The following is a 101,570-nucleotide window of genomic DNA, read 5'->3' as shown; positions in this document are numbered from 1 at the left end:
AGGCACAAGCTAGGAGTCCTGACTCCCCACCCATACTAACAACTTTTTCATGGAGGGTTGAGAGCATATAGTGTATTTAGGTCATCGCCTGCCGGGTGTTTTGTGTGAGGGACTCCATCTGTGTGCTCAGCGCAGGCAGGCCCTGCCCCAGCGAGCTTCCCCCACGTGGTCCTGGTGTAGGCCTCACACTCTTGCCCCCAGTAGCTGGCTCTAAAAGTGAAAAAGAAACTCGGTATCGTCAGTGAGGCTGCGAACCAGCCGGCAGGCGCTAAACCACAGCGCTCACCTGATCTAGCGTGGGGCGGGGACGGGACTCCAGTACCGCCTGTCTTCCTGATTGGGCACTGGGGCGGGGAGTGAGACACAAACATGTCCTGCGGTTCTGATTGGTGCTTGGAGTGAGGGGGTGGGACACTAATTGGAATTCCCATTGGATGCCGAAGAGAGTCAGGCTTTCCGTACGCTTCTCCTTTTCTGATTGGTCTCTGGTGGGTTGCCCATCTGGTGCTGCTCTGATTGCTCTGGTGCGGATAGGAGGGGAGCGCGGTATTATTATTTCTTGCTCTTCTGATTGGACCCTGCGCAAGGGGCGGGACCTTCACAGTCTCCTCCCTGCTAGGCAATGCTCGGGGCGTGGCGGCGGCTCTCCATTGGCCGGTGGGCGGAGCTGGCCGCCGCCGGGGCCCAATGGGCAGCGGGGTACGTTGGTCAGCTCGGCCCCCGAAGCTCTGATAAGCGGCAGCGCGGGGTGGGGGTTCGCTGGTTACTGTTGGGGCTCGCGGGTGAGGTTGGGTCGGAGCTGGGCATGGCGGGGGCCGCCGGGGCCTCCTGCTGCCGGGGCGGAGTGGGGGGGCTGCAGCCGCTTAGGGCCACCATCCCTTTCCAGCTGCAGCAGCGGCGCGGGGCAGGCGGAGACGGCGGCCGGGCAGGTAACGGGGGCCTGAGGGAGGGGGCTGGGCTGGGCTGTCGGGCGCGTAACGAGGGGTTGAGGGGCCGTTGGGGGGGGAAGGGGGGAGAGCTGAGCGGGTGCGGCGGGCATGGGGGGGAGGGGCGGAGCGGGTGGGGGGGAAGGGGGGGAGAGCTGAGCGGGTGGGGGGGCCATGGGAGGGGGAAGGGGGGGAGAGCTGAGCGGGTGGGGGGGCCATGGGAGGGGGAAGGGGGGGAGAGCTGAGCGGGTGGGGGGGCGGAGCGGGTGGGGGGTGAAAGGGGGGGGAAGGGGGGAGAGCTGGGCGAGTGAAGGGGGAAGAGAGTGGGGGGGGTTGGGGCCGTGGTGCTTGACAGAGACCGTACCCTGGAGCCTCCACTCCAGCAGCGGTTAGAGCCGCCCCCCCCCAACCCCGGCCACAGCTCCCCCCGCGCCCCCGCCTAGGAGTTCTCCCCCCGCCCCTCCCCCGTGTCAGCTGGGGTCCCGTTAGCGCGCACCCGCCCGCCACGTGCTTCAGGACCCAGCTGTGCGTGACCGGCCCTCGGACGCAGCGCCCCCTCCCGCAGCAGCACCGCGGGGCTGGTCGGGCCCTGAGGTGCTCCCCCCTGCAGTGGCCGTAGCCCCCACCCCTTTCATCTGCCGCCGTTCAGCTTCCTGCTGGGCTGACGGGCTCACCCCGCCTCTCCCGGGGGACGGTTCCCAGCTGACAGCTGGCCAGTAGGTCTTGCCCACCTACTCCCCTTAGGGGCCCGTTTCTGTCTGTGTAGCCAGACTTGTTGTCAACCCAAGTTCTTTTGCACGTGCAGTGAACAGGTGTGTGGGATGCATACAGTAAGACCTTGCAGGGGTAATTATGTAGCACCACAAGCAGACTAGGGTGGGTAAAAGTCAAACAGATCAAGATTGAAGGAAAAGGAGGGGCCTATGCAAGAAGTGGTGGGATGTCAGAAAAGAAGATCTTTATTTTGGCGTGCGGTGCTTTACAGGATATGGCACTAAATAGAGCAGTTTGGAGGGAGACAAACTTATAGAGCAGACTCCATTTGATGGGATTTACACAAGGAAGAAGACCAAAAGCTGCAAGTGAACAAAGCAAGGCCCTTTTCCCACCCAGTAAAGCATCCTCAGCTGTACTCCTGCAAAGCCTAATCTGTCCTTTAGGGCATATGGCAAAGCACCTTCGCTGGCTCTTGCCTGAGGGTTGTGATGGAGAGGCTTATACTTGGGTTGCTTAGCTAAGGTTGAGTTTTGCATAATGTGCTACTGTTTGAGTTGTAGGTGAGCCCAGAATCTTTGTAGTGAGCTGGTTTTTAATGGTGGGAAAATAGCTTAGTACTTGTTAACATGGCAGTGTGCGTGTGATAAAATGCTTAACGTCCTCTTCTAGAGCTGGATCAGGTTGGAAACATAACTTCCCTGTATTTATCAGCTGATACTGGCTTGGTTATGGTGACATAACTCTACAAGTGCCTCCACCTCTTTGCCTTCCATTTCCCATCTTTAAAAAGAAAATAAGGTACTTCCCCTCACAGGGATGGTTAGGAGGATTACTTAATGTTTGTAACAAGAAGATGAAAAGCTTTATTAAGTGTGCCCTTATCAGCTTGGCAAGATGGAGAACAAACTGAGCAATGATCCCACCCAGCATAGGGATCAAAACTTGTTAGCTACACACTCTTCCATGGAAGGATCTGTATGCTGAGAAAGGGAGGAGGGAACAGCGACATATAGCAGAGAGCAAAAAGGTAGGATTTTTCAAATTCATATTATGACAGTAACTCTGGTGATCTTGGCTTCCTAGAACCTCCCTTCTTGGCTTCAAAGTTAGTTTCGAGTTTAAATCTGAACTTTCCTGAAGGGTGTGGGTGGAAAGCCCCTGCATCTTAGTCTAAACATGCTCTCTGGTTTACAGCTTACACTCTCTTTATTCTAACCATATCATCAGTCTGAGCAGAGTGACTTTGGCCCAAGCCATGAGTATATAGTGTTCAAATGGCTGATGCTGCGACTCAGGCTTAAACTGAAATTATATAGTGGTGCAAGTTGTGTTTTTTTGGTTTTTTTTTAAGGGGAGGTAATTTGAATCCTTATCAAGTACTGTGTCAAGGGAAATAGTATTGCCTAGAGCTAGACCTATGGACGGTTCTGAGACTTGTTTTCTGTTCCCACCTCTGCAGCTGACTTTGAGAAAAATCACACTGCTGGTTCCTACGTCTGTAAAATAGGGATGTTTACTCACCTTTGTAAAGCACTTTTAGATTCAATGAGGGAAGTCTCTTTTCAGAGTATTAATGTAAGAAAAGTACATAAAATGAGTATGTACTTGTGAGTGCTTTTTAAATACAAATTGAATGGGTGGAAATGAGAGTAATGAGAGACTGGAATGGGTGAGATATGGGGGGGACACTGGGGGGGATTTGGGATGAGAAGCAAAGATATAGTGGAAGGTGAACAAGAGCTAAACTATTTGGAAGATATTTTTGACTGCATTAAAACCATTTGGGTAGATGCAATAAGTTTAAAATTCCATGTGGGCATTCTAATTACATGCACAAATAAGGAGCTTTCATCTTTGGGCTCTTGCAGTCCCTTCTGCACATTTGCCTGTTTGAGACAGGGAAAATTTGTTCTTTGCCTTTGCGTTATAACAAGTTGCCTTATTTTAAGATGGCTTTAGGTCACAATTAAAAGAAGCTAAACTGAAAGCTATATCTGGAGATGAACAGCACATCCTATTACTGAGGTCACTTGACTTGATACAGAAGCAGTCATTTAAATTTATTTGTACTATAAACCATAATGGATCCCAAAACTGCATTGCTGAGGTATCGCTAAAGTCTTTTTTTTTTTTAAATCACTAAGTATAGACTTTTTGGAGGGTTTATATGAGCTTGTGGAAATGTTTTTCCTTCATGTGTGATTGCTGATTTATTTGTAGGGTTGCGCATGAATGCTGGGCTGCTGCTGAAATCTTTCTTACTATATGAAAGAGCAGTGCAATACTTATTTTGGACAAAACACAGGATTGCATGGGCTTTTCAAATAGTAAAGAATGTTGGTAAAAATTTTGGCCTACCAACCTTGACAGCATCCATTTGAAATGCTTTTATCTGGTTTTATGCATCAGTTCTTAAATCTACTTTAGGGTGGGTTAGAGCAATCACTTTATAAAGTGGGAATTAATGGCTGTTCCTCAAGTGTTGTGCATTTCATTATTTGAGGCTTATAGTACTAGTTTTTCCTGCCACTGTGAGGATTAGTATTGATCAGAGAAGCCATTAGAGTATTTTGCCCGATTTACACTTGAAATGAGTTCATGAAATAAATAGCCCATTTCTTTGAGTACTAATCCCCCCTCTATGCCACCTCTACTCTGAAACTGAAATGAAACTGCTGTGAATATGGCAATTTATCATTTGACAGTCTGAAAACTTATAAAATTAAAGCAAAACATTATCAAGAAATTAGGACATACGTAGGTTAGCTTTTTCTGCTGGCTGCATTATGGAGTCTCATTGTGGCTCTGTACTGCCCTGTGACATGGCATTAGATGCTTGTAGGTTTTCTGAGGGTTAGAAGGCTGAAAATCCACTGACAGTATTCAGAAACAGGAATTGCTGGTCTTCATTTCTTCCTGGCTTTGTGCCCTCACTGCTCAGGCTCTGGCAGCTTGAATTTTTCCTCTTGATTTAGTTCATGTATAGTTTGAGATGTATTTAAATTTCCATTGCTGTGCCCCAGTCACTGTTCATACAATAAGCTTCACTTCATTTGTATGTGTGGGAGCTACTGCAGTAAATTGGCTGTGGTTTAACAAAAAACTATATCAGTGTTTCCTAACTTGAAAACGTTCATTGCAGTCTTGGGATCTCAGCCCTGAAATCTGTTGCTATCATTTTTTTTCTTCATTCCTGTGCCCTCGTTTATTGGATTGCTCATGAGTGGCTTGACTGCTGGCCTGCTGAGGTGGGTTACTCTTAAAAAGCTGAAGCCCAGCAGTTTCTCCAGTACTAGCTGTGTGTCTTTCCATGGCTTCGACTGACGCATGGAAAGACAGTCTTTGAGCCAGTATGATTCTGCAGCTGCTCTGTTCACAGAAAATACTGCTGAAATAAAATAGGGAGCAGCTGTTGAATCTGCCCCTTAAAGAGCTTTTGCTAAACTGCATAGCTATTCTGCAGTGGAGAAGCCAGGAAAACAGTTCTGTGGAGACTAGGGTTTGTTGTCTTGGTGTTTAGAAGTCTTCATGCTTTGAAGTTTATAGTGTGTGGCAAAGGAGGTAGCCATGAGGGTTTCGGTCATCCCATATCTCTTCAATGGTGTAGTTTATGCTAGTAAGGTAGGTAAATTACTACCCTGTCTTGAAGATCCTATTCAGATATGGGCCAGACCTCCTCCCCTGTCTCCTTTTACACCAGTTAGATGGCTTGGAGACTGCTGGTGCTATCAAAATTCCATAGGTTCAGTAACAGTCAAGAGTTATGTTCTCACAAAGGTGGAATCAGCTCTTTGGAAATGTTTAGGTTTATTTTAGTTCACTATAGACAAAGCTGTGCTGTGTGAAGCTCCAGTTTTCCCCAATGTATATTCCGAGCTCCACATTAACTGGAAAATTTCTCTTCTGAGTATCCAGACTCTAATCTCCACAGGGACCTAATAATACATTTCTACATGCTTCATGCCCTTGAATCTACTGGGATGAGAACCAAGCAGTCTTGGCTTTCTGAAGATCTTGCACCAGATGGCTTAAATTTGGCTTTCTAATTGTCTAAAGTAAATTGTTGAGGTCCTCTGAGCTTTCTCCTTGCCAGACTGACCATTGGAAATGGCAGCTGCTTAAGAAAACTTGGAACTTAATGTATGTGGCAGCATTGGTGTACATGGTGCTTTATGAATACAAGTGGACCAACTACGTGCCCTGCTGAGCTTGCCGTCTAATTTAGACAACACAGAAAAAAGTAGGGGATGGATCAGTGCACCATAAAAGCAAAGCAACTCCACAGTTGTTTTCTTAGTAGTTCCAATAGTTCCAGTAGTGATGTTAAAAATAACAAAACTTTTGTTTATACTGTAATGTAAGCTGTGTTAAAGGGTCATGTGGTGATTCGGGGCTGACTGGTTAGTTGTGCACTTAAAACTGCATTTTAAGGGCAGTCTTGGAGGAAAGGGAGGACATTTCTTGATCCACTGGAGGCGACACTCTATAATATAGGGAGTGGCATGAAAAAAGTGCATAGTTGGTGGAGGGCATAAGAGTCAATTATTGGTGGCAGAGTGTAGTACATGAGAGGGGGAATAGTGTGAGATGAGTAGAGATGAAGGCAGAGGGTCTTCACCTGTGCATGCATGTAGCTGTGGTTGGGGGATGGCATTGGTTAGGGATTACTTTTTTTGCCAATTTCCATACCTCCTGTCATCTTAATAGAGACTGTATTGGTAAATAATTATGGACATGATCGCTTATGGGTAACTATTCCCTTTTCACCAGGACAAAAAAAGTTTCCTCTGTCATGTAGCTTATAGAATTATATAGTGTTCTTTAACTTTTTGGGAAGTTGCTATTAACTGAGGTGACTCATCTAACTAGCATTTTGTAGCTTGCTCTCTGAATTTGCCTGTTTCTGAGATGCCAAATCTTTTTCTTGCTGCGTAGATCTTGCTAGGCCAGTGAAGAACTGAGTGAATTACCAAATCAAGATTTATCATGGCATCAGTGTGAAACCATGTCTGGTGAATATTCTAGATTTAAACTGGTTGAGACACGGTTTCATAAGCGGTTAAGTCTGTGTATGCTTGGCAGAATAAAAATGTTGTTTAGGAGGAAAATGTCTGTTTACCACTTGAAAGCATTGTGAATGTACTTTGTCTACATGGTATCGCTAGAGCAGAGCCTGATAAATTAATATTTCTCCTCCTCACCTCTGCCATAGCAGTTTTGAAATGAACTTGAAGGCTTTCACTACCAAAATAGTGGCCCAGGTGTTTTTGGTTTTGCTGTTCTTGGGTTTTCTTTTGTGCTGTTGAGTAACTTCCCCAGGTGCATTTATGCAGGGGTGGTCAGAGTGGGGCCCACATCTTTAATATGTATCTGTCCTCTGGTAAGGAATTGCTTTGTGGGAGTGATTGCTTAGATCCAGTAAAGCATTGCATGGTGGAATCTGTAGTCTCCATATGCTGCAGCCATCCCTTACTTTAAATAAGGAGTTGTGGACAATTATCTGATCAGTTTAATGTAGGTTGGCTAAAAGTTATATGTCCTTGAAGTAATGGATCTCCTGCTAACTCTGGCATTCCCTCCCAGGGATTTCTGGACTTCCGGAAAACATGTGAATGTGATGTTGATACCATGTTGAGCAGGGCTGAAGATCTTGTTGCTAGTAGTGATGGGAGTAACTTTAGCTGCCTTCAGTATTCAATTTCTTGCATTGTTGGTCTGATTTTTTTCCTCAGGTGAAACATCCGCATGTTGGCTGATTATATAGTAAAGTTTCACATGCATGTGTTTGGTATGTATGGAATGAATCTTTCCCTGTGATGGGAATAAGTTGACTGGTTTCATTCAGCAGATCTTGGATTCTTGAGTGAGTCTATGATTGTCTAATTGGCAGTGTACCTGTAACCCTGTGTTTTGGATGAGGGATGTCTCAGGCAGGATTAACAGGTCAGGTTGTGTCAACCATACAAAAATAGGAGAATTAATCCACTTTCACTCCAAGTGAGAAGATAGTAATTGTAGGAGGTGTAACTCAGGACACTATGAACTCATGGGATGAATGTCAGTAATAATAGAGCCTAACTTGGATTATGTTGTGCTATGTCACACAGCAGACACTTGCACGCAAACTAAATTGCTCAGCTAAATTGAAGGAATAAAGCTGAACTATTCCTTGCAAAAGTCATAGGACATCCTGCTGCTTTTCCCTCTTTCTTAAGGGCTTTTTCAAGGGTGTTTGGATTGACAGGATTTGAGGGATTAGGGACAGGGAGGAAGTTGTCCAGAAAGTGAACATCCTTAGGGACTGGATTGAAGATGGGAAGATCTTGCAGTTAATATTCTTGCTGCTGCTCTAGACAAAAGCAGTTCATCTTTGCCCTATGCAATCAAGTCACTTCTCTTTATCTTCTATAAAGTGTGGCTATATACAGTATAAGGCTCTGACTTGAGGCCAGATGCAAAGCATAGGTGGTGTAATGTTAAGTGTAGAACAAGTTTGTCATGAGCCGCGTAATTAGAGCCACTTCAGGGTGTTGGTGCCTTTGGTTGATATGGATCATAACTTCACTGTAAACTTGCTGCTCTCAGCTTGCTTGCGTCTTTACAAGTCTGGGGATGGGGAAGTAAAGGATGTGATCACATCTGTCACTAATTTTGACTTGTATTGACAGTTCTGTATCAGACAAGCTGCTCCCTGCTTTAAAAATTTGCTTCTATTGGGTAAATTTGAGATTAGCTTGTGCCCTGAAGGAACGAGATGGCTTTTATGGGATATCTGAATTGCTCTCTTGAGATCTGGGTTTGTGTCTCTGGATCCTTTTTTTTCTTATCAGAATGTAAACAATAGAGTTTCCGATGGTCTACCAACACATTTCAATAACATTGCTTTGAGTATGATACAGAGCTGGAAGCACTGGAGACAGTAATCTGTTAGGGACCGGGTGGACTGTAAACTCTTACTTCCAGGCACTGTTTTCCTTTGCATTTGTACAGTGTCTAGTATATTGGTGTTCTGATCTCAGTTGAGGCTTCTAGACTCTACTGTAACACATTATAATACATAATAAAATAACTTTTCCTATGGGAAGTAGTTGGGTACAAAAACAAATAATCCCAGTTTAAACTAGTTATGTTTAAAACAGGGATGGGCAAACTTTTTAGCCCAAGGGCCACATCTGGTTATGGAAATTGTATGGCAGGCCATGAATGCTCACGAAACTGGGGGTTGGGGGGGAGTGAGGGCTCTGGCTTGGGGTGCAGGCCCTGGGGTGGGGCAGGGGATGAGGGGTTGGAGGTGCAGGAGGGGGTGTAGGCTCCAGGTGGCACTTACCTCAAGCAGCTCCTGGAAGCAGCAGCAAGTCACCACTCCAGCTCCTAAGCGGAGGCACAACCAGGCAGCTCAGTGCGCTGCCCCGTCCGCAGGCACCTCCCCTGCAGCTCCCATTGGCCATGGTTCCTGGCCAATGGGAGCAGTGGGGGCAGCGTTTGGGGCAGGGGCAGCATGCGGAGGCCCCTGGCTGCCCCTGGATATAGGAGACGAAGGGAGGACATGCTGTCGCTTCCGGGAGCCGTGCAGAGCAGGGCAAGGCCCGGCTGGATTAAATTAATCTCGAGGGTCAGATTAAAATGTCTGAAGGGCTGGATTGCGGCCCGTGGGCTCTAGTTTGCCCACCCCTGGTTTAAAAGCAAGCTGACCTCATTGGCCGCACTTCCCTTTTCCCCAGATTAGCAAAGCCATAAGAGAAATTTTGGTAACATATTGTGTGTTGTAATTCTTTGCTTTTTTACTTCAGCATTGGAGTCATGCTATAACTTGTAAACTTCTGCTATGCTTCCCACTCTGCAGAATTTACTTACTGGCTTCGTTGTTGGACACCAAAAGCAAGTGGCGAGGCCTGGAAGGTTTCTTGCTTGTTTTTAACCTTAGAAATATCAGCAATGTCAAATCTGGTCTGTTTTTTACTGGTATATTTCCAAGGACCCAGAGGATTGAATGGGTATTTCCTCATCCTCTAGTCGAGGACAAAGTTGAATCTTCGTGATCTCTACTCCTAACTATTTGTCAGATGTTTGGTTTGTTTTTGTTAAACCTATTTAAAATAAGTCTGTAATGAGGACTAGAAATTGGTTCCTCTCAATTGCTCAGGATTTCATTTCTGTATTTGACATAATCCTACTAGTTCTCCAGTCATCTGTAATCCACTAGGTAAAAGAGTAAACCATATAAATTTCAAATGTAAAAACCTGTTTCTGAAGCAACCCTTATATGGTCCATATAGGGTCAGTAACCCACCTGTTCTTTGCCAGCTCACTCTTAACCTTGCAGAGCATAAAAGCCCGTTCAGAAGTGCTGCATATATGCACTGGGATTAGTGATCCACTTGCTTCAAGCCCCTGTTGAAAAGGGCCTTCACACCAGACCAGGCCTGAGAATGTCCATTGCAGCCAAAGATTTCAAGTTGGAGGATGTTGAAATACTCCAGATTGTTTTTTCTAATTATAAAATAAGCTTTAGAGAATTAAGATAAAAGGTGAAGAGTTCAGCTCATTTCCTCCAGTAACTGGGTGTTTAGCTGCAGCCTTGGACCCTACGTAACTTGTGTTTGTGTTCAGTGGAGCTGCTCCTTAAGGCATGCATTGTCTTTGGATTTGATTGAGCGCCACAGAAAAGCCTGAACTTCTAGTATTCCTTATTGAATAATATCCTTAAATTACATCTGCAGATGGCTTTTTTCCTTGGACAGCTTTCTCCAGCTGCATTCAAATACAGCCTGTAACTAGGGAAATGGTTACAAAGACTGCAATTTCTTTAGTTTTGCTTGCAGGCCAGATCTTAAAACTCCAGCCCAGTTTAGCAGTGCCCACAGGAGAAGTTGATTTGGGTCATAACTGTCGGTCTAACTCTCTAATCTGGTAACTCCTCTTGTTTTACGCTGCTCCTTATCCTTGGCTATGAGTGAATGAAAATTCTTTTCCATAAGGTCACCAAGGGACTGCCTCTTTCAGTGCAAAATGGTAGCCTAACCACCTGATTCAGCCTATAAGCTAGATGACTAGAAAGGCTCTTGCATGTTTTTCCAGTGGGTTGCATTTTGGAGTTGGCTGAATTGAAACTGTGTTGGAGTTTGGAGTCTGGATGTCTTGGAACTGTGTGCACAGATCTTATGCAAGAATCGGAGGGGTACTGTGGTTTAACCTCAGCTTCTGCCTAATCACCGGAAGATGCAGTGGATTTCAGTGCTCCCAAGGCTGTGCAGTTTATATATGTTTATTGAAATGGAACCAAGGACTATGAAATGTGTAACTGGTGCGTATGTTAATTTACCATGTTGATTGTAAATCTTTTACAAGTAAAAGGATTATAATCCTAAAGGCGGAGGAATAGAACAGAGGCAGAGATGTAGAACATTTACTTTGCATGGAGATGTCATCTTAAAATAGAATGTATGCCAAGAGTTGTGGAAGTTTTCGGCTATTTGTGCTACAGAGAAATGTTAATGCTAATTGTTGGCGGTGGGGATGGGCATTTTTGTCCTCTCCCTAAATCCCCCTGTAACCTTGAGTTTTTAAATTTTCACTACCATGAACAAACCCCCTGGCTGAACTTACTTTCAGTTCAGATTATTCTCTTGTCAACCTACTCATGTATGTTGTATGGTTGACATAAGTTATCAATGGATGTCTCACTTGACTTTACCCCTCCTGCATATTTGTGAATATAGTCTTCCTTTTCTACACCTATGTTCTGGATTAAAGCGGGCTTTTTCCCTGCTAGAATCAGCACTACCTTACTGTTTTCAGCTCTCAGAACAAGGAGATGCCTCAGTAGCTAATCTGCTCCTTATCTTGCATCATGGATCCCTTTCTTCATACCCAGTTCAGTGTTTATTTCTATTTGCAGTACTTGGGAGTTCCTCCAATACTATTGTGAGTAGGGGCTTATTAGTACCTAAATAGCTCTGCCCTTCAGTGGCTTGAACAAGAAGCCAGCATCTTCAGCATGGTCTCTTCTGGGGGCACTTACAAATGCTCCTTTTGTTTCTGGTACAGACTTTAGATCTGCCCTTTGTCCCTTCCACTTAAGAAGGGCCTGTCTATTGTTCTCTTCCATAGAGACACCTCTGTCTTTTCTGTGACATCCATGTGAGCTTTAATCCTGAACCCTACCAACTTCCACATCTCACCTTGATCCCAGTCTTGACTATCAGCTCCTGACTATGCCCTAAATTCTTGTTAATTCCTTCAGACTAAAATCTTAGGCCTCTCTGTAGAGTTCGCTGTGTGCTAAGCACAGGAGTATTGATCAAGGATTTTAAACTTCATCATGACTGTGACAAGTGAAGTTACCGATGCACTGCTTTGCAGAACTCCTAGATAAAGACCTTAATTGCTCTCAAACCTTTTGATGTCATCAAGGTGTCCTCTGGCAGCAGTTTGAAGAGGAGGGAGCACCTAATGATATATTGTGCTTTAGCAGTGTATGGAATATTCTTATTGAGAGTCATTAACGGAGAGTAGCTTCTTATAGATTTGGCTATCACTTCCAGAATATGAAAGACAAGAGCCACATCTGGGAAATAATAAACGTTTGGTTTAGTCTTTGTTCAGATGAGAGATGATGCTAGTAGGATTGATGGATGCTGCAGTTTGCCAGTGCTGCAGTGTACCTTGAAACGTAGTAACAAATCTTTCTTGCACCTGCCCAGTCTGCAAAATAAATGCCAAGTTTAAAATGAAAATTGAGAATAAATCTATAGACTCCGATCACTGCTATTAAATGTTCTAGCCTTGTTAGTGACAAAGACCTCTATCAATTTAAACTATGGTGTACTATTGTCCTGAGTCTGCCAAGATACTGAAATAACTCCATGATGCAACACTGAAGCTTCAGCTTTGATCACCTTTGTCAGTATTAATGGTTTCACTGCTGATCATTGCACTGGAAACCTCTAGATAGTGCTTTTATGGCACATCTTGACATTCTATGCAACTAAGGTAGCAAATATCTGTTGGTATTTGGAGGTCTGATGCCTTCAATTAAAGTGATGTCAGATGAAATGTCTCTCTGAATGTGGTTTGTGGACTCCTGCGTTTTCTCTAAAATGTGGTTCATTAGACTAGAGCCCTCCATGTGTCTTTTGCTAAAATGTAAGTAGGTACAACAGAAAACAAAACTCCATGTAGACTTTTCCTTGAGAGAGATCCCTGCAGATTTATCGACTGTACCCATAATGTCTTGAATTTGGATCCTGTCAGATTAATAGCTGAGCTGTTAATAAGGCCTAGTTTTTGTAGTGATGTAACTATGTAGATTAGGGGTCTGATTTTTTTTTAACCAATATATTGGTACAACCCCTGGAGTGGACTCAGTTACACTGATAAAAATGTGGCTTATATCAGTTACTTATTCCCCTTCCCATCTAGTTGAAAAGGTGTATGCCAGTCTAGTTAAAGCAGTACAGCTTTCCAGTGTTGACATGACCCCTTAGATAGGAGATCACCAAAGAACATCTAGATCAGTGGTCCTCAAACTTTTGTACTGGTGACCCCTTTCACATAGCAAGCCTCTGAGTGCGACCCCCCTCCTTGTAAATTAAAAACACTTTTTAAATATATTTAACATCATCATAACTGCAGGAGGCAAAGCAGGGTTCGGGGAGGAAGCTGATAGCTCATGACTGCCCCATGCAGTAATCTCACAAGCCCCTGAGGGGTTGCAATCCCCAGTTTGCGAGCCACCTGATCTAGATGATGGAGAAACTGTTATTGCTAATTCAGGAGGGGGGCACGCTTTTTAGACACTCAGCCAATGGCCTACCTTGATGTTAGGTTTCACTGTGCTGTAGGAGGTCTTTCAGATGACTTGAAATCAAAGTACCTGTTGTAGTTTGCGAGAACTATGATAGAATGCAAGCACCCCCCTGGAATTTTATCTGCCTAAAATTCCTCCTGTAGGTTCAGCTGGATATAAAGTATTTACGATATGCTTTGAAAAATTTCTGCCCAAGTGAAGTGAACTGTTCATATGTAGCTTGTTGCATGCTTTGGGATACTTGGCTGGAAGGCACTGTATAAATCAGTTATTGACCCTAGTGCATCAGAGTTGGTTGTCTGCTACAGAATGTGGCATGGCCGAATGGACCTGGACTGCTAGGCTGAAATTCTGTGCACCTGATTGCTTAATACTTCAAGCCTACCACTCTGCGTTATTGTTTTCATATAATCAAATGTTTTCAACTTTTGTTCATACATGGGAGTGGCTTTGGCTGTATCTCTACTGGATTCTCATTTTCACAAGAGCCTCTAAAAAAAAGTAGACATCTTTCATTAAATGTTTAGATTCTTTGTTTGAGCTAATGAGCTCAGAATTGTTACAAATTCCTTGATGTGCCCACATATCACAGCACACAAGTAAAATTTCTCCACTGTATGATACCTGTAACAGCCAGGCCCAATGAGATAAGTTTAGCATCAGTTCAGCCTTAACTTTTACTTTTATCTAAGCTCTGTCAGTTTGTTAGACCCTTAGAGGGACACAGTTAATCTTAAGAGTTGACATGTTTCAAAAGACTTCAGTGTCTGATTAAACTGCATGTCCTTGAACTTTTAAAAACATTTTTCTGCTTCCCTTTTGATAAGGATTAGCTCAGCAAGGGAGAAACTATAAGGGGGATTGTGAAATAAACTATATACAAATGCAAAACTACTGGAAATATTTTTGCTAACTTCTGTTTGTATCTTGGGTGTTGCCTGTAACTGTATTGGGTACAAAATTTCCAGCTAGAAATGTGTTGATGTCCCTTTAATGATTTTTAATAAGTTTGTCCAGGGATCTGATATGTCCTTCTGCAGATGAGAGAGATGAGATGGGCACTTACTTTTTCTTCCTACAACTCCCTAGAAACTATATTTGCTGAGAGCCCAATGCTAATATGATGGGGATAGAGTCCAGAGTTCTAGTATAAAAAACAAACTGAAAAGGCACCCACCTTAATGATCAGGTCACGTTTGACCTGAGTGAGTAAAAAGGACTATGCAAAAGTTGTCCGTGCAGCCGTGAGAGACAACCAAGTGGGTTTCTGAGATATAGCAATGGTTCTGTTATCTTGAGTGGCTTTGCTGTCGCATGAAAATCGAAAGCCCTCAAACTTGACTCTTGTCAGCTGTGTAGTTAGCTTTGGACCAAATCCAGAGCCTACAGCCAGGTGGCAGGGCTGTTTGGACTTAGTGCAATAGGATGATAATAGAACTGCTGTAAACAGGACACTCCACCCTGTCTCGACTTCTCTCATGCACCCTCTTTGTCACGCTGGAAACGTTGTTTTACTGTCTCCAATGCTTTTTTTAGGCCTATTCACTTTGACTGGAGGGGGGTAGCCCTCATCCAGCACAAGCCCTGCCATCTGACTTCCTCCACACCCTTCCCCCATCTTAGATTGCTACTGCCTTTAGGGGAACGACGCTGTCCACTTGCAGAATTGACCTACTGCAGTGGCAGGATGCTCCATCTGAAAGAAGGAATCGCGGTACGGCCACTCACATATTGCAAGTAGGCATTCCCTCCTCAGGACTTTAATCTGTGCATTTGTGATTCCTCTGTGCAACAGGCATAGCTATCTTAAGAGACTGTGTTCATGCCCACACTCATTTCTCATGTATGCTATAGAAGTCATTTCAGAATGGAGAGGAGCTGATATTTGCCAGACCATCCTCACAATCCAATTGTGTTTGCAAATGGAAAGACATCAGTCCTTGTGTATCAGCAGGTGATGGCTACAGCAACACAGAGAACCTTCAGTGGTGGTGTAAAGAGAGTTTCTGGGATCCAGTAGGCGCTGACTCTGGGTGCTCTGGGACTGGAGCACCCATGTGGGGGAAAAGCCTCCCATATTAGCTCTCCTCGTCCCTCCCCACATCTCCCACCCACCATGATGAGCTGTTTCGCAGTGTGCAGGAGGCTCTAGGGGGAAGGAATGAGGATGTGGTGTGCTCAGGGGAGGGGGTGGGAAGAGGTGGGGGGTGTTGGGGGGCGGGGAAGGAGTGCATTGGGGCAGAGTGGGGCTGGAGAGGTCGAGCACTCGCCCGGCACATTAGAAAGTCAGCACTTGTGCTGGGATCTCTGGGATATAGTGGACTCTGGGGTGGTGGAGATGGGGGCAGGAGGTTGTCCAATTATGGTAGCAAGTTTAACTCCTCTTCTGCCAGAAACCTATTCTTGGGGACCTGCATGAGTGGAGGGGACAGCTGATGCCATATATAATTGAGAAGCAAGTGATGCAGCCTGTGGGGCAGTGACTCACTGAAAGGAACTGCTAACACTTGAGCAGGTTTTTAAACTAAAATTAGGGTGGTGGTTTTCTCAGGCTGAGAGTTATTTGAGGCAGGGACCATCTCTTCATATTTCTACATGTCTGTCCACAATCCAATTTGAGAGCTTCTAGGTCCTATTGCTGTACAAATATTAATCTTTTCCAGCCCTACCACAGGTCTCTATGGCAAGTTGCTTTTTGTTTCCATTCCTCCTCACCTGGAACTCAATTTCCATTACTTAAGTCATTTTTAGATGACAGATTAAGGTGATGGGGAATCTCACCGGAAACAGAGGTTAGTAAACAGATGGCAGCCATTTCTGAGCACTTAGGATGCCATGTGGGAAGGACTGAAAGCCTTTGTATATTGAATCATTCGGTTACTAGAGTATTAGTACTAGAATTATTAGAAATTAATAGAAATATTAATACTAGAGTACAGGCTTAATTTACACTGTAAAACTAAAGTGCTCTGAATTTGGGGGGTTCATATGTAAAACACCTGAACCAGGGCTGTCCAAGGACTCATTGACTCTTTGCCAAGAGGCCAGTGCGCTGATTCTAATTTGCATATTAATTTACATGTCTAATCAAACTAAATGCAAACTACCCCTAGTGTTGACTTGAGGTTGCATGTTCCTTTATAGAATAGAAAATGCTCATTTGACTTCATCGGTAATAAAACGCTGCTGTTCTGTCACTGCACTGCAGTTCCAGGGAGAAGGGGACTACACTGTGTATTGTCAGGCCACACATGGAGTGCACACCTACTTTAGAGCTGACTACGAATGTAATATGCTGGGGGGTGAGGTTACATGTAACATGTCCCCTCTTTCAGTGTGCCTGCCAAGAGAGAAGTTTGGCATTCTGTACTCTTAGCTGTTGGCATGAAATAGAAGCACGTCTGTGCACACAGTTACTGACATGGGAACTTACATTGGTGGTGTTTACAGAAGCTTTTCTGTTCGTCATAAAGCTGCAGTTGTGAAAATATTGCTCTCTGAATAGACAATATAGTTGTCCAGTGGACTGAGCATGAAACCGAGAGCCAGGACTCTTCTGAATTTTTGTTCTGGTTGTGACACTGACCAAGTCACTTACCCCCTCTGCTTCATATTTGCTCTGTAAAATGGGGATATGTATTTACTAACCTTCCTTAATGCTTACATAGCCTCTTTCATTGGAGGATCCCAAAGTGCCTCAAGTAAATACCTCCTTTTTTACAGATAGGGAAACTGAGGCACACAGGCTCCAGCTTGTACGCAGTGTCATTATCTTAGATTAGAGAACCCAGGTTTTCCGACTCAGTAGTGTACTTTGGCCACTAGGCAACATTGCTATGCAGGCTTAATAGATGTTTGCACAGTACAGCATTAATGCAAAAAATATTGTATGTGTCAAGTATTTCAGTATGCCATTGAGCTGTGACTACATTGAATTCTTAAATTCGATTGGAATTTCTAATCAACAGTTTCAAGCAGGTACTTCAGCACTGACTTAAAAGTTCCTGCACTAGGGAAAGAATCTTACTTTGATAAACATTAGCATAGATCTCTGTAGGGGGGGCATTTAGGCAGATTTCCCTTCTCTGACCCAGCTAGTCAATGACCATGGTGACTTCTGACAGTTGATGATGAGTAACAGGACTTTCATTGTGGTCTAGATTCAGGCTGGGAGATGGCAAGTGAGAGCCTACAAGCTTTTGCTACTATAATGGCATGAGTGCAGTGGATTAATTAGAAATAATAGGACTTCTCATGATGTTCCCAGTAACTGAACTAATTTCTCTATCCCTATCTGTGCATTCTGGTTACTCTCATAATCATCCCTGAAATGGCTTTTCACTTGGTTGCAGTGTATCAAATGGAAGACATTTAAACACTAAGTGTTAGTTATGGGCAGAGACTTAATTTTTTTTCTGCTTTTTCCTTCTAGCTAGTGTTCCATGTGCTACTGCTGTTGAAAAGACATGCCGGACCAGAGCACCCAGAGTGAGGCGCACCTCTTCGCTAGATACCATCCTTGGATCGTACCTCCTAGGACAGTGGCCACGGGATGCTGATGGAGCTTTTGCTTCGTGCATGAATGACAAAGCTACCCAGGTATGGAAGGTACCTTTGCAAGGTCTGAGGTAGTGGCCGGGTTACAGAATGCTGAACTGGGGCTGCATAAACTGATTGTTAAAGAAGACATCAAGCTTTTGTCTGTTCTGCTGCAACTTTCTAGGAAGACTGTCCCCTCTTACTACTTAGCCTCACTTCACTCCAGTTTGGTGTGGAATTAGAATTCCCTTGTCCTTGTTTGGAGGCAGATGGCCTCTGGTGCTTTGCTTCAATACTGGCTCGGTGTTGGAGGGGGGTGGGTTTTGTTTTGTGTTTTTTTTTTAGTGGCTTGCAGCTCTGGGCCAAATCCTTATATAACACTCATGGGCTCTGTGCCACAGCAAGAAGGCAAGGGTGCTCCCACAGAGGACTTGCTCAATGCGAGCCACACAGCACTCTGCTGTAGAGTGGAAAGGCTCCAGACTTTGAGGAACTCTTAGCAACCTGTAAATATTACTGTATGGGAACAGATACTGGCTCTGCATGTGGAGAGGTGGAAGAATTTCGAAGGATAAGAGCATCCGTTCACTTAACTAGCCATTTATTTAGCACATTAAAGCTGTCTGTTAATGGAGTGTTCATTCTCCAGCAATTTATTACTTACTGGGCTGTTTGCAGGAAATTATCAATTGGTTTCCAAGTTCAGGGGTTGGAGTGCATTCTGAATAGAAAGGGAAGGAATTCTTTCGCCTTGTACCTCTGGGGTGGGAGATGAGGGAGACGGTCTCTGAAAGCATATCGGCACCAGAAGGGAAATTTAACCATAGTATTTAGGATCTGCAACTAAAACGTTAACTTTTTTTAGGCATTGGGCCCTCTTCTCAGCAGTATATTAAATGCTGATATGTTCATTTGACCCCTACTTCCCATGTGGATTTAACTGGTGTCCCTTAAGCAAGTTATGCCAATGAGGTAACAATACCTTCCATCTGACTGTCTGAAAGCTCTTTGCAAATGACACCTCCTAGCACACCTGTGAAACAAGTAATTATCACCACTATTTTTGTCGATGGGGAAACTGACAGGGTTAGCATTTTCCTGGGAAAAACTAGATTAGGCCAAGGTGCTGGTTAAATCAGGCGTAAGCCAGGATTTTAACTGGGAAAAATAATTGCATCAGTATCCAGCAAGATCAGCAAGCATAGAGTGAATCTTTTCAAATTTGGGATACATCCATTCAGAACTGCAAAAGGAATAGGCTCAGTGTGTTCAGTGCATCAGAGTTGGTTGTCTTCTACAGAATGTGGCATGGCCAAATGGACCTGGACTGCTAGGCTGAAATTCTGTGCACCTGATTGCTTAATACTTCAAGCCTACCACTCTGCATTATTGTTTTCATATCGAATGTTTTCAACTTTTGTTTATACAATATTGAAAACTGAAATGAGTCACGACCTGTAGAACTTCCTTGAGAAAATACTGAACCAAAATGTGTAGACGTTCCAGTGTTCGGTATTATTACATACATTAGTAATATGCCCACTGCAAGTTACTTTTCTTTTGTACAGCTCTAAAGTAATCTACTGCCCTGCGTAGCCACAATTTGAATATAGAACTAAAACTAAGTGTAATGTGGTGCGCAGTAACAAATCCGTTTTTAAAATAGAAAATGCCTTAAACAGGGACTAACTAGTTTTTCCTAGGGTGGTAAAAAACACGATTTTACCTGCCAAAAACACACCTCTGGTAAATACCATGCCATCCCTGGCAACCAAGACACGTAGGTTGTGACTTGCCTAGGTGTCACACTAAACTTGTGGCAGAGCTTAGAATAGAGCCTAAGCTTCATAGCTGCCAGTCCTGTGCCTTATCCATATCACTTTCTTCCACCTCTCACCCCATTCTAACTTTTACTGAGCAGCAGGATAATCTGTGGTGCTATTCTGCAATTTACCAGACTGACTTTGTCAGTGTCTTCAGGCACAGTGAAGCGGACTCCCTGGAACTTCTGGTGGCCTGTGCATGTTTACACCTTTCTTTAAATAGCTACTGATCAGCTGTTTTGCAAAACTCTAGATCTGCTAGCTTAAGGTGGTTAAGTGAGATGCAGCTGCAGGTGCTGAGTGCGGGGGCGAGGATGGCAGCAATATACATGATTGGAGCTTGTGGTTTCATCTTTCTTGCTGCACAAAGCATTTTGTCCCTTCTCACTCTGAGGGGAAGTGGTTTTTGCCACAGTTAGTACAACAGGTTCTGTAATTTCCTTCTCTGCTGACAGACTCGGCCCTAGAGAGGTAGGAGGCACATGCATGCTCAGTCTTCAGGCGTTCCCGCTCCTGCAGGGTTCGTCCTTCCGTTTTAGGCTCTGTTCTTCTGATGTGAGCCTTCAAGCGGTGCTAAGTGCTCTGGTGCTAAGGTTCTGTAGCCCTTGGAGTGCAGAGCCCAGTGTAGAGATCTGGAGCCCACTAAAGTGGTGAGGGACCAAATGCAGCTTTGGAGTATAACACCCCCACACCAATAAATTGTCTTGAAGATCTTTCTTAGCGTTGGTTCATAAGTACATGAGGTGTCCAGCATTTTAAGAGGTTGAATTACTTTAACCACAGAGCAGTAGCAGCCCTGGAAGCTGCAATTCAAGCATCCCCATCGATGTCCCTGCTGCTCTGACCAGGTTGCCGAATGTGGGGCTGGGTCAGCCCCCTGCCCGTTCAGTCTTGGATCTGGCAGACACGAGTTTGTTTCATGGAAACCACTAGCAGCAAATTTCAGGTGTTGCAGAGAATGCAATTCTTCACTTATTTGAAGTGGGCAACTGGAGCCAATCTGCCAGCATAAGAGGACTTCACTTAAGTTTTTGGTCTGGTGACGACCCTTCCTATCTGCATGCCCCATCAGGCAACAGTGCTGCTGCTGCAATCCCAAAGAGGAACCCCTGAGTAAAAGCACAAGCTTGGTGGTGGAAAAGCAGCATGCTAAACTGCCAGTGGGATGGGTCCTAAGGAGTCCAGCTCAGCCTCTGCTATTCAGTGAAAGTCGGAGCACTACTGTATTCGGTTATAAAGCTTAATCTGTCAGAGGAAACCTGGTACCTGTCTGGATAGCTTGTCTTGTCCCTCTGGCTTGGACTGTAACCTTTTAAGCAACATTCTGCAGAGAGGATTCTGCAGCCTTAGTGACTCAACAGGGCTGTTTTAAACAGCTGCTGTTTTTGCAATGACCTCTCCAGGGAGGTCAGTTGAGTTGCTTGGAGAGAAACTGTTCTCAGGCCTTTGCACCTTCTGGCAGCTTGTCCAGTGAGGGCTGAGGAGGAAATTAAGATCAGTCCCTCCCACAGAAATGGCAGGGAGGGGAATGACTTGGGATGAGTGGTTTGTGATGAGTTTAAATGCGGTGGTGGGGAAACGACTGCTGACGTTTGAAAGTGAGGTACCTTGGGACGCCTTTCTGATCTCATGGATGAGATATTAGGAACTGAAGTTGACTGCCCAGTGCAAGGAAATGTACATGGTTCACCTAGCTGGAGATTGGCAAACTGTTTCTTTTGATAATTGAAGTATAGTTGTCTCTTGAAAACCAGTTCTGTAAAATAGTGCTGAGGTTGTTTCCCCAACAAGTTCAAATTTGCTCAGTTTACTGTCAGTCTGGCAGACTCAAACAGGATCTGAGTCAAGCCAGATTCTGGTATCACTCATGCATCAGAACCAATACAAGACTCTGGTAACCAACTTCTGCTTTTGGTTACACATATGAACTTCCACTCAAGGCTGGACAGGTGTAATGGGGAAGAAAAATCTGGCCTAGTGGTCAGAACATAACAATTTGCTCTGAGATGTGCTGACTCTGCTAGGCTAACATGAGTGAAAAGGAAAATACGTACATCACTCCTGTCACCAGATCTGACTGGGTACATGTGGGAGGCAGGAGATGTCATTTATACATGCCTGCTTTTTTCTCTGGCTATGCATCACTGATATCTGAGCACCTGTCAAAAAGATAAAGCCAGTGGCTTGAGTGGTTCTCTCCTTGCCTATCCCAGTACAGGAAGAGGTAGATTCAAAGAACCACAAGTTCAAACAAACTTTGCTTGATCTCAGAGTATTAACATTCAACTATTTTCTGATCTGTTTTACTATACACAGTACTGAGACCCAAAACTGTTAATCCAGAGCTGAAGGAAAGACTGGAATATAAGTGTGGATGCACAGTACTTGTTCACTTTTTTTCCCTAGGAGGCCTTATCCCCTGCCTAGAAGACAGTAAATTTGGTGGGTGCAGTCCTAAATAATCTCTCTTCCCTTCAGACTCCAACATCCTGGCACGAAGTGGAAGTCGGGAAGGCCAGTGCCAGTACTCATAAGCGTTCTGCATCTTGGGGTAGCACAGATCACCGCAGAGAGGTAAACAGACCCCTTTCTACAGCTTACAATAAAAATCTTACTCATTATGGAGGATACCTTGTCCATAAAGTGGGGAAAGAGGGTATTACTGAAGCTGAGATATTAAACTCCTGTGTGCACTCATTAGCCCTTAGTTTGAGGGCTGTATGGCCTAAGCAAATATTACACGGCAGGTCAGCATGCTCTTCCCACCGCACCCACCCTTTGTTTGATCAACTGCAAGTCCCTCCTCTAGCCAGCTTCCATTGTAAGGAGGTTTGCAAGTGATGCACTGAGCTATAGTCAGAGAGGCCATGCCCATAACACCAACCCTTGGGGTGAGCTCCATTGAGTCCTGGTTCAAAGCTGATGCTGTAAATGGAAGACTAATATTCCTGGACCCCTGGAAAGGGAAAGCTGTCTGCACCCTTCTAAAATGGGGGAGTTCACCATTAAACCTTTGGAATAACGTCCTCCCCGCCCTCTGAGAGATGTCCAAGGTTTGTTCTAGCTTGACTGAATGTGTCCCTCAGTCTTGTAACTTCCTGTGGGGGGAACATTGGGGAGGGGATGGTGAATTTTGGTTGTGAGCCCTGTTTTCTTGTCCAGTTTAATATACGCTGAATTTGTTTGCTAGATTGCTAAACTGAAGCAGCAGCTCCAGCGAACTAAGCTAAGTGGCAAAGAGAAGGACCGGAGCTCCCCACTTCAGGGGGATCACGCTGTCCTTGGATCAGTCAGGGTACGTTTCATGTTTCCCCTCCTTCCCCATCTGTTTTGCAGTGTACCCTACTTAGCCTGGGGAGCGCAGTCCAGTTCTGCTGCCGGGTTACAAATCCAGTTTCCAAATGGTTCTCAGTTTTGTTTAAATTTTAATATCCAGCGTGGTGGTTTTTAAAAAAAACAACCTTCCCCACGTACCCCTTAAGGCTTTGGACTGCAGTCAATGGGTTTAATATACACACTCTCCTGTCAAGGTTTTCCCCAACCAACTGGCTTCCTAGAACATCCTGGCTGAACATTCAGAGCTGTGGGATAGACACAGCTGTGCTGGGAGACCTGTATGAGTTTGTGTGGCTGCAGTGGACTCTGCACCTCAGTCTGACTCTGTGTTGTCACAGGACTCCCCTCCTGGACTCCCTCCTGCTTCTCCTGTTTTGAGGCTCAGCCCCTGCTTACATAGGAGTCTGGAAGGACTAAACCAGGAGCTGGAGGAGGTGTTTGTGAAGGAACAAGGAGATGAGGAGCTTCTCAGGGTGAGTTGTCCCTTCAGGGTAGAATCATAAGTCTCGGGCTGGAAAGGACCTCAGAGTCATAAAGTGCAGTCCCCTGCACTAAGGCAGCACCGAGTAAACCTAGACCATCCCTGACAGGGGTTTGTCTGAGCCTCCAACAATGGAGATTCCACAGCCTCCTTGGAAGCCTATTCCAGAGCTTAATTACCCATCTAGTTAGAAAGTTTTTCCTAATATCTAACCTAAATCTCCCTTGCTGGAGATTAAGCCCATTTACTACTTGTTCTGTATTCAGTGGACATAGAGAACAATGGATCAGTCTTTATAACAGCCATTAACGTTTTTGAAGATTTATCAGGTCCCCCATCATCTTTTCTCAATACTAAACAAGCCCAGGTTTTTAACTTTTCCTAAGTGATCAGGTTTTCTAAACCTTTTATCATTTTTGTTGTTCTCCTCTGGACTCGCTCCAATTTGTCCACATCTTTCCTAAAGGATGGTGCCCGGAATTAGACACAGTACTCCAGCTGAGGCCTCACCAGTGCTGAGCAGGACAATTACCTCTTATATATAGCGCTCCTGTTAATACACCCCAGAATATTAGCCTTTTTCACAGCTGTCACATTCACTCGTATTCAGTTTGATTCACTGTAACCACACATGCCCCCACAGGTTTGTCAGCATTACTACCGCCTAGCCCCTAAGTCCCTATTTTGTAGTTGTGCATTTGATTTTTCCTTCCTAAGTGAGTTATTTTGCACTTATCTTTGTTGAATTTCATCTTGTTAAATTCAGACCAGTTCTCCAATTTGTCAAGGTGATTTTGAATTCTAAGCCTGTCCTCCAAAGTGTTTGCAACTCTTCCAAGTTTGTCACCTGCAGATATTGTAAGCATACTCTTCACTTTATTATCCAAGTCATTAATGAAAATATTTAGTACCAGATGCATGACTGACCCCTGTGGGACCTCACTAGATAAGCCCTTCCAGTTTGACAGCAAACCATTGATAACTACTCTTTTTGAGTATGGTCTTTCAATCGGTTGTGCTCCATCTTTAAGTAAGCTCATCTAGAGCACATTTCCCTAGTTCGCTTATGAGAGAGTCACTTGGGACTGTATCAACTAAAATTAAGATACATCAAGTCTACAGCTTCTCCCCTATCCACTGGGCCAGTGACCCTGTCAGAGAAGGGAATTAGGTTGGTTTGGCATGATTTGTGCTTGACAAAGCCATGCTGGCTATTCTTGATAAGCTTCTTATCCTCTAGCTGCGCACAAACTGATCGTTTGTTTAATAATTTGTTTCAGTGTCTTTTCAGGTATTGAAGTTAAGCAAACAGCTCTAATTCTCTGAGTCCTCTTTGTTCCCCTTTTTAAAGATAGGGACTGTATTTGCCCTTCTCCTGTCATCTGGGACCTCACCTGTTTCTTCCATGAGTTCTCAAAGAATTGCTAATTGTTCTGAGATTGCTTCAGCTAGTTCCTTATGTACCCTAGGATGAATTTCGTCAGGATTTGTTGATGTAACTACATCTAACTTATCTAAACGTTCTTTAACATGTTCCTTCATTATCTTGACTTGTTCTTTCCCCCTTGTTAATTGTTGAGTATCTCACCACCTTTTTAGTGAAGACTGAAGCAAAACTGGCCTTAAACATCTCGGCCTTCTTGATACCATCAGTTAATAGCTCTTCCCCTGCTAAGTAGAGAACATGTGCTTCCCTTCATCTTTCTCTTGCTCCTAATGTATTTAAAGAACCTCTTTTTGTTGCCTTTCATGTCCTTTGGTAGGTGTAACTCATTTTTGCTTAGCTTTTTTCTGACTTTGCCCATACATACTTGTGCGATTCTTTTGTACTCCTCAGCAATTTCTCCATGTTTCCACTTTATGTAGGATTCCTGCTTGATTTTGAGGTAAACAGCTCCTGACAGAGCCACATTGGCCTCTTGCTATTCTCCCTGACTTTCCTTTGCATCAGGATAGTTTGCAGTTGTGCCTCTAATACTGTCTCCTTGTGAAAATGCTAACTCTACTGAACTCCTTTCTCCCTTCGTTTTCTTCCCATGGGACTTTACCTACCCATTTCCTCAGTTTGCCTGCCTTTTTTTAACGAGTCCATTGTTTTTATTCTGCTGCTCTTGCTCCTATCCTTTCCTGGGGATCATGAAATCTATCATTTTGTAATTGTAGATATTTTAAAGATTTAGGCACCTAACTCCCATTGGTTTCAGTAGGAGTTAGGTGCCTAAATACCTTAAAATTCAATTCTGACTTTCACATGGTCACACGGAGTCTGTGGCAGAGCAGGGAACTGAACCAAGGTCTGTTGAATCCCAAACCACTGCCCTGATCACTTCTTCGTGGGTTTGTGTTTGTCATTAAAACTATAGGAAGCAACCAAGGAAGTTCTGAAACTCTTACAAGTGCTTTGCCAGTGGATGTTATGATTTATCTGCTCATTTGTCAGCTCTCCACCTTCTTTCTTGGGCCCTTTGGGTATGGAACTCCATCCCAGAGCTGAGCCATAGGGCTGCCCCTCTGCTCCACATCCCTCTTCAAACCCACTGCTGCCGTGCGTGACACTTAAGAAATCAGCCAGTTAACTACATGCACCCTCATTTTAAAAAGCATATTAAATGATGGTAGTGTCCCAGGGTCTCAGTGAGAATCAGGGCCTCCTTGTACATATGTAGAAGAGAGCTTTTAATCTGAAGGATTGTGCCTATACCAGTTCTGCATAGTTGCCTGTCCCTCCCCATTTGTATGTTGCTTGTCTAAGATTACATAAACTCTTCAGAGCAAGGGTTGTGTCTTTGTATTGGGCCAGGCTCTGTCTGTGTCCAGCAAGGCCCTCAGCCTGACAAAAGTATCTGGACATTGCTGCAGCATAAATATTGAATTGTTGCCTAAGGGGTGTGGCATTAAACTGGCAGGGAGAGGGAATTCGTCTGAAGGCTAGTAGAGAAATGAATCTCTAATTCAGCACCTGTGTGTGTTCTGGGTGGGTATATGATCTGGCCTTACCTGTATAAATCCCAGAGCGCATGGTCGAGAGCAGTAGGATTGCTTCAGTCCACTGAGATCTAAATGCTACTTGTAAGTTCTGCCTGCCTGTGTGAAAGGGGGCTGAGGTTGGGGGTTTCTGTTCAATAAGCTTTCCTCCCTCTAGATCCTGGATGTTCCAGACGGCCACAGGGCACCAGCCCCTCCCCAGAGAGGCTCTGAGGATCTTTTGCTGCTGACTCTGGAACCCAGCAGTAGCAGCTGCAGCAGCCTTTCTCTTTCCCCATCCCCTTCTGTGCCTCTCCGATCTTCTCCACACACCCCTGCAAGGGCAGCTACAGAGGAGCTTTCTTCTGCCCTGGAGGAGCCACTGCCTGACCCCAAGGAGAAAGGTAAATGGCAGTAGCTAGGCTCAGCAATGGCCTTCTCCCAGCATAGGGAGATGGGAATGTGAAGGGTGATGTGAACGCATTAACCCTTTAGTGTAGCAGCCCAGCTCTCTCCACCTCCAGTGTGTTTTGAATTGGGATTGTGGGAGCCCAGAAGTTAAATAGGAGATGGGGAGAGTGGGGTGGGGTGTCTTTGAGTAGGTGCTGGAACAAATTGGAGTTGCCAGGACTCTTCTGTGTAGGTTTTTTTCCCTCAGTCACTTGGGAATTCTCAGCACCAGGCTGACTGAGGTTACAAGTTGGTAACTGAATGCAGTTCTGGCGCCATGACTTTTTAGGACACTACTGTGATCTCAGGGAGCTTATCCTGTGTTGATTTAAAAGGGCTCTGTTGAATTCTTCTAGAATCTTCTCAAAAAAGTCTTCCTTCCCTGCTAGAGGATGGTAGCCCCTCTCCAGTCCTGGCCTTTGCCTCCTCTCCTCGACCTAACCACAGCTACATGTTTAAACGGGAGCCTCCCGAGGGATGTGAAAAAGTCCGGGCCTTTGAAGAGGCTTTGTAAGTATGAGAAGGGACGAGGTCTTGAGGGAGAATTTAAATGAGATAGTGTCAATGCTTACACAGTTTCCCTTGCCTACATTGTACTGCGTAACTGTCACTCCCCTCTCCTTGCCCCAGCTCCAAGGAAATAAACCTCTAAAACAGACTGGAATTGGGGAGCAGCTTCTCTTGGGACGTACACAGACATTAGATGTGCTGCCCTCTTGTTGGGTGCAGAAGCAACGAACCAGAGTGCTTCTGGCACACTGGAGGACTCTGCTGTGAAGATGCCTAGTGGCATCTGCCTTCCCACCCACACACACAAGCACTTTGCTTACCCAGCCAACACGCCCGCTTGGCCACAAGGGTTGGCCCTCAATAAACCAACTCTGCTTTCCCCAACCCCCGGCAGGATGGACCTGTTGACCTCACCTGTGCTATTGGCCGTCCTTCCTGCTCAGCCTGCTTGTTTGCTCCCATAACCACCCACAGCTGCCTGGATGTTTGCTCCCGGTCAGCCTGTTTCCCTTCTACTGGTCTCCAGCCCAGTGGCTGAGCTGAGAACTGTAGGGAGGGCAAACAAGAGGAGGCCAATGGGGGTTCCTACCATCGTCAAGGGTGACTTGGGTCTCATTCCATCTCAGGCAGGTCACGCTTAAAATGGTGCACCACTGTAGTGCTTCAGTGAAGATGCTACTGCACCGAGAGTGTCTCCGGTCTCTCATCGTAGCTACCTCCTCTCGTGGAGGTGGATTAATGATGTCAGTGGGAGACACCTTTGCCATAGCGCTGTGTACACCAGGGGCTAGGTCAGCATAACTGCGTTGGTCAGGGGTGTGGATGTACATTTATAGTCCCTAGAGTCTGGCTCTGCCCTGCTGCTCATAGCCCTCACTTATTCCTGGCCGAGTGCTTCCGACTGTTGCCTGCCTGGGAAGTGGCCAGCTTGCGAAGGGTTAAGACAGTAGGCAGTCTATGCCCTCCCCACAACAAGCATGTACCATTAAAGCTGCAATTGCTTGCACAGCTGTATGCGCTCCGAGGGCTCCATTCCTAACCTATTTCCTTTTGTTTCTCTCCCTCCTTCAGATCCCCCAGCCCTGATCAGAATTTCCTGCCCTCCTGTCCTGATAAGAACAAAGTCCACTTCAACCCAACTGGCTCTGCCTTTTGTCCAGTCAGTCTGGTAAAGCCTCTCTTTCCAAACATGGGCTTCCTGTTCAGAAGCTTCCCTCCTACCCCCAGCCCTGTGCCACCAGGCACATTCAGCTCCTGCCAGTCCACTGCCCCAGGCCCATTCCTTGGGTCGCGGAAAGACTCCGCAACAGATGGCTTTAGTGAGGTCTCCAAATCACCTCCCCTGAACTTTGAACACTGGAAGCGCACCCAGACAGAAGAGAGTGTCCTCTTCCATAGCTCTCTTGTGGTCTGAGGCCTTTGGGAGACCCGGCACAGCAAAGCATCTGTGGTTCTTCAGTGCATCTTAAACAGCCTGTGGTGCCTTGAAGTTGGGACTTGAAGGTGAGATGGGCAGCCCTGGGATTGAAAACCACAGCAAGTTTCTTCCAGAATGATGGTGAAAACTGTTAAGTACAATGTGCCACAGGACTCTTGCTGCTGGAGTGGTTCCTTTCTTCGAGCCCCCAGTACTTAAAGCACTTTCCTCTCCTGTGTTGAAATGTCATTTTTTCCCGTATGATTGTTTTGCTGTCCAAGAGCAGCTGGGACTCTGCTGCTGGTCAACAGCATGGAAATTCAAGCTCTCTGGCTCTGTACATGAAATTCCTTGCTGCAGGTATTCAGGGGACATGGGAGTTTCCTAGCACTCCTCATCCCCACAGTTGTCACATGGATTTCCTGCACCTGGGGGGCCGGGGGAGGCCAATAGCTTGGCTGCCTCTTGGAGAAGCTGGTAGAACCTGGCTTAGCTGATTTCAGCTATCTGAATGTATTGGGCAGAATTTGACAATGCATCTGCACTCTATCAAAGGCAGCTTGAGTCACTTAAAGCACCCAAAATACAGAAAAGAGAGACATGAGGGGTTTGGAAGTGAACTGTAGACAGTTCCACTACTGGATATCCGAACCCTTTGAAATAGCCACCTAGAGCTTTCAGGAGCCTCTTGGAATGCCTTGCTGTACAAGGATAGAGAATGCAGATCAGATACCTGCCAGTGCACCTTCAGGGACCTCTGTTTGCATAAGACCTGCACTCTGGGACGCTTCTTACATGACGGAGGATGGATAAGGAGAGAGGTGCTGCTGTGGAGCTGTCTGCATGGCTTGGTAGGTAGCGGAGGGCCTCTCAGACCCCCACAACAGCCTTTTTTCAGGGGAAGGAGATGGAAATCTAAGTCTGAGCAGCATACAAAAGGTTTCCATGGAATTTTTGAAGGTTGCTGCTAGTAGAGATGTTATATGCTGCTTTCCAACCGAATGCCGTGGACAGCCTGACTGGCTCTGGTATTGTTTGCATGTGCAGGGGTGGAGTTGGGGATCAGAACCATTTTGTCTCACTGCAGAAAAACTTTATGCACATAAGATCATCCTACCTGGGCTGGAGTCTGAGATCCTGTTAGACCCCCCAGCACAAAGCCTTATAAGGTGAAACTATAACATGGGGAATTCTGATTGTAATGCCTCTTGAAAATGAAAGTATTTGATTTGTGTTCTGTTGCTAAGGCTCTGGGTTGTATTGAAGAAGCCTATTTTCTTGTATCTGATGTAGAAACTCTATTTTCTTCCAAAGACACTATTTTTGCAGCTGTTTGAAGTTTGTATTTTATGTGTGTATTGCAAAGCTTAAAGGAGGAATGTTAGCCTTGGAGTTTGTCTTGTGTTCAGAGTTTTTTGCCGATATTGGTGTTGCCAGTAAAAAAAAAAAGTAATTATTCCAGGTATCCAAAGCTCCTTTTCTCTTTCTTTGGGGTTTGAGTGTATTTAGTCTAAACTGGAATTTCTGCATAGTTTAAACGACGGACGCTGAAATGACAGGCCAGATCGACTGCATTTTCTGCTGCAATGGCCTCTATCTGTTGATACGTTACCTTCAGCTTTGAACATGGGCTTGCCAGCCCGTTGCTGGTGCCCAGCACAGGGAGTGGTTCAATACTATTTACCACTATCCGCTAGACGTGCTGTAGCTCCACTGCAGAGCATATGCTAGGCAACAGACTCGCTGGTGTGCTACACCTCAAGTGGTCCTTGTACTGTTTTTAGGCTTAGGACTAACTTTCCAAACTCTTGCCAGTAATGCTAAATAGCAGCTAGGGTTAAAATTGCTTCTCTGTAATGTACTGAAGATGTGTGCTCATCTTAGCAGTATGAATACAGCTTCTAAATTAGGCGGTGGAGAGGAAATGCAGCCGGCTTGGAGGAAAACGCCTACATACATAAAGTTTGCTTCATCCTACTGCACGAGCTGCAAAACAGTGTACTTCACTTTAACTCCCTCAAGTTGGTCATGGCATTTTAGTGCTGCCCTGGGATCGCTCAGCAGCTGTTGGTAGCAAAGGCTTATTGAAAATGTGAGATGAACCTCACTAGGCCAGGTAACCATTTACCCAGTGAGTTGGGAATGCAGACCTCAGCTTGGAGAACATAAGTCAGATTTATTAGAGGAAAGTGCAGTGAACAAGGTACTGTTGGGTTTTTTTGTTTTTTTAAATCTTGAGTCCCTCTGTCCAGCTCTTCTTGAATCAGAATTTGATATTGCAGTGGGGGAAGGCTCTGCTACCAAGGAGAGTTCCAAACTGCTCCCAACTCTTCAGCTGTTGCCACCTTCTGATGAAACCTCACAGTCATGAGTTTGAGTGTTTTTTGGCAGGGAGAGATGGAGAAGAGTCTTTAAACTAACATGCCAAGTAGCCTTAAAAACACTTATTTTTGATTGCTTATAAACGTGAATTTGAACGACCTCTTCCTGACATTGCAAGTCACTCCATCTGCAGCTCTGCCAACAGCACAATCTCTGACCCACACCTGCCATACTGCAGATTCTGGGGGAAAGGTTGTCAGCCAGCCCAAACTGTGTGAAGAGAAATAGCAAGTAGACACCAGGAAACACAACTGTACAGGTGCTGCCCCAGGAATAGCTTTCTTTGCTGCTAATCTGTAAATCCATCCTTTAACTCCAACTGGAGTGGGTAATAGTCGGTGGGGCCTGTTAGAGCATGGCAACCTCCATCACTGAGTGCTGTGGTTTGAGACATGTCATGGCTTCTAGTATGTGCTGTGCATGGATTACAAGCTTGCTGTATGATTCAGGGAAGCAAGATGGAAAACTGGCTGCCTGATGAAACACTAGGCTTCTCATAAATTGCTAGTGCATTCATTTCTCTGCACCCCCTGCCTGCAGACTGAATGACATACTTCACCCTTCTCCTCCGGTGTGCAATTAAATCTTGATAGTAGTGCCCTGCTGGAGTACTCCTTTCATCAGTCTGCATTCCAGTCAAGGCTGGGATTATTTGAATAAAGAATCCCTCCTGAAAGGAGACAGAAGCAGTGAGGAATAAATGACTACAGACAGGGTAAGCCAGCACTGAAAACCAAGGAGTCTTGTATTTAGTTCTAGCTAGAGCTGGCCTGATTCGTGCAATATGCTGCTCAGCCATAAACTCCACAGCCACCTAGACTGATCATCCCTCCTCATGTACCCAGAGTTAGGACTGGATACATGGTGTGCAAGGTCTGTACAAAAATCCCCAAAGCTTTGAGGGCTCTGGGTTGTCTTGTTGATGATGGTGAAATGTTTGGATTTGTGCACATAGAAAGCAGAAGATAACCCAATTCAGTTAGGTTAAGATCCTGAATGACAGCAAGCTGTATGTAGTCCAGTGCTATCACATTCTGCCTGGATAAATAACAGCAAGTCTGGATAACCAGAGGAAAAATACAACCCCCCCACTTCCGTCAGCAATATTTCATCTCTTGTCTAACCTGGAGTTGTTCCTAAAGAACTTCTGTTTTTGTTGCCAATCTATGGACAATGTGGAGACACTACATTACGTAAGCTCTTTATTCACAATCTAATTAGTCCCAGAAGCTGGACTTCTGGAACTGAGTGGACAAGATCATTTTTACAATTGGCAGTATCACATCAGTAAATTTAGCAGAGATCATTTAGGGAGGGGCTTGTATATTGCAGGCAGGCACTACCAGCATTTAAAAAGCATTCACTGCCTCCATATATTTTTTTTCTTCTCCAGAACCCCACCAGTATAGTTGGTTCCTCCATGATCTTCTTTAATATTAGGGAGGTGGGTCTGGTAGCTAAAAGCCCTGTCTTAAATTTGAGGGATGGAGTTGGGTTCTAGAATCACACAGTAGTTTCTGTATCACTGTTAAAGTTAAGTTCTAATAAATATACCTCCCCTGTTCTTGCCCCAATCATCTTAAATCATTCCAAGATCCAGGTCAGTTGGACTCACTGGTTCTTGTGTGGTAGCACAGTACTGCACTGTTTGGGTTGCAGACAGGAAGGTGTAAATATCAGCTTTTTTTAATTGGGATTCAACTTCATAGAGCCACTTCTGATGCTTCTAAATTTGGGGAAGTCTTGTGCCTCTTTAAACAACATGACCACACTGACAAATCAACATACAAACCCTGTACATGTCAGCTACAGCCCATGTTACTTCTGCACTCCCACTAAGGTGGACCTAGTGGGGAAGTCAAACCTGTTCTCAGCGGCAGGCTCTGTGTTTAAAAATAAAGAGTTTTGCAGCTGTGAGGTCAGCCCAGCAGCAGGTAACCATTCTTGCTAGACAGTAAGAACAGCATCAGGGTTTCTAAAGGGTAAGTGCAGTAAACCAAGTAGTTTGACTGTGCAAGCTGGCAAAATGCTAATCTCAACACGGAAATGATTGCTAAACGTCTCTCTTCAAGGCGAATCTCTGCAGAACAAGCCCAACCCCATCCTGCTTTCTACAGGTGCACAGGGATTCTACATTGGTATTTCCCAAACCTCTGGATTTAGTTTGAAGAAAAGCAAATGGAACATCTCATGCTGCTAAGTGCAGGATGTGGTCTCCCCACACAGAGGGCAGAGCTGTGGAAAAGTGCCTGTTGGAGTTGAGGTTTTTCTTTTAGAAAGGGGAGGGGTGGCAGGGAGGGGAGAGAACATTCCTGGGGCTGGTGTGTGTTAATTGAAACACAGCAGATGCTCCTTTTTAAAAACAAGAGGAATGAGAACCTGCAGTGCAGTGTAATTGTAGTATTTGTAGATTACCTGGGGGGGAGAAAGGGTGATTCATCTGTCAGCACGTGCTGAGCCCTATGTGCGGGTGGGGAAGGTGGCTGTGCTTTCCCTAGCCTGGAGCTGCCAGGGGAGGATGTACACCTCGCTGAAGGTCAAGGGAACTGTCAGAGCTGATCCCACTTGCACCCTGCCGGCAATAGCCCCTCGGAACTGTGGGGGAACGGCTGTCATGAGAACCCTCTCCTGTGACCAGGCCTCCTCCAACAGCAGTCTCTCTCTCAGGGGGTGTAGAACAGGCCCTATGCCTGCCCAGGTTCTCCCTTACAAGGGCAGTGTCCTAGGGCTGCCTTAGGCCTGTTTTGTGACCCCAAAATGGACATCATGGAAGCAGGAAATCCCTTCCCCTTCATATCTGTCTTCAGCTGTGTAGGGGTTTAAAGCCTAGTGTTAGGATTTGCCTGTTTGTTCACTTTCTGAACAAGACTTGACTTGACACTATACATGAATAGGCTAATATGTACCCATTCTAGATGTACTAGACCAGACTGCTTCCTCCTTCTACAGCTAATGATGCTTTGCCTTCAGTGCCAGCAGCCTCTGCTTTTGGAACAGGAGAAAGTGGGGTCTGACCCTCGCAAGACAAGAACTGGGTAGTGGCCTGAACTGCAAGTGACGTGGGTTCAAATCCTAGCTCAGGGAGACTTACTGTGGGAGTTAGGCAGGTTACTTTCTTCCGCACTGGTTTTTATCACCAGGGGAGGGCTGGGAGCAACCAAGGGCTTTGTTTGGGGTTTTTTCTAAATGGTCTCTGAGCTCTGGCTGCAGTAGAGAGGGAGCCTGTAGAAGTGCACCTGGCCGTTGGCCTGGAAGATGGGGAAGTCCCTCCTTCCTCAGGCAGTTCACTCCACAGGCTCAGAGCAGCTGCTGTGAAAGCTCCTGTTTTCTACATCCATGAGCTTCCCCTTCTGGTGGAAAAAGTTCCCTGGACCTGCTGCCCACAGGCCTCAGCCTGCAGCTGTAGCTGAGGTGGGCTTAGGCCCCGGCGCTGCTCGAACATGACGTGATGTTCTGTGGGGAAACTACTGCAGGGGCCAGAGCCCAAGTTGTTGAGGACACGGGCTGCAGGGTCCTGTACTAGCCCCTCAGCTGTAAACCGGGGGCTAGAGCTTCACGCCCTCACCGGGGCAGCTGAAGTCGTGGTCCGAAGTGCAGTTCGGTGGCGGTGTGGGCTGGTGCTCCTGGAAAAGGAAGAGAGGTGAGCCCTGCACATGCGGGGTGGGGCTCAGGGCACGTGGTTATACCACTAACAACCCCCCCCCCACACACACGTAATACAGAGAAGTGACTGGCCAATGCAATAACTGGATTGTGCCAATACGCGCTCCCCTGCCTGCCTCTTCCCCTCCCCCCTTCTACCGACCCTCCCGCCTGCTTCTCATCCCTTTTACTGACCCCCCCCCGCCTGCCTCTTCCCCTCCCCCCTTCTACCGACCCCCGTCTGCCTCTTCCCTCCCCCGCCCACCGCCCCCCCTTCTACCGACCCCCCCCGCCTACCTCTTTCCTCCCCCCTTCTACCGACTCCCCCGCCTGCCTCTTCCCCTCCCCCCTTCTACCGACCCCCCCCCGCCTGTTTCTCCCCGCTTCTAGCGACCCCCCCCGCCTCTTCCTCCCTCCCCCCTTCTACAACCCCCCCCGCCTGTCTCTTCCCTCCCCCCCACCGCCCCCCCTTCTACCAGCCCCCCCGCCTGCCTCCCCCCTTCTACTCCGCCCGCCTCTTCCCTCCTTCTACCGCCTCCCTGGCCTGCATCTCCCCCCTTCTACCGACCCCCCCCGCCTGCCCCCCCTTCTACTGACCCCCCCCGCCTCTTCCTCCCTCCCCCCTTCTACCGACCCTCCCCCCGCCCCCTTACAGGCTCCCAACGCTGAGGCTTCCCCGCAGCATCTCCAATAGCAGCTGCTGCGGCGCATGCGCCTGGGGTGGGGTCAGCAATGCTCCGGCAGCCCTTGTATGCGACTGGCACTAAGACCGCGCCAGAAACCGCGCTCCTGGTTCCGCCTTCGAGCCACGGGGCCAATCCGTGCTGTCCACATTGGAGTACGTCACTGCGGGGCGCCCGCGCTATGGAAGGACCCCCGGGCTTCGGGGAACGTACGCGCTGCCTGATCCAAAAGCTGCTGTGTTGGGGCTCGGCCGCGGGGAACAGGCGGCGGCGACGGGCGGATTAGCCCCGTGCGGGGCAGCAGGGCCCTCTCGGCCCGGCATGCGGGGCCACTGCCCCTTCCACTCCCGCTCTTCCTGCCTCGGCGGGTCCGGCAGCGCCGAAGGCAGCCCCCACCCGGAGCCGGCGGGGCTCGGGAGTGCGGCCGTCTCGAGTCGCTTTTATGAGGCCCCCTGCGTCGCCGCTGCTGCCGGCTCCGCTCCGCGATGTGCGCCTGGACGTGCCGCCTTCCCTGAGCGGGCCCAGCGCCGCTGCCATGGGAGCGAGCGGGGGCGGCCCCCTGCTGCCCGAGCGGCTCCGCCTGCCCGTCTGCTTCCTGGGCGTCTTCGTCTGCTACTTCTACTACGGCATCCTGCAGGAGAGCATGTGAGTGACCCCCCCCCGCCCGGCTCCTGCAGGAGGGACCCCCCCCGCCCGGCTCCTGCAGGAGAGCATGTGAGTGACCCCCCCCCCGCCCGGCTCCTGCAGGAGAGCATGTGAGTGACCCCCCCCCCCGCCCGGCTCCTGCAGGAGAGCATGTGAGTGACCCCCCCCCCCCGCCCGGCTCCTGCAGGAGAGCATGTGAGTGACCCCCCCCCGCCCGGCTCCTGCAGGAGGGACCCCCCCCGCCCGGCTCCTGCTGGAGAGCATGTGAGTGACCCCCCCCCCCGCCCGGCTCCTGCAGGAGAGCATGTGAGTGACCCCCCCCCCCGCCCGGCTCCTGCAGGAGAGCATGTGAGTGACCCCCCCCCCGCCCGGCTCCTGCAGCAGAGCATGTGAGTGACCCCCCCCCCCCGCCCGGAGCCTGCAGGAGAGAATGTGAGTTACCCCCCCCCCCGCCCGGCTCCTGCAGGAGAGCATGTGCGTGACCCCCCCCCCCCGCCCGGCTCCTGCAGGAGAGCATGTGAGTGACCCCCCCCCGCCCGGCTCCTGCAGGAGAGCATGTGAGTGACCCCTCCCCGCCCGGCTCCTGCAGGAGAGCATGTGAGTGACCCCCCCCCCCGCCCGGCCCCGGCCGGTGTGCAGGTGAGTGTCCCCCCCCCCGCCCGGCTCCTGCAGGAGAGCATGTGAGTGACCCCCCCCCCCGCCCGGCTCCTGCAGGAGAGCATGTGAGTGACCCCCCCCGCCCCGCTCCTGCCGGAGAGCATGTGCGTGACCCCCCCCCGAGAGACCCCCCCCGGCTCCTGCAGGAGAGCATGTGAGTGACCCCCCCTGAGAAACCCCCCCTGCCCGGCTCCTGCAGGAGAGCATGTGAGTGACCCCCCGCCCGGCTCCTGTAGGGGAGACCTCCTCCCGACCCCCCCCCCTGCCCGGCTCCTGCAGGAGAGATCCCCCTCACCTACCTGCTCCTGCAGGAGAGACTGCGATTCTCTCCCCCCTCTCCCCCCCCAGTGCAGACACTGGCGAGCACCTGTCTGGGTCCTGCAGTGACCTGTAGTTGTAGATTACACTGGTGTGTGGGGGCGTTTGTGGGCAGGTGCTGAGCTCCCCCTCTGCCAGGCCTGAGGGTGGGAAAGGGGTTCCTGTTTTCCCTAGCCTGGAGCTGCCAGGGGAGGATGTACAGCTCCACACGCTGTCAGTGACAGCCCCTCCCCGCCCAGGTGCTAGGAGGGCATGTGAGTGACCCCTGCCTAGTGCCCCTCCTGCCCAGGCACTGGGGAGCTGCTCTGCCTGGATCTTGCACCAGAGCATGTAAGAGCCCCCTCCCAATCTGGGCAGCCCCCTCCCAGCTTGGAGACCAGGGCTATTTATAGCTGAGCATGTAAGTGACTCCTATTCCTCTGTATCTGGGTCTTACACTAAGATGTAAGTTGCACCCTTCCACTGTGAAGCCCCCCTCTCCTAGTCTGGGGACCTCCCCTGCTTTCTGCACAGCGGCAGCAGCTGGGCATGTCATCTCTCCTGGGCATCCTACCAGAAAGCAAGACGTCTCCATGGGGGAATCTTCAGGAGCCTATGTTGTGCTGGAGTTTCTTTCCCAGCTGTGTGACACGGGTTTGAGAAGCCTCATTCCACTGCAGGCTTAGAGCAAACACAGCTGAATGGAAGGGGGGAGGGGTACTGACTGAGGGCACCGTTGGCTACATGTTTGTTTAAACAGGTTGGTAGCTGTTGGGCTAAATCACCTGGGAAGAAAGCATGAGTAAATGTGTGCCATGCCTTATGCTGCAGTCTCACTCGGTGTACCTCTCCCCCTCTCCATCTCCTCTTTAATTCATTTGCTCTTACAGAACTAGAGGTAAATATGGAGAAGGTGCCAAGCAGGAAAAGTTCAAATATGCTTTGTCCTTGGTCTTCATTCAATGTGTGATCAATGCCATCTTTGCCAGGTTAGGTAAGTGTTCCAGAACAACCAGTATGTCACCCCTTGCTTTTCTACATCAGGATCTCTTTGAGCCTGACTCCCATCCCACTTCCTTCTCCTCTGGGCTGGGAAGTGACTCTGGAAGAGAGTCGTAGGGCTCCCCCCAGTGGTTACCTGTAGTGCAGGTCACACTCCCGATACCAACAATTACCTAAGTCGCAACTTCCAAGGGACTGTGAGCTTTTGCTGAGCACACAGTGATTTTTCCATTTGTCTGCACGGACATTGCACAACTACTGGCTAACCTGATTTAATAAAGAATTTTATAAATGAAAGACACTGCATAAAACCAGATTCTAAATTCTTTTCATTCAATGTGGTTTTATTGTTGGGAGGGGTCAGAGTAGACCACTGGGATGGCCAAGCTTTTGTCTCCTGTAAGAGGTTCTATACCTATTCCCTTGTGGGTTTGTGGGTTTTTTCATCTTCCTTCTGCCCCACCAGGTTTCAGGAATTCATTATAACTCCTTTGTCTCAGAGAGCACGTGAGCTGAAAAGATTGAGTGGTTTTGATGCTCTGGAGAGTTCATCTCCCCTCTGCTGTAGATACTTTGTGGCTTTTGTATCTCAATGGCATTATAAAATAGCCTTATGATGCCAACTTCCAGTCTCATCAGCCCATGTGTGTTTCTTGTATGTTTTGTCTTCTCCACAGTGATCCAGTTTTTTGACACCATCAGGGTGGATCGGACCCAGAACTGGCTGTATGCAGCTTGCTCTCTTTCCTATCTGGGTGCTATGGTTTCCAGCAATTCGGCTCTGCAGTTTGTCAACTATCCAACTCAGGTGAAGAAAGCAGTCAGATGAGTGTGTTAGGAAGAAGGCTGTGCTGTAAAAATTTCCCTTTACAGATTTGCCCTTTCCCTATTTTGAGGATTTTTACAAATTCTAATTCTGCACTCTTGGTATGTGGGATGCTCACATGATCCATCAATGCACTGTGACAGGAAGCAATTCTAGTTAAAGAGTAAGTCACTAAAAAAAATTGACTGTGGAGGACGCTGCAGTTCTGACCCTCGTTGACCTGCAAGAGTGACAATGAGGATGGTGTTCTACTGCTTTTCTTTTTACTCTATCCCTGCAAGGCACAGCGGTGATAGTGATTCCAAGAGGGACTAGCCATCCAGATGGATAACAAGCATCCAGAGTTCTAATAGGAATTGCTTAAAAAAAAATCTGGGAGAAGGAAAAATCCTCATGTTTCAGAGGTTAAGCCAGTGTCAGAAACCTGCATTGGGGAGGGGGTAGATGATCCTCCATCTGCCTACTGCAGGGTTTCTTGCATTTTCTTTTGAAGGATCTGGTGCTGACCACCATCAGAGACAGGACACTGAACTAGATGGACCATGGGTCTGATCCAATATGGCAGTTCTTGTGATCCTCTCCCCTGGTGTAGGGGAGGCTGTAGTATGCAGCTAGTTAAGATACGCTTTCTCTTACAGGTCCTTGGGAAGTCCTGTAAGCCGATTCCAGGTGAGCAGCTACTAAATTATAGCTTTGTGTGTGTGTCTCATGCCATGAGCAGGCCATGGGTTGCATTCCCAGAAACAGTCCAGCTGCTCACCCGATAGCTCCATGCCAACTAGTGTGGATAACAGACTGTCTGTGCACTTCCCAATTAGGTCCAGAACTGGACACAGAGTCATTCGATTGCTAGCGGAGGGTTTTGGGGAGCACTTTACCAAATCATCTTTTCTTTTCAGTTATGCTCTTAGGGGTGACGGTGCTGAGGAAAAAATACCCACTAGCCAAATATCTGTGTGTCCTGCTGATTGTCACAGGCGTGGCTCTGTTCATGTACAAGCCTAAAAAGGGAGGTGATGGTGAGGACCACATCTTTGGCTATGGAGAACTCCTCCTGGTAAGTACTGGGCTGTTGAAGCATAAGTCGTTCCAAGGTTTTGTGTTGGTGAAAGGTACTAGAGGAGAAAACAATTATGGGTGTGGCTTCTGCCTGGATCTACCCACGAGGGATTGGCAAAAAGCCAGCATTAGAATGCTTTGGTAGTGATGATCTTTTCAGAGGGACATGCTTGCACACTGCCACGTGGTGATGTGGGGTGAAGCACTGGCACCTCCTCAGAATGCCCTCTGAATAGTTCTTATATAAGCAGGTGGAAGCAAGAAACCTATAGAATTTAAATGCTGCTACTGGGGGAATTCTGCACATGCGCAGAATTTGTCCCCTGTAGATTTCTTTGCTGCCCTGCAGAAAAATGACTTTCTGGCAGGGAAGCCACAAGAGCAGTTATACAACCCTCCCCAGCAGTATGTTTCAGGTGCCCAGGGCAGCCGGCAGAGAGATCAATCACTGTGGGGCAGGAGGCGGGACTGGGAAAGACCTGGCTGGTGGCTCCTACCCTGCAGCAGGCTCAGCTGCTAGTCAGGGCTGGGCTGGGGAGGATGGGACTTTCTCTTCCCCTTCATAGTATCCAGGGCCAGGTCAGATCCACCCCGATTTCTCCCCCAGCTGGAGGAAGCTCTGCAAACTGCCTCTCTCCCCCCCCCCGCCCCCCGCGCTTCCTGCACCCATCGCTCCTCAGTTGTAGGGGAGGGATCACTGTACAGGGAGCTGCTCCCCCATCTGCCCAGACCTGCTCATACCCAGACCTTCCTCCCAAGCCTCACCCCCACCCCCGTCAAGCCCCATTCTCTCTGCACCTGGAACACCCCAATGAGCCAGCCAGATCCCCACCCTATTGAGCCCCAACCAGTTGCACCTGACCCCGCTCCCACTGACCTCCCTTCCCCAGCATCTGGACACCTTTTCCCCCCTCCTCCTCCCCCCCCCCCCGAGCTCCCCACATCCAGACACCCCCCGCTGAGTCCCAACCACCTTCACCTGGACCCCCTGTGTAGCCAGTGGCCTGTGCTCCCCAGTGCCATGTTGGAGCCTCCTCATTTATTTGACAAATAAAATATGCAGAATTTTGCAAAATTTTAAAATAGTGTGCAACGTTTTTAATTTTTGGCACAGAATGCCCTCAGGAGTATTTCAGTGCATGTTCCAGGAAGGGAGTAGCTGGCAGAGAGTTCTCTTCTAGTCTTCTGCAACTTTTTTTTTTTTTTCCCCCCTTTCCCTTAGCTGTTGTCACTAACATTGGATGGACTGACGGGAGTGTCTCAGGACCATATGAGAGCTCATTACCAAACTGGTTCCAATCATATGATGCTAAATGTTAATCTATGGTCCACCTTGTTCCTGGGGGCTGGTAAGGAACATCTGAGGAAGCCATAGCGACCTGGCCTGAAGACTGATTTGTAAGATCCTCTAGGCAGGACCTTCGTCTCTTGTTCTAAAAAGGGCCTAGTATGTCTTGCAGAGCTTATTTTTTGTTTGTTTTTCAACCTAATCTGTGGAGATTTTATTGTAGTTTCTTAAATTGCCACCAGGGGACACTGCTTCTCCTAAAGCGCCATTCCCAAAACTGCATTCACATGTCTGAAAAGTTCCTGCTTTCAGGCTGGCTCGGTAGCATAGATTGTAGCTTCCTAGGCTACAATTTGGTGGCTCTCTTGTTTTGGCAAAGACTGGGGTCACATCAGGCTTCTAAACAGAAGCCTCCTGTTCTATTTAAGGGGTGTGTGAGAGAGAGAGAGATTATTGGCGTCTGTCTTTTGAGAATCGGGATACATAGTGCAAGGTACAATCTGTTGTCATGAGACACTGACCGTGATGTTTGTTTCATCTGTTCCATTCATAGCTGAGGCCAAGTTTAAAAGTGTACATGACATCTGGAATGTGAAGGACATGTTCCTTGCTAAGATGACATTCTTACGTTCTGTTGTAGCATCTGATTCCTCTCACTGACCTCCAGGGACCCCTTATGCTGGCTGCAAACACAATGAGTTCAGGCTAAGTGGGTACAGGAGGACAGCAATAGTACATAGAGCTGCAAAACTGAGGCAGCAAAGTGAACTTAACTCCTGGATGTTATGTTACTTTGTTTAAATCCTGGGGTGGGTAGCCAACTTGCTGTTTTCTCTTCCAAAACAACCTATCTGGCATGGTGCAGTGACTGAAAGTTCTTTGCCACTGGTATTCTCTGGGTGGAGCTTAGTCTTTGCTATCTGTTATCGAATCGTAGTGACCCTGAGCTAGGAGTATAAATGCTCCAGCCCTGTCTGCCCAGGATGTCTCTGCCTTGAGTTCATCCTGCTCTCTTTAAACTTTCTGCAGGTATCTTGTTCACTGGAGAGCTCTGGGAATTCCTGAGTTTTGCTGAACGCTACCCCAACATCCTCTACAACATTCTGCTGTTTGGCCTGACAAGTGCACTGGGTCAGGTAAGTAACTTTCTGGTTCCCTTACCCCAGGCACTTGATGACCAAAGAACATTGAATGTTCATTTACTTGTGGGACGGAAATGTGAAGTTGTCTGGTCTTCCTGCCATATCTGATTGTTCCTAGCTCACTTTTCAGCCAGTATTTTCAGATCAAGACTGTCAAGGTTGTGTACAAATTCTTATGTCATCTTCAGGTTGTGGTTGGGATTTGTTCTTTGCCAAAAGATTCTCTGAAAAGGTTTAAGATGGAACTTCATGTTGGAGATCTTGCCTTCTCAGACAGACTGAATCTTTTTCTCTCTCTCTCTCTCTCTCAGAGTTTCATCTTCATGACTGTGGTATACTTTGGACCCTTAACTTGTTCAATCATCACCACAACCCGCAAATTCTTCACCATTTTAGCATCTGTCATTCTATTTGCCAACCCGATCAGCATGATGCAGTGGGTGGGAACTATCCTGGTATTCATGGGTAAGTCCTGGAAGCCTGGCTTTTTTTAAGTCTTTTTTCCTTATGTTAGAGTGGTGGAGTATAGACAGGGGGGTGGGGGGATGGGTTGACCTAGGATTTTGGACAATGGATTTTCTTGGACAAGCTTGCTGGCAAAACCACTATCTCAGTGTTTTGAGGAGGGGAAGTGGGAGGGATGGGGATATCTTTGAGGCTGTTGCTATGGTCACATATCCAACTGATTTGGGAGACTTTTTTTTGACTCTTTAAAAAGTTTCACAGGTACCCCCTGTCTCTCAAGTAATTTGGCATCAGTTAGCATGTGGAGCTATAGAAAGGCCTTGGGCTTTCCCTTAGAATTTTTTTCTCATTTCTCTGCAGGTCTTGGACTTGATGCCAAATTTGGGAAGGGATCAAAGAAGACAACACATTAGGAAGACTTCTGAACTCTACAAAATTGGAATGAACTCTTTAACTTATTGTCTTGTACCTCAGCATCTGTTATGAAACTGGACTCAGGATGGGTGCCGGGGGAAGGGAATGGGTATTGGTTTTTAATTATGAAGTGTTTTAAAATGTGTTAATTTTAATCAAGAGTTTAGCCTTTTTTTTTCTCTGTAATCAAAATTGCATTGATGGATCCTAGTAGTGGGGAGAAATTCAAGTCTTAATGGGAGAAACACTTCATACCTTTTATTAAAGAAAAGGAGAGAAGAGTCACTTTTCTGACCTTTATTTCAAAGCAGTCTTCCGGTTGTTCTTGGAAAGCCTTGTTCTCTGCAACCTTGCAGCCTTCTCAGCATGTAGAAATATTATAACTAACATTTCTCCTCCACCATACTCCAAAGGAAAGTGTCAGTCTTTGTTTCTTCCATCTGAGTTTGGTGCAGTGTAGCAAATTGAGTGACAATATTGAAAAGAGAAATCCCATCTCTCCCTAGGAGAATGGGTCTCCAGAACATGGTTGGTGAAGCAGTGAGAGCGGTTCTAGTTTTCACTAATATACCCAACTTGTACAGCTTGCAATCTTCTCTCCATCAGCACTATTTAAAATAGAAAGAGCAATTTTGGGTATATGTAACAAAGTCCTGGGCTCTGCAGTTTTCATCCCATCTGCTTAACCACTTGGGGCCAAATTAATTCTCTTTCATCCCACCCCCTCTGCTGTTGAAGAAACAAGACCCTCTGCTGCTAAAACCATGCCAAGGTTTTGTGACAGCAGCTTCTAAATGTTGAAAGCGATCTTGTTAATTAACCAGCATCACTGAGAGCTGTGGAACGCCTGCTCCTGAGTGCACAGGCTGTCTCCCAAGTGTTGTAGGGGGAGGAGCCATTAGCATAATGATGCCTTCAAAGTTGGAGAGCAAAATTCTCCAAAGAGCAAACTTTACACATGAAAGCGTGTTTCCACCAGCTGTTGCTTCATTTCCATCTGTTCTGTGACTTGGCCTCTTGCCCCTCCAGATGGGATCTTGATCGCCTTCCTGAGTGACTGCTGCAAGTCTGTTCTTCCCCACACCCCCTGGAACCTTTCTGGTCACAGCTTGGCTTTCATTAATCTTTTTAATGTCCCACGGCTCTTCCCAAAGGACAGGTTTCTTTCAAAATTGAACTTTTTAGGAAAAGATATTAAAGTTCATCTGGAAATTTTTTCCTCCATCACCAACTCCTCCACACTAGCTTCCTATTTCCTTAAAGATAGACTGATTAATAGCAAACATGTTTTCTGTAGTGGAGAATCCCTGATTCAACTCTCCTGCTATTTAACTCCATGAGTCCTGTGTTCACTATGAAATGTAGCTTGAGATATGCTGGTATCTGGTCCTACGAATCTAGCTATTCTTAGCTTTAGCCTCTTAACATCCCATTTCTACAGTTCAAGAAGTGAGCCATAAACTGTGACTCAGTTCATATAGGGAGCCTATGGCAGAGCTAGAAATTGGACCTGGCTCTCCTGATTTTCAGTCTAGTGCCTTAATTACAAGGCTATCCTTTCTCCTTTTAAAGAGGAAGACTAGCACGAGTGGTGGGAGATGGATATGGCCTATGCACCTCGAAGAAACCTATAGCTAAGACTCCATACATTTATGCTGGAGGAAACTGGAGCAGTAGCAAAATTGTTCTAGGTTAGCTCCATGTTCTGATAAAACTGTTTCTTACTTGCCCCTTTAAAATTACTGTTGAGATTGGTGCCTGAACTCCTTGTGTAAACAATGCCTTATTCCCACATCACTCAGGCTCCAATGTAGCTGTAGGGGTTTGTACTACTAACATAAACAGGGTTTGCTGTAGGACTGCTTGCTTACCCACCTCTGAGCTCAGTACAGACAAACCCAGCACATTTTTAGGATATACAAGAATCAATCTCTTATTAGTAACTGTGAGTCTATGCCTGGTGAACACTGCAATTCAAAGGGAAATTAGTCAGTTTTTACTATATCTTAGCTAGACACAAAGTTGTTGTCAGGACAATGGAACATCATCTTTAAAAACAAACCTCTTCTGCAAGGCTTTAAGCGTTACTCTCCCCTGCAGATAGTTTGATTGCTGGTGTTAAGAAATCTATTTAGCTGTTGGCTGACTTGTCAGCATTTGCTGAAGGAGAGTCACAGAAGGAAGACCTGTGCCTAAACTCAGCCTTCTTCAATGTATTTGTCCTGCTATACAGCTGGAAGAGGCTGGAAAGGGAAATTGTTTTTAATAAAAGGGTGATTTGGCAGAGATGCTGACAAATGCATAATTTAGACTGGAAACAAAACAGCAAGTGCAGAACACAGTGAGAGCATCCAGTATCAAGATGACAAATTAGCAAAGGCCGCATCTTCCTCCTCTCTCTTCTCTGCCTGTTCTGAGATTCATGTATAAGAGCAGGGGTGGGCAAACTTTTTGCCCCAAGGGCCACATCGGGGTTGTGCAGCTGTATGGAGGACCAGGTAGGGATGGCTGTGCCTCCCCAAACAGCCTGGCCCCTGCCCCATTCCACTTCCCACCCCAACTGCCCCCCTCAGAACCCCCAACCCATCCAACCTCCCCTACTGCTTGTCCCCGACTGCTGCCTCCAGGGACCCCCTGCCCCTAACTTCCCCCTGGGATCCCACCCCCTTATCCAACCCCCCCTGCTCCCTGACTGCCCTCCTGACCCCTATCCACATCCCTGCCCCCTGGGACTCCCACTTTCAACCCTCCCTGTTTCCCATCCCCTAACTGCCCCCCCCAACCTCCACCCCATCCAACTTCCCCCAGGATACCCTGTTCCATGCCCCCTTACCACCAGTAGTTTGCCTACATCTGTACTAGAGGACTTTTTTTTGGTGGAGAACTAGCAAGTCACCACTAGGGGGCACTCTCATTTCAAGCATGTCAATATTATATATGAATAAAACAGCCCTTTGGTTAATATACTTTTATTTCTAAAGTCTGTGGGGTCACAGCAGAAATAAAATTTGGGAATTAAGGTCTTCCTCCATTATTATTCTATTTGTAGAGTCTCTGACCCCCAAGATGCAATAGTGAAGATGCATCATTAAGACCAAATACTGATTCTTCACTACATTTCCAGTATGAGAGCTGTTGCGTGTTTGTGTATGCACACTTTCATGTTCTCTTGTCATTGTGTAAGAAACAGGTGCCTTCATTCACAACAGCTGCCACAGGCCTTGCAGTCATTTTTAAAAGCACATCTTGCAGAATCCTGTTAGGAACATTAAAAAGGTTGCAGAGTAGTTTTTTAAACTAGGAGATGGGGGAAAGCTAACTACTAAAGAGGAGCATGTGGATCGGACAGAGACTTCTCTTAGAGGAGAGTCTATTGATAGAGAATCTCTAGGTTATACTTAGGAGCAGAGGATGGAAGAAGATAAGGTAAGGGCCAGATCAGACAAGAAACATTCACAAAGAATCGGACACATCAGAAAAGGGCAGACAAGTTTTAAAGTGCTTGTACACAAATATTAGAAGTCTAAATAATAAGATGGGTGAACTAGAGTGCCTTGTGATAAAAGAGGATATTGATGATAATAGGCATCACAGAAACCTGGGGGACTGAGGACAATCAATGGGACACAATCGTTCCAGGGTACAAAATATATCGGAAGGACAGAACAGGTCATGCAGGGGGGAGGAGGGAGTGGCACTATATGTGAAAGAAAAATGTAGAATCAAATGATGTAAAAATCTTAAGTGAATCCACATCTTCCATAGAATCTCTATGGATAGTAATTTAATGCTCTACTAAGAATATAAACATTAGGGATCTATTATAGACCACCTGACCAGGACAGTGATAGTGACGATGAAATGCTAAGGGAAATTAGAGAGGCTATCAAAATTAAGAACTCAATAATAGTGGGGGATTTCAATTATCCTCATATTGACTGGGAACATGTCCTCAGGACAAAATGCAGAGATAAAATTTCTCGACACTTTAAATGACTGCTTCTTGGAGCAGCTGGTACGGGAACCCACAAGGGGAGAGGCAACTCTCAATTTAGTCCTGAGTGGAGCACAAGAGCTGGTCCATGGAGGTAACTATAACAGGACGGCTTGGAAATAGTGACCATAATATAACAACATTTAACATCCCTGTGGTGGGAAGAACATCTCAACAGCCCAACACTGTGGCATTTAATTTCAAAAAGGGGAACTATGCAAAAATGAGGGGATTAGTTAAACAGAAATTAAAAAAGTACAGTGACTAAAGTGAAATCCCTGCAAGCTTCATGGATGCTTTTTAAAGACACCATAATTAGAGGCCCAACTTAAATGTATACCCCGAATTAAGAAACACAGTAAAAACTAAAAAAGAGCAACTGTGGCTTAAAAACCATGTAAAAGAAGCAGTGAGATAAAAAGGCATCTTTTAAAAAGTGGAAGTCAAATCCTAGTGAGGTAAATAGAAAGGAGCACAAACACTGCCAAATTAAGTGTAAAAATGTAATAAAAGCCAAAGAGGAGTTTGAAGAATGGCTAGCCAAAAACTCCAAAGGTAATAAAATGTTTAAGTACATCAGAAGCAGGAAGCCTGCTAAACAACCAGTGGGGCCCCTGGATGATCGAGATAGAAAAGGAGTGCTTAAAGACAAAGTCATTGTGGAGAAACTAAATGGATTCTTTGCTTCAGTCTTCACGGCTGAGGATGTTAGGGAGATTCCCAAACCTGAGCCGGCTTTTGCAGGTGACAAATCTGAGGAACGGTCACAGACTGAAGTGTCACTAGAGGAAGTTTTGGAATTAATTGATAAACTTAACATTAACAAGTCACCGGGACCAGATGGCATTCACCCAAGAGTTCTGAAAGAACTCAAATGTGAAGTTGCGGAACTATTAACTATGGTTTGTAACCTGTCTTTTAAATCGGCCTCCTTATCCAATGACTGGAAGATAGCTAATGTAATGCCAATATTTAAAAAGGGCTCTAGAGGTGATCCCAGCAATTACAGACCGGAAAATCTAATATCAGTACCAGGCAAATTAGTTGAAACAATAGTAAAGAATAAAATTGTCAGACACATAGAAGAACATAAATTGTTGGGCAAAAGTCAACATGGTTTCTGTAAAGGGAAATCGTGTCTTACTAATCTTTTAGAGTTCTTTGAAGGGGTCAACAAACATGTGGACAAGGGGGATCCAGTGGACATAGTATATTTAGATTTCCAGAAAGCCTTTGACAAGGTCCCTCACCAAAGGCTCTTACGTAAATTAAGTTGTCATGGGCTAAAAGGAAAGGTCCTTTCATGGATTGAGAACTGGTTAAAAGACAGGGAACAAAGGGTAGAAACAAATGGTAAATTCTCAGAATGGAGAGGGGTAACTAGTGGTGTTCCCCAAGGGCCAGTCCTAGGACCAATCCTATTCAACTTATTCATAAGTGATCTGGAGAAAGGAGTAAAAAGTGAGGTTGCAAAGTTGGCAGATGATACTAAACTGCTCAAGATAGTTAAGACCAAAGCAGACTGTGAAGAACTTCAAAAAGATCTCACAAAACTAAGTGGCAACAAAATGGCAAATGAAATTTAATGTGGATAAATGTAAAGTAATGCACATTGGAAAAAATAACCCCAACTATACATACAATATGATGGGGGCTAATTTAGCTACAACGAATCAGGAAAAAGATCTTGGAGTGATCGTGGATAGTTCTCTGAAGACGTCCACGCAGTGTGCGGAGGCAGTCAAAAAAGCAAACGGGATGTTAGGAATCATTAAAAAGGGGATAGAGAATAAGATGGAGAACATATTATTGCCCTTATAATAATCAATGGTACGCCTACATCTTGAATACTGCGTACAGATGTGGTCATCTCATCTCAAAAAAGATATACTGGCACTAGAAAAGATTCAGAGAAGGGCAACTAAAATGATTAGGGGTTTGGAACGGGTCCCATATGAGGAGAGATTAAAGAGGCTAGGACTTTTCAGCTGGGAAAAGAGGAGACTAAGGGGGGATATGACAGAGGTATATAAAATCATGAGTGATGTGGAGAAAGTAGATAAGGAAAAGTTATTTACTTATTCCCATAATACAAGAACTAGGGGCCACCAAATGAAATTAATGGGCAAGTTTAAAACAAATAAAAGGAAGTTCTTCGCACAGTCAACTTGTGGAACACCTTGCCTGAGGAGGTTGTGAAGGCTAGGACTATAACAATGTTTAAAAGGGGACTGGATAAATTCATGGAGGTTAAGTCCATTAATGGCTATTAGCCAGGATGGGTAAGGAATAGTGTCCCTAGACTCTGTTTGTTTGTCAAAGGGTGGAGATGGATGGCAGGAGAAAGATCACTTGATCATTACCTGTTAGGTTCACTCCCTCTGGGGCACCTGGCATTGGCCACTGTCAGTAGGCAGGATACTGGGCTAGATGGACCTTTGGTCTGACCCAGTACAGCCATTCTTATGTTCTATGAACCTTGGCAGTTCTTGGCAGTTCCTGGGAGAGAAGAGTCATGCACATATACAGAATAAACAGCAGGTTATAGTGCTGCAATGTTTGTGTGCAAGGTCCCTCTAGGAGGTACTGGTTGATACAGCTAAGAATGGTGAAGTTTTATTTTACAGCTGACTGAAACACAGCATCCACAAGGGGAACAGCTTGGCAGCTTTCCTTTTCATCCTTCCCTTCTTTACTCGGGCCCCCTGCAACTCCACCAGCCTTTTGTTTAAATAATTACTGCTGTAAACTCTCTCAAAACAATGTGTCTTCTTGTGTCTAGTTGTGGACTAGAACCCCATTGTGCTAGGCCATATACGAACACAACAAAAAGGAAGTCCTTGCCCCCAAAAGCTTACAATCTTGCAGCTGTGCCATCTGTAAACAAGGTTTATGTTAAGTATTTAGGATGACGGACTGCTGTTGTCATCAGTTACCTAACCTGCTAGTAACAGTGGAGTGTGCACTCAGCTGTGCACTCACTGCTTCCATTCCTGACAGTTCCAATATATCATACTCATTCCATTTTTCTTTTTATCTTCTGAATTTCACTGGTGCTTATTTCAGAGCCCTTCCCACCTCTAGAGCTGGCAAAATTCTATACCTTTAAGAGGAGCAGCAGTGAAAGGAAGAAAAAAAATTGGCACACAAGACAGAGGGTGCAGAGAATGGAATGGTCTCTAATTTACCAAATTTCTTTTGCATATAATTCAGCCGCTTTGCTTTGCAGTAAGTAGTTGTGAGATGCCTTAAAAAAAAATCTGGTTTGATTTTTTTAATGGAAGTTTTTCCTAGCTGAAGATCAGGTTAGCTTTTCAGCTACCCAGTGGCTTGAGAGTTAAACAAATTAAGTTATGTGTTGGTTCCCATTGTTCTATCAAATGGCTTCCTCACCACTGTGCTACTGGGATACTATATGGAACTCCCTTTGGACTCTCTCTGTGTTGACACTTAAGAGTGATGTGATGCAAAGTACTTCCTCCTCAGAAGGTGTAAATGAATTGCTGATCCAAGAAATATGAGACTGGGAACTGCTACCAAATGTTGTTATCCCATATGGCTCTGCAGAACAGTAGAGTATTTTTGAAGAATTCCTATTGATTTCCACAAAATAAAGGATACAGATGAGATCTTCAAAACAGCATGCAAAGGAAAGATATAAAGCAAAAGACCCAACAGTTCCCAGGGAAGGCAAGATTGAGAGTTTGTGAGTCCAACTTCAAACTGGAATCAGTATTCCTGGCGATAGGGAGTACTGAGCATCTCACAGCAGCAACTGGGATGGGGATATATGCTTGAAACAGGTACACTCAAATGGAACAGTTTTGTGCCTGGATTTATAGTGTGCAAACTAATAAATATTTGATTCAAACAAGAAATGGGATGCATTTAAAATAGGCATGACAGAGATAAGTACATCACACAGATTGTCACAGAGATGAGATATTAAAGGTTATAAATATTTTAAAGAAAAGTGAAATCAATCTGTATTAAACCTCTCATAATTAAGAAAACAAACATCCTTTTCCTGTTTTCTCCATTTTGTCTGTGGTGTTTGTCTCTTCACTTTAAGAGTATAGCTGCATGTATGAAACCCTTTAGTCTTTTTATTCTTCTCATTCTATTTTAGGTATTTATACATTAATAATGTGTTTCTATAGAGATTTGCCAGGCATTGTACTTGGTTCTGAGTGGTCATTTAAAAAACAAACTCAGAGTATGTTTTCCACATGCAATGTAAATAAATATACATAATTTAATATCAACTCACCTCTGCAGGGGAAAACATATCTATTATTATTTCTTACTTGTTTTCCCTTTGTGCCAAGGAGTCTTAGTCATAGATCAGAACCCAATTGTGCTAAGCACTGTACAAAACAGTGTCTGACATTAGATACATCACAGGGACAGTTCTGCCAGTACTACTGATAATGAGCCTTGTCCAACCACATTTTAGTAGGAGGCATTCCATCACTGGAGAGTGGTGCCTAGAGAAATGTGTTGGTTAGCTAAGAGGGCAAGGTCTGTGAAGATAAGCTGAGAGAAGATTTCCATAAGTAAGTGTACTGATGAGTTTATATACACAGTCACAGTAAAAAGTTTTGGGGACTACAAAGAAAGGCTTTTGTATGGAGACAAGGTGTGAAGACTTCCCAGAAACCCCAACTGCAAACTTCATTTTGTGTTTTCTCCTTATATAGGACTCTCTGATGGGGGCTTGCCTCAGCCTTGGAGTAGGGGTCAGACTGTGGCAGCATCAGTTGAGAGCAGAAAGCAATCCTATGAAGGACTAACTCCCATCAAAAGTTAGCCATTTGACAGCAATGCACTTCTGCTTTCTCCTCTCACCTGCACTCCCAATAGCTGAGTTCATTACCTCCACCTCCTATTCCAGAGATGGGAAGAGACAGATTGGGATTTGAATTTGTATGATTTTACAGCCTTATCACCTAACACTAATCTAAAATTTTTTAAAGCTTTTCTTAAATTCCCACTGAACACAATGTATTGTTTCCCAGGTAATGCCCTCTCTTCCTTGCTCCTTATTAGCTGTGAGGAGTTCTGCAACATGTTGTCATTTTAAAAAGAATTTGATGGTTCCTGCTCAGGTTTAGTGGCAGCTGCTGTTTAATTGCTCTTTGGTGGCTTATGTGAATCGAGCTGGCAAGTTTCTCTTCAGTTCCTAGTGAACAAATAGTCATATATACAAACACCCTAATAAGCTGTCATTTACTGTATGTTTCTACAGTGCCTGCTACCATAGGCCTCAACCCTGGTTGAGGCTTCTAGGCTCTACCACAATATAAATGTAAAATAATTGGCACTAATTAACCCTTCCTATCCATCTCAGGAGAATAAACATCCCTAGAAGCTATTTCCTTAGGGCAGCAATGAAACATATAGGTAGGGCAGTAGGATCCTTGCACTATTGCTTTCTCAGCTGTACCTGCTTAGAGGGTTTTATTCTCAAAGACTATTACTAGGTAAATCTTACATGCCAACCAGACTGCATGGGCAATCCCTACAGAGCAACTGAACATGCTTCATCCTGAGCCTGCAGGGTCTGAGCAAGACTTTCCCTGAAATTGTATCTTCCAGCAGCTGAGGGCCCACTGTAGTGCCAAGCACTGAAATTGACAGCAGTGTTCCTGTTCTCCGTGTTCTCCTGTGCTGGCAACCAGGAAGTGTGGAGAAGGAGGTGACAACTACACTGGAATGCAGAGAAGCGAGGAAGGAGGGAAGAGGTGGAATGCCACTGTATGGGTAGGACAGGAGGAGGGAGGAGGAGCCAGTGGGGGCTGGAGTTTGGCTAGCAGCAGAGAGGGACGAACACAGGCTAGGGGAACAACAGCCTTTAATCACTAAAGCATGCTTCCCCTACAGAACCTGGAATTGAGTCTGGGGGTCCTTAGTCTCTACATTCCTCTGCTGTCAGCAAATACCTGTGACGCCCACCTGCAAAATATCTGTCTCATCTTCTAATGACTGGTCCACCTGACCTGGGAGATAACAGCCTAATACAGCTACCATTTAGTCCATTAGCACAAATAGCAGAAGTCTGAGCTGTGAATCTAAAGGTCTAAACCCTACTGATGACCCAAACTGGTGAATATAGTTTCACATGATGGAATTTCTGTTGTTTTTTCAGTTTGTTACTTTTTTTAAATTAGGAAACTACATTAGAAACATGACATTAAAAGAACATTAAGGTTGTGAAGTCAAGCGCTCAAATGTTAGGAAATTTCAGAAATAAGGTTCCCTGTGAAAACTTAATTCAGCCTCCTTATATACAATATATATATGCACATTATGATAGTCTTTCATTACATGACCCCATACTATTTTTTCCCATAAGACCCCTTTCTCATTTGGTGCACAGGATAAAGGTTCATCTCGGAATGAATCAGGATTGTGTGGTCAGTGAGGCTGTTGTATGAATAAGGCAGGGAAGAGAGAGGACAGGCTCATAGTTAAGGAACTCAAATATCACCCTAGAGAACTATATTCTATCCCTGCCTGTGCCACAGGGTTCCTATGAGATGCTGGGCAAATCACTTAAACCAAAATTGTCACAGGTGACCACTAACTGTTTGTTCCTCATTTTATGGGTACCCAATGTGATACACCTGGTCTAGAGTTGCAAAAAAATCTGAATGCTCACAACTGCAAGTGGAATCAATTGGAGCTATGTTTTGAACAAAAAGTACTATGGAAATATTAAGTCCTCTGCAAAATAAGGCCTTAGGTGTTTCAGGCTGGCTACCCAATATTAGTGTACACATTTATCAGTTTTTGACCTTAATCTCTCTCTGCGCTTCAGTTTCTCAGCTGTCAATTGGGAATAGTACTATTACCTAATCTCAAATGGGTAGATAAACTCATTAATGTTTAGTATCAGAGGGGTAGCCGTGTTAGTCTGGTTCTGTAGAAGCAGCAAAGAATCCTGTGGCACCTTATAGACTAACAGACGTTTTGCAGCATGAGCTTTCGTGGGTGAATACCCACTTCTTCAGATGCAAGGCTGAAGAATACCCACTGAAGAAGTGGGTATTCACCCACGAAAGCTCATGCTGCAAAACGTCTGTTAGTCTATAAGGTGCCACAGGATTCTTTGCTGCTTCATTAATGTTTGTGAAGCACTCAGCTACTATGGCCTGAGCACCAAGCAAATGCCCATGAAGAAATTATTATTTTTTTATCCAGTGAAAAGTATGCATGTGTGTGTTAAATAAAGCCTAGGGGCACACATTCAATGTGGAGGATAAAAAGAAATATTAAATAGCTGCCCATTCACTGAAAGAGACATGGTACCTGTGGGGGGGAAAAATAGTATGTGATCATGTAATTAAAGATTAAAGTGTATATGTGCATAGGGGCCAAATTGAAGTTGCCTGGCAAAATTTAATTCTGGCATTTCCTATCTTTGGAGTGTTTGACTTTGCAACCTTAACATTCTTTTAACATAATTATTTTGGATATCATAGCATGTCATTTAACCTCTCAAGTTCTCTGTTAATGAATAGCATTCTGTCCTGCACAGAGGCATTCTTTCTTTAAGATACATCTGATAAAGGCGATAAACCGTAACTAAACATCTGAATGTTATATTGCCACCTTTTGATTACAACAACCCAATGCCATTCCAGACCTATTGTAAAACATTGTTCTTGAGGAAGCCGAAACAAGCAAAAGCAACTGATAAGCTGAACATGGGTGAAAAAATCATATAGAGTCCTCTTAAAATGCTTTAAGATGGATGCTGCAATTTATAATGCTCATTATAATTTGTACAAAAACAAATAAGTGTAAATTAATAATATGAACTATCATTGTTTTATTCTCAGTTAAAGGGTGTACATTTACGTACATGAAGTTTTTTTCCATTAGTGAAAAAGAAAGTGGAACCTAACTAAGTTGTGCTCCTTGCATAGCTATGTACCTTGACACCATCACTTTAGGAGTCTAAAACCAAACTGAGTAGGTTTTGGAAACCTTGCCTTCTTTTCATCCTCTTGTCCTTTATCCCTTTTTTGATCCTGTTCTCTTTCCCTGCAAGGTGACTAGTCAGATTTCATCTTTCTTTTCCCTTAGTTCTCTCCACTCTCTCCTCCTCCTCAACCTAGATGAAATTTTAAATAATCATTACTCCTTTCCTAGATCCTCTCTCTTCATTGTCCCCTACTCCCTTCTCATCTCATTCTTCATTGTTTCTTCTCTTACCCTCTTCTGTAGCTTGTCCTTTTTTAATCCTGATTAATGGCTCTCTGTTTAAGCCCCCTTTCTCTTTTTGTTCATTCAGGTCTTCCTACCTCCTGTTCTCTATTTCCAAGTCCTTTGTCCAATTATCCTTCTCTACCTGCAGAGGGGGAAACAGCAGTGATAAAAACCCTTTAGATTCTTCTCCACCCAGTTCCACTTCTCTACTGAAATCAATTGCTGTGATAACATTGAAGATTAATTTTTGTTTGTGGAGAGAAGCAGGTTTGAATAAATTGGAGGACTTTTGACAATATTTTGAGCTCCTCTGCTCTGTAGGTGCTGGCAGAGTTAACAGCATCTTAGAAAAAAGAGAAATAGTTTTACAGACCATTAGGGCTGGTGGGAAGCAGCAGGATCAGGTTTTAATGAATACAGGATCAAAAGCATCTTAAAGAAAACCAGCCGCTGAAAACAAGAGCCAGGCTCATCAGGGAAGACAGGAGACGCTTCTAACAAGAAACAAAGCACTGACTCAAAGACATCAGGGAGTCATTTCCTCATAATGGCACATTTAAAAGTATGATTTCCTCCACTAAGAAATTAACTTTGATACTTTTCCAATAGGTGTAAAAATAGAACCATACACCAACTGCCTGCAATTAAAATCTCAAAAATCAGATTTTTCTCTAAAGGAGACCAGCGCTGTCTAACAAGATTAGTTCTCTCACAAATAAGGCTGCAGGTTCAAAACTAAGCACTAATGCACTGGTTTGGGTATCCTCTGGCGTTCTGCAGCTAGGAAGGTGAATCCTGAGAAGCAGTGGTGCACTCAGATCTGAGCATCCCTGTACAAAAATCACACGCCAATATTACACACTGACCTAAGAGAATGACTCTCGGCAGTAGTGTTTGTGTCTCATATCAGACAGACTAGGAATCCTTTTGGTTTGTATTTTAAATGCATCTTTTGCACCTGAGGCATAAGCAGTTCTGTTTATTGCAAAGTAAGCTGCTGCAGTCCACCCCATACTGTAATATTTTGTCATTATATCATGCTTTTAATCAGATAATTTCAAAGCACTTTAGAATCAGTTAATAAATCACAACAATCTTGTGAGATAGCTAGTAATCCCATATTAGAGATAGGTAAACTACAACAAGAGAAGTTACATGACTTGCTCAAAGTCACAGAGCAAGTTGGTAGAAGACCTGAGAATAAAACCTAGGAATTGTGGCTCCCGGTCTCATGCTCGAACATTACAATAATGCTGACCATCTCTTCACACATATAAACCCTCACAACCTCTTCTTCTTACATCTAGAGTCCCAGATGAATATCACCCATGAAATGTAATCTAGTGGTCTGTGCACGGGACTATGTGCAAGAAACTCCTAACTTCTAAAGTAATCCTGAGTCTGCTAATGACTTGCTGAGAGGCCTTGAGTAAGTTTCTGAATCTCTCAGTTGTTCAACTTTAAAAGAAGGATAATAATATTTAACTTCCTGCCTCATGGGCCACTGAGGATTAGTTAATATTTATACAGCATTCTGAAAATACAGGTGCTAATTACTATTCAGCTTCCCATGAAGAAAATGTTGGAATACAGGAGCCCTTCTATTTCACTATCAACTATTCTCTTATGAATTTAATTTAGTGGAAGGAGGGCTATGGAAGAAAGATTCCAGCAGTTTCCTTTCCTTTCAAAATCTAGTCTATAAAAGCTACAGTCTTGCTTGATACAACCAGAATCTCAGCAGCTCTTTGTTACATCACAGATTGTGCAGACACTTGCCACATCTTGGTGCATTCAACAAGTGCACTAAAGCTAATTACTTATCTTGCCCAAAATTGTATGATGTAAGCTTTATCTAGGGGTAAAGAAGGATCCTGCATTTCCAGGAGGATGGAGTGGGTAGCCTAATGGATGTTATGTGGGGAGGGATAGCTCAGAGGTTTGAGCACTGGCCTGCTAAACCCAGGGTTGTGAGCTCAATCCTTGAGGGAGCCACTTAGGAATCTGAGGCAAAAACATGTTAGGGACAGTACTTGATCCTGCTGTGAAGGCAGGGGACTGGACTCAATGACCTTCCAGTTCTATAAAAACATTTTTTTTTAAAAGTCTATGTTACTATTACCAAAATTTCATGGTTAAACCACACAACACCAGTAATATCAAGATTCATTTATAAAACCTTTGCTTTAAAAAACAATAACTGTATGCTCAGAGCAAGGAATGAGCCCATTATTGCTCATGAATACACTGAAGCATTCCTTTGGGATTACATTTGGAAAATAAGTTGTGCAGATTTCCCCCGGCCTAAGAAGTGGTGAATGAAATAACTTCCATTGTGTGTTTGACTGCTGCATAGATAAAAGCCTCATTAAGTCTCTCCAGTGATTGGAGATAGGTTTTGTTTGGAATGGTTTTGTTTGGTTTTGTATGGAATGGTTTTGTTTGGTTTTGTAACAAAGATAGCAAATAGAGGAAAAAATTAAATAACTGTTTTCATACCCTCCTGATCATCAGGAGCCTATATGAGTTTTTAATTAGTGCTGCATTTTCAATAAGTTTGTATCTGTACGTGTTACCGATTCTTTCCTGGATAACATCGAGATAATTATAAGAATCCAGTTTTTCAGTCTCTCACAAAAGGGATGGTGGATATATTTAATCATGATGTAGAAACACTGGCAGCTTTCTCTGAGCCCAGCCTCCCTCTAATTACATTTCTACATTTTAGTGAACTGAAAGGGAAAAATATAGGAACTCAATAATTAAAACAAAAGAGGAAGTGAATATTAAAAAGAAGCAGCTGTTTAAGATTCTTATACACAACTGTTTCAAGGACATCAGTTTAATCAGCATCACATCAAACCAAACATCTATGTACACAAAGGCTATAGAAAGAGCACCTCCAAAGTCATTTCTACATTAGCATTTGCTGCATCTTTTCATGCAGAAAAACAAAAACAAAAACAATCTATTTCATATCATTCAGATGATCACTGGGAATTTATACCCCACACTTGTGCACTGGAGGGTTCAGTACTCCCACATGCACACTAGTGTCAAAACTCACATCAGTGCTTCACTTTTCAAATTCTCAAGCTCTGAGCAGTTACCTACAGCTGGGAATTCTCCAGCACTCTCACTAGTGTCCTCTTTTCTATATGTGCATGTTTACTTTCACATGCACAGCTACAGCAGAGGGCAGGACTGACCTAAGTTAACATTTCATATGAAGGATAGAGGGCATTTCATCTTTTTCATGATTCAACTGGATTTAAATATCCAATTATAAAAAATTGATATTTCAAACTTGTTTGACCACGAAGAATCCATGTTTCTCAACATTTCCTGAGCTATATAAAAAGGAATATCTATTTAAATGACATGGATAACATTGAAAGTGTGAGAAATCCATCTCTGCTGGATTCAAATGCAGTTGCTCGATCAGCTGATTGAAAGGAACATCTCCATTAGCTTCCAGGAGATGTGAAAGGGGCAAGCTTTTGAGCTTCCACAGAGCTCTTCTTTAGCTCTGTAAGCTTGTCTCTTTCACCATCAGAAGTTGGTCTAATAAAAGATATTACCTCATCCATCTTGTTTCTCTAATATCCTGAGACCAACATGGCTATACCAACACTGCAAGCAATTCACTAGAAGTAGTATTTTAGTCTTTCAGTGCTCCCACTACAAGAAATTAAGATCATCACTAGAGACTCAGCATTTCTGGGCATATTTGGAACAAAAGTCAGGTATCAGTCCATTGCAAGATGCAGATGATAAAACTGTATTCACTGCTATTGTTATTCAAGCTACCTAGCTGAAAGTTAGCTCTGTTCTACACATGCTGCAGTCACACTTTCGATGGAAGTGTAGACATACCCTATAATTACATCTCATGCATCAGCCAGTCATCTGCAGGAATCAAAAAGGAATTCCCCCCCGCCCCCCACAAACTACTCATTTGGCCAAATGTATTCTGGGCCCACCCGCGCCTCCTTCTTCTGAAGCATCTGATATTGACTACGGCTGGGGACAAGACACCAGATGAGGTGGACCAGTGCTCTTTGGTGATACACAGAATCCTCTCTCTTAGATGCCTGACAGATGTATCTTGGTCACATACTCAGGGTTATACTGATTGCCAGATTTAGGGTTTGTAAGGAATCTTCCCCCAGAGAAAATGGACAGGGACCTTGGGGGAAGGGGTTTGACTTCCTCAGAAGCCTGGGCTATTGTTTACCTGCTAGGATCATTTGAACACATCTCACTTTATTCCCTACCTCTGCAGAGTCCTCGAGCATTGGTGGTAGTTTCGTCTCTCCTGTTCTCTGCATGGGGCACAGAACAGTTTAGTCTCTTGAGAACTGAAATGCTTTGGTCTAATTAAAGTCATCGGGCTCAATACAGGGGTATTTGGATGATATTTAATGTCCTATGTATGAAGAAAGTTAGATTAGATAATCTAATGGTTCCTTCTGTCCTTAAGCTCTAAGAAACCCAGCAGTCTTTACTGAGCATGTAGAAGGTGGGGCAAAGGGAAGGATTATACTTATAAGAAAACAGTTCATGGGAGAAAAGTAAATGTGTCATTTCCACAAGTTTTGAATGCTAACTGCAATCCCATGCCATCCAGAATGCAGTTTTATGGCCATTTCTTCATAGCAAGCAGCATGACCTGCTGCTTTGTCACCTTGGGCAGCAGCTTGTGAAATATGAAAAACAAACAGGGTCCAAGGACTGATGATTACTTGGATGAGACCTCTGCAAGGAAAGGAAAGCCCAGCAGGAAATAATAGTGTAAGTGACACTCTTCTGAGTTAGTACTGGACGTCCTAGCATGGTGCATGTGTTGGTGATATCATCTTTCAGCTAAGATAAAATGCCGGTGCTCTGATCATTTCTGTTTAATACAGTGCTGAAGTACTTTTAACGATGACAGGCACGTTAGCCATGCAACATATTTTATGGACTTACCTAATTATGCTTACAATTTTAATTGGAAACTGGATGCCTTACTTATTGTTACTTACAATCCATTTAGTCTCTGATAAGCACCTGCTGTGTTCCAGTGCAAAAGTACCTGCATTTCAGTGATACAATGAACAATCCCTATTTAGAATAATCAAAAATGATAACTTACAATATTGTAGACTCTGTCTTAGCTGGCCTTCAGCTTTCATCTAGCTGTTCTCTCCATTCACTGAGAAGTGGAATTTTTAAAACACAGTCAGATACAGAACTATATGATTCAGAGAACTGGACTGTAGGATTCCAGTTCAAATCAAGCCTGGGTTGGTAACTGGAAGCCTTCCTTCTCCTTGTACAATGTGTCCCATCCAAAGCTTCCCTGCTTCCTTCCCTCATCTGACACTACAACAGATTTCAAGCTGCGCTGTAACAACTTATGAATACTCTACACTGGGGTTGTTTTTATTATGACTATATTAAGAACATAAGAAAGGCCGTACCGGGTCAGACCAAAGGTCCATCTAGCCCAGTATCTGTCTACCGACAGTGGCCAATGCCAGGTGCCCCTGAGGGAGTGAACCTAACAGGCAATGATCAAGTGATCTCTCTCCTGCCATCCATCTCCATCCTCTGACGAACAGAGGCTAGGGACACCATTCTTACCCATCCTGGCTAATAGCCATTTATGGACTTAGCCACCATGAATTTATCCAGTCCCCTTTTAAACATTGTTATAGTCCTAGCCTTCACAACCTCCTCAGGTAAGGAATTCCACAAGTTGACTGTGCGCTGCGTGAAGAAGAACTTCCTTTTATTTGTTTTAAACCTGCTGCCTATTAATTTCATTTGGTGACCCCTAGTTCTTGTATTATGGGAATAAGTAAATAACTTTTCCTTATCCACTTTCTCAACATCACTCATGATTTTATATACCTCTATCATGTCCCCCCTTAGTCTCCTCTTTTCCAAACTGAAGAGTCCTAGCCTCTTTAATCTTTCCTCGTATGGGACCCTCTCTAAACCCCTAATCATTTTAGTTGCTCTTTTCTGAACCTTTTCTAGTGCTAGAATATCTTTTTTGAGGTGAGGAGACCACATCTGTACACAGTACTCGAGATGTGGACGTACCATGGATTTATATAAGGGCAATAATATATTCTCAGTCTTATTCTCTATCCCCTTTTTAATGATTCCTAACATCCTGTTTGCTTTTTTGACCGCCTCTGCACACTGCGTGGACATCTTCAGAGAACTATCCACGATAACTCCAAGATCTTTTTCCTGACTCGTTGTAGCTAAATTAGCCCCCATCATGTTGTATGTATAGTTGGGGTTATTTTTTCCAATGTGCATTACTTTACATTTATCCACGTTAAATTTCATTTGCCATTTTGTTGCCCAATCACTTAGTTTTGTGAGATCTTTTTGAAGTTCTTCACAATCTGCTTTGGTCTTAACTATCTTGAGTAGTTTAGTATCATCTGCAAACTTTGCCACCTCACTGTTTACCCCTTTCTCCAGATCATTTATGAATAAATTGAATAGGATTGGTCCTAGGACTGACCCTTGGGGAACACCACTAGTTACCCCTCTCCATTCTGAGAATTTACCATTAATTCCTACCCTTTGTTCCCTGTCCTTTAACCAGTTCTCAATCCATGAAAGGACCTTTCCTTTTATCCCATGACAGCTTAATTTACGTAAGAGCCTTTGGTGAGGGACCTTGTCAAAGGCTTTCTGGAAATCTAAGTACACTATGTCCACCGGATCCCCCTTGTCCACATGTTTGTTGACCCCTTCAAAGAACTCTAATAGATTAGTAAGACACGATTTCCCTTTACAGAAACCGTGTTGACTATTGCTCAAGAGTTTATGTTTTTCTATGTGTCTGACAATATTATTCTTTACTATTGTTTCAACTAATTTGCCCGGTACCGACGTTAGACTTACCGGTCTGTAATTGCCAGGATCACCCCTAGAGCCCTTTTTAAATATTGGCGTTACATTAGCTAACTTCCAGTCATTGGGTACCGAAGCCGATTTAAAGGACAGGTTACAAACCTTAGTTAATAGTTCCGCAACTTCACATTTGAGTTCTTTCAGAACTCTTGGGTGAATGCCATCTGGTCCCGGTGACTTGTTAATGTTGAGTTTATCAATTAATTCCAAAACCTCCTCTAGTGACACTTCAATCTGTGACAGTTCCTCAGATTTGTCACCTACAAAAGCCAGCTCAGGTTTGGGAATCTCCCTAACATCCTCAGCCGTGAAGACTGAAGCAAAGAATCCATTTAGTTTCTCCGCAATGACTTTATCATCTTTAAGCGCTCCTTTTGTATTTTCATCGTCAAGGGGCCCCACTGGTTGTTTAGCAGGCTTCCTGCTTGTGATGTACTTAAAAAACATTTTGTTATTACCTTTGGAGTTTTTGGCTAGCCATTCTTCAAACTCCTCTTTGGCTTTTCTTATTACACTCTTGCACTTAAGTTGGCAGTGTTTGTGAATCATTAGTTTACAATAACAGGAGATTGTCTTAAAAAAAATAACCACACAGGCAGGAAGAAAAAGAATGGCTCAAGATAAGCTACCTCTCTGCAAATGCTTGAGTTGCTAAGGGAGGATGACAGGACTATTAGCTTTGATGGTTCTGACGCCTCTCTATCTAAACTACAAAACTGGTGTGGACCAACTCAGGAAAAGGCAAAAGGGGCTGGCTTATAAAGGAACACCACCTGAAGAGGAGGATGGTAATCGTTCGGAGGGAGACACACGGACCTGCTGGGGGCGGCTGAAGAAGTCAGGCCTGCCCGCATTACGGGCAGGAGACAGGGACGCCTTTAGGGAAGAGCGATAGGCAGATAAGAGTGTCGTTTTAAAATCCTTCTCTCTAGAGGTCTTGTTCCTGCTGCTCCAGTGAACACCACTTGGCCGTCTGGTCACCGTAGCCCACCGGGCAGACTCCTGAAGGGAAGAACCACAGGCGCCCGGGGTACTACAGGTCAAAGGCTGCAAAAACTGGGACACTGCCCCTCGCTTAGCTGGACACCCGAGAGGGGGCGCAGGTGCCACTAGCCCTGTAACCATGCAGCCTCCCTTCTCCCCAAGAGTCACACCCCCAAATGTCTGATACCCCCAAACAGCCCCTCACCCCAGCCACCCTGCTCCTCCCACGCGCCCCCCCCCCCAACGGCTCCCTGCTCCTCACACACCCAGACCCCTGCTCTCAGCCCTCCCACAGGCCCATCTTTCCCGCCTCGGGGCCCGGAGGGGAGGGGCTGGCTACTCCCATGCACGCGCGCCGCGTTCTCCTCGCTCACCCTCACCTCGGCGCGTGAGCCTCGGCCTCTGCCGCCACGCTCCAGCTTTGCTCGACGCCCTTCCCGCCTCCCTGCGCGCTGCGCATGCTCAGTGCGTCCCTCTCCACCCCCCCCCCCCCCCCCGCTCCCCGAGCGTGGCGTCGTGGTGCTGAGGGACGGCGTCGCGGCGAGGCCCGGATGTGTCGGTTTGGGGCAGTATGAGGAGACCACAAGGGGACAGCAACAACCAGCGGTGTAACCTCAGGTGAGGGGAGGGGAGACCGGATGGCGGAGTGGGGCGAGATCCGAGGATCTCCACGGGGAGGTGTTGGTGGCGCCACACCCCCTCCAAGAGGCGCATGTAGGGCAGCCCCAAGCCGGGACTCACCAGCTGTCTGGGAGTAAGAGATCCGCTCCGAACTGCCCCTCTTTCCATACTGGCTGTTCAAATGGCACTGCGACAACGGCAGCCCGTTGCTAAATAGTGAGCCACCATAGCTTAGGGGAACCGAAGGAGAACGGCGCATGTGCCGCAGCGCTGCCAAATTGTGAGCTACCGAGAGTCGAAAGATCGGGGAGGGGCGCGCGCATGCGCGCGCAACTCCAGTGCGTGTTGGGAAGGCGCGTGCGCAGCAACAGGAGGCGTCCGCCAGAGTCCGAGATGAGGCAGTGTGCGCGCGCAGCCTCCGTTAGGGTGCCGGAGGAGGCACAGTCAGGATATCACGCAGGCGCACCTTGAAGGGAAGAGCCAGGAGCAGCAACATCCTGCTGCTTCGTGTGCTCAGCGCCTGCGCAGAACGTCGCTGCAGGGACCTGCGGAATAATGACCCTCTGCACCTGCGCAGGGAGACTTGGCGAAGGGAGACATGCTGCCAAATAGTGAGCTGCCGCTGCTTGTATTCTCACAGGGGGCTGGCTGCAGAAAGTGGGGTAGGAGTCCTGAGGGAGGGGCTTTATCCTCACCCACTGCACCTGTCTGGGCCAGGGCCCCTTTGACTCGCTACCCTGCTGTCGAACAAAGCTGCCTTCAGCAATAGGGGTAACTCACTGAAGCCAGGAGGTAAGAGTCCTGGGGAAGGGGGCCAGTAGTTAAGCCAGTAAGGATAATGGCGAAGGGGGAACAAGCTGTTGAATCAGCAAGGAGTGAAGTGAGGGAGAGAGGTAACCACCCACTTAAAAATAAAAAATAAGGATTGGGTGGCAAGACCAACAGTTAGGAGGGAAATAGTTCAGTCAACGAATTCGAGTTAGGAGAAGGGGAACAAGGATTGGCATAAGGAAAGTGAGATGACCATCAACTAAAGAAACAAAGGGAGTGTGTTGTCGGAGATGGGGGGGTGGGGGTGGAAATGACCAATATTTGCTAAACTAATGAGAGTTGTGAGGAAAACAGCTAAACCAGCAGGGAAGATATATCATCTTAGTACTGCATCATATAGGTATTGATATCTCTCTTAGCAGAATGTCCCAGGCCTGGGACTGTATTAGTGCTTCATCACATTTGATGAAGAGGCAACAGAGTTCCTTTTGCTCATGTTAAATATGTTTATAATATGAGTTTATTTCTAGATGTGTTGGTATTTGTTACTGGAATACCATGATTAGTAATGTACACTATTGCAAGTGTAAAATAATTATCTACATGGCTGTGGTCTGTGAGAAGGAAAGTATATTTTTGTAAAAGGGAAATGTATGTCATTTGATCGTGTCTTCACATTTCTGTTACCAGAGTGTGTTAGATGTGATGTGATTTTGTGATGTCAGAACATCATCATGGTTTATGAAAAGGAATGACTTTTTTGTAAACTAACGTTTGCTGGTTTCTATGTGTTGTCGGTCTGAAATGGCTTGCCGTAAGAAGTGTGACTAATTATCATTAGTGCTGCAGATTTGTCACAGCATTTTTTAAAATAAAAAATCACACTGCAGTCACGGTAAATCTAGTGTATGTTATGGGTTTAGGAGGAAATGGTGTATAAAGTCACAGTGTGAGATCAGGTCCTGTCCCTGGGTTGGGAGGTCCTTGGGATGACAGAGCCGGGGAGACAGGTGGTTTTCAGAGCGAACTGAACCTGCACTCAGCCCTCAGCAATGGCTTTTGTCCTGCAGGACTGACCCAGCTCTCTGCTCCAGCCCTTTGGCTCTTGCCACATTGTGCAGGCGGGTTGCTCCTCCTGTAACATGTTGCTCCCACCCTTCCTGGCCATGGTGCTGCTGGATCACTTGCCCCAAGGTATGGTAGTAAATGTGGTCAGGCTGTGGTCCAGGGTTAATCAAAGAGACAGAGAAAAGTCACTGACAAACAGAAAAATCAAAGCATCTCTGACAGACCTGCAGCCCTAATTATCAATATTCATGGTCAGATGCTTTATGAAAATAAATAGTTTCCTCTGGAAAAGTCAAGTACAATGTATGGGAGACTTGATTATTTGTTGGTAGATATACCTCTGCCCTGATATAACACTGTCCTCGGGAGCCAAAAAAATCTTACAGCGTTATAGGTGAAACCGCATTATATCGAACTTGCTCTGATCCGCCGGAGTGTGCAGCCCCCCCCCCCCCCCTGCAGCGCTGCTTTACTGCGTTATATCGAGGTAGAGGGGTGTGTCTTTTTATATAATTTTTTACCAGAGTGCTAGGCCTGAAGTGGCTTGGTTTGATGATGTCACTTGCATCATTGTGGTTTATGGAATGAAGAGATGTGGCTATGTTTGGGTTTTTTTTAATCACTGGTATATCTAGAGGCCTCAAACTTTGGCAGTATCAATGCATCACTGACAGCCTGTTACTAAATCAGAAATGGATAGTAATAAAATACAGGCACACAGTATAAGCCTCAGTAACTACTGTAAAATCTGATGTATGGACTTCGGGGACACTTATTCCTTATTCTGATTAAAAAAAAAAATCAACTTTTATAAACCACATATTTTACTCTTTGATTGGTATTTCTATTATCAAGGTGGTGGCATACTTTTTAAAGCCATAATAGAAAGTTACAAGATGACTTTGGCACTTTTTTTTTTAATATTACAGTTATAGTAAATTTCTTAGGAACATGCTCGATCATTTTATATGTGGTCAGTATAGTCAGCAGTAGCCCGCTTCTATAGCTGGAGCTTTATATAGGATGTCATTGTACTTATATAATGGAACTTAATCTTCAAATTGTGGTGGGAACAGTAGTTGGGACACTTTTTTGTTTTGAAAGTTTCCACGAGTGGTACCATTGCTAATCCTACATGTTATGGTTGGGCTGTGTTATCAATGGGAACACTTACAAAAAAGGCCCACTAGTTCAGTTGAACAGGTGTTAGAACTGGTCCATGATCTAATGTATATAAGGCTCTGGTGGCAGGAGCCTTTTTTTTTTTTTTACTGCTGTGTCAGTTACACCTGCTGAAAAGTAAAAACAGTTCCAGCTACCAGAACCATCCCTAGATTAGTGTTCCATCAGGTCAACTGAACCAGTGTTAGCACTAGCAAAATTTTTTGGGTGGTGGGGATGGGAATGTACATTTCTGAGGCATAGCCTGGGCTTTAAATGTACAATGTTAGATTTGTTGTGGGATGTGTGTCTGTCCTCTATGAATTTTCTAGATCCAAATACAGTATACAATTGGAGGGACTTAGCAGCTTTATTTTTGGTATTCATCCTTCTGTTTAGTATTTGGCTCATGTGACTTGCCATTCCACTGCCTCATACATGTTCTCAACCTGTACACTTCAAAGTATCTGGTTCAGTTCTTCTTGGGTGTTTTATTTCTGTAAAAGTTTTACCCAGAGATGGCAAAAGGTATATTTATTGAACTAATAAGAAGCAGTGTTAATCTTTGCTTGGAAGAGTGATAGAAGGCTCAAAATGGCTATGGTCAAATTGGTGTGTTTGGAAATGTGTGCTGATGAACATCTGCATAGGTTTCTCTCCTCTCCCTGCCCCCCTTGCCTTTCGGCTTAGTTCTCTGCACAATTGAAGGGTTACATAAGATCCTGCTGTAATGCTCCAGCCTGTGATTACTGCTGCTTGCTATTCAGCATGAAAAGAGACTCAAACAGAATTTTTTTATTTATAATAGAAATGATTTATATACTCAGTTTCTGATGCATTGCTTGCTTCCTCACTGCTAATTCAGAATCTTGCAGGATGCTACTGCGTTCTAGCATGAACAAGAGACTTATTAATGCATCATGCACCCCAAATTCTAAAGACACATGACAATGCAGAAGGCTAACATAAGATTAAAAATACTCAAGTCTGGGTTTAAAATATGTCTTTGTTTATGAGGCAATTTTAGTCTTCTATTTCAGAAACTATCTCCAGAGATTTAGCAGAGGTTGTCTCCTCTTCTTGGTTTCACATTCTTACTGCTGGCCCTGTACTGAACTCTGTTGGGATTGGAGGTGGAAGAAAGAGGGTGTTCTTTCTGTGCTGGTGATATGACTAATATTCAAGAAGATACATAGCAGACACTGAATGTGCCATTTACTTTATTTATTTATTTTTACAAATTTCTAGGACAAAAAAGATGCAGAACCACTGACTGTGTAGCAAATGCCCAGGAAAGACTTGGGAGTTCATTTTTACACTGTGAGTAAATTCTGTTGCTGATTACAGGAGTTGCATAGCTGCATTCTGTGTGGCAGAGCTGGTCTTGCAGCTTTGGGAGTGTTGGATTAATAATGAAGCTAGCAGCAGAGAGGGAATTAAACATTCAAACAATAACCCTTAACTGGACATATTGTTCTAGCTACTACTTTGGAAGAGACTAACAAAATATTGCTAGCTGCAGTGGTGCCTACCACTGTAGGAACAAGTACTAGAATTGCTATACTCTTCTGTAGACATTAGTATTATTACTTCTTAGCCTGTAATGTATATCATATTCTGTCCATTACACAGTACGGTTATAGTCACTTCAAATTGCATTAGTAATAAACCCAGTGTGTACATTGCTGATGTTGACTATCTTTTTTTTTGGTACAGAAAAGGTTGAATTAATTTATCTTACTGTATTTGACATGGTCCATCTAAAGCAATTTCCAGTGATCTTTTTACAAAGTTCTAGCTTTCTCTATTAACAAAAAATCCTTGTATGCAGACATTGGGAGAATGGACTACAGAATAAAAGCAGAATATTTACACTTAAAAATAGCAGGTGAACGCGCTCACTAGTTACTACTACAACCATTTAAAATATTTGGAATCTCATTATTCATTAAATTGCACTTTGTCTGAAATATGGTAGTATCTGAAAAAGATTGAATTCTTGCAACTGTTACACTTTCAGGAGCCTCATAGCTCAAATGTCATCAGAGGTATAAATCTATTTAAATTATGACATGGACTTTGAAATTATAGTATACTTAAAAAAGACACTGAGTTTGGGTCACTCTGACCCCATCACACATTCTTCTCTGTTGGGGTTAATGCAGCTAAAATTGACAGCTGTACTGCTAGAGGGTCAGACCTCTCTGAAAATCTACAATAGATGTCTGTTGTCAAATCTGAAACAACCCCCCTCCCCCCCCCCGGGAACATCTACACCTGTGGTTCTCAACCTGCAGGCCACATGTGGCCCAATCAGCACACAGCTGCGGCCCATGTGACATCCTCAGTGCCATACAGGTAGTACAGGGATCGGCAACCTTTGGCACGTGGCCTGTCAGGGAAATCCGCTGGCTGGCTGAGTCGGTTTGTTTACTTGCAGCATCCACAGGTTCTGCTGATCGCAGCTCCCGCTGGCCACGGTTCACCGTTAGAACATAAGAATGGCCGTACTGGGTCAGACCAAAGGTTCATCTAGCCCAGTATCCTGTCTACGGACAATGGCCAATGCCAGGTAACCCAGAGGGAGTGAACCTAACAGGTAATGATTAAGTGATCGCTCTCCTGCCATCCATCTCCACCCTCTGACAAACAGAGGCTAGGGACACCATTCCTTACCCATCCTGGCTAATAACCATTAATGGACTTAACCTCCATGAATTTATCCAGTTCTCTTTTAAATGCCGTTATAGTCCTAGCTTTCACAATCTTTTCAGGCAAGGAGTTCCACAGGTTGGCTGTGTGAAGAAGAACTTCCTTTTATTTGTTTTAAACCTGCTGCCCATTAATTTCCCAGCACATCCCTCGGCCCACAGCACTTCCCGCAGCCCCCATTGGCCTGGAACGGCGAACCGCAGCCAGTGGGAGCTGCGATTGGCCAAACCTGCGGATGCTGCAGGTAAACAAACCGTCCTGGCTCGCCAGCGGATTTCCCTGATGGGCCGCGTGCCAAATATTGCCAATCCCTGAGGTAGTATATATATTGTATGGATGGGACCCTCATAACCCATAGACAGCTGGATATGCTGCCCATAGTGGTCATTAGGCTGAGAACCACTGATCTACACAAATAAACAGGCTCTTACAGATAAGTGAGGTGGTAAGTGAGACAGGTGGACTGTGATGTAATGGTCTTTAGACAGGCACTTGTCATTTAAACACTGAAAAACCATTTTATCTTCCAGCAGAGTCAGAGAGATATGGAAGAGTTAGACTATCTTAGAAACAAAGATATAACAACAAGTTAACTGTAAACCAGTGGATTTTGAGCTGAGGCCCTCCCTTCCTTTGAGTTACAAGTTTAGGTTGCACCCCCTCCAACCCAGCCAACAATAGGAACATGTAAGGCTGGGTGGCTCACTGAGGTGAGTTGGGGGCGGAGTTGGTTCTCCCCTCCCAAGCCCCCCTGCGGACACGCCCCACAGTTTGGAAACCTCTGTCTAAGTCAAACCGAAGAAGAGAACCACTTGTGGGTTAAATGTTGCTACTCTCGGATCCTTCTCTTCAGTTTCAGGATTGCATTACATGACACAATAGTCTTCATGTTTTCACCACCTGAGCCTTCACTATGTATAAGGTGTCAGGCCTCAAGCAGTAGTGCATAATAATTGAATCCGTATCAATCAGTCAGGTAAAGGGATTTTTAGAATCCATTGTTGAGTGTTTACAGAAATCTGAAAACTGTATTGCAGTTTTTAGTTTGTATTTGCCTGCCATTTTTCACACTGGTGATTAAGTGTCTGTCCTTTCATTCTGAAATATCTTCCACTGGGCAGAGAATCTTGTCTACCTTTTCTAGGTATGAGGAGCATGGTTAGTCTGTGCAAGTGTTCGGAAGTCCAAAGGTTTGGTTGGAGGCTTGCTGGTACAGTTACATAACTGCCTTATAGATATTTGCTCTCCTTCAGGCAAGATTGCAGTGCATTTGTATGCACATTAAATTTCCAGCTCAGAATGAAATGACATCCATTCAATTTATGTACCTTTAGAATTAAGCAAGAAAAATAAAAATTACATTAAAGTAAGTTCTGAATAAAATAAAATAAGCATTTTAAAGTAACCTTAATTTTAGTGACTGCTCCTTTAAAAGGCAAATGGAATGTTCATAGTATTTTGAGACCATTTATAATAATAATAATAATAGGAGATATACCAATCTCCTAGAACTGGAAGGGACCTTGAAAGGTCATTGAGTCCAGCCCCCTGCCTTCACTAGCAGGACCAATTTTTGCCCCAGATCCCTAAGTGGCCCCCTCAAGGATTGAACTCACAACCCTGGGTTTAGCAGGCTAATGCTCAAACCACTGAGCTATCCCTCTCCCCTATTTATGATGGACTTGCTCACTATTGTCAAGAGAGCAGAAAAAGGGTTACAAGTCCTACTGCAATTGAGACTTGTCTTTTGACCTATGTTTAACCTGATGTTCACAGTTGTACTATCTAGTCTCCGTGTTGCATGTATGTGGTTAGCAGACATCTGGTGTCTCTAGTTCTATATAACGTGCAACATGGCTATATAACATTGGGACTCAGTGAGGTGTGAAAGAGAAGTAGGAAGATGACATTAGGCTGACCAGATAGCAAGTATGAAGAATCAGGACGGGGTGGGGGGTAATAGCAGCCTATATAAGAAAAAGCCCCAAATTATCGGGACTGTCTCTATAAAATTGGGACATCTGGTCACCCTAGATGACATAGAAAAGTAAAAGGGAAAATTCATTCTGGTTTCTGTTTGAGAATGAGGGAGAAATGGACTTTGAAGACTTTTTTAAAAAAAAGAGCAAGCTGGATTGATATGGGGACAGTCTTTTGAGGCTAGACGTAAGAAAAAAGGAGGAAAGCTTAAGTGTCACCCTTTTCCCCCTTCCCCAGCCAAAAAGAATCTGACTAAAAGAATATCACAGTGATCTCCAGGCTGTCCTTTTTGCTTTAGAAAAGTGAACTGAATTCTTTGTGCAGGCAAAAATTCAAATATATTTTAAAACAAAAATAGCTGGAAAATCAATTCCCCAAAATTTAAATCTTGGCAGGTAAGTAAAGTCCCTTACGCTTTTCTTTCCCTTCTATGAGTGATAATATCATTAATGCCAAATGCAGTATACAGAATGCAGCACCAAACTCTGCTTTAAGTGTTAAGTGTGAGGAGAACTTAACATAGGGAAATAGATTCACCTTCTATGGGCCATCTTAATTATCACTTCAAAAAGTTTTTTTTCCTCCTACTGATGATAGCTCATCTCAATTGGTTAGACTCTTCCTGTTGGTATGCATACTTCCACCTTTTCATGTTCTCTGTATGTATAAATATCTCCTGTCTGTGTGTTCCATTCTATGCATCCGAAGAAGTGAGCTGCAGCTCACGAAAGCTCATGCTAAAATAAATTTGTTAGTCTTTAAGGTGCCACAAGTACTCCTGTTCTATTGACTATATGATTTTCCTGGTCTTGGTTGTCCTGTGTTGTAGTACAAAATGCTTTCAAGAGATGTATTGGACATGGGTTACTTAAAAACATGTACACATTCTTTATTGGACTAATACATAATCAAATACTGTAATGTTTTGGGCCAGTATGAGTCATTCCTGTGCTAGGTTTAGGAGTGATAGCCGTGTTGGTCTGTATCAGAAAAAACAACGAGGAGTCCTTGTGGCACCTTAGAGACTAATACATCTTTTTGGGCATAGCTTTCATGGGCTAAAACCTATATATATTACAGCACATGAAAAGATGGGTGTTGCCTTACCAAGTGGGGGATCAGTGCTAACGAGGCCAATTCAGTTAAGGTGGAAGTGGCCCATTCCCAGCAGTTGACAAGAAGGTGTGAGTATCAACAGAGGGAAAATTACTTTTTGTCGTGACCCATCCACTCCCAGTCTTTATTCAGACCTAATTTGATGGTGTCCAGTTTGCAAATTAATTCCAGTTCTGCAGTTTCTCGTTGAAGTCTGGTTTTGACTTTTTTTGTTGAAGAATTGCAACTTTTAAGTGTGTTGTTCAGTGTCCAGGGAGATTGAAGTGGTCTCCTACTGGTTTTTTAATGTTACAATCCTTGATGTCTGATTTGTCCATCCATTCTTTTGCATGGAGACTGTCCGATTTGGGTAGTGTACATGGCAGAGGGGCATTGCTGGCACATGATGGCATATATCACATTGGTAGATATGCAGGTGTATGAGCCCCTGATGGTGTGGCTGATGTGGTTAGGTCCTATGATAGTGTCACTTGAATAGATATGTGGACAGAGTTAGCAACAGGGTTTGTTGCAGGGATTGTTCCTGGGTTAGTGTTTTTTGTTGTGTGGATCTACAACCTATCCTGAAGGACTATCCCTCACTCTCACAGACCTTGGGAGACAGGTCAGTCCTCGCTTACAGACAGCCCCTCACAACCTGAAGCAAATAAACACCACACAACAAGAACACACAGCAGCTCTGGTCCCTCTTAAAGGAAAAGTGGTGCCTTCTGTACTGTTTCCCTGCTCCTTTCTGGCCCTTCTGCAAAAGAGGTGCAGTTCCTGCAACTCTGATTTCTGCAGCCCTACTGGAAAACAGCAGGTGGCTCAAGTGCCATTCTACTCTTTTCTTCCTCCCATCTGTCAAGGGCGTTGATGGCTTCCCGAGTCCAACTCTTCCCACTCACCTGGGTTTTTCAAACTCTTGGTTAGCTAGGATTTACCCAATCCTCAAGTTATTGAAAGCACTCAAACAATATAATCCAGATCCCCACATCACTTCTTTAAAATGGATATTCATTTTATTTTGAACAAATGTGATGAAGAAACCACAATTTTTTATTTTATTTTTTTTTTTGTTCCATGACTGATCACACTTCCTAGTTCCAGACCTAAAAGCTGTGATAAAATTGGTTTTGTGGACTGTTCTATTTTTCTACCACTTCATGCAGTTATCTTGTTTGGCGCTTGTTTGAGAGAAGATTTGAGCTCCTGCAGATTGTTTTGCAGACACTTGCAAGGATATTTCTCTAGTTTGTACTCTAATAATATTGGTTTTGTCAGATGTTGATCAACTCTGCCTGAAGCTTGCTTAAATAGAAGATGTATTGGAAACTAATAGAAGGAAACCAGCAGCAATCAGTTTACTAGTTAGTCTTTTTCTAAATATTATAGAGACTTATTCTGCCTAACATCAGTAGGCTTCTGAAAATTCCTTTGTCAGTAGACTTCAGTAGATCCCGAAGTTATGATGTTGCAGGTGAAACAAGTGGCTTTAAAATTACACCTGTCTCTTTGCAAAATTATTGTCCTAGGAAAAAAGTTTATAACTGAATTATTAACTTCTAAAAGAGGCTGCTATTGGAAACATTGTCTGTACTACATATAAGACTTAACACAAAATTTTAGGGGAGTGGTAGAACAGTGCAGTATCAGAAGGTAAACATCAAATTCTCTTAATATGCAGCTTTAGTCTGTCTCATTTGTATCTGAGCACCTCTCAAGCATTTAAAAAGAGAAATAATCTATCTCCCTATTCCATGGGGAAAATAGTTCAGTTAATTTATATGACTTTCTATTTTGTGTGTGGGAGAAATTCAAAGGAAAGCCACATCAAAGAAATTTAGTTTTAAGTTGAGTTCTACAAATGGTCAGGTTCATGGTCATTCTTCTGCTGGAGTAAGTTCATGTAGCTCAGCCCCTGTAAATTCTGTCTCCAACACTCATTCGCAAGCCTCCACTCCACTGTTGTGAAATGTAGCTGTTTGGAGAGGTGATTTCTTGGGTAACAGAAGCCAATTCCAGGGAGGGCTTTGAATGTTGGGACAGAGACCTTGAACTGGACTCTTAACTGGAAGCCCGTGCAGAGGGCAGAGCTGTGGGGTGATATGTTAACAGTGAGTTGTGTTCTCATTTTGGACCATTGTATTTTTTTTTTATGGTGTTTTGCTTCATTCCTAGATATCGCTTTTAGTACTGTATTCCGAAGATCTTGAATGCATGCTGCATCATCGCCAGGTCTGTGTGTGATTAGAAGTGATGCACTTGTCTAGCCCTCTGCAACCAGTAGCATAAAGGAACCCAGAAAAAGCCCAAGGCTGTGACTCAATTTAACAACTTGAGAACAAAAGCCCTTCCTGGCAGGATTGTTATAAGGAGGCAGGTTCCTTCTTCCTACCATCGATCTCCTCAGTCTTGCCTTAGTTTAGCTTTAGTCATCTGCTGTTTGCCCAGTTGTGATTTTTAGTTAAATACTGAGAAAGTGAAGCTGTGGTGCTGTTTTGTTTGATGTAAAGGAGATATGGAATTTTGGGCTTGTCTGCATACTGCTGGCACTCCAACCTATGGTGCCTCACCAGTTCTAATGAATTCATGTGAATTTTGACAATTGAGCCTTTGGGGACTCTACAGATGGGTGCTTTGAAGGAAGAGGACTAATTAATAGAAAAGCTTAAACTTTTTTAAAAAGGTATTTTGACATTCTTAAACTAAGTTTTTAAAGGTAGAAAGTTAGCAAATGAAAGCATAATGGGCTGCCAGTCTTTAGGGCTTTCCAAGGAAACCCACATGTTTGGGTTCTGTCTTGATGATATTCTGGTAAATTGATCCTCTTTTCCTTCCTATGCTCTCTCAATTAAAAAAAAAAAAATCTGTGTGTCCAGACTAGGTGGTGGCAATAATTTAATGCAATGTATTTAACCAAATTACATGTGCTTGTTGCAGATTTTATTTTATGCATCTTAAAGTCACGCAGCTTCCAGACTCTCCTATTACCTCAGTAACTCAGCTGGCTAGTTAATAGAGGAGGGAAGCTTCTATCGCACACTATGCCAGGGACTATTACAGAAATGAGTTAGCATGAAGTTATTTTAAATAAATTAAAATAACAACATGGTGTCTATCCAATGCTCTTAAAACACCATTAACAATACAAGTATCAGAGGGGTAGCCGTGTTAGTCTGGATCTGTAAAAGCAGCAAAGAGTCCTGTGGCACCTTATAGACTAACAGATGAAGTGGGTATTCACCCACGAAAGCTCATGCTCCATTAACAATACAGAATAGCATGTCTGGGCAGTCGTGATTTAAGGGCGCACCTTCAACTTAATCACATCTCTGAATATTTTGGACCTGGATAACAGTCACTGAAAGAAACTAGCACAAAAACAAACAAATTGTGTAGTTTGTTCACTCTTCCTCGTGTATACTCAGTTTCTCCCTTAATGACCCTACAAACATCAGTATTTTTCATCAAGTGTGTAAAGAGGAATATCATTAGCAAATGGTTCTGATTCACTTATACATTCAGAGAGACTATTGGACTGAGACCGGCAACCAGTTCACCGTAACGTAGAGTGACATGCAGAAGTTTTTGGTCTCTGAGAGAGCATTCATGGTTTGTTTGTTTTTTTTGTTTTTTGTTTTTTTAATGCAAATAGTCAACTGAATTTATTCTACATCCCAAATAGGGAGTAGTGCAATGCATCAAGGTGGAATGAATTTTCCACAGGACACTTCTCTCCTTACTATCACTTTTCTCATCTCTTCTCCTGCCTGTGAACATCACTATTGCCAGCCTCCAAAGATTAAAAATTGTGAGATTGACCACTAAATCATGTGTTCATATGTGTTGTCTTTTGATTTTTTTTAACTCCCTCTGCCTGTCCTGTGTTTGTAACAATTAGTGTTGCCTTCTCTTCCAAATTTATTAGGTAGGTGATTTTTGACTCTCACTGCAGGAGCTTTCACCCCCTTATCCGCCTCTCCTTTGCCAAGAATTAAGTTTGCCCCCTACCAGCCTCCAAATCAGTCCTGCCACCCCCACCCCCATCAGTTCAGCTTCCCAGCCTCACTGCAACTCCTCCTGAGGTTTTTCACACACATCTCATCCCCCAGGCCTGAAGGGTGCTGCAGCAGGGTCCCCCCTTCCAGGTTGCGGGGCAGCAGTTCCAGGGGCTCTTCACTCCCTTCTGCCTCTTCGCATGCTTGGTGTTGCAGGGAAAGAGCGAGGAGCAGCAGAGGAGCCATGTTCATTGCTTACAGGAGGATCGGGGAGGGAGTAGGTGCACCTTGAACTGCCTTTTCTCCTGCTGACTCCTCACCTGTGAGAGAGTGGCTTCAGGTTGCTGTAGGGATGGGGAGAGGGAGAAAAGGAGAGTTCTTCCTACATCAGTCCTGATTGGTGGCTCTGTTCCAGTGGGTGAGAAGCTGGAGAAGTCAGCCAATCAGATTATATTTTTACCCTTCCCAGGCTGGGCTCAGAATCATGTTAGGGCCAGAGTTGCTCACATAGTGATGAAATGGACTCTAGCTCCAGCCAGAATCCCAACACTGGTGGAAAAAATCACAAGAGTTGCCAGTACTGGAACACATTGGATGCAAACTCTGTATCTGTTTGCCATTTTGATTCCCAATAATTCTTCCTTGGTACTTAGTTAAGAGGAAGAGGTCTGTAAGGTCTTCAGTGTTTGATTGTTACAGAATGAAAAGGAAGCTGAAGTGCAAATAACTAAATAAATAAACTGAACTATCCAGCTCCTGTTTCGCATAAATGGATCCCTCACTCTACCTTAGAAAAGGAGAACCCTCGCTGACATGGAATGAGTTAAATTTCTGCACCTGCACATCCCCATCCCCTTATTTCTCCATAATTGGCATGTTTACTTCATAGAATTTTGCACATTACTGTATTTCAGTTTTCCAGAAAAGTCTCTGGTTGTTAAGATATTTTCACCTTTCTGAGCTTTATATTAGAAGGAATAATGGAGGATTCCCGGGCTATTGTCATGCACATAAGCTGTCTTTTTTGGAGAGCACCCTCTGTGTAGCTGGAATGGCCACTGATACCCACTACACTTACTTTTTTGTTCAGATTAAACATAAAAAATAATAGCATGTAATGTCTGCACTTTGATTGGAAATGTTTACTCACCAGAGGTGCCTTCCACAGCATCACGCTCTGCTGCCAACTGGTCCTGTGAAGGGATGGGCTCCAGGGTTAAAAACGGTTCTTGGCTGTCGGGGAGAATGGATCCTCCACTTGCCTGCCTCACATTCTCCTCCTCCTCATCTTCCTCGTCAACAATGTCCTCTTCATTGTTGTGCAAGGTACCCAGGGCTCCTGAGAGGTATCGACAGAGACTTTTGGGGTAGTGGTGGGGTCACCACTGAGAATCACATGCAGATCCTCATAAAAGCGGCATGTCTGTGGGGCAGAACCAGAATGACTGTTCACCTCCCTTGTCTTCTGGTACGCTTGCCGAAGCTCCTTTTATTTTCACGCAGCAGTGCTGGTGTCCCTTATGCCCTGTGCATTCTTAGCATAGATGTCAGCGTTTCTTCTGTTGGATAGGAGTTCTGCCTCTACAGACTTTTCTCCCAACACAGCAATAAGATCCAACACTTCCTGTGTACTCCATGCTGGAGCGCTTTTGCAGCCTTAGGTCTCCATGATCAGATGTGCTGGTGAGCTCTCCACACTGATCAAACAGGAAATGAAAATTCAAAAGTTCCCGGGGCTTTAACGGGAGCAGCTGTTTCCTGTGTACCTTGCTGACATGCAGTGGAGTTGAAAGTGCTCTCCAGAGAGGTCACAGCGGAGCACTGTGGGATGACACCTGGAGGCCAGTTCATTCAGATTACACAACGCCATGTCTACACTATCGCAATGTCGACCCATGGATGTCAACTCAAGCGCTATGCCTCACGTGAAGGTGGAATACAGAAATCTACTTTACAGGCCACTTAGGTCAGTGGAAGGGACTTGGTAGTGTAGATACATACATTAGTAGACTTAATGCAGCTTATATCAACCTATATTTGTAGTGTAGACGAGGCCTGAGAGAGTAGTGTCATCAGCCTGTGATCTGTCCAGTCCCTCCAAAACTAGTTTAAATTGCTCTTGTAAATTTAGAACCTCGCCAGGGAATTGCTTGTTGTGTGAGATATGCTATGTTTTGATCAAAGTAGTCCACATGCTCAATGCAGATTTCAATATACAGTTGTTAAATACAAATGTAGAGACACAATCTTCCTGAGAATTCCTCTGAATGTCACAGGAAAGCAGGGACATCAGTCCTTCTTTTTCAATCAACCATAAAGCTGATGGTAGTTACAGAATAATTTGAGCATCTGCAGCATGCTGTAGGACTGTTAGGTGGTGGTGTTGAGAAAATAAAGCCTAAATAATTCTGAACACTCATGTCTGATGATTAGGTTCATTGGGTCCCTATTGTGCTAGACACTGTACAATCAGAAGCACACAGTTATTTTCATTATGCAATCAATTTAGTAAGATTTTTACTGTACCTTTCTTTGTGTTCTTCAGTGGCATCTTCATGAAGTTAGGCACAATATTGTATACTGTACTGTTCTTTTCACACACAATCAATACCATTATGAAGGAATGCAAATTCTCCTATAAGAATGCTTGTAGCTGTTTTTTGATCAATCATCTTGAATTAATGTGAATGCTGTTTCTTTTACTACTTCACTTGAAAAATCAGGTAGTGGACCTGCACATTTCAATCTTTCCGAAGGAGTGAATCTTGGACAAAGTGCTTTAGTTATTTATTTAAATTGCTTATTTTGTGCCACATTGAAGATGATGCTGTTAGCATTAAAAAAGAAAAAAGCTGCAACTTCCTTATGAAGTCCAAGTCACTTGCTTTTCAGTTGTGGTTGGGTTTTTTAATGATATGATCAGAATGATTTTTTTTGTCATATTTTGGGTGTCAAATATGACAGACATTGCTACAGAATGAAACTAATCTTGAGGAGCTGCTGGAAGCCTGGAACAGGGACTTAAATTATTATATTGGTTGTCTTTGATTACAGCAGTGATAGTCAATGTGTCTCACTTGAGGCTCATCAAATATATCCATATTTTGTTCTTCTGCTTTACTAAACAGTTTTGTTATGGCACATTTGATCTTGAATAAGCTCACTTTCTGCACTTCTTAAAATGAGCAAGAGTCCCTTTTTAAGCTTGTTACTTAACAACTCGACAATTTTTACATTTTACATTGCAAGAATTTTTTTATTGAATACAGTAGAATTCACTTATTTGCAACCTGTTGATTCCCAGCAAAAAAGCTAATATATATCTACACGTTGCCAGTAAGAGGAAAATAGATTTTCATGGCTGCAGCTGGTGAAGGAAGCGCTAGGGTGTGCTTTCCCTGAATGCAGCCCTGCAGTCCTGCCTGCTACTAGTAGTTGGGATGTCCCAGCACTTCCTTCCCTGGCTGTAGCCCTGCAGACTTGGCTGCAGCTGGAAGGGAAGGCTGTGAGCAGGGCAGCAGCACGGTTTGTGGGGCTGCAGCCAAGGAGGGAACATCCCAGCTTTTCCATCCCTGTCTGCAGCCCAGGAAGGAAGTGCTGGGATTTCCCAAACCCAGGGCCCAAGTACAAGAGCAGGATGCAGCCCAGAGAGCACAGAGAGGTACTGTGTAGCCCTCTGGATCCCCAGCATCTGCTCCCCACGGAAGGCCCCAACATCTGGGCTTCAGCCTCCGTTGCCCTGCCTGCAGCCTCAGGCAGGTTTGTAGGGCTGCAGCCAGGGAAAGCACATCAAAAAGTTGTGAGTTGGATACTGGCAACAGGCATGTGACTTAAGTCCAATTAACATTAGAGTCAGTTGGAAGGGATTGGTTCCCAGCACAATGTTGCTATTAGCCAGTTAATAATAGGATTATTATTAAGCAGCGTCCACTGTGTAATCAGTTGCTTTTGTTTTACCACTTCCTTCAGCTTCAGAGATGTTAAGTCAGATACATTCATACACTGTTTAGTAATCACTAAACACTAATCTTCGGTTCACTCTGTTGACCAGCAGCTTCCATATTTACTGCAATTAGAATGAGAAACAACCGCATAGTGAATTCAGCCATATGAAAACTGAAAAATAAAGCCAGCTTGAAATAGAGCTATGGTTTCAAGTGCTCTGACCATCTTCCGGAAGCTTATAGATCCTTGCATTTCCTACTCCCCTCTTGTGAACATTCAATAACAATTGAGTCAACAAACAGACCACCCCCCTTCTCCGATCACTAGTATCTCCATCCCTTTTCTCTAAATTTCTTGTTAGTTGTATAACTTTCTCATTGTTTGTAATAAGCATAAGAACAACCCATATGTCATTACCACTTCTCTCTTAACTTTTCAGAATAATTTCAATCCCTGATTGAAAGCTAGATCCTATTGTTTCTAGTATTAAAAATAAAACATTGAAATACATGTGTTAATGCAAATGTTTGAGGTAAAGTTTTGGGGCACTTTTTTTAATGAATCCTCCCAACTCCCTAGGGTACCCCCTCCACACAAAATAAGAGAAAATCCTAATTAAAACCTAGGGGGTGCAAAACAAGTGGGCTGTTCATTTACAGAACAATTCTGTTTTTTTCCACAACCCTGTACAGCAGCTGAGTAAATTCTGCTGACTCATGATAGTTGTGGGTTGTGGACTTCACCAGCATATAAAAAAAGGGAGAGGGGGGGCTGTCCATCCCTCTAAGCAAAGGGACCAGCTAAGCTTTGAGAGAAAGCTTAGGCTGAAGTTTTTTGTGGTGTTGGTGCTTCAACCACCAATAAAGCCGAACCCCGCTATTGGAATAAGTTTGGACTGTGTACTCCATTTCTCACACTGCCATATATCAGTTTGGTACTGTGCCAGAAGAAAAATGAGGAGTAAATGTCATGGACCTTAATTGATAGTCTAGGAGAATAATAGAATCATAGAATATTAGGATTGGAAGAGACCTCAGGAGGTCATCTAGTCCAGATGAACAACAGTAAATGTAGGTCAAGCAGGGAGTGCCCTACTGTAGTCTAGGAATATGGTCCATATTCTGGTTTTGTTCCTATCGAGAGTTCATATATCGAAAGCATGAGTGAATATTGTCTTCGTCTCAGATTTCCCTCTTTCTAAGTGTATGTCTACACTGCAGTCAGAGGTGTAATTGTAGCTTGGGTAGACAGACATACCCGTGCCAGCCTTTTCCATATCTATACTGCTAAAAACAGCAGTGTAGATATGCTGGCACAGGCTTCTTGGCATGCTTGTATAGCTCACGTTGGACCCTGGGTATGTACTTCCATTGCTAGTCCATGCTGAAGCTCATGCCACTGCATCTGTGCAGTTATTTTTAATAGTGCTGATACGTCTACTCAGGCTGCATTTGCACCTTGGATGCTGCGTAGGCACCCTAACATGCTTCTGTCTAAAGTTGTTGAAAGGAGGGGATGAGTGTGACTTCTTGTTTTGTTTTTACTCCGAGTAAAATGTCCTGCAAGTTCTAATGGAATTGCTCTTTTCTCCAGCCAGGTAGGGTGAAGACAGCATAACTCTTTCTTTCACTGAATTGTGAAACCCTGTTTAATCTTCAAACTGGCGATGTCAAGGGTGCCGAGTCCTCCTCCTCCGGCAGAAATGTCGAGTGGACCTGTAGCAGAAAGCTGGTGCTACACTCAGGTAAATTCACAGTGTGCTCAGATGGTCGGAGTTTACTAAGATTACACCATACAAAAAGAAGCTTGGTGATCTAAACAAATTTAGAGCCCAGGTTTTTAGAGGTAAAAGTCTAATTACCAACTAACTAAACCAATGCAACTAGGACTACATCAGATTTTAGTTACAAATATATTTAGACTGTTGGATCTCTAAACTCACTGTTTTTTCTTGTGGATCTGCCTATGAATGGAAGCAGCATGAGCTGAGTCAGGTCAGAGGGTGCAGAGGGAGGCTAATGTCACTCTATCTCCTTCCTTCCTTCCTTCCTGTCTCACTTTTATGGAACTTCCTGAGATAGACTGAAAAAGTAGTGATGGTCCATTTTGGACATGCAACTATTATAGAACTAGATTTGTTTGTGCTTCCCTTGGGTTACTTTTCACACGCACGAGAGGAAGTCAGGTGCCTTGGCAGAACCCTCCATAGGTTGCTGTGCAGTGCAGTCATGGGCAGATCTTAATGCTGTCCTTTGATTAGTAACATAGTGATGAGGTTATTTCAGTTCTTCCCCTCTACTTGCTCATTGTGCATAGTCATGACCCTGAACTGCTTTCTTGTTTTGAATCTTCAGATTAAGGTGGTAAAGTTTTCATACATGTGGACCATAAACAATTTCAGCTTCTGCCGGGAGGAAATGGGTGAGGTCATCAAAAGTTCAACCTTTTCATCAGGAGCCAATGATAAACTGAAATGGTAAGAAAGATAGCAGAAGATACTCACCCAACATATCCAAACTGAAGAGATAAGTTAATGCCCTTAGCACGCTGAGATACAGCAAAAGTATCTAAACTGCAGAGAGGTCCCCGTTCCCATGGGCACACACAACATACACTCAGGGAAAATAGAGTGTTGCCTTGGTACAGTGTTTGGGTGCATACAACATAGAAAGCAGGATATGTCTCTGTAGTTTAGGGTCTTTATACTTTGCTAATGGAGACGGTTAATAAGTACGTAGCCCTTTCATGATTTTGAATTGATTGTCTCGTAGACAGATTCATATTTCTGGACCTACCTAAATGCCCATATAGGATATGTAATCTAGAAGAAATATCACAGTGTACTTGTTTTGTTTACCTTAGTCAATGATCAGTGTAGCAGAACTTGTTTGCTGTACACTTTATTGTGTAAACTTTATAATACTCTTTCATTGAAAGCTGTGAATACCTTGCCAGAAAACTGTTCCTAACATCTCATGCAGATGTCTATTTCTACAGGTGTTTGCGTGTGAACCCTAAGGGCTTGGATGAAGAAAGTAAAGATTACCTGTCCCTTTACCTATTATTGGTTAGCTGTCCAAAGAGTGAAGTTCGTGCAAAATTCAAATTCTCCATCCTCAATGCTAAAGGAGAAGAAACAAAAGCAATGGGTATGTGTAGCTCTTATCTGTTCGGGTCACTTACTTGTGTTCTATGTTTGTTCATGCTAACAGCGCTAGCATTTGTTTGAATCAACATATCTGTCTTTCAGAGAGCCAGCGAGCATATCGATTTGTACAGGGCAAGGACTGGGGATTCAAGAAGTTCATTAGAAGAGACTTTCTCTTGGATGAGGCCAATGGACTTCTTCCAGATGACAAACTCACTCTCTTCTGTGAGGCAAGTCTCTCTGTTGGGCTGAAATGCTAGCAGTTCTGTTGGCTTCAGATACTCACAACTCTCTTTCAGGATTGGTTTTTAAGGAGTCACAATGGAGCCCCTGGGGGGGAGGAGTGTTGGCTATGTTTGCAGTGCTGTATGGATTTTTTTTTTTTTAATTTGTGACTGACTACAATATTGAGACTTCATTTATTTTCGGTTGCTGTGTTTCTGAGGTCACCTGCAGAGGTAAAGGACAACAACCAAACACATTCAGATGCTCCTTGTCATTCCAGTTCTGGTTCTATATCAACAACACATCATTTGACACTCGCTGGACTAATATCAACTTGGGTTTGTTTTTTTTTGGTCCCAAATACTTGATAATGTAAGTGGGTCCATGAAGAAATTTGGTAATGGAGCAAATGTAATCTGAAGGTTCCTAAACTTACCCAACATACATCACTCTTACAATAGGAAAGGTTTCTTTATAGCAGTGTGCAGGTTTTGGTTTTTGATTGTTAAATGTATACCTTGCTTGGGTACCTGAGAACTTTGTAGAGGAGACTAAGGGTGTCATAGAGTAAAACCTCGGATACCTGTCTGAGTCGAAGGGAGAACTTCAGCTAATGACAGATTATTGCCCAGTTTGGTGGGAAAATGTTTCAACCGGCTAACTACGCAGGAATAATATTCTGAAGGGCTGTCGCTATGAAACGAATCCAGTGTTCAAACTGACCAGACACACCCTTTGTGAGTTAGAGTGCATTTGCATTAAAAACTGCAATTGTTTGGGACTGTAGCGGAGCAAGATCTGCACACAAATATCTTGAAATTGAAAGATGTAGATATCCCGTTTGGAGTTCAAGAACAAGCCACATGGATAGTATGTACCTCTGAGGCAGGCACAGCAGTGGTAATTTTATGTAAACTGTCAGGAACGCATTGAACAGCTCCTAGACTGATCATGAATGGCTTGCAATTTTGCTTTATGTGCAAAAAGACATACTCTTCCAGAGCCTTTGCTTGCAACACCAAACAAGTAATCTTTTGCTATTGACCTGGCTCGTGAGAAATATTTTTTTGAGAAATGAAGGATTTCCAAAAGTGTTATGAAGACCCCTCTCAAAAGAGAACATTTAGGGAGGGTCTCTTTAAAAGTGCTCAGTGTTGTCCTAGTTCCAAACATTTTACCGTTAACTTCAGTTGGAGCATTAACTTGAATGGGAGCAAACTTTAAGCTAATACTGAGAGCATTAGAAAATCCTACTTCTCATATATTACACGATCTGTATTGTGTTTGCTCAGTGAGATTTTCAAAAGTGCCTCACTGATTTAGGAACACAACTTCCATGGACTTTCAATGGAACTTCTGCTTTTAAGTCACCAAGGTACTTCTGAAAATCCCAGCCTCAGTGTTGTGCATCCAGGAGTATCTCTGATAAGAAATGGGCATTCCAATTATTCACTAGTGAGATTTTAAAAAGGGTTTCTCTTTTAGTTTTCTAAGTTTTCTGAGTGTGTTCTAGCCTCCCTGAGGAGAAGAATTTTCAAGTGGGTTCTCTATCCTCTAGTTTCCTGTGGGCAGTATCTTATCTACAGCTATTTGGAGGCCTCCAAAGCACTGCAGAGCCGTAAACCAAAAATTTCAGACCAGGATACCTAAAGTTAGGAGCCTAAATGCAGTTATATAGTTTTATTTAGCATCCAGGTCTGAAAATGTTGGTCTTTAATCTAGTTCTTAAAGTGTCTCTCTTTGAGCCCCTGCATTCTGTTCCTCTTCATCCTTTACTGGAAATTAGTGTTCCTCGTACCTATGGACCTTTGCTAGAAGGCAGGGACAGCTGGCCCCCCCTTTTCTGTGTATCATGGACATGATTTTTCATGAGGGTAAAGTCTTCGCTTTTGCTGCTGCAGCCTTCTGAACCAAAAAAGGAAAGGCTTCAATTACCATTGTACAGGGTGGCTATTTTCCTCTGCATATTTTCTTCGATGAAGAAAGACCCACACCAGAACATCCCATAGCTGGTGGCTGGGGCATTGTCCTGCAATGTGGGAAATCCAATTTCAAATCCCTTCTCCATTAGGCAGAGTGAGGAATTGAACCCAGGTTTCCCATGTCCCAGGAGAGTGCCCTAACCACTGGGCTAAAAATGGTAAGGAGGGTACCACCAGCAGCTCCTCCTCCTCTTCCTGTTCTGTGAATCATAGGGTTAGAATGGACCACAAGAGTCATTTAGTCTAACCCCCTGCCAAGATGCAGGATTTGTTATGTCTAAACCATCCAAGACCTTTTGAAAACTTCCAGGGAAGAAGCTTCTACAACCTCCCTAGGCAGTCTGTTCCATTGTCCTACAGTTCTACAGTTACAAAGTTTTTCCCGAGATTTAATCTAAATCTGCTGTGCTATAATTTGAACCCATTGTCTCTTGTCCTACCTTCTGTGGCAAAAGAGAACAACTTTTCTCCATCTTTTTTTATGGCAGCCTTTCAAATATCTGAAGACCGCTATCATATCCCCCCTTAATCTCCTCTTTTCCAAACCGAACGTACCCAGTTCCTTCAGCGTTTGCTCACATGGCTTGCATTCAGTCCCTTTGATCATTTTTGTTGCTTGCCTCTGGATCCTTACCAGTTTCTCTGTACCCTTTCTATACTTAGTGACCAAAACTTGTTTTCAGTTTGACAGAACTGAAACTTTTTTTTTCAATTTTTTTTGACTGGCCAGTGAACCAAAATATCATTTTGCCCAGCTGTCATTGCGTATCCTTAAGCCAAGTGTCTGCATTACCCAAGAGAAAAAAATAATTTGTTCCTGGTCTCACATGGCAACCTTTCTTCCTGTTGTCTGTTCCATGATTTGTTCTGCCTGTCCGTCTATATTCATTGTGCAGGAGGAGAAGCTTAAGTTTATAGGTTGCTGATGTTGGAGGGGAAGGGAATGTAATTTGTAAGCTTAAAGTTGTTGAGAGGGAACTTTTGCTGACTTTTGCTGATGCTGTAAGTTTCTTACCACATAAACAGGTGTGCCATATGCTCTTCTAACACTTCTCTGCTGGCCACAGGTGCTGAGCGCTACTGCTTGCAGCTGTGCTTTCGTTCAGCAAGAATGTTTCCCATCCAGAAGCTCTCTAAGGAATTAGGAACACTTGGTGTTGAGAGACTATTGCGTGGGGGTTGTCAGTGATATGTAGGGGTTTTTTTTGTTTTGGTTTGGTTTTTTTGGGGGGGGGGGGGGGCTGAAGGAGGAGGTTACGGGCCAGTTCTCTATAGACCAGAAGATAGCTTAATTGTCTCTCTTTCAGCAGCACCTTCTCTGTTTTGTTAGCTTTTCTAAAAAGTCCCCACTCCTTTGTTCATCTCTAAAATGTCCCTGATATCAAGTTGTTGAGAATGCAGTTGGGGAGGAGAATAATGGTCCTTGTCTAGCATTTTCAATTCACACCCCGCTTGCTCATCAGTTTGGAGAGTCTCTGGATTGTCTGTGCAAGTGGTGTTTCATTCTCCATCTCCTGACTGACTGCATTACCTTTTGCTGTTAAATCGCTCTCTAATTCCAGGAAAATAACTGGCTACAGAGGATCGATACTTGCAGCCTGGAGAGAGTGGATGGTTTAGCCTTTCCTTGATTAGTCCTTTGGTTATTCTTGCCAGATAACTTATTTTATTCATTTCAGGAAGGAATTCAGTATGCAGATATCTGGAAAATCTTATTTGGCTGATTCAAAGTCAGAATTCTGGACCCTGAGTATTCATGACTGAGCTCAGATTTGGAATTCCTCTTAGATGAGTCTGAAAAGGGCCTCGGTCATAGCTCTTTGAGTTCAAGTCACTGTTCTGGAAGTCCTCTTTTTAACAAGTCAAGAAGACGGTATAGTTTATGTACTCAGGTGTCTGCTGCTTCCTGAAAGCTGTCAAGAAACTGAGTCCAGCCATCAGATCCTGTAGCCAATTGGCCCTTAATTTGGACCTAAAGCATTGATGAAACCTCCCTTTTGAGTTATCCGGAAAGGTCTCCCTCTATTTCCTTAAAGCTGGTTTCTTGAGTCTATAATGCTTGTTAGGAGGATACAAGAATTGAGGGCCTTCTCTTTTTTTTTTTTTTTTTTTACAGAACCTTGTCAAGGAAAGACTGGAAAAGGTTTATTAAGGCATCTCCCACATTCACTCCAAAAACTTAATCTCCCTCTCTTCTTTAATCAAGAAGCTTCCCTTCTTTGAGGTCCATCTTCACTTGTCAGATACTGTTAGGATTCTGAAATTTAACTTGGACAGGACAGAACAAGTACAGCAGCAGCCATCCAAGTTTCACTTTTGCTGCCCCTATCAGTGTTCCTCAATTTTATAGGGTTGTGGGGTGAAAGTAATTTGGTCCATTCAGTCTTTGCCCAATCTGAGTCTGCCAAAAAAGGTGTCATTTGTTCAACATCTTGCAGTGTGGATTCCTGTCCACTAGGAATTGGAAAGACCTCACTAAGGTTAAGATTTTGTCATGATTATTTTTAGTAAAAGTCACAGACAGATCACGGACAATAAACAGAAATTCACAGAAGCCAGTGACCTGTCTGTGCCTTTTACTAAAAACGGTGTGGGGGCTAACAGCACCATGACCCCCGCAGCTGCTGCTGGGAACTCCAGAGCACCCGTTGCCCAAGGGCATGGAGCTAAAGTAGAAAATGTCACTGAGGTCTCTGAAAGTCACAGAATCCGTGACCTCCCTGACAAAATCTTATCCTTAGACATCGCCAACTCATTTCACATAGGCATCCACAGCCCCCACATGGTAGCTACTTTTGATTGGAGCTGAACCAGAGGCAGCAATGGTGGAAAAATCGGTAGGGTAGACAACTCATTTAGGTGCACAGAATATGTCTTCCGTTGGTCAGACTCTTTGCTCTTGTTATGAGCTCTGTGGATCAAGTGCTAGATTATAGATGTTTGTACATCTGAGACTTTTCCCGTGTGTCGCTGTCTCCAACGGCTGCTTATAGCATTGTCTGTGAAGAAGCTTATCTATGGGGTAGACTCCAAAAAGTTGATCTAGGGAAAGAACTAGGTCAGGAGTGGTGTCCAGAAGATGGGGACTGTTTTCCAGTCCTATTGAAGGTGTTGCCAAATTGGATGGAGGTGGCTTTAGTTTGGGATCTAACAGAGGAGGACTTGGATGGAGGCTGTCTCGGATATAGATGGCTTTTCAATGTGGGCATATATCTAGTTCCACTGTGTTTCATTTGGGAGATGAGGGTTTGATCTCTCACTTTCCCTTCACATGTCCTGGAACGTGAAGCCTGTTGTAGACAAATTTAACACTCTGCTTCTTTTCAGGTGAGTGTGGTACAGGACTCAGTCAATATCTCTGGCCAGAACACCATGAACATGGTGAAGGTACCTGAGTGCCGTTTGGCGGATGAGTTAGGAGGACTCTGGGAGAATTCTCGCTTCACAGACTGCTGTCTGTGTGTTGCAGGCCAGGAGTTCCAGGCTCACAAAGCCATACTGGCAGGTCGGTATTGACTTGTGCAGGTCTTAGCAGCATGGGAGACAGCAGCATCATGGCAGATGGAGTGCTCTCATAATAAGTCTTTGAGTTACTTCTGCTTTTAGGAAAATGCTCCAGGAAATAGCAGCAAAAGGTGCCTCCGATCCCTGCCAACTATAGTTCTATAGTGAAAGATCCTGCTTTGACAATGGCAGCTAATTTACTGCCATAATGTTACTGGGGGGTGGGGGAGGGGTTCTCATCTCCTTTAATGGAATTGTCTGCTTCCTCACTAGATGAGAATAGTGAGGAGGGATGTTTGTGATTGACACTGTATTGTGTACCCCAAAGCAGCTGTGGAGGGAGGTTACCAGCTTTTTCTGAAGCATCTTTGCTTAGGTCCATGAACTATATTTGACTGCAATAGATCTCTGCATTTGCTCTTCAGCCTTGTTTTGAGGGCCACAGGAAATCCTGAGTTACACATTTTAAAGTTACATTGACACTGGGTCACCAAAAGAGTTTATAGGTATAATAGTATTTTGAGTTTGTGACTGCTGCTATCTTGTAATATTTCCTGTCTTAATACCAAGGAAATTGGGTAGGGAAAGCTATTGGGTATTACTTCTTCTCCCCCAGAGGCGCTGAAGGTTATATCTCTCTAGTATTTTAATTATATTTGTTTTATTTCCCCCTCCAGCACGTTCCCCAGTTTTCAGTGCCATGTTTGAACATGAGATGGAAGAAAGTAAAAAGGTCAGTGTCTAAAGAGAGAAGGAGCTTTCCAAGCTGGACAAATAGATCTCAGGTCAATTCTTAATATCCTTGATGACTCGATAATGCCAGGTAGTAGCTGATGTAACTCACAAGTGCAAATTTTTGAACATTTTGGGGTCTTTTTCATATTGGATACAGGAGTCTGTTTTAGCTGCCCTGGCGGGAGGAAGAAAGATCAATGAGATAGTTGTGATCTTTGTTACTCTTGAGAAAGAGTGTGCGGTAGGATAGGGACAATTAGAGGCTATTAAATAAAACAGAATCTTTTTTACTCCCTCTACACACTTTTGTGAGTAGTACATGTTGCTTAAGAGTTCTCTGTATAAATACTTTCAAATTTCAGAAAACTCTAGTGTAAAGAGATCTGTTTCTAGCATTGTGCCAGGATCTTAATAATCTTCATTCTCCTGCAACAGAATCGGGTTGAAATCAATGATGTGGAACCTGAAGTTTTTAAGGAAATGATGTGCTTTATTTACACGGGGAAGGCACCAAACCTCGATAAAATGGCTGACGATTTGCTGGCAGCTGCTGACAAGGTACAGTTGGGATTTGTGGTGGTTCGGGGGATTGGCAATGACATATGCCTTGTTTTACATGGCGAGCCTTGGAGATTACGGCATTGATGTTTTCACAGAGATCCTTGAACTGTACTAAGGGAGTGTTGGGTGAGGCTAAATGAGCATGTGTGCACACGTGCACTCATGCGCATGTGTTTCTTGCTGAAACATACACCTGGCCAGTTCTGTTGAACTGCTCCTATTAACTGGACCTAGTCTTATATAACATAGGAAAAATGATAGAAATACAAAATGTAACTCGTAAGAGGAATTAATGCAAACCGTTCTGTCCTCAGTTCAAGTAGTGAGAGGAGATAGAGCGCCTCTGTTCTATTAAATTCATGATGGTCATAAATATTTGTCGCAAGTGCTCATTTGAAAAACTGCCCTAGAACTCAGGGTTTATCTCTGTTCTTCATAGTCTAGCATATGAGCTGGGGATGAGGTAGGAGGAAAGTTCAGAGTGGAACCAGAACTAAGTGGCCCGGGCATTGAATCTCAAAAGTAGCATTCTGTTTTGCCAGACAGAGATCATAGTCTTAGTCTTTGCTTTTCCCTCTGGGCTGGTTGGTAGTAGCAGCTTCTAGCAGGGATGCTCTGAACATAAGGGAGATGGAGAATGATGTTTGCAGTTTGAGGAGAAATGGATCCACTGGAGGAAGCTTCTTGCCTTAACCCTGCTGTGACTTTGCAGGGCTAATGCAGGGAGGTATCGGGGGTATTCTGGCTAGAGGGCTGGTGGTAGTCCTTGTCTGGCAAGAGCACTGCAGTGGCCTAGCCTGCCAGCCTCTGTCCACCTCCCTTTGGAGCACCAAGGACAGAAGATGCGTTGCTGGCCTATGAGTCATATTTACTGGTGGAAATTCTTAATCTATAACCAGAATTTTTATTTCCTTTCTTTTGCTTTTAAAAGTGAACTTAGTGCTGGTGAAAGATGCCAGTTTGACAGCACTGGAGACTAAAGTCCTCTATTTATCCACCAAACAGGTTCAGCACGGGTAGCAGCAGTGCAAGATTCTCCACACTGCCCTGCCATTGTGCCTCAACTCTGACCTGGAGGGACCACCTCTAGGGGTGAGAGCGTAGTTCAGTCTCCATGCTTCTTCAGTCCTTGGATTCTCTTGTGGGTGCCAATTAGCATGGTGGATTTTAAGATGTGGATGCATGTAACTTTGTTCCACACAAACCACCATGCAGCCATCAAATAATAACCATTTCCCGTCACTACTGACCAGGGCCTAATTGAAACTGGTGATGTGGAAGTGAAATGCTCCATATGGGGGCTTCATAACGGCATAACTAGAATTAAAATGGGGAGTAATACAAGCAGATCCTCGGGCACAGTATAACCATTGCCATCTGTTTTATTCTGTATTTTAAATAGTATTGATTGAAAGCTTGGATACCATCTTTAACTGAGGCAAGAGTAAATAAACAGCAGAAGTATATTAAGAGCAGAGAGTCAGCTTTAAGTTTGAATTTCTTGCCTTTTAATATAGCTTTTCCCTTTAAACTCCTTGTGTGTCTTTTTAAAAGCAGAAACGGAATCTTTCATGAAAGCATATAAAACATCTAATATTTGCCCAAGAGACCTGAAACAGCTTCTTCTGAACTCTTCCAGTCTCTTGGGAGAAAATATGTAATTAGACACAAAACAAAACACGTCTTCTAAACCCAGGAGACACTATTTCAGTCTCTTGGGGAAGGACGCTATTAGGCAATTTTTTCAAAAGTGTAATTAAGAAAGAAAGAAAAAAAACTTTGTACCTGAGAGACCAGAATGTCTACTTTTTGTCTAGTTACATCATTGGGAGCTGTTATTCGTAGTGAAAATCCATATGAAAATTGTATGTGGGGAAAGAAATGTATTCAGTATCCACAGAAAATAATTTTAAGCTTCTATTAACACAGACAATAATATGGAATAACTGCTTGCAAAACGTCCTCCTTGCTCCCTAGTTGAAACTTTTTCAGTTAGAATTTACTAGCTTAATTTGTATAATTTTCCTTTCTCACATAGAGGTCAAACTATTAAACAGACTTGCCATCCTCCCTTAGATTCTTTGGCAAGGGAAAACTGTCCTTGCTGTGAGTGCCATGTTTCAAGCTGAAAGGACCATTATTACCAAGTTTTTTATAAATGAAAAATGTCTTGTCTTATATGAAGCCATTGATTTTAACCTTAACTATAATGGAATAAAGTGCACCAGAATGTCTAAAAATTAGTTTTACACAATGCCTTTCATACTGTGAGCATCGAAAATGAGGTAGACACCAGCACTATAGTGACTGTAGGTAAACTAAGCAGTCCTTATGAGTCCAGAAGTAGTTCATACACAGTCTCTCACGTATTAATGAGGATCTGCCATTAATACAGCTTCTCATCCCAAAGGGATTCCAAAAAACACTATAAACTATACACAAGGATCATTGTATCCGCCACTGAAGTGTAGTTACCTCTCAGATGAAAAGCAGCAGCTCTTTAACAACACTCAATAATGATACTCGTCATTTTAAGATAAGAAGTGAGGAAGCCTTACCATGTTTAAGTATTAGGAGAATTTATGTAGTCTGAATGTAACTAACGCAAGTTAGAATTTGGTCAGAATCCTGGGATTGCTGGCCTTATACTTGTGAAGGGCATCGTGAGATTCATAATGAGTCAGGACCTCAGTTTTGTTTCATCCAAAAGACATCAACTCCAGAGTCAGATCACACAGGCCAAGATTTTTCAAAAGTGACTTGTGATTCTAGGTGCCTCAACATTTTGGTGCCCAACTGAAAGACTTTTTTAAAGTCTTATTTTAAGAGGCTGGATGTTCAGCACTTTCTAAAAATCAGATCCTTTTAAGCTGTCAAGTTCAGCACTCCAGATCACTGGTTGCTTTTCAAAACCTGGATCATAGTGCCTACAGATTGTTTCAGTACAGATTCAGGTGCTGCAGGAAGTGGTGTGTGAGATTGATAGCTGCTCTTCTTCTCCTTAGTGTTCCCTTTCAGTTTCTTATCAGACTTCTGACCTGGCCCTACTGAGACTGTTGCAACACAGGATGACTAGAAACTGCTTGAGAAACCCAAGTTAGAGTAGGGCTTTTGCTATGATACTTGGATTATCAAAGGAAACAGGTAGAAAGGGCCTCTGTTTAACATCTTAATAATATAAAAGTTGTACTCTGTGTTTGAGCAAGCTTCATCTTGACTTGCAGAGCATTAATGGCAAAGAAACGGAGTGAAAACTGGAACGTAAGAACACCTGTGGAGCATTTACCATAGCATAGGTTTGTCCACTGAACAAGAACCATATGTGTAACAATAGAGTAAGAGAAGCACTAGATTTCAGCAGTATGTGGTGTGCAATATCTGAGATAATTGGAGTTTAAAATGAGAGTTCCAGGTCATCCTTAAGCATGACAACGACACCTGTAATGCTGTAACACAAGAAGGCTGGGATAAGAGTTATGATGGGTATGATGCCTGTCCATTCCTCTGCTCAGGGTGGACACATAATTACTGTACTCTTTTTTGCTGGTCAGAAGCCTCTTATGAATACAGATTTTGTGTGTGTGTGTGTGTGTGTGTGTGTGTAACAAAGTGGAGAGGTCTGTGCAACATGATAGCATAGTCTTTGTAACTGAAGAGAGAAGCAACACAAATAGCCTTAATTGGATCTGCACTGAAGCTCTTTCTCCATTGTAACCATAAATTGGCTTCTTTTTTGCAGTATGCTCTGGAACGCTTGAAGGTAATGTGCGAGGATGCACTGTGCAGTAACCTGTCAGTGGAAAACGCCGCTGAGATTCTCATCCTGGCTGATCTACACAGTGCTGATCAGCTAAAAACTCAAGCTGTGGACTTCATTAACTAGTAAGTTTGCTCCAGTCTCAGCCTTGGAGCAAGAATGAAACAAATTTGGAGGAGAAAACAAACCACTGAATTTACTCCAGTCCTCTTGTGACCTTCTTTAACCTTATAGGTCTGTAGTACCCAAATACAAATATACATTTGTCTGGCATCATAGAAAATGCCATTAGTTCTAAGGATGAATTAATGAGTTATCTCTGGGTCAGTTCAGGAGGGGAGTTCTGTAGACTATTGAACTGTCTCGCCATTTCTGTGTTGGTGAGAACTTTTAAAATGTAAAATACCACTAGAGGGAGAGAGAAGTCATTAATATTTGTAAATGTTAATATAGCAGATATTTTCCTAAGTACAATTGACTATATCAATGTTTGAAATCTTTTTGTGGTGCTAGCTTATAATTGTCTTGTCTCCCACCTATGTGGTACATGTGGAGAAATCGTATCTCTTGTCATGAATGGGGGCTAAAAGAGGGATACATTGTGTCTTTCTGGCCTTGGAACATTCATGCTTGGATCTTACCATGCTGAAGGACAGTGCAAAGCAAAAACTAGACCACCAGGACCAAAACTTGTGAACATACTGTAAGTGATATAACATGTGCACTAAACAAGAGAGATTCCAAAACAAGAGAGAGAACTTCCTCAGGGCATGTGAAAAGAATCTGTTTTAATATTGTTTACCCAGCAAAATCAATAACTCCAGATTTTTAATGTTCTGTTTTCTTCCTAGTCATGCTTCTGATGTCATGGAGACCTCAGGATGGAAGTCCATGGTGGTATCGCATCCCCATTTGGTGGCTGAGGCATATCGCTCTTTGGCCTCTGCACAGTGTCCCTTCCTGGGACCACCACGTAAGCGACTGAAGCAATCCTAAGGCCGTGCCTGTTACACGACCCCATGTTTTTCTGGAAGCAGCAGCAGCCATTGCTGCTCTGACCTTGACCACCAAGTAGACAGCGCAATCTGAGGAGCTTTTACTCTGTTGCGGGGGGAAAGACTGCTTCGTGACACCCAGACTTTTTAAAACAGCACCAAGTACCTTGGGGAGAGGGGGGAGGGTGGGCCTGGGGCTCAGGGGCTGTTCAACCTAACGAATCCCTGTCGCTGCATCGTCTGTGTGTTCCCTTCGACTTGGCTAAGTCAATAACTACGGGGTTCTATTTAAGCACCGGCCCACTCAGACTATCCCAGTAGTGGTACAGGCGGGAAATAATGTCTCTGTGTCTGACAGCACAGAACAAATCGTCAGACACCTGGAGCAAAGAAGACGTTTTAGTTTTGGAGAGAGTAGGAAAAGAAGAGAATTTCCAATGAGGTTCCGAAGAGGAAGTACATGGTGGGAGCTCCAGTAGTATTTATATAAAAGAATTTAAGTCCTTCCAGCTGTGCTAAAAACAGGACATTTGTGTAACTCCTTAATGCCATTCAGCAACAAGAAGATCAGTTTCTCTGTTAGTAGCACTTGTATGTTGATTGCAAAAAAAAAAAAAAACTTTTTACTAAATGACAAGTTGAAGTGAAAAGAGACAGCAAAAGGCTGTGTGCTGAGGAGGATGTGAATAGACTAAAGGCAGCCTTTGCAAATCTACATTGGCTTTCCAGGACCGGCAAATCCTTGATCTGAAGTGTGCTGTTTGACGAGGACAATGGTTACCTGTTTTTAGATATTGTGGAAAATGGTTTTGGCATTTTTCCCTGCTTTATTTTTTCCCCCTTTTTAAAAAAAAAAAAGAGGAGAAGTTTTATTGTTGATGAATGCTGCGTCAAAGGTTCCTATCCTGAGTTGCTAAATGGTTTTTATCAATTGTTTGTACCTGACTTGCTGACTTGCTGACTGTCTAGGAGCCAGTCCTGTTCCTTTCTATTAGTCACTCTTCTTACAGGGAAGAAGTTCCAAAATAGCTGGTAATTTTTTTTTCTTTTTGAAAATATAAATAATTACTATTTTGTACTGTGTGGTATCTTTTTTTTGTGTCTTTCTTGTTCCCTCTATTTTTAGACTCCTCCCAGTTGAAAACCAATTCCCAAAGGGTTCAATTTCAGTCTGCTATAGGGTATATACTGACACGCCATTCCCAGAATCCAAATGGGATTTATTAAGGGAGGTTGCGCACAGAGCGGCAATGCCAAATTACGTTTTATTCCTCTTAGCAGATATTGCCAAAATACCTGAGAACATTTTGTTTTAATACTAGGTGCATGAAGTTGATCCCTAGCCTTACCTGTGTCCGTATTTATATATAAATATGGGAAGGGTGCGCAGTTGTTCAACTGATTAATAACAGCAGTATGAAAGGCTGGGTGGCTGAATGCGGGGGAGAGAGGCCATCTGTTTGGGCCATCATTAGGCCCAGATATCCAGGGAGATTAAATTGAAGCACACTGCTTCAGGATGGTGGGAAACTGTTCTGGCTTCAAGATGTCCAGACAGGGCATGAAGTGTTCTATAGAGAACAATTTAGCTTTGTCTGGGAAATGGATTCGATGACTTTGTTTCTCATTTCTGATTCTATTATGATTCCCTTTCACAGCCTCTGTCCCTTGTGTGAAAGAGAGAACCTCCACTCAGTGCTCGTGTGGTTTCCCCCCTCCCCTTTTTTTTTTTAATCCTGACACTGTCTATTTTTTGTATCAAATAGTGACTTGCAGGAAAGTGTTTTCCCCCCACCCTCCCCTGTTTGCTATGTCCTCAGCATACACACTGCCTTTTCCACATTTCACTTGTCTCATAAATCCCCATAATATATCTGTTGCTTAAACTCTGACTAAACCTGTGTGGGGGATTTAGTATGCACTTTCTTTTAGGTAGAGTGTAGTCAACTGTTCACATTCTCCCCACTGCTCCAGCCTTGTAAGAGCTGCGAACTGGCATCCCCAAGTTATAACTACGTTCTAACTTTAAAACTGCTGCCAGTTAATTGAGAGGCGTAAAGCTGACTAATTATTCTACGGAAGCTTTGTTTACTGAAAAGTTAAAACCACAAAGCTTTCAACCCGTTGGGATAGCATGACCAACTGTTCTGGGAGTCTCCCTGGCTCTGCCTTTCCTGGGGATTCAGGCATGCCTACAAGAAGGTAAATGGGTCTTGGCATCACTTGTCCCACCCCTTCTTTGGGGAGGTACTTACTGGAAAGCAAATACAGATTTGGCAGTCTCTTTCCCAGAGGGATGGAGATATACCTTTAGGAAGGTAATCAGTTCTGGGACTTGTCTGTCCCAGCCTTTCCTGTAGGGCCAGATATGTCTCCAGGGTACACTCAGTGTCATGAAAGTTCTCTGAATTCGGATGCATGAAGGAGGCTACTTGTTCAGATTGTTCCAGTTGCATTAACACTTTGTCAACTTCACACACACTTTTTTTTTTTTTTAATTGTAAATGATACAGCTGAAGCCATCTGGTTATAACAACATCAGAGCTGGAGCATACTGTTCATAAACCTCCCACTGACATCCTCCCCTCCCCAGATCTGAAATGTAATTTGAGTTAACTCACAATCTGTGGCATGTGTTGTTACTGCAGAGATGTTGGTGCCAGTGGAACAGTTGGAGATTTGAATTCCACAAGGAGAGGCATTTTTATCAAAACAATATTTCAGAGCGATGTTTTTACAGAATCTTCTCAAGCCACAGTGCGGCTATGCTGAGATCTGAATTAAGTATTTGGTCTTCACCCTGTGGCCCCAATTTCTTCTTTCTCCTCTCCCCCCCCCCCCTGCACTCTTACAGGGATATACCCAAGCTTTGTGTATAGTCACACATCTGTCTCCATCTGCATGTTATCTCCCTGCTCACACTTCCTCCAGTTGCTTCCACACTGAGCTAGAGGGGCTGCTACTTTCTCAGGGGAAATGAGAAATACCTGCACGAACTTATTAGCTTCTTCAGTCAGCAGTAGGGTATACATCAGCCTAAGCCCAGAAGGCTTCTGAGCATCCAAGCACCGAATGATCCGTTTCTGCCCAAAATGCACTGCCCCTTGGGCTTTCTGTTTATTATAGAGTCAGAGTCTACTGAGGTATTTTTCTCCTTATTGTGTAAGTTTTTCCAGATGAAAGGAAACAGCTTGTCTGCGAACAAACAACTGAGCGGGGAGAACTGCTGTGCTTTGAAACTGTCTCTTGCTTTGTTCTGGCTCTAAAACTGCTGTTAAGGACAACATACTATCTTTGTAAAATATCTGTTATGGCTCCTTCCACTTTCCTTTGTTTCAGAAGACTTCTCTCAAGTTCAGTGCAATGTTTTCTGCGAAGGCTATGCTAAAATAATTATGTTGTTTAATCAGTTTGGGCCATGCAGATCTCCTTTCTCTCTCGTGACTCCTTTCGAACTTGTGATTCAGAATTACTTAACTTGTTTATTTCTAATGACTTTTCAGTTAATTTAATATGAAAGTATTTAATTATACAAGGTGTCTCTCTCTGCTTCCCCCTTTCCTCCCCAAACTTCTGCCACTTGGAGCTTTGCCTTTGATTCCAGACACATGCAGCAGCAAATTCTGACTGGGCAATTCGTTATCACAAAATTAGCCTTAAAAGCACCAGTGGTGCTGCTTTAGTGTGCACAGGAATCAGTGGTTTAAGCAGATTAGTGCCAAGTTTGACTGTACAATAAACTGGACCAAAAAAATTGGGAGACAGTGGAAAATATCATGGAGTTGGAGAAACCTAGAGAGGTTTAAAATATAGACATGAAATAACCAAATGAGAACTATGAATTAGACTCTTTTTCCCATAGCAGTTGTCCCTTCAGGTCAGAGTTGAGGTTTGTTTGGCAGAGAGTGGTTTGAAGAAGTTTGCACTACTGATTTTTGCTGTACTTATTTGGTACCTCAGATTTCAGTCTCCAGGACTCAATCGCTAAATTCACTGGAAGAAAAACTGTAATAAAAGTATTGGAGGGGACAGAGGGAATTGTCATTCAGTCAAGAGTAATACAAGAGAATGCACCTGGGCAATAATAATCCGAAACGTAGAGATTCTTTGGAAAGAACATAATTGGAAAGTAGTGATGCCAAAAGAAAGCTAGGAGAGCTGGCGAACAGTAAATTGGATAGCAGGTTACAATGAGGTAAAGAAGCCAAAATACAGACAGTTTTGGGTTGCATGGGCAGAAGTATTGCTTCATGGGCTGTTCCCGTGGTGTTCCCTCTGCACCAGCACTGATGAGACCAAAGCTAAGAGTTATTTACCTCAACTGCCAGGCATTAATTTGGAAGGAATTCAGAGAAGAAAACTCAAGATTAGCTAAAATTATTGCCATTTGGCAAGGGAATGTTGGGAATGTAACTGTTCAACTATTTGTGCAAAGAGCAAGGAGGAGATGAATCCAGTGTTCAGACAGGCAGGGGTGTATAACTAGGACTAATGGAATGAAACTGAACAAATTAAAACCTCGGCTGACTATCAGGAAACCTTACCTGTTACCGAGGTTCTAGAATAGTCTCTCAGAAGTGGTGGGTATCTCATCACTTTTAAGTGATTCAAAACTAGACAAAGCACTTCAGAATGCAATGGGGAACGGATGAAGCTGGCGTGGGGATGGACGTGGTGACCTACCTAATATAGTGGTTCTCCAGTGAGTTTCATACTGTGGAGCTCATCCTTTTATGGATCAGTCTCCTCCCTTTATCTCATCTTTCCTGTGATGGCAATAGTGTTTGGTTATCTGGAAAAATACCAATAGGACAGTCGTAGGGAGATGACGTGAACATGAACTCTATTAAGATGGTTGCAGCTGCTTAATTTAGGGTATTTTGTTCCCTTCGCCGTGGCGCCCCCCCCCCCCATTTTTTACTTGTATTATTTTGTCCTTCCAGAACAGGACTGTGCTTTTATTAGTACTGAATCTCCTTTCATTGCCTGGGGCTCCTCCTGAACTAATCTATCCAGTCCACATTACTTTGGTCCTGCTCCGTCCCTTCCGCCCCACTCCCCCTTCTAGTCTTGGTGTCATTGACAAATTTGCTCATTGTTCAACGTATGCCAAAGAAACACATGACAGACACAAACCAGCTACGCAGGATGTCGAGTTCATTAAGTTCTCTGAAAGAGTCCTGCACTGGGTTACAACTAGCAGGGTGAATCACTCATTGAAGTTAACAGATACTTCACCACTGCAACAGATGTAACGTTTCAGGCACTTGGCAGTACTTCATGGACCAGGGTTTGAAAATTATCAGCCAAGTAGGTATTTTCTGCCTCTAACATCTATGAAATATATTAGGACTATGGAACATGACAGAAGTTCTCATCTGATTTGCAAGGCAAGTCTAGACGAAGCATGACACTTTAAAGTGAGAGCTTCTGCATTAGTATTTGGAAATGGTGTAAGACTAGAGTATGGGCAATAGACAGATTCCAAATGACCCCAGAAAAGAGGTGTGCTCCTCTACATTAGCTAGCATATTGGTAGTAATGACACAGTGATATAGCATGACTTCTAGAATTGGCGACTTGGCTGGCAGAGAGGCCAGGGAACTGAAAGTTGTTAGTTTGTATTACCACTTCTGCTATGGTCTTATTGTGTGACCTTGAACAAACTATTTTGCTTCATATCTCCATAAGAAAAATGGGACTAATGATACTCTCTAAA

The 101,570-nt window shown here is 44.1% G+C and overlaps 3 protein-coding genes and 1 long non-coding RNA gene across 17 annotated transcripts; 3 read left to right on the top strand and 1 right to left on the bottom strand.

Moving 5' to 3' along the window:
* Positions 1-780: 780 nt before the first annotated feature.
* FAM117A (family with sequence similarity 117 member A) lies at positions 781-30,437 on the top strand. Its single transcript, XM_044999524.1, has 8 exons — positions 781-929; positions 17,885-18,051; positions 22,293-22,388; positions 23,005-23,109; positions 23,489-23,623; positions 26,774-26,999; positions 27,402-27,555; positions 28,627-30,437. Exons 1-8 carry the CDS (start codon positions 806-808, stop codon positions 28,967-28,969), a joined length of 1,350 nt encoding a protein of 449 aa, XP_044855459.1. The 5' UTR covers positions 781-805; the 3' UTR covers positions 28,970-30,437.
* Positions 30,438-36,096: 5,659 nt separating this feature from the next.
* On the top strand, positions 36,097-43,759 carry SLC35B1 (solute carrier family 35 member B1). Its single transcript, XM_044999534.1, has 9 exons — positions 36,097-36,324; positions 38,169-38,272; positions 38,958-39,088; positions 39,745-39,775; positions 40,006-40,163; positions 41,388-41,514; positions 42,483-42,589; positions 42,907-43,060; positions 43,421-43,759. The coding sequence occupies exons 1-9, from the start codon at positions 36,122-36,124 to the stop codon at positions 43,471-43,473; spliced, it is 1,068 nt and encodes a 355-aa protein (XP_044855469.1). The 5' UTR covers positions 36,097-36,121; the 3' UTR covers positions 43,474-43,759.
* Positions 40,118-64,705, bottom strand: LOC123356339. 6 transcript variants are annotated; one of them, XR_006575330.1, is made up of 6 exons: positions 64,332-64,705; positions 63,380-63,608; positions 60,820-60,879; positions 55,689-55,824; positions 43,770-44,082; positions 40,118-40,221 (listed from the first exon to the last, which is right to left on the bottom strand). It is a non-coding gene; the product is annotated as an uncharacterized LOC123356339 (long non-coding RNA). The 6 variants fall into 6 exon arrangements; XR_006575329.1 differs by lacking the exon at positions 40,118-40,221 and having other exon boundaries at positions 43,614-44,082; positions 64,332-64,614; XR_006575331.1 differs by lacking the exons at positions 40,118-40,221; positions 43,770-44,082 and adding an exon at positions 55,188-55,587 and having other exon boundaries at positions 64,332-64,693.
* Positions 64,064-96,934, top strand: LOC123356335 (speckle type BTB/POZ protein). Of its 9 annotated transcripts, none has more exons than XM_044999529.1 (11): positions 64,064-64,208; positions 68,460-68,531; positions 82,542-82,688; positions 83,299-83,420; positions 83,942-84,093; positions 84,195-84,322; positions 89,627-89,804; positions 90,481-90,536; positions 90,974-91,096; positions 94,839-94,981; positions 95,708-96,934. In XM_044999529.1, exons 3-11 carry the CDS (start codon positions 82,611-82,613, stop codon positions 95,850-95,852), a joined length of 1,125 nt encoding a protein of 374 aa, XP_044855464.1. In that variant the 5' UTR covers positions 64,064-64,208; positions 68,460-68,531; positions 82,542-82,610; the 3' UTR covers positions 95,853-96,934. The 9 variants fall into 9 exon arrangements, with proteins under 9 accessions (XP_044855464.1, XP_044855460.1, XP_044855463.1 ...); XM_044999525.1 differs by having other exon boundaries at positions 82,538-82,688; XM_044999532.1 differs by lacking the exon at positions 64,064-64,208 and adding an exon at positions 64,626-64,822.
* Positions 96,935-101,570: the final 4,636 nt, after the last annotated feature.

This window comes from Mauremys mutica, chromosome 25, assembly GCF_020497125.1.
Source record: "Mauremys mutica isolate MM-2020 ecotype Southern chromosome 25, ASM2049712v1, whole genome shotgun sequence".
Taxonomy (NCBI): domain Eukaryota; kingdom Metazoa; phylum Chordata; order Testudines; family Geoemydidae; genus Mauremys; species Mauremys mutica.
The sequence above is the reverse complement of the archived record's forward strand: the minus strand, read 5'-3'. Positions and strand labels throughout refer to the sequence as shown.

Coding starts and splice junctions, on each gene's coding strand:
- FAM117A (XM_044999524.1), top strand. CDS start 806: ATGGCGGGGGCCGCCGGGGCCTCCTGCTGCCGGGGCGGAGTGGGGGGG. Junction 23,624..26,773: donor GAGATGAGGAGCTTCTCAGG/GTGAGTTGTCCC, acceptor TCCTCCCTCTAG/ATCCTGGATGTTCCAGACGG. Junction 27,000..27,401: donor GCCTGACCCCAAGGAGAAAG/GTAAATGGCAGT, acceptor GAATTCTTCTAG/AATCTTCTCAAAAAAGTCTT.
- SLC35B1 (XM_044999534.1), top strand. CDS start 36,122: ATGAGGCCCCCTGCGTCGCCGCTGCTGCCGGCTCCGCTCCGCGATGTG. Junction 38,273..38,957: donor TGCCATCTTTGCCAGGTTAG/GTAAGTGTTCCA, acceptor TCTTCTCCACAG/TGATCCAGTTTTTTGACACC. Junction 42,590..42,906: donor TGACAAGTGCACTGGGTCAG/GTAAGTAACTTT, acceptor TCTCTCTCTCAG/AGTTTCATCTTCATGACTGT.
- LOC123356335 (XM_044999529.1), top strand. CDS start 82,611: ATGTCAAGGGTGCCGAGTCCTCCTCCTCCGGCAGAAATGTCGAGTGGA. Junction 90,537..90,973: donor AGATGGAAGAAAGTAAAAAG/GTCAGTGTCTAA, acceptor CTCCTGCAACAG/AATCGGGTTGAAATCAATGA. Junction 91,097..94,838: donor TGCTGGCAGCTGCTGACAAG/GTACAGTTGGGA, acceptor TCTTTTTTGCAG/TATGCTCTGGAACGCTTGAA.